The 144,179-nt window shown below is 39.6% G+C and overlaps 1 protein-coding gene across 1 annotated transcript; it reads left to right on the top strand.

The window, feature by feature from the left end:
• Positions 1-113,760: 113,760 nt before the first annotated feature.
• Positions 113,761-115,314, top strand: LOC148040441 (aspartyl protease AED1-like). Its single transcript, XM_087664002.1, has one exon. It carries the CDS (start codon positions 113,761-113,763, stop codon positions 115,312-115,314), a length of 1,554 nt encoding a protein of 517 aa, XP_087520128.1.
• The last annotated feature ends 28,865 nt before the right edge of the window (positions 115,315-144,179 follow it).

Below are 144,179 nucleotides of genomic sequence, written 5' to 3'. Positions count from 1 at the left end.
TCTTTGCACATTGTGCAACTCTTGCTTGAGCTGCATTTTCCTGGCTTGCGTATTTGTGCTATACATTTTTGACAAAGTATCCCATGCCTCCTTTGGCGTACTTGCATCTTGAATATGCACAATCATAGAGTCTGAAATGCTGATAGACAGCCAGTACATAACTTTCCTGGCTCTCTCATGCCATGCTTTAAATGCATGCATTTGCTGTTGATTGGGAACATCAGGAAGAACTGGTTCTTCTTTATTTCCTGCAACAAATTCCCAATATCCTTTTCCCATAAGGAAATTCGTCATTCTAAACTTCCATGCTTGGAAGTTGTTCTTGTCAAGCTTTTCAGTGACAATCTGTGAGAGAGAATCAGACGCCATTACAGAACACTGCAAAAAATTTTATCACTGCAAGAACACAGCTTCAGCCTCACAAAGGCAAATCTGCAAAACTGACGAAAGTGGTATTTGACCACACAGTCACTTCCTAGTGACGATTTTGCATCAACAGGCAACAGGGATGATTCTGTAACTCCCAATGTCTCTGCGCACAAGCATATGATGCAATTTCTACAGTAACTTTTCACCGACCTGTAGAACAGTGGCTGCACAGCATAAAAATGGGCCTTTTCCTGAGTGCGTGCAGAAAACTTCCGCCTCCAAAACAGGCCCCGAAATGGCCTCAAATAAAAAAAACAAGGTCGCCAAGGGCTAAAGCCCTTGTCCCGCAACATATACTGCCCTCTTGCTTCACCGCGAAGGGCGTCTCAACCTGAGACAATGCACTCCTGCACTTTCCGGCTGTGCTACCTGCAGAGATCTGCTCCCAAAACATAAAATGAAAGCAACACTGCTCCTCTTACCAGAACAGCGCGAGCTTGGCTTGCTTTCTTGAGCTCCTTACCATGAACAAGGCTCTGATACCATGTCAAGATTATGGGAGAGAAGGAAGGATTCTCACTTGTAGCTTTCTTGCTTGCACAATGGGGGAATACACACAGAGGTGGAGGCTGAAAACAGTTTTCCTCTTCTTAGTTGTGTAAGCCAAAAGAACTCAAGTACAAAGAAATAAAAGAACCCTATATACGGGTCTCAAACCAAACTCAACTAACTAAGGTGGCATACTAACTGAGCCACGAACTAGAGTAGATAAGGATAGCTATCATGTAGCTATTATTCATGGGCGGGTACCAACCACGTCTACAACAACTGACAAGTCGGTGACATAAATACACAACAGTCACCCTGGCGTATCACGAGTGGAGCTCGATATCTCAACATCTTTAGAATGGATAATGGGGACTTGGCCTTGTCCTTCAAAAACTGGTTATGGAGATTACTACATTTGGAAACCTAAGGTTTGCTATCTAGTTACCAAGGTTTGTGTCCCTGCCTAAGCCCTTCACATACTTCTCTTTGTGTTAGTTTAATAAATCGACTTTATGTACAATTAACCATAAGACATTGAAATGCACACAAGTAACTTACATAATAGTTATCTAAATAGACAAGATAAAATTGTTATTTAAACTTTTTGATGGCATGATTTTTCCCCAAGTAATTCACTATATGTATACCCTCTATATCATGTGCGTTGAAGGCCTATTTATAAATATCATTATTTGTGAAATTTTCCTTAATAAAACATAATCTTTTTCTATTCAATCTCTATGTAAACCCTTTATATGGGACTCTTATCTATGTAAAATATGTGTAAAAATGGTATTTTAAAGATCCCTTATGTTGAACCCAAGTGATACATACATATATTTATATAATCTCCCTAGGGATTTTGCTAGTCCATCTAGAGATATACCTAAGTGAATCCATCTGGAACTCCCATGGAATACTCAAACATCGTGGCCTAGGGTTACTCGAGTTTACCCTTGCACGGAAAGATCCAGCACATTCCCCCAAGGATCAACTTGCAACAAAGGTCCCTAATTCACTCTATGATATCCTAACAAGTTTCTAGTTTAGTTATGTGTAGTTGCTTATGCGAGATAACCTGAATTGAAGTGTATCCATATTGTAGTTGGTTCAAAGAGAGTGAGAAATGGGGGGGGGAGCTAAACATAACTCTCTATTCATAGGATCAATTCTCACTTTGATACCCTAAAATGACACTAGGTTGAGGTCTAAGGTGACACTCTAACACAGTGATCATTTGGTTATTTCTAGAGATTTTGAATCTAACACATTCTTATGAAAAACTTCTTGGCTAATCAAGACCACCTTACCATAGGATGAATCTATCAAGAGCACACCCTCCCACTACCCATTTGTGATGAGTTGTAATGAAGGATATCAGAGGATGAAGAAGTCCAAGCCTTGTAAATAACCTAAAAACAACTGGCATTAGTTAGTCTTGGAGGTGAACTATAAATAGGGGAGAGAGTCATATTGTAGACACTTTTTTTTGACATTTTCATCAATCACACTTTGTCAAATTAGTTTCAACTTTTTTATTTTTTGTTCATTTTTGTTAGGTTTACATAGTTATGTTATGGCTTCTTTCAATTTGGCAATAGTTAGATTACTTCATGTTCAAATCTTTGGCTAGATTTAGGCTAGGTTAGATTCCTTTTGTTTCATTAGTATCAAAGCTATAGTTTAGATCCAACCAGCAGGTTATTTTCAAGATTTGGATATGGTGTCTATAGTTAGAATAGGTAATTGTCATTACAAATCTTGGTTGTTGTGTCAAGACCTCTACAAATAGTCATGGCTATAGTGGAAGGCATTATGGAGATTATTGGCAATCATTTTGCTATTTCAACAGGTCATCACATCAGATTTGAAGCTATTTTGAAAGTCTATTGAAAAAAGGATGTAGGAGACAAGAGGGAACTAAAGTAACCTTTACTTTTTGGAAATAGGGATTCTTCTTCTTCTTTACTCAAGCTTGAAACTTTGATGGGCTATCACAATTTTTTCTCTTCATATCTCCTCTCTTCATTCTCCAAATCATTGGAAACTTGAGGGAAAACATTCCTTACTTCATGCTCTTGAGAGGGAGCATCATTTTCACCCATGTTGTTGTCCTAAATCTTATCTCATAAATAACATGCATCGTTTTTCTAAGCATTCAAGTACATTATTCGATTTATAATTCTATTGTTTCCCATAACTAGTTCAAATAGAGTGGATTACATTGGAAATACAAGTTGATTTAGGAAGGGAATATCTTTCAAATAGGTAATGGTTTGAGTTTGCAAGCATTAGAATCAACTTCTTCCTTCAACTTCAAGAAAATCATGGAAATCAAAGTCCAAGATGTACACCCATTTCTACTTGTCTACGAGGCAAAAATGGCTAGTGATTGTACAATTGGCATAGGCAAGAGGAAGCCTCGTTTTCCTTGCAAGCAACCAATCTAACTTTGAGGCACAAGAAGATGTGCCAATATAGGAGGTGGAGGTTCATCATCATTAGAAGCTCGCACATCTGCCTGTACAATCCTCCCAAAAAATTTGAATAGAGCAACATTTATCTTTGACTTGCAATCATGCCACAATGCCTTGATTGAGGCCCCTTAAATATTTCAATTCTTGAGAGTTCCCTTCAAATCCTTTTTTACTACTCTCATTGTAGCAAGTCTAGTGAGCATTCTTAGTTAGGGTTACGAGGAGGTAGGATCTACCAGTTCTCCTTTGTTACCTTTTTCAAAAAAAGCATCATTCAAGTCTTTCTTTTCATAGCAAAGCGAGAAGATGTAGGTGATACTCATCTAAGAGCATCATCTACCTATGAACTGTGAATGAGGTGATTATGTGCTCAACATAAGACACTTCTTCAATAATTATGCAACTAACACTAGCCATTTTTTTACATAAGCTTAGTTAAACACTTTTGAAGGATGCTATTTCAACTGATGAGAGGAAGCATCAAAATGAATTGCAAGCATTCCTTTGTGGTGTATTGTAAGGTTATCATGTAGTAGTTGGGATCATCAAAACCTACAAAGCAAAGGGTTTTTGTTTGTAGGAATGCTACAATCCATGAGGAGGCAATGCTTAATATTCGTGCTCTGCCATATCTCACAAGTGGAGATTTCATAAAGTATATGCCACAATTCTACAAATATTTGGAAATGTGCCTTTAGAATTTTGAGGAATACCAAGAGAGGCATGAGAATTTCTTCTTTAGAATCATCAAAATTCTAAAAGGATGCTAATTAAAAATAAGTCTTAAGTTGGGAAAATGTAGGAGGAGATCTATTAAAAGAATGGAAATTTCTTTATGATAATCTTGGTGGTAGGTAGGAAAGGAATACGGAGTCAAGTGAGAGATTAGCAGAAAACAGAGGATTGCTATGAAAAAAAAGACATTATTGGTAACACATTGGGTAGGATTAATGTAATCATGATGAGGAAGAACTTACGCACTTTGGACAAATGAAAAAAGACATTCTTGGTAACACATTGGGTATGCTTAATGTAATCATGATGAGGAAGCACTTATGTACTTTGGACAAATGAAATATCAAGGTATTTTCTAGATGTTGTCACCTTTGTTTGCATCTTGAAGTGTAGGAACCATTGATATGATAGGGAAATAGATGTAGAAAGTACGAAAAGAGAATTGTTGGAGAGTAACATGTTTGTTTGCAATGTAGTTATATATATGTTTGCTAGATCAGATGTATCAACTTTCTTAATGCTACATTCACTGACAAGCTGATTCAAATATCCAGTTCCCTCAAGCATGTTGTAATTTTGGCCTCTAGCATATCTATTAGAAAAGTTTTCTTCCTTGTTTAAATTCTTGTTGTTTGTTAGATAATCCCTGGAAACTAGTTATAGCTAATTTAGTTTGCTGCAAGGTTTGTAATCTATAATTGCATTGGATTGTAAGATTAGAAGCCTTAATAGACAGAACACCATCAAGTACAAATTTATTGATCACATCTTTTCTTATTTAAAATTGAGATTACAATGTAGATTTATTTATTTCTTAGGTGCTTTTTGGAATCTCGAGGGGTGTGTCACTACAACAATATTACATTGTTTATTGGTTTCAATAGTATAGATTTTTGCCTTGGCAATGAGAAGAAGACATGAAGATGGATTAGGTGGATTTTGTTTGATCACAAACAAGGGATGGTACTCCATTTCAGTCATCATATTATCAAACACTTGGCTCTTAGCAGGGTTGTCAAGTATATTGTGGACAATAATATCACTATGATCATAGCTACACAATGAGTGTGGGTACAATGAGTGTTGGTCTATGACTAGCAACATATGTATGGTCATGGTCATGGATATGGGAAACATTGTGCTAGTAAACATGGACATCAGTCATATCGAGAATTTCATGGTCAAATGCATGAAGATGGATCACATCATATAGATGGATAATCATCACACAATTTTGGAAATTATCAAGCTTATGCATATGGACAAAATGCAAATGTATATGATTCCTATTTTCCTACACAATTGGATGCATGTACGAATCATGAAGTATAATATAGGTAGTCCAAATGTCCAACATTTTGGGATGAATTAACTACTAGACATTAGGAAAGCAAAAAGAGGTTTATTGAGAACACAATGAGTAGGACATGAGCTTCATCTTTGCTTGGGAAAAGGTAGCCACATGTTGATCAACAACATTAAGGGAATCTTCAATATCATAATCATAGTCATTCTCATGGTTCTATTAGGCATACTATAGGCCAACATTATCAATATAATAGTGATCATTCTCATGAACGTATGGGGCAGCATTATGACCATTATGTCCATTCTTATGATGCTAAGGGGCATCATTCTTATCCATATCCTTATACACAATAGGATAATTCTTGTGATCCCCATGGACATCCCTATGTATGGGAATTAGAGGATAACTCTTATGACTCCTATGGACAACCCTATGTAAGGTATACTCATGCCAATTCTTTGAGGTGTTACCATCATATAGACAATGGCTACCATGCTATCAACATATCAGCTACTACAAGGGTGAATACTTTGATTGCAAGAGTGGAACATGAAGATGAAGAACAAGAAGTTAAAGATGAAGAAGAACAAGAAGATGAAGATGAGAAAGATCAAGAAGATGCCAATGGACAATAGGTTAATCAAGAAGAAGTGAAAGCTCAAGAGTTACATGATTCTCATGAGACTCAAGAGGATTGTGATGAAATTGAATGTCTTGAAGATATTGGGTCATCACATGATTATGCATATGATAGTTTACACCAATCCATGCACAACCATGGTATGCAACAACCAAGAGAAGAAATTCATTTCGATGCATATGAGTTTCTTGATGGGAATGTATATCGACATTATGATTGTAATGAATATGAATATGACATGAATGATAGGGATGACAATGAACACTATGTTTCTTTATGATTCGGGGGATTTTGGATTTGATTATGGGGATGATGCACCCATCTGATTTGAGTAGCTTAGAATTTGTCCTTGATGACAAATTTTCTCTCCTTGGACAACTCTTATGTTGGAATACCTTTTTCTCTAGGTGGGTACGAACATTTTGAATGTTTGATGACTATTATACTGGAATACCTTTTGTTCTAGGTGTGTCTTTTGGATAATTCATGATGTCACATAATAGGTTACAACTTCTTGTAATAAATTTTTGCATTAAAAACAATTAGCCTAATTCCATCACAATTGGTTCTTTATGGTTTGGATGTGTCTTTTACATTTAGACACCTCATTTGCCTTATTTGGAGGCGTGTATATCGAGTTATGCATTTTTTTTCCTTACATCCTTGTTCTCTATAGCACTTGGATTTTTATAGTTTTGCCTTACTTGTGACTCTCGTTTTCATGGGAGATACTTTAGCTCCCATTCAGTAGACCTCATTGTACTTTAGTCCTTTAAGGGGTCTCTTTGATTTCCTCATTTTGATCATATAAACTTTGAGGACAAAGCGATTTTAGGTGTAATGAAGGACAATGGAGGATGAAGAAGTCCAAGCATGATAAATAGCTTCAAAATAATTGACACTAGTTTGTCTTGGAGAAAAACTATAAATAGGGGAGAGAATGCTATTGTAGATAATTTTTAATCATTATCATCAATCAAGTTGTGTGAAGTTAGTTCCAACTTTTTGGTTTCTTGTTCATTTTTCTTAGCTTAACATAGTTAGACTATGGCTTCTTTCCATTTTGTAGCAATTAGATTACTTCATGTTCAATTCTTTGGTTGGATTTAGGATAGGTTAGGTTATTTTTATTTCATGACTACCCATTTTTTATAGGTTTTCTTTAGTTTTCTGAATATGTACCACATTTAGTCTAACACATAAAAACAATTTTCTTAATTAGCCCATTAAAGAAGATTCCTTCAAGCTATTTATCCATGAACACAATAATAGTGGAAAAATATCATTTCAAACAAACATAATATTTATTTAAAGGTTAGATAATTATTGTCTCATTACATCAATTATCAATTCATAAATAGGACTTTGCCCACAGGTAAGAACAACCAATCCACCCTGAGCTAGTGTTGGGGTCTTCTAGGAGACCTATCGTAGACTCGTAGGGGGTTAGACTAGTCCTAGCACACCTAAGGAATTAAGACCAAAGCCCCTTGGATACTTGCTACCTCCTAGATAACATCTAGTCCCTCCAGAGAGACCTCTCATTTTGGTGCAAGTCCTATTATCTAGAGTGAATAAACTTCTCCTTGATGAAGAGCTCCATGGCTAACCTTGGGGGATGTCTAGTACACATCGTTAAGTTTAACATGTGTTGTTGTAATCCAAATGAGCACACAAAAACATATAGGTATTCTTTTTGAATTTACCAAATAAATTTTAGTATAGAATTTATGCATTAAGATCCATTCTAGGTGTCATTCCCTCCATCATGAGGTCCCATTTCACTTTGACTAGATTGTCACTAGCTTATGTAGGCATTAGGCTAATCGTTGAAAGAAAAATTCAACCCTTGGGCTACAATAGAGTGGAGTTTCTTCCTTTGACCCTTTAATCTCTCCTACATTCATGTGGGTAATTTATATGGATCTTTACGGTTTCTTCAAACCATAACTTCTTTTGTATAGAAACGAGCTACGCTATATGACTTCTTAAAGGTAATGGGATAAACTTATCTCATATTTGGGTTTCATAGTAAGGATCTTAATTTCTAGTTAAAAGGAATATCAATCCTTTGTTTAAAATACAACTATTTTCGTTAATCCAATTACACTTGTATTTCACATTCAATTGACGTAAATGTAAATATGTCTCTTTTCTTCTTATAGGATTTGCTATGTGAGCTAGTACATGAGAATGAGAACTTTGATTAGCGCTCTCAATGTGAGATTAAGATTTCTTATGTACATAATTGACATTTCTACAAATTTTTTATTTAAATCTCATGATCCATGCTCTTTAATTTACTTGTAGTTGCAATAAATAGCATTCTTATTTGCATAATATCATTGGGTTTAATACAAATTGAGATATAATTCCATGTCTAATAGGCATGGATTGAATATTTATGTATGTAAGAAGCTAGGAATATATATTTTAGTGTGACAATGTATTATTAACAATCTCACCCTAAATTATATCTTCCCAACTTCACTCCCAAAAGTTACTCATGAACTTTGAAACCCTATCATGTACAATCACATGCGGTAATCCATGTAATCTAAAGATTTTCTCCATAAACTAATTAGCCACCTGTGAAGCAGTGAATTGTGTCTTGATGGAAATGAAATGGGATACCTTGGTGAGTTTATTCACTAACACATAAATACTATTCCATCCCTTTTTGGTAGTAGTAGGTAAGCGAGTAATGAAGTCCATGGTAATATGCATCCACTTTTCCTCACGAAATAGGTAGCTGCTACAATAAACCACTTGGTTTATGGGTGCTATTCTTATTCTGCCCAAGGCATACACCTCATAACAAAATCCTTAACATCTCTCCATGGTCCTTTCCAATAAAATCTTTTTTTATATTTTCATAGGTTTTAAAGACTCCAAAATGTCCAACTAAAGGCAAGGAATACAACTCCTCTATAATTTTCTACTTAAAAGAGGAAGTATACGGAATAGCAATCTTATCATTAAGCCAAATTAGGCCATTTTTAAGTTAATAAAGTGACTTTTCCTCCAGAAACCTTGAAATAAATTCTGAAAAACATGCACGAGCTCATTATCTAAAAGATAGGCCTCCTATCACTATGTAGCTCAATCATAGCTAAAATTTATATGCCAACATTTTGTTAAGAGAATTAGCCTACCACATTGTCCTTGCCCCTTGTATAAGTGATGTGAAAATCATAATTTTGTAGAGTGGCTACCTACCTATGCTGCTTAAGAGTGAGATTTTACTGAGTAATGAAATACTTTAGGACACTTTGATCACTTTGAACTCTAAACCAGCTGCCATATAAATAATGGTGTGACTTCTTTATCGCATGTAGAATAGCCAACATCTCTTGGTCATAGAAATTGATAGCCATCTCCTTATCTGTAAGCTTCCACCTTTCAAATGCAATGACTCTATGCTCTTGTAGCAAAATAGCCTCTATGACACATCCACTAGCATTACACTATAATGTAAACTCCTTTGAGAAAATTGAGCATACTAAAATAGGAGTAGAAGTAAGGAGTTCCTTTAACTAGTTGAAGTTGCTATCCATAAGTGCATCCCAAAAAAAAAGCTTCCTTATTCAACCTATCACTCAGAGGAGCTACTATAGCTGCATAATGCTTGATGAATTTGTGATAGAGTGAGAAATCCTCTAAGTGAAGTAGTATTGATAGGTGCTGGCCAATCTCTAACAAATTGTGCCTTCTTAGGATCAGCTTGTATCCCTTTCTCACTAATAATATGACCCAAGTACTCCACCTCAGTCTAAATAAAATAATGCTTCTTCTCCTTAGCAAAGAGTTTGTGACCCTAATATCAAGTCAATTTTGATAAAAAACCTATTCCCCTTTAGCTCATCAAGAAATTAATCCACTTTAGGGATTGGATACATGTTCATCAAACTATGATATTGCTGGAGAGATACATAATAAAAAGCTGGGCTCAATGAGTCCCATCTCTAAAAGCTCCTTGATTTTCTTAGCTAAACGAATCCTTGTATCCTCAAGGAGAGCTTACAAAGATAGATGATCAATTGAATTCTTGGATTGATTTGCAACCTCTTTATTTGTAATATTCATGTTTGAAAAAAATATTACTAAATTGACCTCCCGCTCTCACCGTAAACTCGTGCAAAGATTATCACCGATGCCGGCAGCTAATCTATATCTACACGCGAGAGATGGAGAACTCCATCTTGGAAAATAAGGCCAGGGATTCAAACCTGCATAGCCACGGGAAAACATCCTCTTGGGAGGAGGATAAGAGGATAATGTTGAAATAAAAATTCAATTTTTTTTACGATTCCTTCTCCCCCAGCCGATGCATGACTGGAGGAGAGGGAGTGTGGGGGGATGGGCTAGTAGGGTTGCATGGGGACGTAGGGGAAGAGGGCCATGCAACGGGCTACGTGGGGGGGAGGTCCCCTCTCCCCCCTGGACTATAAAAACATTCCCTTAGGGGGGGTTAAGGAGGTGTGGAAGAAGCTAGAGGTTGCAACAGTCTGCAAAGGTCGTTGTGTTAAGAGGAGGCAAAGCTGAGGACTGTCGTGAGAGAGGAGAAGGGGGCTACGTAAGGCGCTGGAGATCGTCGTGAGAGAGGAGGCAGTGCTGAGAAGCTGTGTGGCCGCTGCTCGCTGCAGATGAATCGCCACCTGTGACTGAGGTCACTGCCGCCATCCCACCTGACGACCACCATCAAGGCCTTCCCAGTCATCGCCCACGTAGCCATTAATCTCCCTCTTTCCACGTCAGCTCGTTCCAGAAGCTTCATAGAAGCTTCTTTAGGCAGCTTCTAAGGGGCTTCCATAACACCCTTCCTACCAAATCACACAATAAGCCCATCGCGGGCTTTGAAGAAAAGGAGGCGACAAAGGCCCTTCCCACTAGGTTTCCCACCAATCATCTTTTTCCCCCTACGTTTCGAAGAGGAAGCCTATGCAACCTTCCTACCAAATCTCCCATAAGCCCTCTAGGCCCCGGGTCTTGTAGTGAGGAAGAGGGTTCCTTAAACACCTTTTCACAAAATCTTTAACCCTCGGGATTTTGAAGAAAATAAGTATAAATCCCTTTCCACCAATCACCCACAAGCCCTAGGCTTGGGATTTAAAGTTCCCTTTTCTACAAGGCCCCACAAAACCATTCCTAACCCCAGAATTTCATAAGATCAACTCCTAGAGTAAAGCGGAGTTAGATCCCATGATTCTTGCCCTGCTGTTGCGATGCAAAGTGAATCTTTTGAAGGCACAAGTCCATATGAACCTTTATGTTGATGATAAAAGAATGCATTTGAAATTCCAAAAGGAAGACTTGGTTCTCTTGAAAGTGCCTAAGTCCCGTTACTCCACTCTCAAGGAGGTTAGTAGGAGCAACAAGTTGGCCCATTGTTTCCATGGCCCCTACTAGATCCTCAAGAGAGTTGGTGACTTGGCTTATTGATTAGAGCTCCCTCGACCACCAAGATTCACAATGCGCTTCATGTTAGCCAATTGAAACCTTTCATTTTGGCACCTTAGTGGACTATGTGGAAGAGTTATCTCCTTGGATAAGTTACTCATGAATATATGTGTGCATAACATGGATTCAAAATAAAGTATTTTTAAAATACCATTTTTATACATCTTTTATATACAGAAGGGTGCAATGTAAAGGGATTACTTATAGATTGAATAGAAAAGGGTTATGTTTTATTTAGGAAAAACTCATAGATAAGGATGTTTATAAATAGGCCTTGGACACATGTGATGTAGAGGATATACATATAGTAACTTCCTCGAGGCTATCTCCCATAGATGAAGCCATCATTCACTATATCCCTAAGGCAATCATTGGGCAGCAAGATTAACACTTGAGATCTTAATCCACCAAGAAATACCTCATCAAATGGCAAGGCCTACACCTAAAAGAAGCCTCTTGGCACCCAACCACCATCATGAATGAGTTTTCTCACCTCTGGAGACCTAGCAGGCTAAATATTGGTTAGATATGCCTCATTTTAACCCTAGGTTGCCTATAGACTACACATTATTTTAGAAAAAATTTGTACCCACATTAATTGCAATAATGTTCTTCCTATATATCTTAAAAGTCTCATCATAAGCTCCATTTTGACATGTGGCATGTCTCATTTGGAGCAACCCATCCAAAAATATGACAGATTTACCTCAGCATGCATGTAGTGGACATCATGCTATCTATATTCTTCACCCAATATTTTCTTTATAATGTGAATCAAAGCAATACTCTACACCCCCACTACTTATCCACTCTATCAAGTCCCCCCAGTGCTTCTAGTTTTTGGGGTAAAAATTTTCAGTATCAAGATAGAATGTAATGAGTGAGATACATGAGAACTAGGGGGTTAGATATTGAGTCACAGTGATATCTGTATATAAGATGTAAGAGACCTAGTTTAGGGCATCCAAAGGCAATAAACAATTGACTCTTCACCTTCTCCCTCAACTTCTATTACTTCCTTCCTCCTCCCCTCTTTCCTCTCTTTCTCTCTCTAGAACCTTCTATTTGTGCACTCATGATTGGAGTTCAAGTAGGGAGTTAAGAGATTAGATCTACTACAATGCAATGTCTTAAGGTTTAGAAAGATAATTCCTAGTCTATTGCCAATCACTCATGGCTACAGAGCCATGGGGGTTGGTCTTGTGAGGTTTGTTAGTGAGCTTGAGTCTATGAGAGCTCCTATTAGACCATTATAAGTCTTGACAAGTAATGTGTTTACTTGGAGTCTTTACGATTCCCACTAAAGGCCCGAGATCCATGGTTCACATTTATATCTCCTTACTCTAAGGGATAAGGAGAGGAACAAAGGGTCATTCCTAGTGGTTTCAACTTTGTATCATGCCTTGTAAGATGAGTAGTTTAATAAGTGCTAAAGATGGGGTATCAATCCTTTGTGGATTAGCAAGGGTTGTTGTTGGCCAATGGGCCATGTTATTAAACTTTTGCCCCACAAATGACTTGATGTTTGTATTTAAGGCATTTTGGGTTATGTTCTCTTATACATGTCATGCAAATGAGTCCAATGTAGTGCCTAGGGGGCATTCTTGCTTTGAAGATGGTCAAAAGCATTACACAACATATGACTCAAGATAGGAATGCACTTAGACCTCCTATACATGATGTCACAATTCTTGACATACTTCCACACCATGACAGTGTTTGAAGGATATGTCAGGTCTTGGATAATTTGCTATTGCAAGGGAGGCCCCTTCGAAGGAAGGAGAAAGAACCAAGGCTTAATGTTACGCATTCCTTAAGTAGTAAAGGTTTAATCTTATGTGAGGTAGCCACCCTTCCCACCCTATCTAGAAACCCGGGGAAGTTACTATATATATATCCTCTACATCACCTGCGTTCAAGGCCTATTTATAAATATCCTTATCTGTGAATTTTCGTGAATAAAAAATAACCCTTTTCTATTCAATCTGTAGATAACCCCTTTATATTACACCCTTTTGTATGTAGAAAATTTATAAAAATGGTATTTTAAAAATAACTTATTTTGAACCCACGTGATGCACACATATATTCATGAGTAACTTACCAGAGTCTAGCAATACTATAAGTAAGGAAGAGATTGATGTACATATAGTTACTAAGGATGAGCAAACTGATGTGCAAACCATTGCGAAAGAAGTTAATATGAGGACTTGGATGATTGTGTACTAATCCTAAATATTAGATCCAAGTTTTGTCCTTTTCAATTTTGAGATCTTCCTATATCTCATAGTTTTCTTAATGAGGACCCTATGGTACACATCAAAGAATTTGACCTGATGTGATATGCTAATGGGTTTGATAATACCCATTGGCTCTTGTGGTCCTCTAGTACCCTTAAAGGAGAAGCACAAAAGTGGTATATAGTTCTACTTGGAAAAACCATAAGCTCAATCCATGAGCTCTATGGCTTGTTTCTAGATGAGTTTTGAAAGACTTTGCATGTGGATCAAGTTCTTAGGAAGCTCTTGGCTATTAAGAGGCATGCTTATAGTGACATAAAGTCTATATAGTTTCCTTTCATGATTGCCTTAGGCTTTGGCCAAGGAGGTTTAATACATTACCTGATGATGTAGTAACATAAATATTTATTAATTGGCTAGACCTCAATGCTAGTATAAATGTTATATTAAGTAATCCAAAAACGCTAGCTAAGGCCAAAGAACAAGTAATGCAGTATGAGCACAATGTTCTAGCTACTTGGGAGAGATTTTGAAGTTTTCACTGTACCATACATGTGCAAAAAGACTTTCAATACCTTTTCCAACAAGAAAGTAGGAATAGTAGAGCTCTTAAAGATAATAAGCTCTAGGAGAAGGGCATGAGTTTTATGCATCCAATTGAGGAGTTAAGAGGTCCTTTGCACTATGGCAAGGATCTCAATCTTGGTAGACAACATGTAGATATTACAAGACTTGCATGTCCATATGAACATGAAAGTGAGGTGAATGAACCCATAAGAGGACCATGCGTTTCCCCAATGAAAACAATTCAAAATAGTAGAATACATGCATTCAAAAGAAACTTTACCAGGAGCCAATGGAGCACCTATCATGGGAATCGGTGGTTCTTCTCTTGTGATAGCAAAGAATCATGTTTCAAGGATACCATTTAGATAGGATGGCCTTGGTCATCTAAGAAAAAGAAGAAAAGGAGGAGGTGGAGACGTTTGGGCTCCTCATCTCCATCTAGTTCTTACCCTATACAACATGTACCCTTGACAAAGAGTGTGAATGATATGAAAGGGACTATGTTTATGCTTGGACGAAAGACATTTTGACCTAAGTATGTTTGGAGGCCTAAAAGTCTAGCCAGAGAGAACAATATTACACCCAATGACTTGAAGGATGATCTAAGTATATATGGGTTAGTAAAGCCACTGGTTAAACCAATTGTAGCTTGGTTTCAAGGTCCTTGTGATAAAAGTGTCTAGGTGGAGGACATTGTGTCATTGTTTAGGGAAGTATTAGTCCCATCTTATGCAAAAAAGTGCAAAGATTTTGTAGAAAGAGGTGTGGACTTGATAGTAGTTTTAGGTCATGATATTGAAAATTATAAGCCTAATCTCATATATTGATATTGATTCTTGGACATGATTTTCTAAAACATTGTACTTAGAATGGTGGATAGAATATAAAATTTACTAAAGTGGAGGTATTATGGAAATTGACACCCTTTTATATGGAGCCACACGCATAGGGACTTGAATGGGCCATCCCTTGGTCTAGGCTTTGTATTTTAGGTGATGTTTTGTGAGGATCAAGGGTTAATATCAACATTATTTTGTTGTGGTTGCTGCTTTATGGTTATATTTCTTTAGGCCAAGAGGGCCATTTCTTTTCTTCTCTTGGTGGGGGTGCTTTTAATCTATGGGCTATTTCTCCATGTCAGTTGTGCTTTCATGTGTCGTGTTTTCTTAGCAATATTTGTTAGTGGATTCAACAGACTTGGTCACCCTATTGTGTGGTGACCAATGACAAGCATATTTAAAAGTGTGCTTTTGGGATTTGGAACAAATTTCGGTGGATCCACAAGCCTTTATGAGAAAAAATAAATATTTTAGACTCCAAAGTGATCCGTGGTACAAAGCGGTCAAGGTACAAGAGACCGAGAACTTTGAAGTTGAAGACATAGAAAAGTGCTAAGTTGAGTCTAGAAATAATAAAGAAGCATCTAGCCATCACTTAGTATTAATTCTATGCATTTGGGGTAGAATTTAAAGGTGTGAGACCTTAATTTGTAGAGAAATATGGTCCCGGCAACCAAGGAGACCAAAAAAGGTCCTAAAACCAAGTGGGCATGCCCAATTTGAAGAGGCACTTAGGTAGGATTTAAAGGATGCAATTTCTTAATGTATCTAGTCATTTTGAAAAGAGAAAGAAGGATAAAAGAGGTGCAATTATGGTGCTTGATTTCTTATTCTACTCTTCATGAATCTTCACCGACACTTTTAAATACATAATTGGATCCTACTTTCTAAGTCCACATGATGATAGCACTCTCACACAATAAATCAAAGAAATGAAAATACTAATTTTTTTCTCTCTTACCTCTGTCAAACAATACTTATTGGAGCCTACTTGTTGAGTCCACATGATGATACCACTCTCGCACAATAAATCAAAGAAATGAAAATACTATTTTTTTTCTTTCTCTTACCTTTGTCAAACAATATTTCTTTCTCCTCTCTTTCCTCTTGCATAATGACTATTCTTATGAGAGAAGGGGGATGGATGAAAGAGAGGGAGAGTTAAGAGTTATCTAAAAGAAATAGTTTGTGGCATATCACTAATCTTGATTGGAGGGATTTTTAAGTGTGTCATCATCAGGCACTGTAAGCATTAGTGGCCTTGAGAACCACATTGCATCTCATTCATGTCATAGTGTATAAGGGGTGAACAGATAAGTAGGGTAGTTTTTATAGCAAATAAAATCAAATTAAAAAGTATTTTAAAGAAATATAAAAATTTTCATAAAGATAATTATCAATACTTAACATTGACTATTTTGAGTTTTATATTTTTTATAAATAAAATGACAAAATTAAAGAAAATAAAAAATTTACTAAAACTTAAAAAAACACTAAGAATGATCTAGTAAATCTAGAAATTTAAAAATGTCATACCTTTCTTTTTATATTTTTAGAAAATTAGGGTTTAAGTGCAAAACATGTATATTGCTAGCATGGGGTTGGCTTTAGTACCATGTGTTGTAATCTAAATAAAAGAACATTTCAAATTTGGATGAAGAATGCTTAGAATGGTGTTTTTTTGTTTATATATCATAACTAGGGTATTATGTGTGAAATATATACCCAAAAGTAGCATGAGTGAGGAACACTCGGTGCTTTTGGGATATGTACAATATCGATGCAATACGTAGTTGAAAGTCATGAAATGATAGAAAGGCTTATTTGCTTCATCCACTTCTTGTTTTCTTACATTAAAAATTCTTGTGCACTCTCATGAACACTATGCATTGAAGCATTTTCATACATACACCATTGCATATAGCAATTGGTTTTTCTATTAATGGAGTTGGTGAGGAGATCCAAGCCAATTATTTTTGAAGACTCAAAGGGGTTTTTAGTGAGGATGAGTGGAGAGTAAGTGTTAGTTTTGTATTAAAAGACAAGGATCGGTGAGTTAAATCCCTAATCAGGTAGGTACCTCATATATTTGGAGGTTGTGACAATCAATCGAGGAGGTGCCTTTGTGTTATATTTGTGTGGTGTACTAAACACCTTCTATTTGGGCACTCTTTCTTGGAGTTCGGGGCAAGCAGTTAGGAGACTGGAATACAACATAGTGTGTCAAGGTTTAGAGAGAGAGTTCCTAGTCTATTGCTAGTCGCTCATGGTTGCACTGTCATGGGGGTTGGTCTTGTGAGGTTCATCAATGACCTTGAGTATGTGAGAGCCACTCTCGAGGGACCCATTTTAGGTCTCGACACATGACTATCCTCTTTAAAGAACTTGCATCATGTTTTTTGGATTGAATCACTATTCCCTTCTTTGCCTGAGCAATCAGCCCACAAGAAGTGAAATTTCAAACAATGGATTGTGGAATCAAATTTACCTTTAAAGACCCCATTGTTTCTTTGTAGTCATATGGTCCAAAGGAAGTAGACCTTGATGAAAGTTTAGATTTCTATTAGGAGTCCACTAGCCTCCCCTAGTATTTCCTTCCAATTTATTTATGGAGAATGGAAAGGTTTAATCGTTCATTGTAAAATTTGTAGACTTCTTTATTATCTTGAAATTCCTAAATAGATGAGTTAGAGATTTTGTTTCAGTTTTACAATCATTTTCCATCACCTATTTTAAGTTTTAAAGCTCCTTCCCCTATCCATAGGCCCTTATGAAGAATTGGCCAAAGTAGTGTGGATATTGTTAAAGGGATTGCCTAGATCCAAATATGAGAAAATCTAAATTCCCATTGATGAGTTGCAATTTGGTGTTGCGAGGTTGATTAGTGGAAGCAAGAGTAAACAATTTTCCCAAGGTACAATTTTGATGTTGAACTAAGCTTTGATTTTGATGGCTTTTTCCTAGCCAGGGGGTCAATCATTAATCACTTGCATAAGTCTAGACACACATTCTCTTTTGAGTTTGTGATTTTCTTTGGTCAAACCATAGTCATCTAATCACCAAGATCATTGTCCCAAGGTCCCCCATAGTTGGATTCCTTTTCTATATACCCTCTAGCCTACATCCAAATTGTCAATAGGAGTGATACCACATAAAAGGATGCACCATATAGAGTCATAAGTTGCCTAAAGTAGTGGAATATTGGGTCTTGTCTTTAGGATAATCTTTTGTTTATATTTGAACTAAGCTATCTAGATGCTTTTGGCAAGAGGAGAGGCTTTGAAGATTATGATCAAAGTTTTAGTAAAGGATGTGATGGATTACCAAAAGTTATTTCCACTTTTGGCAATCTTGGAGGAAACACCAATCAATGCATCTATGTAATAAGTGTTGAGATATCGAGCTCCACTCATGATACGCCAGGGTGACCGTTGTGTATTTATGTCACCGACTTGTCAGTTCAGACGTGGTTGATACACCGCCCATGAATAATAGCTACATGACAGCTATCCTTATCTACTCTAGTTCGTGGCTCAGTTAGTATGCCACCTTAGTTAGTTGAGTTTGGTTTAAGACCCATATATAGGGTTCTTCTATTTCTTTTTGTATTAGAGTTCTTTTTGGCCTACACAACTAAGAAGAGGAAAACTGTTTTCAGCCTCCATCTTTGTGTGTATTCCCCCATTGTGCAAGCAAGAAAGCTACAAGTGAGACTCCTTCCTTCTCTCCCACAATCTTGACATGGTATCAGAGCCTTGTTCGTGGTAAGGAGCTCAAGAAAGCAAGCCAAGCTCGCCGTGTTCTGGTAAGAGGAGCAATGTTGCTTTCATTTTCCGTTTTGGGAGTAGATCTCTGCAAGTAGCACAGCTGGAAAGTGCAGGAGTGCATTGTCTTAGGTTGAGACGCCCTTCGCGGTGAAGCAAGAGGGAAGTATATGCTCTTCGCGGTGAAGCAAGAGGGTAGAAATTGCATCGTATGCTTGTGCGCAGAGACATTGGGAGTTACAGAATCATCCTTGTTGCTTCTTGATGCAAAATCGTCACTAGGAAGTGACTGTGTGGTCAAATACCACTTTTGCTAGTTTTGCAGATTTTCCCTTGTGAGGGTGAAGCTGTGTTTTTTGCAGTGACAAAATTTTTTGCAGTGTTCTGTAATGGCATCTGATTCTCTTTCACAGATTGTCACTGAAAAGCTTGACAAGAACAACTTCCAAGCATGGAAGTTTAGAATGACGAATTTCCTTATGGGAAAAGGATATTGGGAATTTGTTGCAGGAAATGAAGAAGAACTAGTTCTTCCTGATGTTCCCAATCAACAACAAATGCAGGCATTTAAAGCATAGGATGAGAGAGCTAGGAAAGTTATGTATTGGCTGTCTATCAGCATTTCAGACTCTATGATTGTGCATATTCAAGATGCAAGTACGCCAAAGGAGGCATGGGATACTTTGTCAAAAATGTATAGCACAAATACGCAAGCCAGGAAAATGCAGCTCAAGCAAGAGTTGCACAATGTGCAAAGAGAAAGTATGAGCATCAATGACTACCACATGAAGGTGAAGAAGATTGCAGATGCACTTGCTTCCATTGGGTCGCCAGTGGAAGATGATGATTTAGTCTTAGTGACCTTAAATGGTCTAGGAAAGGATTATGCACAGTTCCGAACATCCATTTCCGTTCGTGAAAGATTTCCTGATTTTGAGGAGTTGATTGCTCTTCTAATTTCTGAGGAGCAGAGAAATGGTGGTGCATCTTCTTCAAGAGGAACTTCAAAAGAAGCTATCTTCTACTCAAATGCTGGAAGAGGTAGAGACAGAGGTAGAGGAGGCCAATTTGGAGGCCGTGGCAGAAATCAGAATATGCAGCAAACTCAAGAAAACCAGTCCTATGGAGGAGGACGTGGTAACTCTAGAGGAAGGGGGAGCCAAAGAGGTCATGGTGGATAGCAAAGAGGCCAAAATGCAAACAGTAATGTTGAATGCTACTACTGTGGTAAAATGGGTCATATGGCTAAAGACTGCTATAAAAAGCAGAATGACATCATGAATGGAAAACTGCAACAAGGGAATTATGCATCTTCTAGTAGACAGGGTGATGACAAAAATGATCATTTGTTTATGGTGCAGCACATGAACAATTCTGTGACAAGTGCAGAAGAAAGCAATGATGTATGGTATGTTGACTCAGGTGCATCAAACTACATGACAGGTCATGTAGAATGGATGGAGGATGCAAGGAAAATGGAAAAACCAGGATTTGTGGAGACTGGTGATGATACTGCACATCCTATTGTGCAGATTGGAAAAATTCCTTTGTCTATGCAGGATGGGAAAAAGAAATACCTGTCAGATGTATTTCATGTCCCGAATATCACCGAGAATCTGGTTTCTGTTGGTCAAATGATTGAGCAGGGCTTGCAGGTTAGATTTAATCCTCATGGATGCTTTGTTGAGGATATGAAAAATAAAGGTCGCTTGATAGCAAAAGGAAAGAAGAAGGGCAGAATGTTTACATTGGATGCAGACATGTTTGAATTGAGTGCAGCAATGTTTGCACATGGGACCGGTGTAGTTGCAGATATTGATATCTGGCATAAACGCATTGGTCATGTTAATGTACATCGACTTAAATCAATGCAGGCCCAAAATATTGTTGCAAGATTGCCCAAATTCAAGGTTGCAGAAATGCATAAGGTATGTGAACCCTGTCAGTTTGGAAAACAGGCAAGGAAACAATTTCCTAGACATGTTCAAGAGAGTGAGAAGCCATTGGAATTAATCCACTATGATGTGTGGACTACTAAAGCTGCATCTCTTGGAGGCTGTCATTATTTTGTCACTTTTATTGATGACTATAGCAGAAAAGTTTGGGGTATTTTATGAAAAAGAAAAGTGAAGTTTTTGGGCATTTCAAAACTCTTAAAGCTATGGTTGAAAAAGAAACAGGCTTGCAGATAAAATGCCTAAGGTCAAATGGAGGGGGAGAGTACCTCTCAAATGAGTTTGCAAAGTTCTTGTAGGAGCATGGCATAAAGCAGCAATATTCATGCAGTCATACCCCACAACAAAATGGAATTGCAGAAAGGAAAAACAGGCATATTGGAGAGGTATCTCGTGCCATGCTCAATGAAAAAGACTTGTCAGATTTTTATTGGGCTGAAGCAGTTGCTACAGCAGTCTACATAATGAACAGGACTCCCACTGCAGCAATACATGGAATGACTCTAGAGGAGAGGTATACTGGTAGGAAACCAGATATTTCTCATTTGAAAATTTTTGGTTGCATTGCCTATGTACATGTGCTAGATGAGTTGAGATCCAAGTTGGATCCAAAAGCTGAGAAGTGCATCTTTATTGGTTACTCTCTGCAGCAAAAAGGGTATAGATGCTATAACCCTTCTACTCGTAAGTTTATAGTGAGCAGAGATGTTGTTTTTTATGAGATGAGTAGCTGGTATAAACTAGTAAATGTGATTGATGATGTAGATGCAAAAAATGGTAATGCTGCATAGAATTCACAGCAGCAGTCGCAAAATATTAGTGGACCTGAAGCGTCCTCTAGCACCGGTTCACATTCTTCGCCATGGACAGGCAGATTGAGATCAAGAGAATCTTCTCAAAGCAATGCAGATAGTGGTATGCAAGTATCACAAAAAGGAAAAGAGAAGGTTGACCAGCCCATGTTTGATGTGAATGCGGGTCACTCTTATGTGGATGGTGAATCCAGTGGCTTAGAACAGAGCATTGATGATGAGTTGGGTATTCCTTCTATTGTTACACCTGGAGTAAGGAAGACCAGGGATGTTTTGAGAGCACTTGGGAGTGAACCTACTTTGCGCATGTCTACGAGATCTAGGTATCCTGTGGATAGGCTGAAATATGATGGATTTACAACCATTCACTATGCATATATGGTCAAAGTGATACAGGAACCAGAACCCACTTCTTTTGAGCAAGCCATGGGAAAAGAAAAATGGGAGAAAGCCATGGATGAAGAAATGGATGCCTTGGAAGAAAATGCTATATGGGAATTGGTACCTTTGCCTAAAGGTAAAAATGCAATTGGCTGTAAGTGGGTTTATAAGGTGAAGCACAATGCAGATGGTTTTATGATTAGATACAAGGCAAGATTAGTAGTCAAGGGGTATGCACAAACATATGGCATTGACTATGAAGAAACATTCAGTCCGGTTGCAAGGATGGAAACCGTAAGAGCAGTCATTGCTATGGCTGCATCAAAGGGATGGTCTTTACATCAGATGGATGTAAAGAATGCCTTCTTGCATGGTGATTTGCAAGAAGAGGTCTATATGGAGCAGCCACCAGGTTATGTGCATGATGTTCATCCTGAGTTTGTTTACAAGTTGAAGAAAGCCTTGTATGGCTTGAAGCAAGCACCTAGAGCATGGTCTGACAAGATAGGACAGTATCTTGTTACTATTGGCTTTCAGATTTCCAAGGCAGATTTGTCACTTTATGTGAGAAAAACAGAGAAAGGTATTATGCTACTTGTCATTTATGTTGATGATTTGATTATGACAGGTGACAGTGATGAAGATATCCTTCATGTGAAAATGCTATTGAAGCAGAAGTTTGAGATGAAGGATTTGGGAGAGCTGCGTTATTTCTTGGGCATTGAGGTGATTAGATCACCAAGTGAGATACAGCTCTTGCAGAGGCAGTATGGATTGGACATGCTATCCAAATATGGGATGACAGGCTGTAAGCTTATTTCAGTTCCTTTGGAGCAAAATGTGAAGTTGAGCACAGATGTAGGTGGGCTTCTAGAAGACCCTACTATGTACAGACGCATAGTAGGAAGTTTGATTTATATGACTATTACCAGGCCAGATTTGAGCTATGCTCTTGGATTGGTAAGTCAGTTTATGCAGGCTCCAAGGAAACCACATTTGGATGCGGCTAGACGCATACTCAGGTATGTGAAGTCCACATTGCAGTATGGACTATTTTATGAGACTGGGGTTCAGATACAATTGCATGGATACACTGATGCTGATTGGGCTGGTAGTATTTCTAATAGACGATCTATCAGTGGATATGTGTTCTCTTTTGGGAGTGCTGCAGTCACTTGGAGCAGCAAGAAACAGCCTATAGTTGCCTTGTTGAGCACAGAGGCTGAGTACAGGGGTACAACAATGGCTGCATGTGAGGTAGCTTGGTTGCATAAGCTACTTTATGATATGCATCAGTCTACAGATGGGCCAGTTGTCATTTATTGTGACAACATGAGTAGTATACACTTGGCAAATAACCCAGTTTAACAAGCTAGAACAAAACACATTGAGGTGCATTATCACTATGTGCGAGAGAGGGTTTTACTAGGTCTTATTGATCTAGTTTATGTCAGCACAGAGGATCAGGTAGTTGACATATTCACGATGGCATTGGGTGCAGAGAAGCTACGCAAGTTCAGAGACCTGCTTGGTGTGCAGGAATTGGGATTGAGCTCGAGGGGGAGTGTTGAGATATCGAGCTCTACTCGTGATACGCCAGGGTGACCATTGTGTATTTATGTCACCGACTTGTCAGTTTTGCAAACGTGGTTGGTACACCGCCCATGAATAATAGCTACATGACAGCTATCCTTATCTACTCTAGTTCGTGGCTCAGTTACTATGCCACCTTAGTTAGTTGAGTTTGGTTTAAGACCCATATATAGGGTTCTTCTATTTCTTTTTGTATTAGAGTTCTTTTTGGCTTAGACAACTAAGAAGAGGAAAACTGTTTTCAGCCTCCACCTTTGTGTGTATTCCCCCATTGTGCAAGCAAGAAAGCTACAAGTGAGACTCCTTCCTTCTCTCCCACAATCTTGACAATAAGATGGCCTAGTCCTCTCGAGGATGATGGATGCTTCAAATTATCCACTTGACAACAAGTTTGCCAACCATGTTTTCCAAATTTGGGAGACCTAGGCCTCTATTGTTCTTAGGTATATTAAGTAAATGTCCATAGAGGTAATTATATGCTTTAGAACCTCTATACACCCTACTTGGTTACATTGAAACCCTTTTCAATATTGGATTTTTTTTCATAATCTAGTCACCACCCTTTGGCAATGCTAATTTTGTGTGATCATGAAGTCCATGGAAATGACCAATAATCAAAATATATTGCTCTCAAGGATAATGGAGTAGCCCTAATTTAGTACCCAATTAGGAAAACATTCAACGTGGATTTAATACATATATTCTTCAGATTGACTATGGTTCCAGATGCCAAGTGAAAAGCTTATATACAATTCCAAAAAGATATTTAAAGGGAAGTATTATATTTTTGAATAATTTCATTGATGTCATCAACAAATAGACTGAGGGTCATTTGTTTGTTATTGTTAGGTAGGGTGATTCCTTGTATGTTTCTAGATTTAGCGTCAACATGTATCAACCATCATAGGGAATTTGTTGGTTATTACAAAGAGAAGAGGGACAAGTGAGCAACCTTTGTCTATTAGATTTTCTAAGAGGAAACAGGGGTTTGTGACCCATTGACTAAGACTTGTATTTAGGCATTTCCAAAGTATATCATTGTGTATTTTATGAACCCTTTCCAAAACCCATGTCATGCAGGGATTGAAAAATGAGATCCCATTCCAATCTATCATAAGCCTTATCAAAGTCAATTTTAAATAAGACAATGTATTGTTTAGTATCATTGGTGTCCTCTACTTTCTCCCATATCCTAGCCAGCCACATCTCCATGGATGCATAGTGCAACATACAAAAAGATTCACTTTCTCCTCCATTGTAGTATCTATCATTTTTTATACCCCATTTCCAACCACCACATCTCTGGTCAGTCTATCATCATCCTTCAATGACCATAGCATATTGTTGTTTGAATCCACCATTGGTAGCCACTTTGAAATATACACTAACACCTCAGACACCAACCAACCTTCAGCCGTGCTACCTTTTGGCCAACCTCGTTGTCGCATAAAGCCTTTCAAGGGTTTTCATGAAGCACTCCAAGAAGAACATCCATCACATATGGATAGGTCCCGCAATCTCAACTTCATCTACAAGATACACCATGAGGTGGGTTTGTATCGTGAGCATACTGGTGGGAAGGCACTTCTCAAAGAGACAAACCATGTCCATTGCTCCCTGCCTTGTAGGTTCAATAGAGGATGTTTTGATCTCCTTCTGTGAGATCCATTGAACTAAATTTGACAACCTGTAAATCGCCCCGCGTATTTCTCGAGCAAGGTATCTTGCGATTGCGATTGGTAGTATAAACTACCACAAATGAAGAAGCATTACAAACAATGACTAGACTCCAAATAGTAAAATATGCAGGCCACTTACAATCCATTCATAGTACAAATTTGACATATCTTATGCCAATCATGGGATTTTAGCCCTAATATTTGGTCATCTTTAGAAAAAGCAGATCTGAAAGAATGCACCATACCCATCAGAGTGTGGATAGGACCTGATAATTTGCTTTGCAATGCACTCTTCTTTAATGGACTAAACCCAAGGAGTGAGAGATAGTTGAAGTGACCATCATCACTCCACTGTGGCCCAAGTGCTTCCATCTTGCCTAGTCCTTCAAATCCATTCGTGTCCCTGCAATGTCTCTCTTTCCTATGATGTGGTCTCATAGTAAGCTACCCACATTCTTGAAAATATGCATGGGATCTATAAGTGGGTCCAATACGACAACCTGTAGAAAATTGAGAATTGTTGCATTCCGTTTGGATGCAACTTTGTGTGGACCATTTTCAACTTGTACCAACTTTGGGCACTCATTCGTGCTAGAGGTTATCCAAAAAAACCTTCCTTGTGCATTGAGGGTGAAAGAGAGGAAATGAAACAGGGAGAAGAAGAAAAGAAAAGGAAGAGAGCACGAGAGAGAGAGAGAGAGAGAGAGAGAGAGAGAGAGAGAGAGAGAGAGAGAGAGAGAGAGAGAGAGAGAGAGAGAATAAACATGAAAGATAATAAAGAATGTAAGAAAGAGAGAGAGAAGGGAGGGAGAGAGGAGAATGAGTGAGAAAACACGAGGGGGTGGAGAGAAACAAAGAGAGGGTTTGTCACAAAGAGGAGACAAAAAATCCATCCTCCTCTTGGTTTTTTCTTGTTCTTTCTTCTCTTTTTTTGTTTTTAAAAAAAAGAATGAGATGCATTGAGGGAGAAAGAGAGGAAATGAGAGAGAGAGAGAGAGAGAGAGAGATTTATATAGTTTAGGGATATAGATTTATAGATTTATCTATTAGTTAGTTAGTTTAGTTAGATACTTTGATTGAAATTGTTTAGATTACTGATCAATGATTAAGAGAGAGAGAGGTTTGTATTGTTTAAATTGTTATCTATTTAAATTATTGATTAGTAAGTTATTAGGTTTGTTTACAATTAGTAAGTTTAGATTTATAGATTTCTAGCCATGATTTCTAGTTGATTTAAAGAGAGAAAGGGGTAGAGAGAGAGAGAAAGAGCGGGAGAGAGAGAGGATAATGAGTTAAAAAACACGAGGGGTGATAGATTTATAGATTTATCTATTAATTAGCTAGTTTAGTTAGATACTTTGCTTTAAATTCTTTAGATTACTGATCAATGATTAAGAGAGAGAGAGAGATTTGTATTGTTTAAATTGTTATCTATTTAAATAATTGATTAGTAAGTTAGTAGGTTTGTTTACAAATAGTAAGTTTACATTTATAGATTTCTAGCCACAATTTTTAGCTGATTTAGAGAGATAGAGAGAGAGAGAGAGAGAGAGAGAGAGAGAGAGAGAGAGAGAGAGAGAGAGAGAGAGAGAGAGAGAGAGAGAGAGAGAGAGAGAGAGAGAGAGAGGGAGGGAGGGAGGGAGGGAGGGAGAGAGGATAATGAGTGAGAAAATACGAGGAGTGGGAGAGAAACAAAAAGAGGGTTTGTCATGAAGACGAGATGAACAATCCATCCTCCTCTTGGTTTGTTCTTGTTCGTTCTTCATAAAATAAAGAGAGAAGGAGAAGAACAATCCATCCTGCTCTTGGTTTGTTCTTGTTGCGAGAGAGAGAGAGGCTAGGAGAGAGGAGACTGAGATAAAACACGAGGGGGTGGAGAGAAACAAAGAGAAGGGCAACAAAGAAAGAGAGAGAGAGAGGGAGAAAGAGAAGAGGGAGAGAACATAAAACAAAGAGTGCAAAGAAAAGTGCAGAGAAAGGGAAAGAAAACTAATTTTGTTGAGTTACAAGAGAAAAAATCCATTCTCAAACAAATTAAGAAAGAAAAAGAGAATGAGAATAAAAACCAATTGCTTGTTTTAACATAGATAAAATGGAAAATGATGATGGTCATGATGTTCAAGATCACGAGGCATATCTTAATCAGTGTATCCCATGTCCTTGCTCTCACTGCAAGCTGGCAATCAGACAAAAGTGTTGCTTGTCTATAGAACATGTATGATGCTTTGGTGAGTTTCAATTGGAGATCATTGATCAGGAAATCTTAGACTTTGAGAAAATGGTAAGAAAAACATGTATCAATCATGCCTTATATTATTTTTCCAAACTAATTGAATATCATATACAAAAACATTAGAAGTGGTCGTAATATTTATACAGGGAGGTGATGTCTCATCCCAAGGAGGAATGCACCTATTGCGATGAGTTAGAAGAGTTTGTGGGCATGTGATCAATGGAGTGCCTAAGCCAATCCACCACTTGGAAAACACGACCCAGTCTATATCATTAATACTAGAGAAGACAGGTAGCCTTTCAAAATTTTCTACAAAATTGGAGCCTGAGATGGAGGCCATGATCGATGCATTGATACCCATGGATGCAGAGACATCTGATCCACTAAGAGAGAAAGCATCCATGCCGTTATATGATGGCTATCGAGTATCTCACCTGAAGATGTTGTTTGCACTCCTAAGTGTGCAAGAAAAATGCAGGTGGAGCGATGCGAGTGTGACCGAGTTGTTCAGGTACCTTCTACGTACACTTTGTTGATTTCTTTACCGCATCATTATAAAAAACAATTGCACTTTTTCAGGGTGTTTTATGATTTATTTTCACATTGCTAAAGTATCATATATTGCCACTTGGAAATACCATGCCTGAGTCTTGTGATGATGTACAATATGTTTTACAAAAGCTTGGTATGGACTACAATAGCATCCATGCATGTGTCAACGATTGCGCGCTATTTCGAGGAGTGTACAAGACTATGGAGATATATCCAAAGTGTGGTGCTCATAGGTATCGACAGGAGTTGTTAGGGCAAACCATCCCTCGGAAAGTTCTTATACACTTTCCACTTATCCCTCCTATACATCACATGTTTTGTACATTAGGCATGGCGGTGTCGAAGGATTTGTGAAAACAAAGTCGCGTCTTCAGAAGATCTTGATAAATTTCAAGATAAGAGATCGAACAGGTGAATAATCAAGATGAGAAAATAATGTCAAGACTCTGTTTTATTTTTGCCAATAGCAAATACAAGGTTTGCAATAATACAATTATTGTCTCTCATCTCACCTCCTTGTTTACAACTTCCATGGCTTCTCTCTTCTTTTTTATCATTCTTGTATTTTTCTCTCCTTATCACTTAGTCTCTCTCCTCTTTTCTCTCTCCTATGTTCTTCCTTCTCTCACCTCTTAGCTCTCTCCTTGACAAGTGGCATTAGAGATTAGGCTTTTGATCCATTTGATTTTCTCATTTTTACACATATTTTCTTCAATTTTTAGCCATTTAATCTTGGACAACATATACATGAGCCACATGGCTGAATACTTGCAGGAATTTTACTTGGGGGGGCAAAGACCAATCTTGGGACTCTAACAAAGATTTTGGAGAGATTTAGCCAAGCCATGGCTAAAATAGCAGGTTTTTGACCAATTTTTGCCTATTTTGAAGAGAATTTTGGAAAACTATAACTAACATGTATTAGAGGAGAAAAAAACTTTTCAAAGTGGAGATTGTCTTTCCCCTTTCTTGAAGATTTCCTACTAGTTTCATGGAGTTCTCAGTAATGAACTCCTTATACTTCACAAACCCTAGCCTATCTCAAGCATTAAACACTTGAATCTTCTTCAAATCTTCATTCTCAACAACAAGACTACCAAATTTGACCAAAAGTGAGCAGAATGCAGTTAGCAACAGCCTAAAAAATTATGTTGTAATTTTTGGGTTGATCAAGGCCTAATTCTTCATACTAGTGGTCATCATCTTACTTCTGGCTTATTAGTTGGTCTTTTGTAAGTAAAAACTTCAAGAAATTGTCAATATTGGTGACAGTCGCTCCTTCTCCAAATTCTAAGAAACCCTAGCCATGGAAGCCATAAAAGCTTGAGTTCAAGCTTCACCTTCTCTCAAATTTCTTGAAGATTCTTCATCATTTCAACTTTGGGATTCATCCTTGTGAATATTCTTTGAAGAAGTTTTAAAGAATAAATAAGATTCAACCTCAAGAGCTTCTATGGAGTCAAGATTTGGGAAAATGGGTTCAAGGCTTTATTCTCAAGCTACTATGGCTTCAAGTTTACTTTCAAGCATCAAAGGATCAAGGATTAAAGGTTATTTCCTCAGCATTGAGCAACTGGAGGCTTATTCAAGTACTTGTTGGGAGTATTCAAGTCTCCATTAAGAAACACCATATTAGGGATTTTGGAACTTTCACAAGTCCCATTTTTAATGAATGTCTTATTTTTATGAATGAAAGAGAGTACTATGTTTATTTTTGACACTTTGTATGTTTCAAATGTAAAATCGCACATCTTGAGAGCTTAAGTGATAAAGTGTAAGTTATGTGGCTATTAGGAGATTTGTATTTCACCCTATCTTTTCTAACATAGTAACAAAATGTGATGTCCTATGGTGGTGGAAACATCAAGGAGGCTTAGCTAGGATATATCTAAGAAATTTCCAAGTTTTATGTAAGAATACAAAGGTTTGAAGGAATATAGATAGAATTTAGAATACAAGAGCCTCAAACCTTATATGAAGATATGTTATCATGGTCAAATTTTATAATGTTATGGATTTGAAGATATTATAATATGATTTTTTTCATTTAAATATAGCATCATTTAAAATGACATGTATAAGTTTCATAAACTAAGACCTTAAAAGAGTCACCCTTAACTAGGTGTGGTTTAATAACTTGATCTAATGCCATATAATACTAAGTTTGAATAACCTATAATGTGATGGTTTTTTTTTTTTGGTAAACCAAAAAACACAAGTATGTTAAATAATTACTCATCCCATTTACATTTTTTTAATGTATATGCATATAAAAATGTCTTTTGTTCAAAAGTTCCATCTATCTTAACAATATGTGGACAAGATGGATATTGGTTTTGGCCAAAATCAACTAGCTTAACTCTTTGAATAGCTAAATGAATTTTCATATCACAAAATGAAGATTTATATACCAAGCTAAAAGTTTATGATTTATATAAGACCAAAGATTTAACATTTGACCAATGGTTTGTGTTTTAAAAAAATAAACATAAATTTTATTATTAATTAAGACTTAGTTGCTAGCTAAGATATAAAGTATAAAATTGGACTTCAACCACTTTATAAGAAAGTTCAACACAATTAACTAATGTTATTGAAAGAATAAAAAACATTAAGTAGATTCTCTCATTGATATTGGTGGTGTTTAAAAACACCAAGGTAACTATATAGAACACTTTAAATTTCTAACAAGCATGTATTTCATAGCCATGTAATTTATTATGAAAGTAATTAAGATAAGGGATATATTTAGTATGGGAGTCAAAATTAGTTCATATAGAGTCACTACCTTATTACATCGTGTATATCGGGAAATAAAACTTTTGTAGATTTTGTATAAACATTTAGCTGCACTACCATTTATGAAATATTTGTGATATCGTAAGTGATGAGCAAGTTGTGTTACTTCCGTATCTTTCAAAGTAGAGACTAAAGGAGTTTGCTTCAAATTGGATAATTGTGAGTTGTTCAATGTAAGAGATGGATGACATGAGGCATTTGTTGAGGATGTTTGTATAATGGATGGTCTCTTGAAGCAAGAAGTGATTGAAGGCTGAATATATCTTTTGTCTTTATCAATCATGATCTCATGTGCAGTGTTTATGATGAAGAGATGAAATATCATCATTCTCTACTCTGGTCCAATCATTAATGACAACCTTCAATTGTGCATACAATTCATGTCCATATTGAATGTAATATTCTTGCTGAAAATATATTACGAGGCCATGTGAATTCTCAGGCAAAAGACAATGCCGGCATTGGGTCACGGATGGTGCGAACTTAATCACGATGTATCATAATCTCCATTGGCAGAACTGAGACCTCATTCAGTGGAAAGATTATCCCAAGGAGGATGCCACTTGGATAGATGAAATCACTCTCAACCATCAATATCCCCAGTTTATCTCGAGATGAGGACATCTCGATTCCTCCAAGGGGGAAAGAATGTAATATTTCTACTGAAAATATATTACGAGGCCATGTGAATTCTCGGGCAAAAGACAATGCTGGCATTGGGTCACGGACGGTGTGAACTTAAACACAATGTATCATAATCTCCATTGGCGGAACCGAGACTATAGTTTAATGAAACCACATATTTTCGTGTGAACCTCCTCTTGGGAGGAGGTCAAGAGGAAATTGAGAAGATTTATGGAAATTTTTTTCTTTTTAATCCTTATTTTCTCCCCAGCCGATGGCTATGCTGGAGGAGGGGGAGTAAGGCACGAGCACAAAAGCCTTGTTGGAGGTCATGGAGGGGTGTAGGGCCATGCGTAAGGCCACGTGGGGGAGGGAGGTTCCCCTCCCTTCACCTATAAATACCTTGCGTGGAGGGGAGTAAGAAAAAAGGCCATCACACTGTAGATTGAGGAGAGGGGAGGGACGTGAGGTTACTGCGCCAGCTGCCGCCATTGAACGAGATAGGGAGGAGGGAAGGAATCCACTAAGCCACTACCATGAGGTAGTCATAACAAGGAGGAAGACACCGCCAGTGCTGAGGGACAAGTCATGAAGCAGTTGAGGCAGAAGGAAGACACCGCCGTTTTAGTCGCCATCTTCTTGTCCACATGCTTCCCCCACATAAGCTTCTTGAATCTTTTAAGGGATCTTCCAAGGCCCCCCTTCCTGTGGGGTCCCCCCCCCCACAAAATTCTTTAAAATCATTTAAGCCCCCTTTCTCGTGGGCTTCCATAAGGCCCTTTCAAGTGGGTTTAATAACCCCCCCCAAAAAATCCAAAACCCCCTGCCCGTGGGGTCCCAGCCAAGTCCATTAAAAGCCCATTAGGCCCCTTTTTTCCCCCCTTGGGTTTTCCACAAGCTCCCATTAGCTCGAGTTCTAAACCCCTTCCTATGGGCCTTCCCTATTGCCCTCTCAAGCGAGTTCTTATTAACCCAGGTTTTTTAAAAATCCCCTTTTATTTGCCTTCCCAAAAGCGATCTTTTACACCCCTTTTTCCTTGAAGTTTAAGGATTTTTTTCTTCCCTTATATCCCCCCGGAGTTTAGGCCTTTCCAAGCTTGCTTTACACCCCTTCCCCACCGTTGGAGTTTAAGCCCTTGCATTCCACAAAGTCCATTTAAAGCTCCCTTCCTTGGACTTCCATGAGCCTTTCCAATTGGTCCTTATAACCCTGGTCTCCTTTTAAAAAGCCTTCCCTCTCAAGTCTTTTAAATCCATTCCCTACTTCGTGGAGGTAGCCTTTAAGGCCTTCTAAAGCTCGATTCTGAAAGACGGTGGAATCGATCAAGGAAGCCGAATCACAAAGGGAGTTTTGTGTGCGAAGGGAGACGACTAAGATCATAAATCTACGTCCAAGGCAAAAAGGCCAAATTCGCGATGGCTCCTAAGAAGGCACAAGGCGCAAACGCAGGAGGATCATCTACTAACATCCATGTGGACATTTCACCACAAGTCTAGGTTTTCTTCCTAATTTTGATTAACGTCGTAATATTTCGATTGTGCATAGATCATTTATGGAATTAGGATGCACTTTTTCGATTGAAATACCTTGGCTAAATTAAAGGAAATAACATCGATCAAAGAATCGATCATTTGTATTAAACGAATGAAAAAGAAGAGCATAAGATCTCTATGCATTCCTAGCAAGTGGTTTTTATGCATTGCAAAGTAACGAACTTAGATTAACTAAATGCCCATCTTTATAAAGTCCAAATTATTGTTGTACACTTCGATTAGGCATGGAAAGAATAAATCACATGTCGCATTATTAGGCATCTTTCCTTCGAAATGATTCATTAAAAGAAGGTCGCTAATAATCCATAGGAATTTGCAAGGCATGGAAATGGTTCTAGAGCTGCATGAAGTAGATTAAACTCTAGTCAATTGACTTAAATCTCAATCAACTACGAAGATAGTTATGAAAGGTTGTGTAATGCTCATTCAGCATACAAATATCTCATTTAGAAAAGAAGTTAGAAAAAGCTGCATGGTTCACATAAAACCCTAACGCTTAGTAACATGAAACTTGAATGCATGTTCTAGAAGAATCAATAAAAGTTATGCTGTAACTTAGCATATGCTTTGATTTTAACCAGAAAAGTAGGGTTTGTAAATCTACTCAAACGTAGGAAATGAATCATGTGGTTACGAAAAGGGTATCGTAAATATCTTCAAGAATAGACAAGTAAATTGGTTTACCCTAAAAATACCTAAACCGCGAGGGACTCGTTCAAGAATGGTTAAAGCGATGCAACATATCCCAAGTACTAACTGGGATTTAGCACGTTGAGGACATGACCAAATTGCTTTTATTGTCAAAGCTGAAACTCTTATACCCTAAAGACTTGCCCTCATTCATGGAATGTACGGACAATAGGACATACTTGCGAGAAACGATTTTGGGGTTTTTACCCTAAGGATTGCTCGCTAAAAGGATGAAACTTGATTTGAATTTGGAACCCTAGGACTGACAATGTCGGCCTAGTACAATCAGGAACGGAATGTTATGAAGACACCCTAACCTTGTTTCCTATCTAATCATGATTCCGTGATTAGAAGACATCGTTCAATGGGTAAAATAGTCCAATGGATTAGATGTGACACTCGCGCAACAAGTTGCAGAGTTGCATGATCTTGTGATTTGATCACAAGGGAATGACCAATTCCTCGGAATGAGATTGGCAGATTCTTACGCAAGTTTATCTTGCAAGAGGATGAATAATCGTCCTGATATAGTACCTTTCTTGGGAAAAGTGACCAAGACAAGGGGATTAGATATTTGCTTGGAAGCAAAAGACCAATCAGTAAATCGGAATAACATATTTACTGCTAATAGAACTTAAGGTTAAGTGGGTTAATAGGGTATGGTCCTAATTCAAGGATATAGGGTTAACAAACAAACCCTTGGGAATCTTGCCAAGTTGCAATTGATCCCAGATCGAGTGTTGGATGCATTCAGAAAGAAGGATTCACTCCTTAACAGTTGGCCAAATAACGACCACTGGAAATGATTGTGCTTGTAACAGTTTTATAGAGTACTATTTACTTTGTTTGCTCAAAGAATTAAAGGATGAAAAGATATCTAATGCTTCAGGTTGAAGGCCTGAAGGGAGAGGCAGTTTCAGTTATCCCCGACTACCTTCCTGACCCTTCCATTGAGCGCTACTTGGAGCAAGAGGATGCTTGGGTGCCAGGGGGGCTCTGGCCGTAAATCCCTTGCCTTTCGGGCCCTGCACAAGAGGCCAATATGACTCGAGATTGGATCTCGAGGCCCCCATACTAGTCTACAAGCGGAATCTTGGATTAATAATCCCTGTGGATTGCTAGATAGCCTTCAAGTGGAATATGGATAAGCCTACGGGCTGGACTTTATAAATGTATTTCAAATATAAATATGATAACCTGTTGAAAAGGAACTTGTTTGACACTATTTTTCTATGTCAAGTGGCTATGATTACATGAAGTAACCAGTGCCTAACGGACTAATTAAGGAAGCTGTTTGATGCATGTCCAACTAAAATGTAGTAGGTAATTAAATAACTAAAACAACTTGAGGAAAGTGTAGTGGATGTGGCCACGGGTCCGTCCTACGGATGGGTGGTCCCGGTTGGCTAGGAACTTTTCTCAATCATGATGAATAGCAAGAAGATCGTTTCAAAGGACACGAACAGCAAGGGCGTTGACCTAGAGTCTAATAATCCAGATTTACATGTTTTAGGGGAACGGAATGGGGATATGCTTTATGGCAGAGAGGTTGAGCTTTGCATCCCTCTCGTTTCCCATTCTCCTTGAACCAAGCACAGCAAGAATCCGCTTCGGTCCTGGCGTTTCTGCGTAAAGTAGTTCGCTTGGGGTTCGATGCTAGTTGCCGTTTAGGAAATGACCATTAGGAAAAACCCTGATTCAGGTCGATCCTAAGTGGGAACGTCCAGAATACTTCCGCTACGTGGCAGACGCAGAAAGTCCTAGATCGCAAACCTCGTAACATTCCATGGGAGTGCCGAGAGGAGCTTTCTAGACATCCTTTCCGATGGGCTGCTAAGACATGTCCTGAGGATAACAGGTGGACATGTTACATTGAACTAGCTAATTTCCATATCGATCAAACTTCATGACTTCACTTGTATTATGGTATTTTCTTAAGCAAGACAAGTATGGTAGAAGTTATTTGATCAAGATAGAATCTCCATGATGAATATCAAATGTTTTTGGGTATATGCAATTCTTAATAGGATTTGAACATCCTTTGTAAGAGCTACCTCTATGAGAACACTCTTGATATGCTTACAAACATCTCCATATTGATCCCATACATACTTCAGAGGCTTGAACATTGCTTCTACTCCCATCTTATCTAGCTTATGTATGATTTTGACAGGATGTTTATGATATTTTTCTTGGCCCCAAACCATGAAGAAAAGATAATTCCATTTTGCATGGATCTCCAAGAACTTAATAATTGCCATGGAATTCTTATGTAAAGCTATTGACCAAACTCTTACTTGGAATCTTATAAATAAGGCTTTAAGAAACTCCATACATCTTGATCAAAAAGCAAGCCATTGCTTTCCTGTTTGAAAAATTTTGAACTTTTTAGACTTAGCAAAACATCGTTATAAAGAAGACAATTGAGATCAAATATTACACATAATTGTGTTACACTTCTTATCAAGGGCACAACAATCACACCATCATGCTCTAATGGTGTTGAATCTATTAGATATCCAACCATGCTCTAATGGTGTTGAATCATGCTCTAATGTGGCTAATACTACTATCATGTATAAGTGACACATGATCACAATTTAATTGAGATAAGGTACACTCTATTTGGATAAAGTTTTCATAGATTTTTCTTATAAATGACTAACCATTGAACTAGTTATATCCCATAGGTATTTAAACTTATGAACATTTTATCTTAATATTCCATGTACATATCTCAAAAGACACATTGGAGGTTTAAATCTTTGTTTGTAATATTTGATGTAGTGAGGTAAGGTTCCTTTGGGGGGTGCAATGAAACGTTTTTGGGGTGTGTAATGAAACTTTTTTGGAGTGTGAAATATTGTTGGCTCTCTTATCCTAAGCTACATGCATAGACATCCACTAGTGATGTAGTAAAAGAGATTATAAGATATAAGATATTTGACCATGTGGACGAATCTAACCAAAACTATCGTGACAAGATCATTACACAACACATATGAGAGTTTAATTTAAATAATATCTAAAATAAACTTAAGTAAATTGTGCATAGCAAGCTCAACCTTTTCATTGTGATAAGTGTTCTTACATACTAGATTACAATATCTCCTTAAAACAATTGTGCTTACAAAGGATAATAAAGTTTAATGAGCTCTTTAATACTATTTTAGCAAAAGATTTACTTACATAGATTTTTCAAACCAAATATGCTTGGTACCTTTTGTAAAAAAATTAAAAAAACTAAAGAAATACTTTCATTAATTAATATCACCAAAGAAAGAAAATATTAGAAATGCTAATGGAGGTAACTTTTCAAGGAAAAAACCAAAATTACATCAATGTGTCTTCCTTGATGAAACGAGGAGGAATGAAGTTTAAACACCTCGATTATCCTTTAATTTATCTTTTATAATTAAACTTGCTATATCTTGACTTGATTCTTCTATGCTCGTAAGTGGTACTTCAAGAACTTGAACTTCAGTAGAAGGAACCTCTTAGGAATTCGAATTTTGTTTGGCACTCTCATGGACTCTCAACAATTCTACTTCAACCTCTCTTTGCTCTTGAGTGTTACAAACCACTCTCATGGACTCTCAACAATTCTACTTCAACCTCTGTTTGCTTGAGTGTTGCAAACCACAGCAATAGTCTTCGTGTGATCTACCAATGCCACCTTAGATGTAAGTCCACTTGCATATACATCAAATAAAACCACATGAGCATCATTGAATGCTTTGATTGTAGTCCCCATAACTTTCCTTTTCTTTCTCAAAACAGACATTGCAATCTTATGGTCTTCTTCTTTATGATTGCACTCCTTGTCCAAGCCTTCAAAGTCCAAAATGGAAAGCTTGTTGACATTGTTGATATATAATTCAAAATTAATGAAGCTTTTTTCCATGGTCACTAATGTCAAAACCACAAAGGATTCTATAGATTTAAAAGCAAAGGTTATATCCATTATAGGGAGTCAACACTACCAACTAGTATGTGATACTTGCAAGATTTTCTTTCAAGAGCATTTTTCAAAGCTTTCATTTTCTTATGATCAAGAATGATAATAACATGAATTGTTTAGGTTCACATGTCATTTTTAGTAGAGTGGATACAACATTTCCAAACTTTATAGAGTCCCATTTCATTCCCTCAACCCCATGTGATGCATCTAGAACAACAACCCCAATGGTATTTAAATTTCTACAAACCTTATGTATAAGGTCAAAGGTTTGTAGATTACATCCAACAATATATACGTAGTGAAATATCATCATGGTTATGTAGAAAATCTCATGGATGATTTTGTCCCTAAGTTAACATTGGATTTCTTCTTCATGTAACTTTCCTATGCAAGGATTATACTCTTAGCACTCTGCTGAGATTTTTGGCCATGTGGTTAAATATTATTTAATAAAAAAATGAGATTGAGTCCAATATGAGATCCACCCATATATCAATGTGGTTATGTGCAGGGAATCTCACGACTCCATTTGGCCCAAAGTTAACATTCTAATTATTGTACATGTAAGTTTCCCTTGAAAGGAGTCATATTGTAGAAACTTTGCCATGATTGGTTTTAGCAATGTTATCAAATCCTATTTAGTCATAAGACTTATCTATGAGATTAGAAACTTTGCCATGGGTTTTGACCATATGGTTTTTAAAGGCTAGTTAAATAGAGGATGTGGTTTATTGTGATATGAGATTCACATATAAACAAATGTGGCTATGTAGCAAATCCCATAGATATCAACATAATGTAATGTGAAAAACACTTGAAAGGTAAATATTTAAACTCATGGTGAAACTTACAAGATATCTATATTTTTATAAACTAGTTTTAACTATATGGCAAAATCTAGTTTCATAACCAAATGAAGAAAGTGGTTCATCTGTTGCAACATGTTATGAAATTGGATTTGACTATATAGCTAAAGATCATTTATAGTGGAATGAAAAAAATGATCTCATGGTTTGCAAGATGTACGAGATTAGATTTGATCATATGGCCAAATGAAACAAGAATGGGGGGTTCTTGGATGCTAGCATTGAAATATTAAGAAAATTTCATAACAACAAAAAGTCAGTTTGAGAAGTTACATATTTCATAACAACAAGCTCTTACAAGTCAAAAAATTAAATTGTTTTTACAAGTGGCAAATCTTGAACTTCGAGAGAAGCTTGATGATTTGTTAGAGGATAAAACTATAGAGGCATAGCTTAAAACAAAGTGGAGGCATATTAAGCATGCTATTATTGCATTGGTGAAAAAGCATAGAAGAAGAGAAAGATTGCATTTATCTGGCTTGCCCACTATTATGGGAAAAACAATTGATGTATCCAGTAAGCCATGTGCTTCTATGGCTAACCCTATGGTTAATATTTTTATATGACCATATAGATAGGAAGTTATGAAAATTTGAATTCGAAATGAAACAAATTGTTTATGGAAACAAAGTGATTCAATTGTCCCAGGATAAGTTTTGATCACATGACCAAACTTCCTATAATTATAGTAAGTAATTGAGGCATTCCAAGTAGAATATGATCTTCCTTTTTGAAAATAATATAGTAGATGTTTGTCTTAGAAGATTTTGCTATATGGTCAATTCTAGCGTATCCAAAATCTATGTGATTGAACCCACCATAGATGTTTGTCTTAAAAGATTTTGCCATATGGCCACATCTAGCATATCCAAAATTTGTGCGATTGAACCCACCATAGATTTAGCCTTAATTTTTCAAGATTAAAATGTTAAAAAGTGATGTTTTTGTCGCAATACAAGATTTGACCACATCTCCAAATTATAGAAAGTAAGGAATTCTAAGTAGAAAATAGTCTTTCCTCTTAAAAGTAAGTCAGGATTGATAATGCAAGAAAGCATTTGATCAAATGGCGAAATGTCATTCTTGTAGTAGAATGAACAAAGTGGTTGATTTACTGCAAGATATTGTGATATTGCAAGAGTCCTTGTTTTGGCCAAGAGATAGCTTAAGAAGAAGATTTGGTCACATGGCCAAACCTCACTTGAAAAAATAACATAAATTGCATCTTATATTATAAGAAAAGGTTTGACCACATGGCCAAATCTCAGATTGTATCGAATAAAATAACAAAAATTACTTCTTATATTGTAAGAAAAGTTTTGACCATATGGCCTAATCTTTAGATTGTTGAAAGATCATGATATGTGTTGTTAGAATATCAAATTTCATCCTATGACAAAATCATATATTGTATTCCATGTAATATGCTCTGTTGAGTATTGGTAAGTATTGTATGGCCATATTCTTATTGTAGAATCATAAATAATTTAACAATCAAATATTATGGAAATGCTTTTACTATGAAAATATAGTATAATAGAGAGTGATATATAGTAAAGTATAATATGATGCATAAGAACTTGATAAAATGCTCCAATATTAGTGAATGATACAAGAAATATAAGGCCAAATTTAGCCTTGAGGTGAAACCTTAAGGTATATATGGCATCACACAATACAAAGAAAGGTTGGTATTTTGAAAGCACTCATTGATGAAAGCATTGCACAAATTATTTATTTCATATTCACATCTAAGAGAGATTTTTGGGCATTACAAAAATCATATATTTCATGTTCACAACAAAAAGAGCGTATTTTTAGTATTGCACAAAATTATGTTTTTCATATTCACAACAAAGAAGCTATCATTTGTAGGGTATGTAAAATATTACACGGCGCAGCGAACAGAATGTGAGAAAGAGATAGAGAGTACACAACAGATAAGAGAAGAATCAGTAAATTCTTTAACTCCAAACAACTGATACAAAGATGGCTCTGTCCACCCGTGTGCTTCCACTGTGTGAAGCTTAGATGGCGATCTAGACAGAAGATAGGTGAAGAGCTTAAGGCTAGCTGGAACAGCAACTCCGACTGGGTGAAAGATGAGTGAGAGATGGCTGCAAAGGGGTTTAGCTTTTATAGCCCGTGAAGGTCGTTAGGTCGACCTACCATATGAGCCTCCACTAGTCGGCCAGGGAATATTCCAGGGAACTTGATAGGGGCCCACAATAGGGAATACCCCACAATAGGGGCCCCTTTTAACTCCCTTACTCTGCAACTCGATGCAGTGCGCCTCGAGTTGCTACCAGCTTAACCACTGCATCTAACCCAAAGATTAGACCCACAATGGTCACCTTTTTGCCATCTGGTCACATAGACCTCATCTGATATACAAGTCAAGACTCACCGGGCTCACATTTAGCTTCTCCTCATAATGGGGGCCTTACAACTTTGAGCACCATGGATCATTGGTAGCACCTAATGAGGGTGGGGCATTGATCATATCTAACAGGGTACTGGTCATAAAAAACAATAAGCACTCCAAGAGATCAATCAAGAAACAATGAAGAAGAAGAAGACATTGAATCTCCAAGAGTAAGTGCCTAATCTCATTGCTACAAAGTAAAGATTGCATTTAATTTTCATAGTGATTCCTAGATTCTAGATAATGCTTGTGGTGCCTGACCTTAATATCATTCTATAATAATCATATGAAAGATTAGTAGTATGATTTGTGGTAATTGCATGGATTGAATTGATTAAGAGAGAGTATGCATTAGTAGAGATTAGAAAAAAAAGAGAATCACTAGTACCAAATCAATATAGTTTGACTCAAAATTAGAAATAAAGTAGAAAGAGTTTAAAACCTATTGTAGTTAGTAGAGTAATCAATCTATGCTATTCAGAATGTAATAGAAATCACTCGTGAAGTAGAGTAGGCACGTTGTCGTGCCACTACATGCACACCATATAAAAAAATCTAGAGTGTGGATTTCTTATTGATTTAGAGAGCCAATGCCATTTTAGACATTAATGTTAGTGTCCATGGTTCAAAAATATTGGATTTTAGCCAATTTTTGATATTTTAGGTATTATCTCTTGTAAAAATCCATAAAACTATAGACAACTTCTAGATTAGGATGACATGTACAAAAAAGCATGTAGCTTTCAGCCAATTTGAGAGGATTTTATGTAAAGAGAGAGATTGAAGAAATCGCACGACGCAGGATCGATGTTTTCAGGCAGTGAATAGCACTTTGAAGGGGGAGATGAAGAAGGAGTGATCTGGCAGAATTCTAGTCAGGTGTGCTGGTATTTTACCCCCCTTTCGGAGCTAATGGAAGGATCACATTGGTGATCTGAGCAGCATAGACAAAGGTATCATTTTATACACACTTTTGTCTATTAGAGTTATATCTTCTCATAATTCTGAAAGAAACTGACAAGCTTCATCTCTTTAGTATTCTTCTACATTTTCTAATTCTTTTTTGGAGTATTCTTTTATGTCTTCAATTTCTTAAAATCCCTTCTCTTCCGTCTACTCCTCTCCCTGAATCTACCTTCACCCTGCTGTCTTCTACCCCTGTGGTGGACTCTCAATACAAAACGCACCGACACCATGTTAAGGGGAGTTTCTGCTATCACCAAAGGTGAATTCCAAAAGTTATTTAGGCTGATTTGGTGTTGATATCTTTAGCCATATTCAGAGAAATAGCTATAGCATTGTTCTTTTAATTCATTTCTTACTCTACAGAAGACATCTTGTCAAAATATGCAAGTATTGTGTGCCCCTATGGCAAGGTGTGGGAGCTTTCACTCAACCGCCAAGACCCTCGGACCGCTTATTGTTTCAAGTGTTCCAAGCCGAGCACTAATGGCTACCTCTCACATAGCCGATGAACCATCCATATCTACGGGTGTAGTGAGCTTACCTCCGTGCCGTTCGAGTTACCTCCTCTCCTGCACACTCCGGTAGCTCCATGATCCAAGTGCAAGCTTCAAGCAAGCTCCATCCTCAAGCTCCACGCTCCAAGCTCCATTGCCGCGAGCAAGAGAAGAGAAGAGAAGAGAAGAGAAGAAGAGAGGAGACGATGGAGAGTTTCTCCTCCTCGGTCCCTCACCCTCACACACTCACTCCCTCACACTCTCACACTCCCTCTCTCAAGCACAAGCTCAAGCAAGCAAGAAGAAGAAGAAGAAGAAGAAGAGGAGAGCTACTTTTTGCCATACACAAGAATGAGCTTCTCATTCACTTTTCAACTTTATATACAAAACCCTAAATCCCTTTTGGGCGGTCATCCCCTTTTTCCCCTTTTTACATGGCCGGCCATAGCCTAGGCCATTTTTCCCATTGTCCTTCTATCTTCCTAGCTTCCTTTCCACCGCCCGTCTACCTTTACAAATTGCACGGGTGAGAGCCCGGCGCTCTTTTACAAGATTTCAGGGTGCGCCTTTTCATTTTAAAATGCGCATTTCCCCTTTTGCCTTTGCCTTGGGCTTTTAAGGTTGCCCTTGCGCTCTTGGCCTTTTCTCCTTTTCTTTCTTCAGTTGGGCTACCTTTTTTTCGCCTTTGCCCTGCGTCTTTTCCACTTCCTTTTGCTTTCTTCGTGTTGGGGTTAACATTACCCCCCTCCTAGATGAGTTCCAGTCCCATGGCACTCACCATCATAGGTAGCAGCCTGTAGCATGCACTGAAGACGTGGGTGACAAGGACACCTGTGGTTTCCGTGGAGGAGTATTGGTGGTGGTGTGGCAGAAAGTCCTGGGGGTCTGTTGGTGGCCAAGGTGGCTGGTGGAAGGTTGTTGAAGTTGGTGGTAGGGCATGCTGTGTTGGGGATTGCATGGATGGCCAGCACAAGTGTTGGTTTGTTGGGGATTCTGCGCATGACGATTCCTTGCGGGCTTGTCGGATGGTAAGGGACAAGCATTCAAAGTTGAGTATTGATAAGGAGCGATTGGAATTTCGTTGGAGGCTTCAATACCTGCAATTTGAAAACCTCTCGTGTGATCTCTCCCTAAGGGGTAGTGCTAGTCTTCTTATTGTGCACAAGACATATTTGATTAGTTTGGGAGACAGGTCGAACTCTAAGCAAGCTGAGAGTATTGTCCTGCACTTGAGGACCCAAACTGTGCATATACTTTGGTGCAGATATTATGTAAGTGCTCGTGCAGACTTAGATATTACATAGTTAGAAGACCGTGGGCTAGTTTCTCATAACAATTCGTGGATGAAGCAAAGTTGTCCATGTGGAGAAGGAGTACGCGTGAAGGCATATGAGACATCCTTTGCATTGTGACCGCACGATGTAGCATAATGAAATACAAGGACACCGCACTTTTAGTAGCTGGAAACTATTGGACTCGCTTGATGAGTATGGTGTACTTTTCATGGCCAATCGTGCGGTGCTTATCACCAATGATTGCAATGGTACGAAGGCAGAGTGCAAAAGAAAATTGTGCAAGTGGGTCAGGGTGACAGGTCTAACACTAGGCGAGACAAGCTTCCTAGGTATGTCCTGCCCTTGATGTGCCCTGAACAATGGTGGGTGAGTGTAAGGGGCTAGGGGACTAGGGACGAAGCCGGTCAACCAAGGTCACCAGACGTACCTAATTTGAGGACCCCTAGGTGTTGTGCTGTGATCGTGGGTGCTTCTTATTTTTCCATTCATTTCATTTCATTTTCATTTTCATTTTCTTTTTCTTTTTCTTTCTTTCTCTCCTTTTTTTTTTTTTGCCTGAGTACAACCATTACAATACGTTGAGGCTATCAGCCTTTCAATGGGTTGGAAAATGTCAAGCTTCAAAGGCTCCAAAAATGAATAGTACAATGATGATGGTGCCCTAGCCTCGTTGTTAGAGAAGCAGTTGGCGAAAGGGGGAGATACACTTGAGCTATTGCAACCCTCCTTGTGGCACATGCGATGTGGGTACAATTGAGGTGACGGTTACCGTGAGCCAACTATAGAGCTTGACCCAAAAAGGGGGCGTGGCCCAGGAATGTTTTGTGGGCCATGCAATGTGGGCGGTTGGCAAGAGTGCTTTCGGCAGCGTGGCTTTGCCGTGGCTCGTTGTGGGGTTGTGGGTGTTGCGGTGATTTGGGCATTGAACACTTTCGCACAAGGACATGTATTATCCTGCATCCACTTGTCGCTTTATGAGAGCATATGCATTGTGTATGCCGCAACTATAATAAGCCAGTGCAATGCAGGGAGACATCACTTATTTGAATTTTATGGTGTTGACTAGACATTTATCACCTGCGCTTGATTAGCTTTTTCTTTTGCTAAAGGCGTAGCATATATTAAACGCAGATATGATAAGTTCATACAAGTCAGGAACATGTCAACACTTAACAAGTCAGGAACACTCAACCATTTAAAACAAAAAGTCCTAGCCAGTTATCATTTGATAAGCCCCTTATGCATTATGGGCTACTCGATTTGTACGAGGCGGGGCGAGTCTGGTTGGCCGGGTGATTGGGGCTCTACTGGTTTGGGACTCCCATGGGGGTGAGCAGCGAACATGTTGGCCGGGATATGAATGGTGTAATCCCGGCTCACTACCGTCTCCAAAATTTCTTTAAATAATTCATTAAATTCTTCTTTTTCTCGAGCTGCCCTTTCTGCCTTTGAGCGTCTAGGGCCCGAGCAAGAGCTGGGAGTGCGCACCACTAGTGCTGCCACCTATTGCGCGTTTCGAGTCTCGACTTTCTTGACTCGAGGATTCTTCGGCCTTCGCCCTGGGCAATGTCGCTTAGGGCCTCGCTTCTTGGCATACCTCTTGATGGTGGGCACATAACGCTTCGGCGGAGGGGTGCGTGCCACATGCTCTCGCCTTCTGCGAAGAGCGTCTTTGCATGCTAGATCCCCATGATTTTCCATGCGTTCCGCTGCAAAAGGAAACCTGCAAGACGCAATCCAAGGGTTTAGGCCTTGATACTAGATACCATTGTTTTCATAGAAGGGATTTTAGTGTGGTTTATGAAGCGCATATGACAAAAGAAAAGGGAGGGGTGAGGCATGCGGTGTTTGTTGTAGGGGAATGGTCCCCATGCTGATGTTCGCGTTGCCTCCAGTCATTAGCAGACATTAGTTTATGCTAAGTCGCATGGACTGGTTGTCATGGAGTGGGACAGGGCACATGCTCGAAAGGATAGACCAAAAAGGGAAGAAGGTGTATAGAAAGAGACTCCACCCTGTCTACACCATTAGAGTTGTTGGTCAAGGCCTCCTATGGCGGCAATATGGGTTGCATGTCCTTCACCTGGAGGTGGGGTTGATCACCCGACTTTTAAAAGTGTGATGTGAGGAGGACTTGAGGAGCTTAGCCTATCAAACCCGACTCTTCTCCCTGCGCTTGACTATCATTGCTTGTGTGTGTTGATATTGTTTATACATGGTGACACAAAAATCAGTGTTTATTTATATACATATCTATGAATCCATGTCACATCACGAGGATAAGAACCAAGTGTAGAACTCGGGGTTGTACCGGAGCATGGCACACACATCTAGTATTCGTGGCAGCTGACTTAATACTGATAGATATTTTGCCACGTCGAGTAGCATGGAACCTTGACCGAGTCTACTGGCAATATGTAACTCCTCTTCGGTGAAAACCTTATCAATCAAAGGGCCCTGTAGCCTAGTCCCAGCCAAGTCCGCACCCCGAATGTCAGTGAGCACTCGAAGGGAAGTTGGAGCCACGTAGGTTGGGTCTCTTTGAGACCGCCATTTGGCCAATCGCTCTTCTGAGACCGTCATGATCTCAGCCCCTACTTCGGCCATTACGACGCGGCTTTCACACCAACGCCGCTCAAATTGACTCTGGCCTGCTGACAGTCGCTTTAGTAGCTCTATGTCTACGAGATTTGGTCGACAGAGCACTTCATTGAACGTGACGATTAAGGGTAGTTCGTCAGCCTCCTCGTCAGGGATGAGTTGCATCTGTTCATGCAGGAGCCTATCGTAGTGCCCATTAAGATGTTCTTGTTCTTCCCATGATAGAGGAAAGGTCAAGTAATCTCCAAGCTGTTCCTTGGGGATCGTGCCCACGTTCGCAAGGACGTAGACACACGCGACCACTTTGAGCTTAGCCTCCAACTCAATTAAGCATTCTGCGACACTTCTATGTTCAACGAGGGCTTGCTCGGTTGCTATCTCATGCAAAGTTCTAAGAGTTTCCTTAAGCTTTAGCATGGCTGGGGGCTCAGGCCTAGATGAGCAAGATTGGTCCACACTAGGTTTTCTTATGCTCTTGGGGTTCTCACGTTTCTCCTGAGGTTTTGCTGTTATTTCATCATGGTTCTTCTCGGATGTGACGGGTTTAGATTTGTCACCCTGTTGTGACAGCATTGTATCCACTCTTGATTGGTCAATGCGAGTTCTATTGTCAGTGGATAGAGTGTTGGAAGCAACTGTTGATGGCAACGGTTGCTTTGGTTTTTCAGAGCACATGGATGTGTCTGAGGGTTCACCGCTATTAGGAGAGGCATCAATGAGTTCATTGGTGGATGGACTTGAGGCTTTATTCATTGGCTCTTCATTCGGCGATCTTCATCTCAATGTTCTTGGGGTCCACAACCACTTGCAACTATTGCTGTTTTCTCTGCTTTCTCCTCTTTTTCTTGGTCAATGAAGGTGCCTCTCTCGACGACTCAGGACCCTGGGCTATATCGACCGTTGATGTGCTTGGTCGGGCCTCAGCATCTCCCTTCTCTATTGTGTCCTTATGGGACATAGCCGCGGTTTGCTGAATAGCCTTGCCCGGTTGTGAGGGCACAACTGTCACCCTTTTCGAAGAGTCTAGCTTTTCAACCAACTCCCTTGCGTTTAACTCCTCTGTCCTAGGCTTTAGGCACTTTGCAGGTGCTGGAGTTGTCGAGGGATTTGGTTGCGACACCTCCTCCACGGGTAAACTACTAAGGACACTTTCCACAAGGGGCATCATCACAGCCAAGGGCTGTGATTGCTGTGGTCCCTGATTGGAAGTAGTAGCAGCTAGTTCAGTGGGCTGGCTACCCTTGGTGGATTGTGGTGTCAAGTCCCTAGGGCGATCAGAAGTGGTTGTGTCTTTCGTTGACCTTTGAGCACTCATTTGTGTAGATCGAACATGAGCTGATCTAGTCACATTAGGTGGCTCAGGCATATCCTTGGGTCGAGAGCTACAGATGGCATCATGTCCCACCTCTTTGACGGTTGGAAGCTTAGATGGAGATAGAGATTGGAATTGAGCAGTCGCCCTTGACAATTGCTGTAGTGCTTCCTGTGTCTGTTTGGGAGAAGAGGGTGTAGGAGAATTGGGACTCCTAAGTGGCTTTGACACTGGCTTGGAGATTTGCTCATGGCTGTTAGATGATTTTGCTATTTGCTTTGTTGAACATTTAACCTTGCCATGAGCAATGTTGTTCCTATGATGCCTGCTATCCTGTCGGGAAATCAAAGGCTCCTTGGGCACTAGTGGCTTTTGCACATCTTCAACGATTACATCTGATCTCTACTTGTCAAGCACACTAGGCTGAGGATCTACCCTCCAATTGGTCCCGTTGGGTTTCTTGATTTCGACCATGAGGGGCTCGGCCACTCCACTGTTTTTGACTTGGGGCTTGGTTTTTCGTTTAGATCTCCTCCTACGCTTCTTTGCTCTTGAGACGTCCTGGCCTTCAGTCGACAAAGGAGGTCTAACAGGAGGTTTTGGTACCCAAATCCATCGGTTGCCTGCATAATACCCTTGAGCATGTAGCAATGCCTTGGATATCCATCGTGGCATTGTGCTAGCTCTCCATCGACGCCTTCGTCTATAAGGCTTGGGCTTCTTTTGAGGTCTTCTACGATATTTGTAAGTCCAAAGCCCGTCCTTGGCATTATCACTGGACCTTCTTGTTCTGGGCATGGCCTCACTCACTGGTTCTCGATGTTTGACCTGTGCTTGTATTAACTCTTCCAACAAGTCCTTGCTCTCGTCAGCAGGCTTGGCTGTTATGTCAACACCTTCCTTGCCTTTCCCTCGAAGTTCGATGAGGTCACCTTTGCTAAAGGTTGTGACTATCCTCACACCTGGTAGTGTCAGGTGTATCCTCTGTGCTACATAGTCAGCCTCACATTTGGTCGCCCTTTTGAAGGGTCTTCCCAGGAGGGTTTCTTTCCTGTAGCTAGCACTTTTTGGAGGAACATGAAATAGGATAGGCAAGCTTTCCGTTTCAATCGTCGCAAGGATTTTGCACTTCCCTATGAGTGCTTGTGGGTGTCCCCCATAAGGGCTAAGAGTTGCACTAGTCGGTGTGAGCTCTGGTTGGCCTAGTAGGGTCCATGATTCATATGTCAAGATATTAAAATCTGCTCCTTCATCAATTAGAGCATCAATAGTATGCTCTCTTTTTGTGGTGAGTTTGACCCTAAGATAAGCAGGTGGTACTATGTCTTCATCTTCCGGGTCCTGGCTTGTAAATTTAAGCCTTCTGACAGACGCCCTTGAGTTCTCGACTACACAACCAGATGTGGATTCTCCACTACTGTTTTGGATCGTCAATGCAGTGCTATTCAAGTTACATCTCTCATCAAGAGTGTCATGTCTAGTCATCTTGGCATTTGCAGTTTGCTGATGTTGTATTTCACTTTGACTAGACATGGTATGAACACAATGTCTTTATGTTCTCGTGGCGTGGCCTTTTTGCCCTTGATGGCTAGATTGGCCCATTAACGTTCTAGAGTCTCTATTTGTCTTTATTCGGGTATGGGCTTGTGGCTGCTCTTTCGCAAGTGAGAATCCATGCTTGTGTAGAGCCATCACTTCACTAGGGTCCAATTTGAAAGACCTATCACGGCGTGCGTTTTCTCTCCAACCTACTCGGGGAGGTGCGGAGGGGGCAGAGCCCCTCTACGGGGGTCTGGAGGGGGCAGTCCCCCCCGGCCGGCAGGGCCATTACGGTAGACGCCATATGCAATTTGGAGGACCGTTTATAACTAAATTTTGAACTATGTGCTCTAAGTTTTAGCCCAGTGAGGATCTGTGATGTGCCTTTAGCTCTTCGCGGTCTTTGGGGTCAATTTTGGGGTTTAGATGCGTTAGAATTTGTGCTCTAGACACGTGTCCGATTTTGACAATTTTTTGTCCGATTCTCAGATGTCCGATTTTCAGGAGTTCGATTATCAGAATCGGACGTCCGATTTTGGGTGGGTCCGATCGGACCAGTGGTCCGATTTTGGTCACGTCCGATTCTAGGAGTCAGATCAGAAAGTGGTCCGATTTTCAAGTGGTCCGATTCTGGGAATCGGATCGGACAGGGTGGTCCGATTCTGGCTGGTCCGATTCTGGGACTCGGACGGCCTGGTCCGATTGTGAGTGGTCCGATTATGGACTCGTCCGAGTGTTCGAGTCGGACGGATTGGTCCCCGAGCGTCCGATTTCTAAAAATCGGACGGGTTGGTCCGAGTGCCACGTGGCACGTCCGATCGGGCCGGTCCGATTCTGGGAATCGGACGGTCTGACTCCCGAACTCGAGTGGTCCGATTCTGGGAATCGGACCACAACGAGTTGGTCCGAGTGCGTTGACGGCGGGCGCGATTCCAGTGCGTTTGACCGCTCCTCACTGTCTGGTGCACACAATCACCACAAACTTTTTAAATTTGATCAGGGCACTTGTTGGAAAACATCAGACTCACTTGGAGCAGCACGAATCACCGATGCCTAGGAATCGGGGCAGCGCTTCCTCGTCCTGTGAACCAGAAGTTCTCTCTCTCTCTCTCTCTCTCTCACAAGGCAAACCAAGGAAATGAGGTCTGTCCTGGCCTCCCAGACCTCTTAAGGTCCTTTCCGAGCACTGCAAAATCTCACAGCTAGTTCCTTGTCCCTATCTTACCCAGAAACTTGAATCTGGTCCCCTGTTTCCATGTTTTAGCCTGTTATACAGCAACAGAAAACCCTACTATTTGTTTCTTTTTCTTTGTTTTTTCCTATCCTAATGCATCCAATCACAAAGTAAATTCCTACACTACTTCATTCCACAACATAAAACTCAGAAAGCAAAAAACCTACTTGCCAAGGAGATCGAATACCCTCTTCAACCCCCTCGCTTCCTACCTATCTACCTCAAGTACCGGTTCAGGGGAAACCCCTTACTTTGATACTCGATTTGAAGCACGCAAGCGCTCAAGGCTTGAATCCGTTGGTTCGGGCAATGGAACCAAAATGTGGGAGCTTTCGCTCAACCGCCGAGACCCACGGACCGCTTATTGTTTCAAGCGTTCCAAGCCAAGTACTAATGGCTACCTCTCACATAGCCGACGCGCCATCCATATCTACGGGTGTAGTGAGCTTACCTCCGTGCTGTTCGAGTTACCTCCTCTCCCACACACTCCGGTAGCTCCACGATCCAAGTGCAAGCTTTAGCTCCATCCTCAAGCTCCAAGCTCCAAGCTCCATTGCCAGGAGCAAGACAAGAGAAGAGAAGAGAAGAGAAGAAGAGAGGAGAAGATGGAGAGCTTCTCCTCCTCGGTCCCTCACCCTCACACACTCACTCCCTCACACTCTCACACTCCCTCTCTCAAGCACAAGCTCAAGCAAGCAAGAACAAGAAGAAGAAGAAGAAGAGGAGAGCTACTTTTTGCCACACACAAGAATGAACTTCTCATTCACTTTTCAACTTTATATACAAAACCCTAAATCCCTTTTGGGCGGTCATCCCCTTTTTCCCCTTTTTACATGGCCGGCCATAGTCTAGGCCCTTTTTCCCATTGTCCTTCTATCTTCCTAGCTTCCCTTCCACCGCCCGTCTACCTTTACAAATTGCACAGGTGAGAGCCCGGTGCTCTTTTACAAGATTTCAGGGTGCACCTTTTCATTTTAAAATGTGCCTTTCCCCTTTTGCCTTTGCCTTGGGCTTTTAAGGTTGCCCTTGCGCTCTTGGCCTTTTCTCCTTTTCTTTCTTCAGTTGGGCTACCTTTTTTCCGCCTTTGCCCTACGTCTTTTCCACTTCCTTTTGCTTTCTTCGTGTTGGGGTTAATACAAGACAATGTTGGTAGATCATTCATAGATGCTTTGCATTGAATTAACATAAGCTTTTTCTCTTATTTCTTGGCTGTGGTAACTTATTCTTATTAGGAACTCAATTTGAAGCTCTCTTGAAGCAAGTCTCTTTGCCTTACAAGCCTTGTAATTGACTCATAAGCTTTTGTCCCTAGCAGTCTATATTGAATGTAATCATCAAAGTTGATTTATGCTATGGCATCATGTATGAATGATGGGATGTAGAGTTGTTTATGATGCATGATAGCATATTGTACTTGATTCTTTTATTACTCTTACAGTTAAGAAAACAAGCTTGATTTGAGTTAGAACTTATGAGATAATACTCTTGTGATTTTTACTAAGCACATGCAGTCGGAAGCTCTATCAACATCTTCAAGAACTTGGCTTGAAACCTTCAACCCTTCTCTTATATCTACCATCTCCGGAGTCTAAGCTCTTGAACCCCATACATTCTTCTCTCTCAAACCCCTATGATTGACCGTGAAGTATCTCTTAAACCTTTAAACATTCACTGGAATCTACTTATCTCTCGAAGACACATCTCTATCTATCTTGTCCAGTTTTCTTGCCAAACCCCTACACACTGTGACAATGTTGGGGAGTGCTAATCATTCACTACTGTGTAGAATTACTGAACATTTGGAGCAACATTTATGATTTGAAGATGTAGATAATTTTGGTCACAGTACCCACATTTGAATCAAAATATGCACTACACAATCTATTTTAGTTGAGATAATAAAACTATAGAGAGTACTTAGAAAAGAGCTTAGGGCAGAACCACTAAAGATTAGGGGTGCTAAACCTACAATAAGAGAAGGGCAAGAGGAGCAAAGATAAAAACACAGAGGATTAGGGATGCAAAACTTGCAACTATTAAAATGCAACAAAGAAAATACTAAGGTCAAAGAGTTGTGTGGAAGAGAGAGGGAGGGGAAGAGAAACTTGTTTTGAAAAACCTCATGATCAATTAAAGATTGATCTCATGAAAAGGATTATTTGATGTATCACACTATTCGAATTACCATAACTCATTTACGAAATACAAGTAGATTTAGATCTTATTTTTGTAATTACTTTTTAATTTCTTTAAATATTTTAATTCATTTTTAAAATCATGCAATGGCTATATCGTCCATTGCTAGGGTCTACCACAATAGCCCCCTGGACCCCGCCACTAGGGGCATTGCTCCTAGACCTCCACCAAGGGCGTTGCCCCCAAACCCCCACTCATTGGGGGCACTACCCCTAGATCCCCCGCTTTAGGGGCGTTGCTTCCAAACTCCCATTGGGGGCACCGCCCCCAACTAGGGGCATTTCCCTCGGCCTCCATAAGTGTTTGCTGCTCCCCAAATCCCCCAACTCAAGGCATTGCCCCCAAATTCCCATGGGGGTGTGTTGCCTCTCCATCCCTTGCTACGACTCTTGTCCCTAGATTGCCACCTAGGGAAGACACCCCTAAGAATCCACAATTGAGATATTGCACCCAGATTCACAAGTAGAGATATTGCCTATACTCTCCTTATCCTATCATGTTAAAGACTCTACTCTTGAATTGTCACTAAGCTGGCTTCTAAATCCCCAATGACTTTACACATTACACATTACACATTACACGCATTAAGTATACATAATTTTATATGATGTGATTTAATATATTTTAATTATATTTTTCATAATATACACATAGTACGATATATTAATATAATATGTTTAGACTAAAATAGTATAACATGAAAACAGAATGCAATATGCTATATTTTACTATTATGAACAAGTAGGTACTATAAGCTTAATAAATATTTAACTACGATACAAATTATCTTTCCTTCACAAATAGCTTTTAATTGATGGTGAAAATTCCTCAATCTTTATAGCTTCATGTCACAGGGAATGAAATCTCCTATTCTTTGGAGGTCCTTGTAGTTTCAACATTTAAGCACAATGTCAATGTTTCTCATAAAATACATTTATCATTGTTCTCATGTGTAGAATACATGAAGTAAGAATTCTGATCATTTGATCAAATTTTTTCTCATAGAGATCACAATGACTGTTTATCCTTCTTGTTATCGTGTGGAATACATACAATAGAGGCTTTGACTATTTGGCTAAATCTTGTTCTATGGACATCACAAAAATAGTTATTATCATTTCTATCATCTAGGTTATATACAATACATGTTTTAACCATATGGCTAAATCTTTTCTTGTGAATATTACAAAGACTTTTCATCCTAAATCTTGTATAAATTACTTGCAATAGAGGTTTTAACCATCTGGTTGAATCTTTTCCTATAAAGATCATAATAAATGTTTATCCTTGTATGTATTTTGCTTTAGGTTTTGACCATTTAGCTAAATATTTTTCTATGGAGACCACAATGAACTTTTATCATTTTTATCATATGGAATATATACAACAAAGGTTTGAATCATTTGACTATGTCTTTTTCTATGGGGGATCACAAATAATTTTTATATTTTCTATGGTGTGGAATACATACAATAGATTTTTACCAAGTGACTAAATCTTTTCCTATATACATTACAAAGTATTTTTATCCTTGTTCTTATGTCGAATAGATATAGAACCAGTTTCGACCATCTGTTATACCTTTCCCCAATGAGAACACACAAAGAAGTTTTTGCTTACACAAAGAGTAGCTAATAAAATAAAGTAAACTCAAGGGTAACTAAAAATAATAGAAGAATATTTTCTTCTTTAATTTAGAGCGTACTTCATGAGAAATGTTATTTTTGGCTATATGGTCAAATCTATCCCCTTTTTGTAAGATGTTTTCATTAGTACTTTGTATTATGGATGTTGGACTCGTTCTATCTAATGCTTCAATACTTTTTTCTTTTCAATGAAACTTGATACTCCATTGTATTTAGCAATTTTATTACTATTTTCTTCTTTCTAAGAGGTGACAATACACAAATTATAAAATCTCCATTTTCTCACTTGTACACAAGTATCATGGATAACAAATCTTATTTTGGTGAAATTTTGAATTTATTAGTTGATCATGAGATTATTGCACTTGGGAGAGTGCATGCAATATATCCAAATGAGACATGCCATGGAGAGAAACACTTTAGGATGGATAATGGCTATTGATAGATGTCAAAATGCAGTGGCATATTTGCCATTCCCAACAATTGGTGTAATGAAGGTTCATGAAGCTGTAGGTGGTTTTGCAAAATGGGGAAAGAAAGATGTAGTGGTTGTGTTAAACTCAATAACAATTCATGATGAAGGAGATGATTACAAACCAAACCATGTCCTACCTTTTGAGGATATTAATGTGCTTAGCATTTGTGAAAGTTGGAGAAAATGTAGAGTGATGCTATGAATAGAAGGCAACATGATGTGTGTTGGGACAAGGGTTATATTATTGGCTTTTCAATATGATGTGATAAACTTTGAATTCCTGGGAGAAGAGGATGTAGGTGTGGTGGTAGATAAAGCCCTTAATCAAACCATAGGAACATATATAGGTGATAACCTCCACTTGTCACTTTGGAAAGATGGCCTACTAAACAGGTCACCTTTGATGATGAAACACTATTGCTACAATAGTAATCATACATGCAATTTATCCCTACAAATTCTTGTGCCAAAAACCATGGAAGATACCAATGAAGATTCTATTTCTACAAATCTTATTGTATGCTCAATAGATAGCCTTGAATTGTTGCCCCTAAAGGTGCAAACTTGAGAACTTCTATGAACTCTATTTCACATGTTTCCACAATTGATTGTTGCTAAGAAAAGTGTTGCTAGTTTGATGATAGAGAAGAAAATTCAACAATTGCATAACTACTTTTGGGGATTGCAATTCAAAAACACAAACTATGAAAGTTTGAGTCATCATGCAAGATTGAACGAGGAAGTACATCTTCATCTTCAATGGACAAGTGGTATGTGAAAGGGTGTGGTATGAGATACATGGAAACCCAAAGACATCTTTTTATAGCTACAAAACACAATTGCATAAATAATTTTGGGGATTGCAATTTGAAAACACACAAACTATGTTTATGACAAGTTTGAGTTATCATGAAGGATTGATCATGTGGGAACAAGGAAGTACAACTTCATCTTCAATGGACAAGTGGTGTGTGGAAGGGCATGGTATGAGATTCATGGAACCCCAAATACATATTTTTTATAGGTACAAAACACAATTTGAGCATGGTGTGAGGAGGGCAATGCATGGAAACATGGGGCAATAAGAGCAGCTTAGGATCACACAGAGATGGAAAGAGCCATCCTAAGAGACTTTGTGAAGAATAATGCATAGAAAATGCCACATAGGAGTATAACAATGCAAGATGGATCAAGGGAGACACAATTGGTCATCCTAGATGTTTACAAGCAGGTAGATATATGGACAAAAGTAAATGCAACATTAGATGGTATCATATGTACGCAAATGTCCTTCTCCACCTTCAATCGTATTTGGAACATAGAGTTTATGCAACCTTAGTAGAGACAAGCGAGTTCTCCTAATTTAGTATTTTCTCAAAGATGAAAGAGTGACTTGCAATAATAAAGTGTCTTCAAGAGCAAAATGTACTTCTAAAAAAGCATCAATGTCACATGCTACAACAACAAAGTTGTCGCAACATATACTAAATTTGGTGCTTGGCCATTAAATCTAGAGAAAAACTTGTGTATTATACATGATAAGATGGACTAGTAAAAGATAGCTATCCCTAGGTTAAGGCTTCAATCAAAAGAGATTGAAAGATTTTCTCAACTACCAATTTCTTTAACAGGGCATGATTACACATGGGTATGGAGAAGACACATATGGACATTTCTCGCTTGATCTATGGCCTCACAATCTTAACTTCACAATTTCCTCATTGTCCTTGTGCTTCAAGAACTTGGATCAACTAGAAAACCATGAAAATAGTGATCTATAGGTAGATGGAATGCTGAGATTAGCCTCCTTGCTACTAAAAGCCCTCAACTTGAGAAAAGCACAAGACCATCATTAAGGTATTACACAAAATAAAGTATGTATGGAAGAAAATACACCATAGTATGGCCATCATCATTTCAAAAATTTTCCAGAGAACTTGCTGATTCAACTTGATAATTGTGGATTAGAAAATAAAAATCGCTATCTCTTTGCATATCTATCATTGCTTGTTGCATGAGGAGCATTCGAGATGATCTTGCTTAGTTTTCTCATGGTGGATCATACACATGAAGACATTGATGCAATGTTCAATAAATTTTTAGAGAAGCTAAGGATGAGCATGATCTTCACTTTTCCTCATCTTATGTAACATTTTCAATCATGCCAGATGACAAGTCCTACACCTTTCTTATTGACACATGTGCCTGACTTTAAGAGATACATTGAAGAATACTTGTGTGATTCCAAAGATTCACCAGTTGGTCACTCAAAACCTCTTAAATCTTGGTTTCATATGCAAGGAGATACACCTATCATGCAATACAAAATTCATCCAAAGTCCCCATACTAGTTACCAAGAGAAGATGGCATTGAATTATGGAAGAGAGACTTTGCAGGAAAGCCTACTCTTCCAAAGAGTGTTCCAATAATGTTGCCCATGTTTGAGTACATTAAGGATCATCAAGAAGTAGTAAGTGGAGTTAAAGATAATTTTAAGTATTGGGAAAGATGGTCAAATGTACAAGGACCTAAAATAGAGTTCACAAAGTTTATAACACCGATGGTTGATTATTGGAAATATATGACCTACACTCTTCAAACTCCAAATGTCCAAGAAGATAAAATTTTCATAGATTTTTGGTCGAGAACACAAAGAAATGTAACCAGTATAGATGTAGAAAATGTAGATGATTGTATTGGATTGGAAGAGTTGAATGACCACTATTTTGGTCCTCTCAGTAAATGACCCAAACATGCATTTGAACCAATGCTCGATATTAAGAAAGAATGATATCTTATCTCACATAGGTTCCACAAGTAGATAATTGAAGATTCAAGTACTCACAAAGATTCAAGTCTCTTGAAGGTCAAAACAAGGTAAAAAAAAAGGCCATTATAGGATAGTACGAGGTATAAATAGGTCATTACAAGTATCATCTTCATCATTGAGATATAGGTGCAACTACTATAAGTTTCCCATATGTCCTATCCAAATCCCCATAGGGTTTGGAAGCCCTTAAGTACAACCATTTTGATCTCATAAGTAAAAATAAGGCACTTATAGATTAAAATATGGTACTTTTAATCATAATATATGTGAAGATGAGAATAGATACTCTCAAAATCATAAGAGCTATTATCTAGAGTTGAGTAAATGGTATTTTCCAGTCCATCAAATAAAGTCTTCTATTGAAAAGCTAGTGGACACGACAACCTAAACAAAGGCTTCAATTGACAAATTGGTAGAGTCCAATGCACAAAACATAGCTCAATTATCTCAATGGATGCAAATGTAAATTGTAACCAAGGATGCTAGGGAGAAAGCACAATTGAACAATGACCCATCAATCCCACTTTAGCCATCTAATCTTAATGGTCAAAGTCAAGGAATTATTGGATGAAGAGGCATTCAATATAGTCAATATGAAGTAGGAGAGACTTCACAAATGTATGATGATTATTTGGATAGCTTAAATGGTACTAACCCACAAGCTTATGAGTTGAATCCTCAAGTTTTTTTAGGTCCTCTACCATCAAGAAGGCTCCTCAGCCACCTTTTGGAAGAGTACTATCTCATTTTTGGAAGTTCAATGCCTACTAATCATAATCAGCCTATTTTGGGATATTAAATTTTTTGTGAAAGAGAATTGAAAGATAAAATAGTTTTGGCAAAGTACAATGGGCAATCATCTTCCATCCAACCTAGAGAAATGTATTTCAAAATTAGAGTCTTATTTTGATATATTCCCTAGGATGAATGATATGAAGATTCATTTTGTCTCATTACATTTGGAAGGGTTTGCACATACTTGGTGGAGATACATTAAGAAGAAGAATATACTAGCTGTAGAGAATTAGGATGCATTTAAGACACTTATGGCTAAGGTTTGTTTCTCCTCTTGAAAAAGAAAATTTTACACAAAGACGATATGGATTAGACCAAAGAGTCCTAAGTGTGTGAGATTATACAAATCAATTCCTCAACCTCACTTTGTATGTAGAGAGCATAAGTGATGAAGCTAAACCCCACAAGTATATGTATGGTTTAGAACCTTCATTATCAGTTGATGTTATGGCACAAAATTCCACCACTCTTTTCAAATCCATTGAGCTTGCAAAATGGTATAGAAGGAAGTATAAAAGAGAGTCTATGCTTTTGCCTACTTTGGATAGCCATAGACTGTTTTAAAATAGGGATAGGTTGGCAATGTTTATGACAACAATCATGCCCCAATTGGGAGCTCTAGTGTGCCTACTTATCAATCATTCAATGCTTTAAGACCTCAAGAAAATTTTAGGATAGCAAACAATCCAATATTGTATTTTAAGTAAGGGAATAGCAAGTTTAGAAATACTTTAACCAATGTTAATCCAAAGTCTATTCCTATAGATCTATAGAAAGAAAGCAAGGAACATGGCTTGTGTTTCAAATGTGGAGAGAAATATGCAATTGACCTTGCAACAAAATGTGTGCATAAGAATGTAAAATCTAAGGTCCATAGGATGTTACTCTTTGAAGATTCAAAGGATGATAATGATGAGACAAATACATTTATGGTTGCCACTAAAAATGAGGATGTTGAGGAGGAAGCTAGGCAATAATAGTTTATGATCCTATTGACACTTTTCCTTTTGATCCAAGTGGTAGTATTCCTTATGATCTCGGAGAGATTCATAATCAAACACATAGTCCACTATTATATTCATCTCTATGGATACTTGGATAGGTTCTAAGAACCCTAATACACTCCATATGAAGGTTTCCACTCATTGGAAGGATGTGTTTATCTTGATAGATAGTGCAATATGCATAGTTTGTGAATAACCCAGTTGTAAATCGGATGAACTATCTTCCCACTCATTTACAATAGCCCATAAGAGTTCAAGTAGCAAATGGCAAAGAGGAAATTAGCACTCAAATATTCCCATAGGTTTCCTTACAATTGGCTGAAAATTATGAAGCAAAGGTAAACCTGATTACCTTGGGAATGGGACCCATAGATATTGTACATGGGTGGGATTGGTTGATAACCTTAGGGAAGATTTTTATGGATTTGTCACAATTTTATATGGATTTTTCCATTGATGGGTAACCTATCTATGTATAGGTAGTCTCTAGTAAATTAATTTTTAGCTTATCACCATTAAACAACTCAAGAAGGAGTGCAAGTGGATCTCATATTTTTATTTTACACATGAATAATGTAACCTATCCACCTGTTCCCTTCAGGACACGTCTTAGCAATCCATTGGAAAGGAGGTCTAGAAAGCTCTGCCCGGCACTCCCTTGGATGTTATGGGGTTTGCGATCTAGGACTTTCCGCGTCTGCAACGTAGCGGAAGTATTCTGGCCGTTCCCACTTAGGACCGACCTGAATCAGGGTTTTCCCTAATGGTCATTTCCTAAACGGCAACTAGCGTCGAACCCCAAGCGAACTACTTTACGCAGAAATGCTAGGGCGGAAGCGGATTCACGCTAGGTTCAAGGAGAATGGGAAACGAGAGGGATGCAAGGCTCGACCTCTCTGCCATAAGGCATAGTCCCATTCCGTTCCCCTAAAACAGCATAAACCGGGATTATTATAGCCTAAACTCTAGGTCAACGCCCTTGCTATTCATTTCCTTTGAGAATATCTCCTTGTTGTCCATTATGATTGAGAAAAGTTCCTGGCCAACCGGGACCACACATCCGAAGGACAGACCCATGGCCACATCCATCGCACTTTCCTCGGGTTGTTTTAGTTGTCTAATTACCTACCACATTTAGTTGGACAGGCATCAATCAGCTTCCTTAGTTAGCCTGTTAGACACTGGTTCCTTCATATAATCTTAGCACTTAACATAGAGAAACAGTGTCAAACAAGTTCCTTTTCAACAGGTTATCATATTTATCTTTGGAATACATTCATAAAGTCCAGCCCGTAGGCTTATCCATAATCTTCCTGAAGGCTATCCATAATCCGCCTGAAGGCTATCCAGCAATCCACAGGGATTACTAATCCAAGATTTCGCCCGTAGACTAGTATGCGGGCCTAGAGATCCAATCCCGAGTCACATTGGCCTCTTGTGCAGGGCCCGGAAGGTGAGGGATTTATGGCCAGAGCCTCCCCTGGCACCCAAGCGTCCTCCTACTCCAAGTAGTGCCCAACGGAGAGACCTCACACGACGGGTTTGGTCCACGTTCCTGGCGCAGCACAACCCCCTTGGTTAGGGTCAGGCAGACCGTCGGGGGTAATTGAGGCTGCCTCTCCCTTCAAGCCTTCAACCTGAAGCATTAGATATCTTTTCATCCTTTAGTTCCTTGAGCAAACAAAGCAAAAAATGCTCTTTAAATTGTTATAAGCATAATCATTTCCAGTGGTGGTTATTTGGCCAACTGCTAAGGAGTGAATCCTTCTCTCCGAATGCATCCAACATTCGATCCGGGATCAATTGCGACTTAGCAAGATCCCCAAGGGTTTGTCTATACTCCCTTTTGTCCTTGGGTTAGGGCCGTACCCTATTAGCCCAACTCAACCAATACCTTAGGTTTTATTAACAGGAAATCATGGCAACTATGTCGCTCCAAATTGTTGATTGGTCCTTTGCTTCTAGGCAAATACCTAATCCCCTTATCTTGGCAAATTTTCCCAAGAAAGATGATATAACAGGATGACTACTCATTCTTTTGCAAGTTAAACTTGCGAAGAATCTGCTAATCTCATTTCGAGGAATTGGCCATTCTCTTGTGATCAAACCACAAGATCATGCGACGTGGCAACTTGTTGCACAAGTGTCGCATCTATTCCATGGGATCATTTCACCCATCGAATGGTGTCTTCTGGTCACGTAATCATGATTAGATAATAAACAAGGTTTAGGGTGTCTTCATATCCAATCCATTCCCGATTGCACTAGGCCGACATCATTCGGTCCTAGGGGTTCCAACTCAATCCGAGTTTCATCTTTTGAACGAGTGATCCTTAGGGTAGAAACCCTAGATCGTTTCTTGCAAGCGTGTCCAATTGTCCCTCATTCCGTGAATGTGGGTAGGACTTTAGGGTATGAGAGTTTCGACTTGGCAATAAGTGCGACTAGGTCAAGTCCTTAATGTGCTACCCTAGTTAGCACTTGGAGTATATTGTATCGATTTAACCATCCTAAGAGAATCCTTTGTGGTTTAGGTATTTTGGGTAATCCAGTTTACTTGTCTTACGACAAGGACGAACCATTCCTAAAGATGTTATCTTGATCAAAGAGGGGAAAACTAGTTGCATTACGTTACAATTCACGTAAGCACACGATTCATTGCCTCTACGTACAACTAGATTCACAATCCCTAACTCTCCTTGTTAATACCAAAACACAAGTTAAGTTACTGCATAATTTCCATTGATCCTACTAGGACATGCATTCACGATTTATGCCACTAAGCTTTTAAGAAGGTTTTATGTTAAAATGAACCATGCAGCCTTTCCCTAACTACATCTCTGAATGAAATTATTCGTATGATGAATGGGAATTATGCAACCTTTTCTAACTACTACGCAATTAAATGAGTTTTATGCCAATTGAAGCTAGAGTTAACCTACTTCATGCAGCCCTTAGAATCTTTTCCATGCCTTGCAATTTCCTATGGTTGATAACGACTTCTTTTTAATGAATCATTATGAAGAAGATTTGTCTAAAATTGCGACATGCTATTTAATCTTTCCATGTATAATCAAAGGTGTACTACAATAAATTTAACCTTGTAATTGTAGTCATTAATTGTTCTAGACTCGTTACTTTGCAATGCACAAAGGCAACTTGCTAAATATGCATAGACACCTTATGTTCTTTTTCATTCATTCTATTGAAAGTACAAATGACTAACTTTGTATCGTGAATTACTTTAAATAAATTTCAACTAGCCAATTTATTTCAATCGCATTTAGCTAGGTGGATTTGACAAGGATAAGTGCATCCTAATTCCATGAAATAACCATGCATAACTGCAATACACCTATGTAAATAAAAATTAGGAAAAAAAACCTGGGCTTGTGGGTTTCCATATCCCTTTGTCTAGGTAATGCAAAATTTTGTGTGTTGAGGATTTTTTAAAAAAAATCTTTTGTGTCCCTCAATTGAGGAAGATCGAATTCTCGGCCAACTCAACAACACTCATAGAATTTGGATGCATTGTAAGGACCACATCAATAATACCAAGATCTGCCACCAAATGGTCCAACTAGAGAGACTCCTTGCAAGCCTCAATGGTAGCAACATACTCTATCTTGGTAGTAGATAGGGCCGTGTATTTGTGCACCCTAAATATCCAAGAAACAACACCTCAGCAAAGGTGAAGACATAGCCAGAGGTGGATTTCTTATTGTTTGCATATCTTGCATAATCAAAGTTAGTGTATCCCATGACTCTTCTATCATGGCTACCATAATAGATGCACATAATTTCTATGCTCTTCAGGTATCTCATGATACCCTTGATGGCATCCCAATGCCGCATGCCAAGGATAGCTATGTAGCATACCAAAACTCTCACTGAAAATGCTATGTTCGGAAAAGTGGCTATCGTGGCATACATCAAACCGACCATTGTAGATTCATAAGGAATATTAGCTATCTTAGTCTTTTGCTCATGACACTATGAACAATCTACCTAACTAACCCTCATGTGAGAAGGTAAAGAACAATCAATAGGCTTAACATTCTATGGATAAAACCACTTAAGGACCTTTTGGATGTACTCTTTTTGTGACAAGTAAAGGAATCCCTTAGACAAATCTCATGTGATGTGCATCTCAATAATATTTGAGGCATGTCCCATGTCCTTCATCTCAAATATGTTCTTGAGTTGACCTTTCAAGGCATCTAGCTCAACATGAGTCCTCCCAGCAGTCAACATATCATCCACATAGAGGATTAAAATCATAAGGCTACTATCATGAGCCTTCTTTGAGTATAAACATAGATCCATATCACTACAAGAATATCTCTATGAATGCATCAAACTTGTGGTTTTATTCGCTAGGTGCTTGCTTAAGGCTATAAAGGCTATTCCTCAATCTGCACACTAGGTGGTCCCTACCAAGTCCTACAAATCCTTTAGGTTTCTCCATGTAAATCTCATCATGCAAGTCCCCATGAAGAAAATTCCTCTTGACCTCCATCTCATAAAGATCTAAGTCAAGCTGAACAACCAAAGCTAGTACCAAGCATAGGGTAGTCATCTTCACAACAAGAGAAAAGACTTCATTAAAGTCCACACCATGTTCCTGCTTGAAGCCCTTAGCAACCAATCTGGCCTTGTATGCTAGCTTGGGCGTCCAAGGGTACTTTTCAACTTGCATGCCTGATTACATGGCAAAGCACACTTGCCACCACACAAAGGAACCCAACCCCACGTATGATTTTTTTGTAACAAGTCATACTCTAATTACATGGCCCTCTCCCAAAAGTGATTATCACCTCTACGCATGGCATCTATCACCATGACATAATCCATAGAGGGCTTAAGCTATGCAAGCTGTCATCTATCTCTAATAAGTTAGCTGTGGGGCCTATACATCTTGTGGAGAATCGGGGATCTGTGCCACTCCATCATCAAGCATTATTGCAGACTGTCTAGCTAACTATACAATAGCAGGAGCCTCCTCCTAAAATATCACTCTACGCACCTCAATGATCGGCTCACACCACTTATAAATTTTCTTCTCATGAAAAATAACATTGTTAATTTAGATAACCTTTTGAGCTTATGGATATCATAGGTGATAGCCCATCTCACTTACATCCCCATAACTAAGAGGGATGCATTTCCTACACTTCAGATCTAGCTTATTGCACTTGTTATTGGGTACATGGTAGAAAGCCTCACAATAACTAAAGACACATAAATAAGCATATGAGGGAGTTTTTCCTGACCATACCTCCTCTGCAACCTAGTAGCTAAAAGTAGTACATGGGGATTGATTTATCAAGTGTACAACAATAGTAAATGCCTTAGCCTAAAAACACTGTGGTAAGCTTGTTTGGCTACACATACTGCAGACTCGCTCCTGTAACATCCTATTCATGTGCTCTGCTGCTATACCAATCTTGGGTGAGGTATACAAGGTGATCAACTGGCTCTTAATACTCCTCTTGTCATAAAATTGCTCAAATACTTTAGGGACATACTTACCTCCATTATTTTACCTTAGGTATTTCAGCCACTATCCAAACTCTACAATTACAGTATGCTAAAAATAAAATATAATAGTAAGAAATCAATGCCAAAGATGGGAAATCACTGATATAAGACAAGCTGAAATTGCTAAAGAATAGCTCCAACTAGCAGTGAGTGAATATGTGATTGGCACCAAGAACTATCAAAGAGTCAATGTTTCAGACTGAGGTACATTCCATAGGCATAACTATTATGCATAGAGTGGGTCTCACGGGTAACAGAAGAGATCTACTAAAGGCAGAAAGGATTGAGCAATGTAACGAAAGCTCAATATATAACCAACCAAGATGTATATATCACTAACAACATCATGATAGAGATAGGTGCTAGTGTCCGAGGGGTTTTAGTCAAAAGGTTGTATCCACCAGGACGGATCAGAGATAAAAAGAAGTAGAGAATAGGAGGTGGAAGATAAGAAAAAGAATAGAAAAGAGGTACACAAGATAAAAACAAAACACAATGAATCAATCACTATGTATTGATAGAACCTGAAATTCCTTATCTAGCAATACTCAGAAGCAGTCTCCAAGTATTAGATCTCTTGGAGCTTCCTTGTAGACCCAAAATAGTGGCTTCTTCTCTATTTCTCAAACCGCAAATCTAATAGTTTTGTTGGCTCCAAAAGGGGAGTAAAACCCCATGATACCTAATTAGATATCTTATAGATCACTTCTTCTTCTTCTCCTAGTTCAGAGTGTTGTTTGCTGCTTGTAACTGCGATTGCAACGCATATTGTTTTGCTAATCCTTCTTTTTACATGAAATTTTCAAAACTCATAAAAAGTAACTTGCTTTGTGTATGTCACCCTATTCTAGACGTTTCCATAGTTTTTAAGGATATTTACAATAAATAATATCCAAAATATCAAAAATAGGCTAAAATTGTCCAAAAATCTAGTCTTTTTGAACCATCCATACTATGCACACTAGCACTAATGACTATGATGACATTGATTCTCTAGATCAATAAGAAAGCTCGATCATAATGCATTCCATGTTTTTTAACACTATGTATATGTAATAGCATGACATCCACCCCCTGTGAACTTGCACATCCTCCAATATATGCCACCAATGCACCACGCGGGTCAAACACCCATAGTGTCAACTTGTTGCTCATCATGCACCTAAAAGACACCCCCTGGATCATTGATCAATATACTTAGCATTTGTACAACTCTTGAGCCATACCTACTACCCCCTTTAGGGTCATAAGGTCTTGGATGTGTATCATACACTAGAGATTGTTGAATCTCCATATGCATGCTATCAATGCACCCATCAAAAAATACATAGTAGCATGCCTACTCTTTCAAAGTCGAGCACATGGAAATCTGCTTATACTGACAATCTTATACCATATCAAACATAAACAGAGCCTCAATTGCATCTAACACATGCTCACCATCACCAAAAATAGTAAAGCAGTCCATATCTTGAAGCATCTTTGAATTGCCTATCAAGGCCTCTAACAAAATATCTAAAACATTCTCCATTCGTGGAGCATCACATCTAACATCCTTTAAAGGCATATCCTCGAGCTCATGAACTGTCTTAGAAATTATAATTGTTTCATGCAAATCATGTGCATCCAACAAGTCACCAATCTCCATTTGAGTCCTTACATCAAGTAAAACATGATCTTCGTAAACCTCTTCAAATGCATTAAGAAAATCTATAGATGCAATGACTGACTCTTCCACTATAGGATCTTCCAAGGCATCCATGGTGGCTAACTCAATATCAGAGTGTAGCTTATATCCAAGTTGCTTGCCCTCTTGCTTGCTATCATGTTTCTACTTTTGTCCAATCTCTTCCATAGCATACTTGGGAGGTAGCTGATTTGTAGCTTTAAGAGGATCTACACTTCTTCTTGCTACTCTCTTAGATATCCCTACATTATCTTCATCTCTCTTCTATTTCTCTTCCACAAATACATCCATGTTTTGCCCTTTTGCTAAATATGCATCTACTGCTGATTCCCAACCAATTATGTCACAAATGTCTTGCTCTACATGAGACATTTCAGTATTAGTAACTTTCCTCTTTTCAACTGCATGCAAAGCATGTGTCCATATTGCAACCTTTGGACTGCCAGGTACTCTATCCAACTATAGACCAAAATTAGTAGCATGTAGAGTCACATAAGAATTTTGAATAGCCAAGTTTTCCAACAACTTTTGCATACCTCCCTTTCCAAAGTTCAAAGAAAGAGGCAATCTCATTTCTTGTGCATGGATCTTTCAAACTTTTCAAAAGATGAGTTATCATGCCAAGGTCTCTTGATAAGAAGCACAATCCTTTCTTTCATACTGCAAGCTATCACACCACATACATCTTTTTCCTCGTTTAGGAGTTGTTATCTGTCCCCTTTTCTCTTGTCCTTTTTCATCAAATTTTGCAACCTTCAATTGAAGTTCCTGCATGCCTTTGACCAATTCATCTAATACATCTTTCTCCCTAACATTGGGAACAATATGTGTAGCCATAGGATTAGCCACAAAAGTAGTTGTATTATTGGATACATCAACTTTTTTCCTGTAACAATGGTAGGCAAGCTAGATACATACAATCTTTCTCTTCTTCTATGCTTTTTTATTAGTGCAATAATATCTTCCTTAACATATCTCCACTCTATTTTAAGCCCTATCTCTGTAGTCTGATCCTCTAGAAAATCACCAAGGTTCTCTTGAAGCTCAAGATCTGCAACTTGTAGAAACAATTCAATTTTTTGACTTGCAAGAGCTTGCTGTTTTGCAAGGTCCAACTGATCAAATCGACTTTCAAATTCTCTTAATAAATCTATATAGCCACAAGACCCTTATTGGGTTGTAGAGTCCATTCTTGGAAAGTCTTACACATAATCAAATTGGTGTCTTCAATGTAAAATTCTTCCCTTAGTGTCTTCTTGGAGGCTACCTAATCAGCATCCTGCATGTATAACTTAGTAACTCACGCTTTCAATTCATGTATAGTGACCCATACAAAATACTGGCTCCATGCAACTTGAGCTACCCCAAAAAATTCCATCTTTTGAGCATAGGGATGCAAATATATGGATACATTCATGCTAGTAAACAACTACATCTCACGCTTTATTGCCAGCAGAGCATTTATCACAACAATTTTTGTTGGAGCAAAAGCTTGCATCACCTATTGTTGTTGTATATGCATAAGCATGTTCATATTCTGCACTAACTACTATGCTTGAAGGCTCTCCGATCCTGTCTTTCCTTCTGACGACCTTTCATGTCAAGTTAACCAATGTCGAAGGGGTTCTAGTCGAAAGGTCGTATCCACCAGGGATTAGAGATAGAAGGAAGTAGAGAATAGGTGATGGAAGAAAAGAAAAAAGAATAGACAAGAGGTACACAAGATAAAAACAAAGCACTTTGTATTGATAGAACTTGAAATTCCTTATTTAGCACTACTCAGAAGCAATCTCAAAGCATTAAATCTCTTGGAGGTCCCTCATAGACCCAAAGTGTGCATCAAAATAGTAGCTTCTTCTCTGTTGCTCATACTGCAAATATGATGGTTCTATTGGCTCTAAAAGGGGGGTAAAACCTCAAGTTACCTACTTAGATATCTCCCAGATCACTTCTTCTTCTGCCAGTTCAAAGTGTTGTTTGCTGCTTGTAAAGTGTGATCGCAGCGTACGCAATTTCACCAATCCTTCTTTTTGCATTAAATCTTCAAAACTGGTTGAAAAAGTAACTTGCTTTTTGCATATCACCCTATTCTAGAAGTTTCCATATATTTTTAGGATATTTATAAGAAATAGTATCCACAATATCCAAAATAGGCTAAAATTGTCCAAAAATCTAGTATTTTTGAACCATTCGTACCATGGACACTAGCACTAATGACTATGATGACATTGAATCTCTAGATCAATAAGAAAGCCATATGATGGTGCATTCCATGTTTTTTTTCACTGTGTCCATGTAGTAGTACGACACCAGTTGAAGAGGAATGTTAGATCAGCCCATTAAGCATCAATTGCGTACATAAAGCATGACAAGAGCATATGCATGTCATGTCCAAGTCTCATAGTCTCACTGGAAGACCCTCAAGCTTAAGAGCATAGCTAAATGATCAATTCAATATCCAAGTGTCAAGTAATGGCTTGAAGTGGAAGAAAAGTCAAATTCTAGATTAGCAAAATGAGGCTCAAAATATCGTGTAGAAGACATCCATACATCCAAGACCCAAGTAGCATATATTTGGGAGAATCCAAGTCATGATGGTTGGCAAAGCATTCACTATAGCATTTGAGTCAATGTGACTAATATACCAATGTCACTATCCAAAGCTCTAGAATAACTCAATGTAAGTTAATAAAAATCCCAAAATTTTATCATACATAGCCAAGACATATAGTATCCATATCAGACATCTAGCATCCAAGGGGATAGCTCAAGTATCATCCACAAATAATAGGTATAAAGTGTCTCCAATGGATGCCTGTTGTAGTAAATGATAGACAATGGCAATAAAAATGAGCTTTGATCATTACTAAAATGCATTCTGGAACCATGACACAGCATGTCACATTATCCATAAGCATTGATACATCAACCGAAGTAGTTGGTAAGCATCCGAGAGCAATATGCATATGCTTTCACCAATAAAATAAGCTTCAACCTTGCATATTACAGTAATAAAAATCCTCTCTAAAGGTAAGCAAACAAGTACTCAAATCAATCCAATGGCATCTCATATCAATGCCATATCATCCCCTATAAGTATTTGGCATCAATACATAAGCATATGGGCATCCTGAGAAGTAAATACAAGATCCAATGTCTAAGAAAACACTGTTCAAACTTGTATAACAACATGTGTGTTGTATATGATAGTGTGGAAGGGAGGTTGGGAGCTCCAAAACTCAAGTAATCAATGCCAGGGAGTGTCGAGGATCTATTACTGTAACTAATACACAGGCGGATAGGCACATGCACCTTTACCCCCAATAGAGCTTATAAAAAAATCCATTAGGAAGGCCAAATAAACCTAGGGATTTTCCTATTTGGATTTCATTAATAGTGCACTCCAATTTGATGGTAGAGAGAACCAGATCGAAGAGAGAAGTCATAGCAAGGGCAGGATGAATTTTGGCCTAGACCTTGCTATTTTGGCTCTTGCAACAATTTTTTCAAGGCTAGCTATAGCGCATTTGTTGCTAAATATATTAAAGAAGTAATAATCAACTAAACTAATGTTTTGTTCCTAATCTTTGGTTGTGTTAGCAAAATCATCTATCAAGAGAGATATAGTATCTCTTTCTTTCTTCTTATTAAGCAAATTAACTTAGGATTTCATTGGTCTATCAATCTTACATGCCCACCATGTTTTAGTGAATAGGAGGATGTAAGCCACCTCAATGTCTTTCCCTTTTTAAAGATCTAGCTTGAACTTAAGAAATTCATTTTGCACAGAGAGGTCTCCTTGATTAACCTTTCTTTGTTTAATGTCTCTTAGTAGATCTACATAAGCATACATATGGGCATCCTAAGAAGTAAATACAAGCTCCAATGTTTGAGAAAACTCTATTTAGACTTGTATAACAACAAGTGTGTTGTATATGATAGTATGGAATGGAGGTTGGGAGCTCCAAATCTCAAGTAATCAATGCTAGGGAGTGTTGGGGATCTATTAGTGTAACTAATACGCATGCAGCTAGGCACGTGCATCTTTACCCCCAATAGAGCTTTCAAAAAAAGCCATTAGGAAGGCCGAATAAACCTAGGGATTTTCTCTCATACCACTAAAACCTTGCACCTTTGAAGGTGGTGGAGAATATTTCCAACCAACGCTTGAGGGTTCTAGAATTTTTAGCCACACACACTACCATGAACTCTACTGCATGAAGATCGAGGTCTTCATTGCACTCTCCCTTAAATATGGGCAATGGGACTACATTCAATGGCCTGTCATCAATATTTCCAAGATGGATCTGACTAGGAAGGGGACCTTGAGTTGCCATGAGGACTTCTATAAATAGTGCTACTAGGGCATCAAATGAGGCTTTTGTTGCTAGCTCATTGTCAGGTTTGATTTTTGCCTTCTCTCTTCTCACATACCTCTAGACTCATTCTAGTGCTTGCCTCTTGATTGCATCATTCATCAAGGAGTTAGCTCCACCTAGTTGGTTTGTACTCAATAAAAAAAAATCAGAGCGGGATTTAGTCTCTGGAGGACTCTCTTGCCAACATTTCTTCTACTTCTTTTTAATGTCTCTGAATTCAGCTTTTAGACTGCTATAAAGGGAAAGGTATTTGGTTCTAAAGGTATCAAAACATGTTCTTTTGAGGATTGTTGTGGTGCCATCATCATAGTAATTCCAGCTAATAGCATGTGTTGTGAAGAACACTCTCTCCACCAACCTTCAATGAGTTGCTAATTGGACAAACAGAAGGTTATCAGTGCACCATTCATCCCACATATTGGATTTCCTGAATGGTGTCCTCCAATTCGATGGTAGAGAGAACCTCATCGAAGAGAGTAGCCATAGAAAGGGCAGGATGAATTTTGGCCTCGACCTTGCTATTTTGGTTCCTATAATGGTTTTTTCAAGGCTAGCTATAGAGTGTTTGTTACTAAATATATTGAACAAGTAATAATCAACCAAAATAATGTTTTGTTCCCAATATTTGGTTGTGCTAGCATACTTATCTATCAAGAGAGATAGAGTGTCTCTTTCTTTCTTCTTTTTAAGAAAATTAACTTAGGATTTGATTGGTGAAAGGGAGCAACGAATCGAAGCTTGGACTCGAGAGCTATGGCAAGAGAGCAAGAGCAAGAAAGGGAGAGACTAGAAAATGGGAACTCCAATGGTCACAATGTGTGACTGGGCCTTCCTTTATTCAAACTATCACTAAAAGAATAAAGAATAAAGTGATGGTGATGGGTGCTCGCCACCTGTAGTGTGCAGTGGCGGTGACTGTCAATGTAGTAATACATGGGCGGCTAGGCAGAGGCACCTTTACCCCCAACAACCTCCCACCTAAAGGCGAATCTGCCCCAGTGAGGAGTGAAAAGAAAAAGAAAAAAAAGACAGTACTATATGTACACATGTACAATAGGATGAGGAAAGACGTCATCTCATCCCACACCCATCAACCTCCTGAGGAAGGCAAAGCGCTCTGTAGAGAGGCTTTTTGTGAGCACATCTGTAGGATTCTGGTCAGTCAAGATCTTGACAAGATCAACAGACTTGTCCTCAATGACCCCACGTATGAAGTGGTACCTCACCTCAATGTATTTCATCTTCGCATGGAAGACCGGATTCTTGGCTAGCTGAATAGCACTCATTGAATCCGAATGCACTATAGGAATAGCATCAATACCAAGGTCAACAACTAAACGACCCAACCAAATGGCCTCCTCACAAGCCTTAGTGGCTGCAACATACTCGGCCTCTATAGTAGAAAGGGCCTGCATTTCTGCACCCTGGACATCCAAGAAAGAGCTCCTCTAGCATAGGTGAATATATAGTCGAAAGTGGACTTCCTACTATCTGCATGTCTTGCATAATCAGAGTCAGTGGTCCCCACAACTCCTATATCCTGGCTGCCATAGCATATGCACATATCTGCATTGTCCTTCAGGTACCTCATGATACCCTTCATGGCATCCCAATGCTTGTTGCCAGGTGTAGCCATATAGCGTGCCACAACACCAATTGCAAAGGCAATATCTGGATGAGTGGCTATCATGGCATACGTAAGACTGCCCACTGCGGATGCATAGGGAATCTTGGCCATCTTGGCCCTCTCCTCATCTGTCTGTAGACAATCAACCCCTGTGATACCTTCACATAAGAAGGCAATGGAGATCCAATAGGCTTTACGTCCTGCATGCGGAAGCGCTCAAGGACTTTATGAATGTACTCCCTCTGTGACAAGTAGAGGAGTCCCTGATGCCTATTGCATCTAATGCGCATACCAAGTATGTGAGTGGCCTGTCCCATATCTTTCATCTCAAAGCTCTTCTTGAGCTGAGCCTTAAGAGCATCTAGCTCATCATGAGCTTTCCCTACTATTAGCATATCATCCACAGAGTACCAAAATTAATAAAGAACCATCACGGGCTTTCTTCGTGTAAAGACACGGATCCATAGCACTCTGGTTGTAAAGACACAAATCCATCATAGGCTTTCTTCCTGTAAAGACATGGATCCATAGCACCCCGGTTGTAAAGACACAGATCCATCATAGGCTTTCTTCGTGTAAAGACATGGATCCACATAGAGTACCAAAATTAATAAAGAACCATCACGGGCTTTCTTCTGTAAAGACACGGATCCATATCACTCCAGTTGTATCCTTGTGATTGCATAAAGGCATCAAACTTATGATACCACTCCTAGGTGCCTATTTCAATCCATAAAGACTTCTCTTCAATTTGCACACTAGGTGCTACCTGCCAGGTTCTGCAAAGCCCTTAGGCTGCTCCATATAAATCTCATCATGCAAGTCCCCATGTAAGAAAGCCGTCTTGACATCCATCTTGTATAAATCCAAGTCAAGCTAAGCAACCAAAGCCAAGACTAAGCGCAGGGTGGTCATCTTAACCACACTAGAAAAGACCTCGTCAAAGTCCACACCATGCTCCTGCTTAAAACCCTTTGCTACCAATCTAGCCTTGTATGCCGGCTTGGGGTGTCTAGGGGTACTTTTTAGCTTGTACACCCACTTGCATGGCAAAGCCTTCTTGCCCGTAGGCAAGAAAATCCAATCTCAAGTGTCATTCTTATGCAGGGAGTCTATCTCAGACTGCATAGTCCTCTCCCGGGTGTGACTGTCACCCTTGCCCATAGCCTCATCATAGGTGAAAGACTCTCCTACATCTGTAACCAAGACATAATGCATCGAGGGCTGAAATCTATCAGGTGGATGTTTGTCTCTAGTAGACCATCTCACGGCAGGCTGCAGCTATAGGTTGTCCAGCTAGCTGTGTGGGAGCTCTCGGCTCCTCCTGAACTATGACCCTGCAGATCTCAACAACTCAGGATGCCTATGCATTTTGTCTTCATGGAAGACTACATCATGATTGCGGATGACTTTCCACGCCTGGGGATCCCAAAGACGGTAACCCATCTCGCCCCTGCATCCCCATAACTAAGGAAAATGCATTTGACACTCTTGGGATCTAGCTTACTTCTCTTATCCCTGGGCACATGGCAAAATGCCTCACATCGAAAGACACGGAGATGCGCATAAGAGGGAGGTTTTCCAGTCCATACCTCCTTTGCAACCTGGAAATCCAAACCACTAGAGGGTGATCTATTTATGACATGCACAGTTGTACTAATTGCCTCAGCCCAAAAGCTTTGTGGTAGGCCTGCATGGCTAAGCATACTGCGTACATGCTCCTAGAAGGTTCTATTCATCCGCTTAGCCAAACCATTCTGGGGGGTGTAGGGGGTGGTCAACTGACACTTAATACCCCTTTCATTACATAACTGCTCAAAAGCACGTGAGACATACTCACCCCCATTATCTGTCCTTAGGCATTTTAGCCTATATCCAGACCGGTTCTCAACCAATGCAAGCCATCTCTGAAACACAGCCAAGACATCGGATTTTAGCTTAATGGGATAATCCCAAAATTTCCATGAAAAATCATCTATGAACGTAATAAAATACTTTGCACCACCCATAGACTGACAAGGCATGGGCCTGTAGACATCTGAATGTACCAATACCAAGGGCTCACTCATGCATGGCCTACCAGACTTCTTATGCATAAACCTACTCTGCATGCCATAAAGACAATGCTCACATGAATCAAAACATGCATAATCAAGGGGGGGTAAGTACTGTAAACCAGAAAGCATTTTCATTCCCTTCAAAGACATATGGCCCAAACGGGTGTGGGATAGAATCCACAGACAAAATATGATCAAGGAAAGAAGCTGATACAATCAAGGGGTAGAGACTGCCAACCTTGGCACCTCTCACAATCACAAGTCTACCACGAGTGATCTTTCATGCAGAGTCTCCAAAACATACATGATATCCTGAGTCATCAAGCTGTCCAGCTAACATGAGACTGCGTATCAAAGCAGGTACATGATGTACATCATGCATAACAAAACTGCTGCCAGAAGGAAACTGCAGCCTAACATCACTTATGCCCACAATATCAAGAGAGCTGTCATTACCCAAGCGCACCGAACCCAAAACAGTACGGTATGAATGAAACCACTCTCGGCAAGGTGTCATATGAAAGGATGCAACTGAGTCCAAGAGCCAACACTGTGCATACATAGAGTGTATCTCTGTCATTTGCAAAGCATTAGAAGAAGCTGCTAGGATATAATCATCATCATCAACATTCTCAGGCTGCATAACATTGATCTCTTCAATTTTAACATTGGACTTTGTAGGTACTATGGTGTGATTAGAAGACTTATCCTGCACTTTGTCTTTCCCCTTATCTTTGCGCCTTTCATTGTGCAATTCATGGCATTGTGGTCTAATATGGCCCTTTTTCCCACAATGGTGACAAGTAACATCTGCATTCCTGCCACGGGATTTGCTACGTGACTTCCCATGAGACTTGAATCGAGATTTTTGAGAATCTCGTCCATGACCACTACCACTGCCATGCTTTCCATATCCATCATTCCTACCTCTAATTGTCTTAGCATGAGACACACGAGAGGCATCCAAATTCTTACGGTTAACCTCTTCCTGCAGAAGAGCACTCTCAACATCAGATAATTTCAAGGTAGCAGTAGAGGCACATAATGCAGTGCGGAATACATCCCATGACTCATTAAGAGTACCAAGCAAGAAAAGAGGAGTGACATCCTATGTAAAAGTGATGTCATGCGAAGTCAAGTTCTTGAGTATAGCATGGAACTCGCTCAAGCGAGTAGAATAGTCACGTTCTCCTTCATGCGCAGATCCATAAGCTACTTCAGCCAATACATCTGACTCGTTGGACTTTTCTTGTCATAGAGTTTTTTTATCTTTTCCCACAATTGCCATGCACTCTGTTTTTCCTCAAAGACATTATAATGAACCTGTTTTGTGAGAGACAATACAATAATGGACTTGCATAACTCATCAAGCTCAAGCCATTCCTCATCTGGCATTGTTGTAGGCGGATGCCCGCTTAACGTCAAAGGTTTGATCTGCGATTTCTGCACCAACACTTGCCAAAAATTTGGCTCTTCCAATAAGAGTAATTCGTACCATCAAGCTTAGTGATGTTGAAAATAGCATGATCAGTGGACGAACTCGCCATAATGCAGGCTGGAAGACTGTAGACAGATCAAAACTGCTTACTATTTACTACAGAAAATTACCAAAAAATCACCAAAATTGAGGAAAAATGGCGAAGAAAGTGGAACCAAAGCTATTGCCCACCAAGTACTAGTGAAAGTACATCATTTCAGAGTGTTTCAGCATGAAAAATCCATGTCAGTCCATACATATATGCTTGCTGTAATAAATTTCAGATTTCAGCAAAAGAGAGCTAAGAGTGCCAAAATCGGATCCCAAGGCAATCAGATACTGCCAAGACTAAATCCGGCATCATGCGGGCATAGCATAAGGATATGACCGTTGATAAGCATGAATCCAACACCCAAGTATGTCATACAAACATCTGCCAGTGAGTAGGCACACCCCCCAAGCAACGGGGCAAAGTGTTCCTACCACTACCAAAACTTGACACTACACAAGTAGGTGTTAGTTCACAAAGATACGGATCCAAAAATGAGACTTAGCTCATAAGCATACAGTGAACCAAGACATATGATGTATCATCCCAAAAGGTAAGAAGTCCCAAAGTCTCAAGTGTCTATAACTGCTCAATAGCATGTAACATCTCAATGCATAAAAGTACCACCTGCTCAATGTCTGATAAGCATTCAAGAATTCTCCCACTGACACAAAAGCCATATGTATGAGCTCAAGAGCTCAAGCCAAGGCAAGACACAGTTCTAATGACATAAGTCCAAGACAATACATCAATAGTACATCCCGAACATGTAGCGGTAGAGCATCCATATGTAGCATCCATAAGCATGTAAGGCATCAAGTACATCCCAAGATACAACTCTCGCAAGCCAATAAATAGCTCAAGTAAGCTCCGAGAATCCAAGGTCAAGCCAAATACGAGCTCCAGTAGCAATAGGCTCCAAACAATGTAACTAGCATGTAGTAATGACATAGGCTAAGCATGTCGAGACCGGTCAGACATAAGCAACATATATGCCATAAGTGCATCCAAGATGGAGTATCCAAATGCTTTGCAAAGCAAGCTCAAGCTCAACCAATGATCCCGAATCAAAACCAAGCTCTATGTCGAGCCCCAAGTGTCAATACATCACCATATATGTCCGAAACATAGCTCGAAAAGCATAGGCATAAGTATACATGAGTAAAATGACTTCAGCCCAACTGTGTACAACAATGATTTACTATTCAAAACTGAGAATTTCAGCACAAAAATCAGCTCCAAATGGTTGCCAAACAGTAGGCATGCATTCCTCTAACATCTGTGCATCAAATGACAATGTCAAACAAGTTATAGCATCAAATGTCAGTGTAACACTGTCAGAAACTTCCTATGGACTGTTATGACAGTCCCAAAACAGTGTTAAATTAGTCCAAATGCTATGCCAACACATCAACCATCAATACCAAGCATCAAAGCATGTTAATATGCCCGAAATGGAGCCTTTCCAAGTGCTAATGGAGGGGGAGAGCTGTTGTTGTGACTGTCAATGCTGAAGACACATATGGAAGGGCTGCGTGATTCCGCCAACTGTAAATGTTGGTCATGGGGCTGCAAAAAATGGTGGCCAAGCTTCGGAGGGGTCCGGTTAAAGCCAAGGAAGGCCTCAAACAAACTCCAGCAAGTCTTGTTCAAAGGCAAGTGAGATATGAAGCAAGGGAGCTTCAATGGTGGCTGCCCCAATCTTGTTTACAACATGTGAGACCTGAGAATTGAAGTAAACCTTGAAGAAAATGATCAAATACCTCTGATGTAATGCCCTGAAGGTGCCCAACAATGCCACGAAGATGCCAGGAAAGCTGGGGAGTGACGGGAGCTTGAAGGAGTCGGATATGGCTATCGGGAAGGAGACCCAATGCAAGTAAGGAGTCGATGGGATGCTGAGAATGCCACGAACCAAGCTCAAAAGTCAGAAAGCAAAGCTTTGATACCAGTTCAAAGGGAGCGACGGATTGAAGGTTGGACTCGAGAGCTATGGCGGGAGAGCAAGAGCAAGAAAGGGAGAGACTAGAAAATGGGAACTCCAACAATCACAATGTGTGACCGGGCCTTCCTTTATTCAAACTGTTACTAAAAGAATAAAGAATAAAGTGACTGTGACAGGCGCCCGCCACCTGTAGTGTGTAGTGGCGGTGACTGTCAATGTAGTAATACACGGGCGGCTAGGCAAAGGCACCTTTACCCCCAACAATTGGTCTATCAATCTTACATGCCCACCATGTTTAGTGAATAGGAGGACCTATTCCACCTCAATCTATTGCCCTTTTTAAAGATCTAGCTTGAACTAAAGAAATTCATCTTGCACAGAGAGGTCTCCTTCATTAATCTTTCTTTGTTTGATGTCCCTTAGTAGATCATGTGTTTGTTTGACCACTTGTTGCCAAGTTGCTACATGAGATGTGTATGAAGAGAAGGCCTAGCCCTATATGCTATGAACACTATTCCTCACCACCTTTAGTTTAAACAATTTGGGATGAACATGGAACCACCCAAATTTGATAATTTTGTAATTATTAGAGAGGGTAAACATGATGAGCTTGAAATGGTTGAACAATACTATATTCTTGAGAACTCAATTGCTTGCACTAATGAAAGTTGACATTTGTTTCTAAGAGAATATGTTGTTGTTTAAAGTTACACCATGTCCCATTCTCCCTTCTTGAGTTTATATGCCCTTTTGTTGAAATGTATGTTGGATTTATTCCACCATATTGAAGTCTCCAATAAGATAATCAGGAATTCGACAACTCTAAGTGATTCCCAAAGTCTTACTCTATTGACTAACAAATAGTTAGAAATGGAGATTAATTCAAACTCTTCATCATCCTCAAAAGATAATAGCTACCCATTGATTCTTGGGATCCATGAAAACTTGTTGAACCATTTTAATTATGTGCTTATGGATACCAATTGTAGTTCCATTACTTCCAATTTTATGATTGATGGTATGCTAAGTATAATTGATCAAGATGCCATTCAAGTTCATGATTAAGGTTAGTCTTGTGGATTTGACCTTTTACAAGCGCATGTAGTTAGGGATTAGAGCATTTTGATAGAGCCACTTTTCAATAGTCTTGGCCAAAGTAAGGTCAAATAGACCCTCAGTATTATGGGCAATGATTCTAAGGTTCTTTATCATTCAATCTTCTTATTGATTTTACCCTTTGGTCTAGCTCCATTACTTTGAGATGAGGCTAATTGACTCCCAACCCTTGAGTACCTCCACTTCAAAGCTGAGGTGTTCTCATCACTCTCTTTCTCAACCACAGTGTAGAATTTTAACAATTTCAGAGTTGCTGACGAATTTCTCATTGTCATCCAATGAGATGTTGACATGATTTGGGGGGGAATGACAAGCTCATCATGCAGGACCTTATCCTTGCCTTTATCTTTACTATCATATAAAGAGACATAATCTTCAAGATTACCTAAATTTGAGAGGAGAGGGGAGAAGTTGTTCATGTCCTTGCTTTTTTTGTTCTTAATATTTCTATGTTTTGATTCTTGGCTTTTCAAATTTTAACTATTTGGAACCCATTCTCAAGGTTCAAGGGTTGAGATCCCTCGGGTGGTTTGGGATATTTCATCTCAAGGTAATCTTTGATGTAATACCCTACTCACACATTTGAAATAGGAGTTTGGTAGGTTCTTAAAATGTATTGGTTGGTCCATAGCATGTTTGTTTAGATGGTCAATGATAATTAGGGTGTTTGTGAGATCATCAAATAGGTCCATCAATTTTTAGTTATTTGGAGCCCATCCTCAAGGTTCATGGGTTGAGATACCTTGTGTGGCTTGGGATATTTCATTTCGAGGTAATCTTTAATGTAATACCCCTTTATGACATTTGAAATAGGAGTTTGGTAGGCTCTTAAAATGTATTGGTTGGTCCATGACATGTTCATCTAGATGGTCAATGATGATCATGGTGTTTGTGATATCATCAAATAATTCCACCTCAACGAGTACCTCAAGATGCCAACACAGGTTAACCATGTTGTCAAGGAATTGAACTAGAACGTGGCATATTGGTTGCTCCATAACATGTTTGTCTATATGGTCAATGATGATCAAGGTGCATGTGGGATCATCAAATAAGTCCACCTCAACTAGTACCTCGAGATGCCATCATAGGTTAACCATGTTGTCAAGGCATTAAACTAGAATGTGGCATATGGAAGAGGCTATCTATTAAAGGTAGGATGGAGCCATATAGGAAAACCCAATAGTTCCATTAAGGCATGGAATTTGGTGGATTTTGGGTCATGGGGGATAATAGTTAGAGCCCACTAAAATGGATATAGAGGAGAGTTACAGACCATCCATTGACCTTGGCTAAGTACTTTAAGAGGTATGGTTTTTTAGTAAAAATACAAAATAATTATTAGGAAAATATTGAGTAGAGAGGACCCTTCTCCCAAGGATTTCTAAGTTAGCTCTCATCCAAGCTCGAAACATTTCAAGATGGGGATGAGAGCAATGACATAGGCTTATAAGGGCATAATTACCAAATACATTCTTCTAGTGACACGTACCTTCATGATTTAGGGCAATAGAGTGCTTACCTTTTGGATACATTTTTTGACTGTATTGACCTTATGACCAACATGGATGTCTTTATAGGCAGCTTGTGTGAAGGGGAAGCCATTTGTGTAGGAGCCTCCCCCTTAGGGCTCTTGGGAAAAGGATCCTCCTTGGGGGTGGTTAGGCCTTGCCCAACCTATTTTGTTGTACCATCAACTCCTTCACTAGGGCTACCAAAAGCTCTAGTAGCATCCACAATGGCTTGGTTTTGAAATTCTCATCCCTAAAAGGATATATATGCATTTCTTTGAGCTAGGTAGAAGCGCATGCATGTATTGATCTCGAGAGGAAGATAGCTTCTTCTTTCCTCATGTAATCCTCCATGGTTGTTCCAAAGTGTTTTGCGAGAGGCAGAATTTGAAAGAAACGGTTGGAGAGAATAATAGAATGGCTTCGATGGATGGCTTCTCTATTGTTAATAGTGGGGACGGTAGGAGGAGTAGCACCACAAGTTGTCCATCATGGAGGTAGGGAATGAACATAAGTTGAGAGCGTACCTATAGGCTCGTGTGGAGGAGCAGGTTGCAAAAGCTGCGATGTTCCAAATAGCGAAGTGGTAGATGTGTCACACACAAGGAACTTTAAACACTTTTCCATATAGTAAAAAAAGAGAGATTTTCTAGATACTTATCAAAGTATCTAGAAAAAGACTCAACTAGTAAAAGTGGAACACTTTACAAGTTAGTGATCTAGTAAAATATTTCTATATAGAAAAATTTTAAAATTCCTAGTTGATGATCTAGTAAAATATTCCTAGATAAGAAAACTAGTTGAAACCATAGATATAGTAAAATTTTCCTATACAAGAAAACTAGTCGCAACCATTAATACCAACCATTATCACACTAATATATCATGTTAAGCAAATTAATCATGATTTGTTCACAATGGTGTATTGTTAGCAATAGAATTGTGATTGAATCCACTAAAAAAATTGTCTTGAACACTACATTCTCTCTGCTGCACCATGTTCTACAATACCTAAGATAGGTCTAGAGTTGTCATCCTCTTCGGATTTGCTCCACCATTAAAAAAATTAAGTCTTCTTGGCTCTTCCTAAGCCTCCCTTCCTTTAAAAAAAAATGCAAATCCTTGTTGCTTTACCAACAATGTTGTCCCTAACTACATTTCGTGCTTACAATCAGCAAGGATATCAAAAGGCTCAAACCTATGCATTGCAAAAAAAACACAGAGCAACAAGAGAAGACCTACCATTTTTAGCATACTGCCTTTCATTTGATCCTAAAGGCACTGCAATCTCCCATAGCTCCACAACATAGATCTACTCTATTAGTTGTATGCTTCAAACTGTGTAGTCCTATCCATAACAATACAAATAATGAAATGATATTTGAATTGTTTGCTCATGGAACCATACTATATCATACTTACTAATGGGGATAAATGTAATGCCTATCCAAATCAATGCATAGTCTTGTGGGAATATGCAATGCTATCTAGACTCTCAAACTACAGGATTTACCAAACACATATGCTAGTGTTGAGTTTGCCCACAAGATAGGAATCCAATAGATTGAAGTATCATACCAAGTCAAATTGATTTATCTTACCTTTAACAAAGATAGGCTTCATGCATAGGGATCCCTTTAACAAAGTCTCTAAAGAAGGCCTCAACCTAGCTTCATAGTCATGTGACTTTGGGGGATCAGTTTTTGGTGCGCAGATCGGACGCAGATAGCTCACGTGGTGAATCCTCAAAGGTCCCCAAGAACAAAGTTCTCTACTTTTTAGCACAAAAATCAATGTAAAAGCAAGCACGACATGAGACAAGAGACAAATTGGGTTGAATCTCCCCCATGCCTTTGTGTGAGCGCTTCACAAGGCATGTATTTTATGTATATTTCCAATCTTTATGCTCAAAAATAGCCCAATTACAAAAATATAACAAGCTTTTAGCTTTTGAGTTTGCTTTCTACCAAAAATAAGAAAATAAAGCTAATGGACGGTGCCCATAGAGTCTGGCACGCCCAATCTCAATGTCCAAATAGAAATAACATATCCAGGCGCATAAGCGCATACAAAATAATAATAAATAATCGATGTCTCAATAGACATAACAAAATATAGGCGTGGCGCCTATCAAAATATAGTCCAAAGGTCGAAAACCCGCTAGACTCCAATGCTTTCCTCCGCCACTCCTGCTATCTCTACACATCAACTGAAGCATTCACAATCGTTAGTAAAATAACACAATTAAACCGACAAAAGTGAATACCTAGCAGTCTTCAGCTACATAAATAAATCAACTGGTTAGAAATAAATCCTAACCTTAATTTATTACGAGTGCGCACTCTAAACTCATAAACGTTTATTAATTTAATATGCATTTTGCGGAATCACCCGCTATGGAATCACCCATGTACACAATAAATTAATGAAACGCCCGAAAAGGACAGGCGTCCCCATCAACTTCTCGCACAAAGAATCCTCTTTGCGTATGAGCCCCGGTCATCTAAGTTTACGGAATCCACCGTAAAACCTCACGGAATCCACCGTGGAATATGCCTCCTGGCATCATACCCCCGGGGTGGGATAGCAATTGACCTCAATTGCTATTAGCTCAATGTGGAGCTAACAGAGTGGGGAAAGCATTTAGGTCTCTAGCGTGCATCCATTGTGCTTCTTCTACAGGATGGTTCTTAAATTTTACTAGATATCTAGAATACCTTCGGCCAGTTCTAGTGGTCATGTAGTCAGTGTCTATGATGGCTTCTGGTTCAAGGATTTCAGTCTCTTCTTCTAGTAAAGGTGGGTTTTCATATACAGGGTGGATAGGTAATTGTCCTCTAAATGGTCTCAATAAACTAATATGGAATGTATTATGAATTTTCCAATGGGATGGCAGTTCTAACTTGAATGCATTGTCATTAATCTTATGAATGATTCTAAATGGTCCGTAGAATCTAGGGGCTAATTTAACAACTGGATGTCTATCTACACTTTGCAGTCTACGCTTTTCTATTCTAAGCCAAACATAATCATCAACTTTGAAATTCATGGCTTGTCTTTTCTTGTTGGCTTGTTTGGTATATGATTGTTGGGCTTTAGCAATCATATCCTTTACTTCATCAAAAATAGTGTTATGCATAACAGCAATATCATCGGCACTTTGTATTCTATTAGACAAAGATGCAACAGGTGTAGATAATCTTTGTCCATAAATAACTTCAAAAGGTGCTTTCTTTGTAGATGTGTGCGGTGTATTATTATAGGCAAACTGTAATAAATGCAAATGAGTATCCCATGTTTGAGGTTTAGAGATAGTGTATGCACGTAAAAGATCTAAAATAGTGCTATTTGTGGCTTCTGTTTGTCCATTTGTTTCTGGATGAAATGCAGATGAAAAATCAATCTTTGTGCCTAGATTTGAAAACAGTGTAATCCAGAAATTATTACAAAATCTAGAATCTCTATCTGAAATAATCACTTTCGGCAATCCATGGTTAGTAAAAACAGTTTTCAAAAATAACTGTGCTGCTTGTGATGCTGTTAAAGTTTTCTTACATGCAATGAAATATGCTTGCTTACTAAATCTATCTACAATTGTCCAAATCATGTCATGGTTAGATTTAGTATTTGGTAAGCCAGTAATGAAATCCATAGATATATGTTCCCAAGGTTTAGATGGAATAGATAAAGGCATTAATAACCCATACTGTTTACCATGATGTCTCTTTATTCTTTGACAAATCAGACATTCAGAAACAAAATTAGACACATCTGCATCCATATGCGGCCAATAAAAATCTTCAGTTAACATGCGTAATGTAGAAATGATACCTCTATGACCTTGATATGGGGGACAATGAATTTCATTCAAGATAAAAGATCGGAATGGAATAGTAACACACAGTCTCTTTTCAAAGAACATGAATCCATCATTATATGATAATGAATCAACAGGAATGAAATTATTTTGAACTAATTTTTGCCAATCAGAATGAAAAGTAATATCCTGGTGATATGTGTCTTTCATAGCAATCAAAGAATCAAAAGATATGATAGAAATGTTATGAATTGCAGGTCTTCTACTCAATGCATCAGCAACTACATTTTCTTTTCCAGGTTGGTATTGAATGATAGGATGAAAACTTTGAATGAATGAAGCCCATTTGATATGGCGGTCAGAAATTTGGGGTTGGCTAAGTAGATGTCTAATGCTTTGCTGGTCGGTCTTTATCATGAATTCTGAACCCATTAAATAATGCTTCCATTGTTTCAATGCTTGTACAACTGCTAAGAGTTCCTTGTCATAGGTGGAATATTTAAGCTCAGAGGTTTTCAGTTTAGAACTAGAATATGCTATTGGATGGTTGTCTTGCATTAGCACTGCTCCTATTCCTGATCCGCTAGCATCAGTCACAACTAAAAAGAATGGTCTATTAAAGTCAGGTAATTGTAGGACAGGGGCATTGGTCAATGCACGTTTAAGTAAATCAAAGGATTTCTGCTGGTTTTCAGTCCATTGATAAACAATGCCTTTCTTAAGAAGTTTGGTCAGTGGTAAAGCAAGTAATGAGAAATTACGTACAAACTTCCTATAGAAACTAGCAAGACCAAGGAATGAGCGTAATTCATGTACATTTTTAGGAATAGGCCAATGCAATATTGCGTCAATTTTCTTAGGATCAACTTTTATTCCTTCTTTTGATACAATATGTCCTAGATATTCTATTTCTGTCTTAAAGAATTCACTCTTGTCAGGATTTGCAAACAATTGATTTTCTTTCAGTAATTGAAAAACTAATGATAAATGCTCATAATGCTCTTTTTCACTTTGACTGAACACTAAAATATCATCAAAGAAAACAATCACACAATATTGATATTTTAGAAAAATACGATTCATCATTCTACTGAAAGTAGCAGGTGCATTAGTTAATCCAAATGGCATAACTAAGAATTCGTAATGGCCAAACTGTGTCCTGAATGCAGTCTTAAATATGTCGGATCTATCTAACCTCACCTGATGATATCCAGATTTAAGGTCAATTTTACTAAATATAGAAGATCCTTGCAGTTTGTCCATAAGGTCATCAACTCTAGGTATAGGATACCTATTCTTTACAGTGATCTTGTTTAATGCTCGGTAGTCAATACACATCCGATAAGTATTATTCTTTTTCTTGACTAAAAGCACAGGTGCACCGAATGGAGAACTGCTAGGTCGAATTAAGCCTCTATTTAGTAATTCTTCTACTTGAGTCTGGATTTCTTTTTGCTCTATTTGATTTTGCCTATATGGGGCTTTGCAAGGTGGTTGTGTGCCAGGTATTAGGTCAATTTTATGGTCTTCTGGACGTGATGGAGGTAAACCTGGTGGTAGGTCTTCTGCAAAACAGTCCTTGAAATGTGCAAGAAATTCCTTATGTCTAGGGTGCATATGAGTTTCTTTTGCGTGCAATTCATTCACCCAAATGAGATATGATTTAGTATTCTTGCGTAGTGCACGTTTTGCTTGAGTATGCGAAAGCAGTGGAAAAATATGAGATGCATGCATACCAAATAATGTAATAGATTTTCCTTGAAAATTTATATTCATTGTGTGTGTGGAATAATCTATATTGGGATTATGTTGGTGTCTCCATGGCATTCCTAGAATAATGTCGCTAGACTGTAATGGGACAACTAAGAAATTTCTTCTTTCAATATATGGACCAATTTGAATTTCTAAATCTTGAACTTCTTGTGTGCCATTGTACCTAGTGCCTAAAAATGCAGCTTTTATGCGATAGTGCGTAGGTACTGTATGCAGTTTCAATTCCTTTACCAATTTTGCTGAAATAAAGTCATGCGTACTACCGTCATCATGCAATACAATTCTTTCTTTTCCATGCACCATACATTTCATAGTCAACAATGAATGTAAAGTGGGCATACCTGGTAAAGTGTCGGAAGTAGTAGTAGGATCATCTTCTTCTTCAGTGAAGTCCGGCATATCCTCATGCTCTTCTTCGTCCATAGCTCCAAGGTAGTTGATATGTGCTGATGGCTTCTTTGAATGACAATTTGCTGCGAGATGGCCTGGCTGGTGACACTTGTAGCATACGATGGGCTTGGCTTTGGTCACATTATTTGCAATGGCTGGAAGTCTGGGTATATTTGGATTTGCTTGTTGGATAGGCTTAGGATTTGGATTGACAGTGGATGGTAATGCGGGTGGTTTAGGCCAATTCTTGCGGAAAGATGGTGATGAAAAACGACCTGGATTAAACCTTCTGAAATTTGAATTGAATTGTTTAGATCCATAATTACCGTTTGCTTGGAATGGCTGTGGTCGTCGATCTCTTCCGCGTAACTTATCTTCAGTGTCGTGAGCTAAAGAGATGGCATCTTCAAGGGTAGCAGGCTTGAACATATTCACCTCAGCGTAGTAATGTCCAAGAAGTCCAGACATATACTTCCGCTTATGTGTCGTCTCTGGTACGTCTTCAAGCATGCGTAGCTGTAAGAGTGCATTCCAAAAACGCTCTGTATACTGTGAAATAGGCTCACGGTCGCGCTGTTGAAGTAAATCCCATTGCTTGATTGCCTTCTCATGAAATTGCGGTGGAAGGAAATTTTGCATGAACTTCTTCTTAAAATCTTCCCATGTAGCAGGACATTCTATGCTCTTGCGGACGACAGTCCACCAAAGTGATGCTCTATCTATCAGATGATTAGTAACACACTTGATTTTATCTTTCTCAGGATAAGTTTCCTCATGGAAATAGTCATCAAACTGGCTAATGAATGATAAAACAGTCTTTCCTTCTCTTATGCCATTGAAAGTACGAAACTTGAAACTTCGTTTACTTATCTTGGATTCCTTGCGAATGGTTTGTGCTTCAAGAGTGGCGTCGATGGTACGGCGAATCAGATCTTCAGCTTGAGGTTCTTCTTTATCAGTGGACGCTCCTTGTAGCTTTGTCAATTGCGCTTGCAAGGCTTGCCTAGCTCTTCGCTCTTCGTCCAATTGTAGCATGATAAGATCCAGCTTTTGTTCCATGGTAGGCTCGGGTAGGTCGTCTTCAGCCATAGGATCATCCATATGTGGGGTAGTCATCCTGTAAAACTCAACAAACCTTTCTCACTCAAAATCAGTTAGCGGGATGAGCGTAGCTCAAATTTGGGGTTACAAGGCTATGTATTTTTGGGTATTTTCTTCTTCAATTTTCAGAAATTCTGAAATATTTCTGTCTCTGTTTGCTGAAAGTACTTCAACGAACTTGCAGATAGGTAAAACAGCTTGCTGCGAACAACTTTCCAGTTCTGAGTTTTTGCAAACGAACAAGTCTTCTAGGAGTTTTAAGCAATAGTCAGTTCTGATTTAGTCTGACTTGCAGAGTTGCAGACTTAGCAGACTTGCAGGGTTGTTGACTTGTTGAACTTAGCCGACTTGCAGGACTTGCAGGACTTGATCAGAGTCGACTTACTGAACTTGTCTTCTGTAGTGCGAGACCCGGAGTATTTTGACTTATCTGCCTTAGCTGACTTGCAGAAAGCTTAGAAGCTTTGTTGGACTTAGTGGATTAAGAAGCTTAAGCTTCTTAATCCGTCGTGGATTTTGAGGACAAGAATATGTCCTTGACGGATTTGCGCCGCCCAGAACAGCCTCACGCCGCCGATAATCGAATCGTTGTTTTTCAAGCTTTCTTAAGCTTATACTAAGCTTAGTAAGTGATAACTTTAAGCTTTGAAGCTTAATGAAGAAAAAGAATTACTCTTTTTGTCTGTTAACCACGATTTGATGAAGAGAATTGATGAGTGGTCCTCCGCCGACAGAGAGTGGTCCTTCGCGATCTGAGAGTGGAAACAGGGGTTCTTGATCGCCAGAAGTCTGCCTGTATCGACGGTTCGCGACGAGATTGACTGTAGAGGCCGTTTGTTCCTGGAGCTCCGCCTTCGCCCGAGATTGGTAGCGATTGGAAGCCCTTGATCTCTGCTCCGCTCTGATACCACTGGTGCGCAGATCGGACGCAGATAGCTCACGTGGTGAATCCTCAAAGGTCCCCAAGAACAAAGTTCTCTACTTTTTAGCACAAAAATCAATGTAAAAGCAAGCACGACATGAGACAAGAGACAAATTGGGTTGAATCTCCCCCATGCCTTTGTGTGAGCGCTTCACAAGGCATGTATTTTATGTATATTTCCAATCTTTATGCTCAAAAATAGCCCAATTACAAAAATATAACAAGCTTTTAGCTTTTGAGTTTGCTTTCTACCAAAAATAAGAAAATAAAGCTAATGGACGGTGCCCATAGAGTCTGGCACGCCCAATCTCAATGTCCAAATAGAAATAACATATCCAGGCGCATAAGCGCATACAAAATAATAATAAATAATCGATGTCTCAATAGACATAACAAAATATAGGCGTGGCGCCTATCAAAATATAGTCCAAAGGTCGAAAACCCGCTAGACTCCAATGCTTTCCTCCGCCACTCCTGCTATCTCTACACATCAACTGAAGCATTCACAATCGTTAGTAAAATAACACAATTAAACCGACAAAAGTGAATACCTAGCAGTCTTCAGCTACATAAATAAATCAACTGGTTAGAAATAAATCCTAACCTTAATTTATTACGAGTGCGCACTCTAAACTCATAAACGTTTATTAATTTAATATGCATTTTTGCGGAATCACCCGCTATGGAATCACCCATGTACACAATAAATTAATGAAACGCCCGAAAAGGACAGGCGTCCCCATCAACTTCTCGCACAAAGAATCCTCTTTGCGTATGAGCCCCGGTCATCTAAGTTTACGGAATCCACCGTAAAACCTCACGGAATCCACCGTGGAATATGCCTCCTGGCATCAGTTTTGAGCAATCAAGGAGAGGTGGCAACTAAACACCCAAGCAATCCCTTGATCATCAAAAAACATATTACCCATCTCATCTTCTACAAAAACAATGGTTTCTATCTTGTGTTTAGATCTAAGTGCACCTAGAGACCAAGTAGTTGGAGCATGACCGATGATGTCCCACATACCTTTGAGTTGGACCTTAGCAATAGAGACCCTCCTTTCTTCTTCCTTTCGGAAAAACTCCTCGATTCCAACGGCAGTACATGATCTCAAAGAGTAATGCCAAGAGCACTTATAGCAACTTCTCATGCCTTAGCAACAAGGGGGCAATTCCCTCTTCTACAAGCAACCATCTTGGTGCCATGTCTCTTTGTGGCCTTAACAATGCTCTCTGAGCATTTGATCCATTTGAACATAGGAGATTGCATGTTTTCCTTGAATCCTTCCCATGTGCGACATAGGGATTGAACAAATTTTTTATCATCAAGAAAAGGTGTTGGGTCTAAATGGGGAGGGACCATTAGATGTCTTACCTAAGAGGATCACCCTAAGGGAGATTAAAAAGCAGATATGGTTGGATGCCATCTCTGAGAGGATGGAAAGGACCCAAAGACCATTGGAGATCCACCATGCATGCATATTAGCATAGCACCTATACAAGCCAGTAGTGCACCATGTGGTCCCCTGGTGTCTGTTGTCCCAAGTAAACACATCTTCCACCTTCTTGTGCTACATTAGGGTTGAATAGAAGGTTTAAGGTGGTCCCACCTATCCTTTTGACACAATATATATCATGTGTATGTGCGACTTTAATAAATAAGTGTATATGCAAATGCATGATTATCTAGACATTAGATATATAAACCATGCATGAGAATATGAATAAATACCTAGGATATGAAAAAATTACATTCGCTAGTTTACACCTTGATAAATTTGCAAGTTTCCTGTGCTACCATAATAGAATCTTCGCAATACTACATCACATTAAAAGTTCTACACATCATGTGATTAGTACATAGAACTATGTTTGGTGCAAACAATATCTATATGAAATGGTTTTTCTATCACTGCCTATACATGAAAAGTGTCTTTGAAATGCAAAGCATGCAAGAGGAGATTGAGATGTAAGCTACATTAATAGTTGTCCAAGACTTAGTAACATAGGTTCGGGTCCAACACATTAGCATAAGATGGTTTTAAGAAGTGTTACTTAGCTTATTATGATAATGACTATTTTCTATGACTTATTAGTTATAAGATTTATTTGTTAAGTAAACACTTATTTTACTAGTTATCGATGCCTTTATGTTTATCTAATAAAATTAAAATCCTAGTTTAAATCCAAAACTCCCTACATGGTAACTAGAAAAATGCATGAATTTACTAGATACTAGTTTATCTACTAGTTCTAACTTCATTTCTATATAGTAAAATTAAAAACCTAGTTGAGATCTAAAATTCCCTACTTGCTAACTAGGAAATTTTATACATTTACTAGATGTGAGTCTTTTTACTATCTAGTTTAGTGTCTAAAGTTCCTTGTGACATTGGTTCATATCCGATAGCGAGTTCGAGGAAGACCCGAGACCCGTCCTATATGGTTGCCATGTGTCGTGAGGGGTTGGTTCCGCCAGGGGAACGTTCAATTCTCCCTACGGAACTGGAAGAGAAGGCCGTTGAAGATTATAATTTGCAATGACTTCTCTTCCACTCCCTCCGTTCTCTCAAACCGGTGTCCTTAGTGAGCTCACCACCTCATTCAAGCTTTCTTGCAGTTGCGCGTCCGATGTACATGTAAATGACTCCTTGAATGTGTATTTTGCCGTGTTACGACGAAAGAAAGGTTTGGGGTCCAAAATGTTGGCATTATTTTCTGCTATTAATCAAGAGCATAATATAGAATATAGACAGGAGAGAGAGATAGAGATTCTTGATACAAAGTAGCGATCATATTGATGAAGAATGTGTATTTACAAGGTGAGTGGCACTGAAAAGGTGCGACCCTCTTTTCTTGACTATTCGACTTATTTTAGTTTTATTGTTTTATTTTAGGATTTAATTGGTTTTATTTTAAATTCTCCACACCCCTCAATAAAATAAAACAGAGTTCAGATCTGTTCTAGTCCAGCCAGAACACTACAAGCATTTAGCCTGTCTCTTGAAAGAGATTTTGTAAGAAAATCACCTGCATTGTCTTTAGTTGGAACATATTCCATTTTTATGATCTGGTTTTCCACTTGTTGACAAATGAAATGGTCTTGAATGTCAAGATGCTTGAGTTTTTCTGATTGCTTCGGTTTCTTTGATGCATCTATCCCTACCGTATTGTCTCACCAAATTGTGTATGGTCGTTGAACTGAAATTTCCAATTCCTTGAATAAATTTCCAAGCTAGATAACTGCTTTTGATGCATGACACACTGATTTGTATTCAACTTCACAACTGGATAGTGACACCATTGTTTGACGCTTGCTTCTCCATGAAACAGCTCCACCTGCAATGAGAAAGATGTACCCTCCAGTCAAGAGCCTTGTCTCATGATCTGATGCCCAATCGGCATCACAATAGCCTTGAATAGTGAGTTCGCCATTTAATCTCTCACCATAGGTAATACCCACATTCTTACTACTTGAAACATAGTTGAGTAACTGCTTTAATGCTGCCATATGTTGATCAGTAGGGCCATGCATATACTGGGAAAGTAAACCGGAGGAGAAAGCCAAATCTGGTCTTGTACATGAAACCAAGTAACATATATTACCAAGTATCCTCTAATATTGTGTTGCTTCTTCACTTCTAGCCCACTGTTATGCTGAAGATCTTGCCTTTTGAAGATGTTTATATAACAATGATAAGGGGGTGCTTGTTGCACTAAAGTGATTGACATTGTATTTTGACAAAACATCCTCAACATACTTGTGTTGTGAAATATGAAGAGTTTGTGAAGGTCGATGACACAAAATTTGCATGCCAATAATGTAACTCAATTCCCCCCCATCGGTCATGTGAAATGCGGCAGACAACTCTTTCTTAACCTCATTAAGGGGAGAAAGAGAGGAGGCCATGAAAGGAATGTCATCAACATAGAGGGCTAGGATGACTAGCTCACTAGCAGTGGGGCGATAATCGATGGACACATCAGTCTCTAGTCGAATAAACCCAAAAGTCTTCATAAAGGAATTAAACTGCACATTCCACAACTGGGGCGATTGTTTCAGACAATAGATAGAGTGCTTGAGAAGACAGACATGAGGTGTGTAGGACTTTTGCTCAAAGTACGGGGGTTGCTACATGTATATCTCCTCATCAAGGAAGCCGTCGAGAAAGGTAGTTTGAAAATCCATTTGATGAATCCGCATATCGAGCGATGCACCATAAGTGAGTAGAGAGTGAAAGGTTGCTAGCCGCAATGTAGGAGAAAAAGTCTCGGTGCAATCAACACCATACTCTTGAGAAAAACCACAGGCCACCAAACGCGCCTTGAAGCGAGCCACCGAACCATCAGAGTTATATTTCTTCCGGAAAACCCATTTATTCATAGCTGCCCACCAAGAGGTAGACTCTGCGGATGCCAATGCTCATGAATAGGGATAGAACCATAAGGAGATAAAGAAGTGATGGAAGAAGAGGAAGATGCAGTACTGGCTTGGGTGTAGTTACCCTGTGCAAGAATATCTGACATGATGTGATAACAAGGAGGGCGTGGAGAGGGCACAACTGCATCAATGCAGAAGAGGGGGCTTTGTCAGGCGTGGAAAAAGGGGCTAAGATCAAACTGGAGGGAGAGAATGAAGTACTAGAAGCTGCATTAGTATTTGTGAAACACGTGATTGATGAAGGAGGACCACGTGTAACATTTTAAATCATTCGATATTTGATGCCCTGGTCAAGAAGATGGGAGTCCAAAATTTTGAGGAGAGTCATTGTATTGCAATCAGGTAAAGGTCAAGTTGTAAGGGCAAAAGGTATGCAAGGAGCGACGAACATAAGGAGACACCTATCTGGTTGAGGGAATGTGTTGCATAAGCTTTGGAGTCATAATGGCATGTTGTCCGCCATGGGGTGGTTGTTGAGGATGAGGACTGGGTGCTGTAGGTACAGGCGCAGCATGCATATGACCAAAATGTTGTGATGATGATGTACTAGTCCACCATTCAAGATGCAAAGGTTCTGGAACTGAAGGTAGAGGCTTGATTAGAGAGGATGCAAAGTCCAACATTGCATGGAGATTCAAGAGGGGCTCTTCGTTGAAAATCACATCTTGGTTGAAGAGGAAAAGTCTAGTTTGTGGGTTATAAAGTTTGTATGCCTTCACCCCAAAGTGATCACCATACCCGACAAATAGGCATTGCTCTACTTTGGTTGACAATTTTTTTCTATTCTCCTCAAGTATCAATGTGTAGCAAGACAATTCAAAGATCCGTAATTTAGACATTGTAGGTTTCAACATATACCACCGCTCATACAGGGTGATATTCGGGAGCGTAAGGCTAGGAAGCAGATTTTGCATGTAGTTCGCAGTAGCAATAGCTTCTTCCCAATAAGCCAAAGACACACTGGAAACTTGGAGCATAGCACAAGCAACATTAAGCAAAGTACGTTTTTTTCATTCAGCGACACCATTTTGTTGAGGAGTGTAAGGAGTAGTAAACTGATGAGTGATACCTAGATGAAGACAAAAGGTGGAAAAGTCATGAGAGACATACTCCCCTTCATTATCAGTGCGAATGGCTCTAATTTTCTGCGAAGTTTGCCATTCTACCATTGTTAAATAGTGTTTGAAATGGATAAGGACCTCTGATTTATGCTTCAGAAAGTAGAAAATTGAGTACTTGGAATAATCGTCAATAAAGGTGAGGAAATAGAGATTATTTGTTAGGGACTATGTCGGCATTGGACCACACAAGTCCGAGTGCACCAGCGCCAATAATTGTGTGTTTTTTGTCTTTGATCTTGGAAACTTCATGCGCGTTAAGTTTCCATTGATGCAGGCCTCGCACAAGTCAATGGTACTCGAAGAGGGATTAAACCTGTGCACCATGTTATACCTCTGAAGAGTCTGCATGGTCTGAACATGCGGGTGCCCAAGTCTATAATGCTATCGTAAGGTGGATGTTGTTGGCCGCAAGAGAAGCATGCATTGAAGGATAGGCTTTGAGAGTGCCAGCACCAAATGGATACAAACAACCTCGCTATTAATAATGACCCGAATAGGTTGACTGTGCTTGGTAACACCACAACAGAAACGAGTCATAGACGCGCAAAGTCGGGCGCGTCTATATGCGCGTGTAAAAGAGCGTGTAAATAGATGCGAATTTTGTGTCTATATATCCGTGTAGATAAACATGAACATAGATGCGAATATAGACGCATTTTCAGACGCATAATTATTAAACCACCTGAAATTGAACTTAATATAATACAAAAACTAGAGTTAATAATTATTTTTGCATTGCTCTCTAATGAATGGCAGTTCCTCCAGTTAACAAGCCTGATATAATTAATTAGCGACAAGCGACACAAACCTTATTATACAATTAGTAGCAAGCATTGCATGTATCTCGTAATTTCTCTACTTGAAGAAGAAAAAAATACTTCATTTTTATTATGGAAAATTCAATTTAGCTTTAAACTTGACTATTGATTCTTGATTATGCACATGTGGGTATGATATTTTCCATAGAATTAAGAATACACATTGAATCATTAAGCGAATTAAGTATGTTAGAGTGAATGATCCATCTCATCTTCAATGAGATCAGCCTTTGCTAAACTATCTACTTCTAGGTCTATGTTACCAAGAGGTAACGAAACAAATAAGTCTATCCCACTATCAGATGTATTGCTACATTGCTCAATAACTTCATCATCATTAACCACATTATTGTCCTCTTCTGCGTTTCCTTGAATATCCTCGTGAGGTTCATCTTGTACTATATCACACATATCATCCACATCATGTACATCATCATTAATTGTTGGATTGTCATCTGCTATCTCTATGTCGGTAATATTACCATATATTGGTTTTGAACGATTAGATATAGGGATGACATACCACCATCGGTTATTGTTTACCATTGGATGATACACAACTTGTATTTGAAAAACAAAAGAAAGAAACTTAAATACTTATTATATTGTGTATATGTATCACATGTATACATATAAAAAAATTAGCTTTTACATATATACATGCTCACATTGTTGAGGTAGTACTAATGTGTCATTCTTGTTTTGGTGAAATTTTGTAGATTCAATGATTACAAAACCACTTGGATGATGTCTGATTGTGCAATGCTCACCATTTGTTACCACTTCTTTAAACTACTTCACATCCAGTACATATATAAAGAATCGTCTGAAGTCAAGCTTCATAATATCTTGGATCAAGCCACAATAACCTTCCATGGTACCATTGGCATCCTTGAAGTGAGCAATGATACCACAATCTTGGGTATTTCTCTTTTTATCTATACATTGAGTTCAAAGATGTTTACCCTCACACCAAATATCATTGAATAATGTGCACTAGTAGTAAAAGATTAAGATCAAATGTATCAATTTATTATATAAAATATAATTAGAAACAAATTAATTGATAGTATATCTCACCTTTGATAAGCAACCTTGTGTGTATTCCCACTCTTCTTGAGATTTATTAATTTCCTCATCTTTTTCCATTCTCTCAATTTTCTCATGTAACCAATCTATATCAATATGATGTGGAAGCGCATTTAGATGATCTGGAAATGAGACGTTACATCCATATCTGGTGTGAAATGCTTGTCTTTCACTTTTTCTTCTTGCCCTTGCTTCATTATATAGAGTCACCCATTTGCTCATTACGTCACTATTGAGCACACAAAAACTATTTAACTTACGAAGTTCTTCTTTTGTTAGCACTTTACTTATTTCTTTTCCTTGAGGTATTATAGAGGTCATCCTCAAGTCTTCATCGTCTTTCCATAGTCGTGGATGAGAGGGATCCACTTCAGTAAGATATTCAAAGATATAAACAAGGGATGATTGCACTAACCAACCCTCAACCATGCTTCCCTCAAAGTGCTCAAGAAAAAACATCCACCTTGCATGAACTGCCCCATAACGTGTGATCTCATCAATCAAATGTACGAGTAAATTTAATTGAGTAGTCAAAATGGAGCGAGGAAAAATTTCCTCCACCAAACAAACCACCTCAATAGATAATACTGGAGTATCTTGCAATGTGTTTGGATCAATTTCCTTGAGAGGGGTCCACTTCAGCAAGATATTCAAAGATATAAACAAGGGATAATTGCAGTAACCAACCCTCAACCATGCTTCCCTCAAAGTGCTCAAGAAAAAACATCCACCTTGCATGAACTGCCCCATAACGTGTGATCTCATCAATCAAATGTATGAGTAAATTTAATTGAGTAGTCAAAATGGAGCGAGGAAAAATTTCCTCCACCATACAAACCACCTCAATAGATAATACTGGAGTATCTTGCAATGTGTTTGGATCAATTTCCTTCAAGCTCACATATCTGTCAAGATGTATTTAACAATTGTTTATTTTTGTGTAGAAATTCAAAGAGGTTCACTACATGATGTATGCAATATATAATGAAAAAATACAATGTATACACACCTCACAAGCTCTCCCATCTTGTAAATGATATCACGTACATCTTTGGATACACAATGGGATATGCTAGTAGGAAGTACGAATTGAATGTAAATAATATTCATAGATCAAATGATTAGTTGAGGAAAAATTCATTATACCCCAAAGTTTACACATAGTTACTCCACTAATTACTATATTCATGGTTAGAGATACCCTTACTTGAATCATTTTGTGCCAATCGTGGGACTTCAAACCAGATAGTTGCTTCACACCTCTTTTCTTTTTCTTTATGAAGGCTCCCTTGAGACATCTCATGCATCCTATGGGTGTTCGAAAGCTACATATCTATTCATTCACTATTTTTTCCTTGTTCTTTGACAGTATCCAAGGTGTATGGGGTAGCTCAATCTTTCCTCTGGGTCCAATGCATGGCCAGGCTCGTCTCATGCGACCAATGTTACGTAAATCCTCCCTTACATTGACTGAATCACGAGCCCCTATCAAGTGATCCCATAATTTAAATACAACATCTTTGAATATGTGCATGGGGCCCAATAGGTGATTGATCTTGAGTTCAGTCTAATACGAAAGACGAAAAAATAGAGAACCTAACAAACAAACAATATATTATGTAAACAATTCATCATGCTAAATACTTTAAAGTCAATCGAGAGAAATATACTTCTTACCGACTTATGCCGAGTGGAGGGTAGCCATCTCTCCTTCCAATCTCGAATGGTTAGAGATTGTGGAGTCATTCCATTAGTAGGGAGAACATATTTGGGATGGTTAATAGGAAGAAATCGATGATAATTGTCATAGATAACCTTCTTTAAACATGTCGGCCTAGAGGAAACTAGAGAGGGACCGCAAACAGGACATGCATGATATCCTGATGTGGTTAAACCTGAACAAACAAGTGAATTAATAACATGCAATTGATTCAAGTCTTGAATTTCAAATATAGAGTTATATACATGTACCTGGAGACTCTCATGCATGGTCCAGAACAACATGGCCTTCAAAGTGAAATCTCTAGAGGATGTAGATGCGCTTATATCTTGCACCTCAATACCTTCCCATAACATTTCTAACTCTTTAATCAAAGGCTCTAAGTAAATGTCCATTTTTTTACCTTGTGCTTTCTAGGAATCAGAAGGGACAACATTACATGTCCCTTTTTAAATGTAATAGAGTAGTCTCATTGGCTTCCTGATGACTCTTTACGGTCTATGTTTCAAGGTTCATTGCATGCTAGGGTCCCTCCCATGGAAGGTGCAAAAAATATTAATCTCATAGTGTAGTTCTTACCCAACTACCTAGGATAGAGAGACAATTGTAAAGTATAATATCATGCATGTCCTTCTAAAGATTGGTTTGGGAATTGTGTGATCACTGAGCCATAGGTATGCAATGGATTGTCTTGGAAATTCTCACACTTCAAGGTATTACAAAAGAATTTCTCAATGAATTTCTTGAAGATGGATATATTCTTATAGCCCATGGCCTCAAGGTGATAGTAGGATGGAGGAATACTATAGTTCACCAATACCACTGGCCATACACTGTATGATGTTCTTTTGATGCCAAATGGATTGATTCCATCTATACCTAAACCAAATCTCAAATTTCTGGGCTCTTCTTTTAAAACGGGCCACAAATTGTCTATATGTTGCCATGCTGGTGTGTCTGTAGGGATCTTCCATTTTCCGTCACTTGAATGATGACTAGCATGCCATGACATGAGCTTTCCAATAGACTTACACTTGAACATAAGTTGAATACGTGGAATAATTGGAAAATGTCGCAAAACCTTAGGAGGCACATCCATTGAATTCATCTTCGTATTTTGATTCACCACAAACAGGACACTCTCGTGCGAACTCATGAATCCCACGAAATAAGACACAATCATTGACACATACATGGATCTTGACATAATCAAGGCCTCTCACAGAGATGTCAAGTAATATCTTGCTTGCTCTCTCTTAGTTGGCAATTTGTTTCCTTTTGGAAGCATTTGTGATAATAACCTACATATATTTCTAAAAGTGAGTTAAAAAACTACCAACATATATTTGTGTCTGATTTCAAAATAGAACAATTAATATTATGATTCATAAGCCAAATTGAATTGATACCTACTTCAATAATGGATTCAAGCTGACATTACTCCATCCATAAATTGTTTGTAAGCTAAGTATCTCGAGGGACGCATAAAGAACAGAGTATGTATAACCTTCATACAATGGAGTAGATGACGCTACGTATAGTGGGTCATCTGGCTTCGTCGAGTGACCTTCTCCTTGAACCGGTTGTGAAAATAGATCGTGTACCATGTTGTCCAAAATCTCATCCTCTACAGCTTGATGGGGCATTTCATGAGGGCTACTATCATGGTCGTTAGTCTCCACTCTTCTTAAAGACTCCGCCTCCTCGCGTCAACATTTTGCAGCCTCTCTACGCCCGAGAGGGAGCATCTGAGGATGGGGCACTGCATCCTGCTCAACCACAAAAGGGAGTTACATGTATGTTGATATATATTTCAAGCATAGAATAGTAATATTAGTGTTAAAAACAATGAATACCGGTGATTTTTCTCGATCCTATTCTCCATACATACTGAGGTGTGACATTGCAACTCGATGTGCTCGAGAAATACACCCTTGACAACGATCACATATGCATTTAATTTTTCGTCGTAGCCATGCATCTCAATTATGAAGACGTAAAGTTTCATCCTCACTTGAGGATGTGCTCGTTGACTCATCATCATGCATTGCACTAGGTGATGACAACGACATGATGATTAAACCTAATTCATGACAACATCAAACTTGTTAATATGTTTACATAAAAACTTCAAGGCATATTAATTATTCTAAGATATTCAATTTTAAATACACAAAACTTATCATAAATACATAAAAAAGTATGATAAAAACTTACTATCAAAACTTATCTTAAATACAAAAACTTATGATAAAAACGCAAGCGCCCTGAATGTACGTCTGTTTGCGCATATAAATACGTGTCTATTAGCGTGTTTACGTAAAATTAGACGTGCATATACACGCAGAAATAGACGCAAACGTCAAAATTCAAAAGATACAAGCGATTTCTTTTCAAACTGCGCCTTCCTTGCGTTTTTTGCGCGTTCTGGAGCTCGAGTTCAGCCGACATGCAGTCTACCTCCACTAGTCTCTTCATGACCCACCTCCTCATGATTCACCTCTTCTTTCACTTCAAAGAGAAAAGAAGGGAAAGAAGACGGCTAAAGAGAAGAAAGCCAAGGAGAGGAAGAAAGATAGAACAAAAGAGAGGAGAACAAGAGGAACAAGAGGCAAAGAGAGGAGACAACAAGTAGCAAGCATCAAGGGAGAACAACTCACCAAGAAGGGGAAGGAAGTAGTGCCACCACCTATCCACGCCAAAGACCCAAGGTGAGTCCTCTCTCTCTCTCTCTCTTTCTCTCTCTCTCTCTCTTTCCCCATCCCTCCCTCTCTCTCTCTTTTTGTATTAGGATCTTTCTTTCTATGAATTTGAAGCTCTTATATCACCAAAAAAGCATGGCGGTTGTCAGCTTGAGAGCGGCTGACTTCGCGCGTCTGACAGCGCATGTAGATTCTAGAGAAGACGCACATATAAATGCGCAGCTGTGTTTTCTATTATCGTGTCTGCATGTGCATCTTTAAGCGCGTCTATTCTGAATGATAGACGCGAGTATACACGCACCATGCTCAGTTTTTTCCATGGTGGTACCGCATCTCAAAGCGCATCTATTTTGCATACTAGACGGAAGAATACACACGCTTTGCTCAAAAAACAAAGGCTTTGACTTCGGGTAAGCGTTTGAGAGCGCATCTATTCTGCATCTTAAACGCGAATATACATGCGTCAGCTCTGATAAAAAAAACAAGCTTTTATTTCTGGAATTGTACAAACATGTTACACAATAGTACAGTTTACACAATATTGTAGTTTAGCAAATTTATCTTATTCATGTGTTTTCTTTGTAGATGTCGTATCCTAGTTCATCTAGCAATGACCCAGATCTGGAGCGCATGGATGATACATTGATCTTGTTCAACAGAGGGGTTAATGCTTTTTTTGGAGGTTTTCTTGGTAAGGAAGACTTCATGGGAGAGATGACTAGACACCTTGGCTGCTCTCCCACAGCAGACGAGGTATTTAGCGTCATGTCTGGAACATCTTTGACGTCTTTTCTTGGCATTTTTTCCCAAATACCAAATGTCCAAACTGCAATTGCAGGTACTCCACGTGCAGCGCCTATACATGCATCGGCTGAAGCACAAGCGCCAACCAACGCACGTGCATTTGCAGAAGCACGTGCATCTAGCAAGGCAGAGGGTAGTCGATAGAGAGGGAGGAGGGAGAGTCGAGGGGGAGGATGAGGCTTGTGTGGGGGTTGTCTAGGAGGTGGTGAGCGATCACCCTCACGAGAAGATCACGTTGTCGTCATGTTAAGGGTTAAAGGTCTACCACCGGGGCTTTAGTGCAGAAGAGGAGTTTAGGATTCTAGGTTCAGGAAGGGGAAATAGATTGGGTTTTAATAAGATCCAGGATTTAGAAATGATTTAGGTACGGAAGAAGAATTCAAGCTTTTTCTCTATGTATTTAGCATACATGAACGGAAGAAATAACTCTATCTTGATAACATCAAATGCCTCTGGATACATACATCATATCATAAAGGACATTTTCAGATTCTCAATTCAATTATGGATATCAAATGCAAGTTCTAATGGATTTTATTTAAAGTACATAGATGGATTTCAACCCTTTGGAACAAGTATTATGTTGATAGACTCAAATGCATTCAAGATTTGGGCCAATGATACATGAAATGAATTGAAGAAGCATAATTTTAGCTTCAGCCCTCTTTTAAAACAGAAAATTCCAGCCCATAATCAAGCTCACAATGAGTGTATAAACTCATGAAGAAGCTCCTCTAATCATTAATGAACAAATTCCTGATGAAAAGAGGTCATTTCCTTCCATTACAACAACATAAAACTCTTATTTGTTCATAAAAATGGATCATAACAGAGGGATTCCCTATTTATGACTGGTTATTTCAGCCCATAACAGCCATATACCTTCAAAATCCTCACCCTTTGCTTGCCCCAAAGTCACTTAAGTACTTGGGTACAAGTCGAGCTTCATTGGACCAAGAATGAGGTAGACAAAATGAGAGAAGTCGTGCATAAGAGCAGGCTGAATACTTTTCTCTCAGATTTTCCTCTTTTATAGACTGTTTCAACATGCATTTTCATCAAACCAAATGGGCAGAGCAGTGGAGATCTCACCATGTTTACTTCTTTAGTTTATGGGCCTATTGATCTTCAGTTTGCATGCTCCAAATCATGCACCATAGCTCCAGCTCTCTCTAGTTGTGCTTCAAACTGTGCAGCCTGCATTTTGCGTCGAAAAATGTAGGCTGCTCCCTGCCCAGGCCCTTGTCTCTTTTTGACCTACCCAGGTCACTTACTGGTCACTTAAGTCTATCACTTCAGGTCCCATGTGAACCTAGCGGACTTTTGGCAACGTTTGACATTTTTCTTGGGTTCTGACCATATTTTTGCACCTGAATCAATGTGATTTATCCTGCAGACTATCAATTACTTCCAGTTGACCAAGTTGTAGGTTCACATAGACTTATTTTTCATCAATATACATGGTATAACTGAAAATTATATGCTAAATACAAAAGAACTTGTGTAACTAAGTTGGTTATTGGATAACAATGTCTCAATTTTGTATGCAAATTCCTCATATAACTCCTAGTGAAGCTCTTCTGTGTTCATAAGAATCCCATGATTTATATTATGAACATTAAACTCTTTGACATTCACCCCCTCCTAACCTGCACATCCTCTGGCATGTGCCATTTCATAAGATTACAGGTCAAGGAGGGTCTTCTTCTGATATAACTCATCTTCATTCTCTAAGTCTTTTTCTTCCTGCATGTCTTCAAGTAGAGGGCTCATATCTAAGTCATCAAGTTCATAAGTTGAAGATTCTCTTCATTTGAAGAGTTTGATTTGTTTCCCGGCTATTGGAATCTTAATCATGGTCCCATCCATTTCAGCCAAAGAGTAAGTAGCATTATTATGTAGTACTTTTACAACATATGGTCCAAACCATCGTTTGGCTAACTTCCTATGAGCACTATATTGATTGTCCAGCCTACTATCATAGACAAGAATGCAATCATTCTCTTGAATAGCTCTTGGATGGAGTCGATGATGCTTGTCAAACCTCTTCTTATTCTTTAATCCTGCTATTTTCAGCCTTTCAATGGCTGTTTTGACATCTTCTAGCCTTCTTTCGAGTTTCCTTATGCACAAAGATAGCAATTCTTCTCTATTCATGCCTTCATCCCAAGGTAAGATACTCCATGTGACAATGGATTCCTCAATAGGTATAACAGGTGGCTGTCCATATATAAGTTCAGCTGGCATATATCTTGTCTGCACTATGGGTAGTTTTATCAGCCCATAATGCGAATGGTAGCATTTTAGGCCATTCCCTCATGTTTCCTTTGCATGATTTTGCTAAAGCTTTAAGAATTTGTTGATGATCTCTTTCACTCTTACCATTGCCTTCAGGGTTGTAGGCTGAAGTAAGAGATAACTTAATTCCCAATTGAGCAAATAAATGGCGAGCCTCATCAGCATCCAATTCTCCTCTATCAGCAGTTACTTTAGCAATACATCCATACCTGCAAAATACTTCTTCAAGTAAAAATCTACAAACAGCATGAGTGAACTTTGTTGGCAAGGCTTTTCTTTCCACTTGATTTGTGAGATATTCTCTAGCAAGTACTAGATATCTCATGTTCCAAATTCCTATAGGCATGGTTACTAAATCAATAACCCATCTATAGTGAATGGATAAAGGATAGGTACGCTGAAGCCCATCTCTATGCTTTATCATAGAATACATTTGACAAACATGACAAGACTCAACAAAATGCTCAATGTCTTTATACATGTTTTGCTACCAAAATTTCTCTTTTATTTTGGCAAAAGTGCCCCATATGCCTCTATGACCAGCCAATAGGCTTTCATGAAATTCTTGCATGACCTGTCTTTGAGTCTTTTTGTCTCCTAAGACATGAACAAGCGCCCTTCCTTTATTTTTCGCATGCCTCCAAAGGTAACCATCTTTAAGAAAAAAACCATAAGCTTTTCTCTTAATTCTCTTGAACTCTTCATTAGTCCAATTTTCCTTCTTTGTCATAGTGCTAAAAAATTGGTCAATTTTAAGCCAATCATCTGCATAATATTATTCTTTAAAGTGTGAACAAACCATAACATAACATTGAACATGCTATTTACTAGCTGTCCATTGTCCTTCTTTGGTTGTTTCATCCTTCCTTGCTGATGTAAAATTTGTTTTAGCAACTGAACCTGTTGTACTTGTTGTAATTTTTGTTGTACCTGCATTCTTGACTGCTGAATCAACATTAGATTCAGCTATACTTGTTGTTTTCAGATTTGTACCTGCATTAATAGCATCATTTATAAACTCTTATTCTTCTTCATCCATCATTTCTTCTTTATCCCTATATCTAGCACGCGAAAGCATGTCAACAAACATGATTATCTCTACCTGCAATATGTTTCAAATCAGGATTTAAGGATTTAATATAGGCTATCCATCTTAGTATGGCTATATCGGGAGTGGAACAGTTGGCGATCATGCCCAAGAGTGGAAGGCAATCTGTTTCAACTATAAGGTGTGCGCCCATGAAGTACTCCCTGTCACATTTTAATGCAGTTACTACTCCCCAAAGTTCTCTTTTAATTTGAGCATACCTTCTTTGTCGTTCATTAAGAACCTTTTCTCCAAAGCGGATTACATATCTGTTGCCTTCAAGGTCATCTTGACCAACTGCTCATCCTATTCCAATAGGACTTGTGTTCACTATGAGTATAATGGGCTGTCAATTAGAGTAATTAGCCCTCTTTAAAGTGGGGACTGAAATCAACATTTTCTTGAGTTTCTGAATAGCCTGAGTGTGTTCTTTTTCCCATGTAAACCTTTGGCCCTTTCTTAAAAGCTGATAAAGACTTTCAGCAACATGAGAAAAATGTGGTATCCAAATAAGGTAGAAGACACATGCACCAATAAATCTTCTCACTTCTAAAATATTTGTACATTCTTCCTGCATTTTGCTGATAGCATCTATTATGGATGGAGAAGGCTTTCGGCCATATGGACCACAAATATGTCCGACCACAATGACTTCTTCGACTCCAAAAACAGATTTAGCTCTTGAAAGAGTAAGATGGACTTCTTCTAATTTAGACAATCACATCCTTTGATTGGAACATCATCAAGAAAAGGAAGAGCCAATTGTAAAATATAATCCCTCAATACTTTATGCATAGCATTCATCATGTGAGCTACTAAATTCGTAGCCCCTTGAGGTAGAGTACACATGCGGGCTAGGCCAAGAGGCGTCTTCATTGTTGTAATGTCTCGGCTTTCCAAAGCAAGCTGAAATTGATCGTAGCCTGAATATAAATCTCCCATGGAATAGATTTCCTTTCTTGCAAAAGCTTCAGCAAACTCATCAACAATTGGCCCTGATCCAACATTTCTAATAGTGACTTTATTGACAGGCTGTAAATCTTGAATGAATTGCAAAGATCCATTCTTCTTAGGTACGGTAAACCATCGGTTAGAATATGGAGCTGAAGATGGCTCCAATATTCGCATTTTTATCTTTTCATTTAGAAGTTCCAATAACTTAGGCAAATGAGCCCTTGGAATCGGAATTGGTTTAAGATTCCAAGGAACATGTGGGATAGTAAAAATCACCATTGGTGCCACAATGCTTGGATCTACACAGCCAATTTCATGTGGCTGAAATGAAAAGACTTTACCATGATTCTTTAACATCTGCATGAAGATTTGCTTTTCAGCCAGCAAGAGGAAAGAGTCTTCACAAATTTTCAGCTTTTGTAGACTTTCTGCTATAAATTGGTGACCAATATCTTTAGGATCACGAAGGCTTGGCTGTTTGGATACCCTTTCTGCCAGTCCTTCCCTTTCAGGCGGTAGAGGAGTAGCTACCGGCTTGACCTTTTTATCAACTGTTTTATACTTTGTTTCTACTCTTACTTCATCCTTGTTTGGCTGTCCAAAAGCTTCATAATCTGCAAATTCTTGAATTATGTCATACATATCCAATGTACATACTTGTATGGATTGATTTTCAGCTTGATTTTCTGCATGAACGGCTGTATAAATTTCAGCCATTGTATCATTATAATTCAGCCCATAAAATAGTCCTGAAATTTCTTCATCTTTAGGTAAAACATCAATTTGCTTAAGCTCTTTCTCCATATGACTCAAATACCTTCTTTCAGCCCTGTTCATGGCTGAAAATTGTTTATAACAGCCCACACTATTGGTTGTTAAAACCTACAAATCAGCTTTTGGTCTTGCCTTCTTTATGAGTGGAGGCATTTTTTTGTGACATGATGCACTGCCAGAGCCTCCACTTATAGCACTGTTATCCGAAAACCCTTAAATTCTCAGGCATTAGGAGGAACAGGATGATCTCTCAATCGATCCCTATTCCGGTGGTGATTAACACAGACGGTTAGGAATTGGACAGCTTTGTCATTATCCTTGCTTCTTATTCGAGCATATGATGAACCATCATCAAGAGCCTTTGTCTCTAAACGAGACTCGGAAATAAATGGTTGTCCAAGAATGACAAGATAGCTGCAGGAATCTTGGACAAAGGAATGAAATTCATCTTTTACATTACCAATAGTAACTTGTACATAAGGACATGCTACATAAAGATTGCTAGAAGAGTTATTGGCTTCCTTCATGCGCCATCCTGGGTCCACATCAATGGGCCATCCGCCATTCTCATAGAGACTTCTTGACATAACATTAATTTTCGAACCATGGTCTATAAGGGCAATGCATGGAGTTTCTTTTTCACTGATTTTAATAACAGTTTCAGTAGTCACCCTTGCCCAATGGGTACGGGAGTAGTGACTACTAGGAATAAAGTGAGCTTCACTTTCTTCTTGCATGTTGTGAAGAAGAGTCTCTTTCTTACGCATGGGCTGCACTTTAGATTGAGAAGTCCCCACCATAATGGCTTCTTCAATTTCTGCTTCATAAATGTCTTCATCTTTGGCTTCTATGGCCGCAATCAATTCTTTGATTGCCTCCAATTGAATCCCTTGAGTTTTCAGCTTCTCTTCATCCTGCAAATACACTTGCAGTACTTACAAAAAAGCATATACAGATTCTTCAGTTTCCTCACCAACATATTATCTTTTTCGTTTAATTACATCAATTATTACATCATGAAATCCTCGTTTTGCAATATCGAGAATTTCACCTAATGTAAATTCAATTCTACTTCCAAGAATCCTTTCTTTTAGGATCCGTTTAAGATCCGTTGCGGTCTCTATGTCAGACTGCAACTTGTAACTGGGATGTTTGCTTTTTCTTTTTCCTTCTGTCTTCTTTGCTTGAGGGGCATCTCCCATGTCAAACTCTGGTGGCGGCGGATTTTCAGCAGCCTTTTGTTGGTCTGGTTTACTTCTTGTTATGCGTTTAGTCGGTCCTGAAGAAGAAGGACCGGCAACATCTTCTTCTCTTCTTCTCTTCTTCTCTTTTCTTTTATCATGGCTTCTTGATTATTAATTTCAGCTAACTGAGCAAAAGCTAAAAATGAATCCATAGGCTCGGACCAACCGGTTCTTCCTCGAATACATTGACTGGCAGTGGTTAAATCATCTTTAGTTGCCTTGCCTTGCTCCATGTGTTCCAAGGCTTGCGTCCACACTTTAGATTTTGCGTTAGTTTTACATGCTTTAACAATTTCATTAGTTGGCTCAATTTACAGCCCATAAGTTGCAGCATCAACAGCTGCATAGGCCATTCTTGTTGCCAAATCCTCCAATCTTTTCTTCATGCCACCGTTGCTGAAGTTTGGCTCAAGAGGAAGCCCGGTTTCGGTTGCATGAATTTTACCATCCTTCCAAAAGACTAATTTTTGTGCTTCAGCTTCACGGAATGCACCGCACTCCCTCTTGTCATGCTGAAGGGTATCACACCAAATACAACATCTTTTGAAGCCTTCTCGTACAGGCCTTTGGGAAGTTGACTGACCCCTTTCTTCTACTTTTACATCAAGCCTTTCCACTTTAGAATTAATCTCTGTTAGATTAAGATGGAGATCCCGCATGCTTTTAATTAGTTCGTCCATGACATCCTTCTTTGGAGATGGAACAACATAATTTCTTGGTTGCTCGGCCATAGAGACAGGAGGTCGAGAAACTGGAACAGGCTCCTTCATAGATTCAGTTGTTGCAGGGGTTGATCCCCATCTTAGGTGCAATCGCTCTCTTCGAGCAATCATATTAACTGCTTCAGTGACATCACTCCAAGCAGTCTTCAATCCCGTCTCAGAGTCAGGGTCTTCAAGTCGATCAGTTAATTTCTCTTGAAGAGAAGAATCTGCAGTCTTTAGAAATAATTCAATCTTTTGACTTTCCATACCTTGTTGGTCGTCAGGATCTAGTTGGGCAAATTTTCTTTTAAATTCTCGATGAAGAGCAGTGGCGGTTAGACCCTTATTGGGCCTTTTGACCCATTCGGTGAAGACTTTCTTTGTCATAAGGCCAGAATCTTCAAGGAAAAATTCTTCTCGAAGAGCCTTCTTGAACACAGTCCATCCTCCATCTTTTTGGAAAAGACCATGAATTCGGTCCTGGAGACCATGCACAGCCAGGCGGGCAAAATAATGGCTCTAGGCATGTTGAGGGACTCTAAAGAAGACCATCTTGTCAGTATAAAGGCAGATAAAAGAGGATACATTTTGCCCATTAAATTGCTTGAGCTCTTGTCCAACTGCTTCTAAGGCTTTAATGGCAGCAGCATCAATCCACTCTTCTTCTTGTCTTCGTTGTTGTTGCAATTGCAACTGCTGCTGAAACTGCAACTGTTGTTGTTGGCTTTCTTGCATTAGACGAACCAACTGTTGCAAGGCATCTCGTTCCGAACTTGATGATTCTCCCATTGGACTTCTTCTTCCGCAGCGGACCTTCACGTCGGGTTCACCACTGTCGTCGTGTTAAGGGTTGAAGGTCTACCACCAGGGCTTTAGTGCAGAAGAGGAGTTTAGGATTCTAGGTTCAGGAAGGGGAAATAGATTGGGTTTTAATAAGATCCAAGATTTAGAAATGATTTAGGTATGGAAGAATAATTCAAGCTTTTTCTCTATGTATTTAGCATACATGAACGGAAGAAATAACTCTATCTTGATAACATCAAATGCCTCTGGATACATACATCATATCATAAAGGACATTTTCAGATTCTCAATTCAATTATGGATATCAAATGCAAGTTCTAATGGATTTTATTTCAAGTACATAGATGGATTTCAACCCTTTGGAACAAGTATTATGTGGATAGACTCAAATGCATTCAAGATTTGGGCCAATGATACATGAAATGAATTGAAGAAGCATAATTTTAGCTTCAGCCCTATTTTAAAACAGAAAATTCCAGCCCATAATCAAGCTCAAAATGAGTGCATAAACTCATGAAGAAGCTCCTCTAATCATTAATGAACAAAGTCCTGATGAAAAGAGGTCATTTCCTTCCATTACAACCACATAAAACTCTTGTTTGTTCATAAAAATGGATCATAACAGAGGGCTTCCCTGTTTATGTCTGGTTATTTCAGCCTATAATAGCCCATATACCTTCAAAATCCTCACCCTTTGCTTGCCCCAAAGTCACTCAAGTACTTGGATACAAGTCGAGCTTCATTGGACCAAGAATGAGGTAGACAAAATGAGAGAAGTCGTGCATAAGAGCAGGCTGAATACTTTTCTCTCAGATTTCCCTCTTTTATAGACTGTTTCAACATGGATTTTCGTCAGACCAAATGGGCAGAGAAGTGGAGATCTCACCATGTTTATTCATTCAGTTTATGGGCCCGTTGATCTTCAGTTTGCATGCTCCAAATCATGCACTATAGCTCCAGCTCTCTCCAGTTGTGCTTCAGACTGTGCAGCCCACATTTTGCGCCGAAAAATGCGGGCTGCTCCCTGCTCAGGCCCTCGTCACTTTTTGACCTACCCAGGCCACTTGCTAGTCACTTAAGTCTATTACTTCAGGTCCCATGTGAACCTAGTGGACTTTTGGCAACTTTTGATATTTTTCTTGGGTTCTGACCATATTTTTGCACCTGAATCAATGTGATTTATCTCGTAGACTGTCAATTACTTCTAGTTGACCAAGTTGTAGGTTCCCATAGACTTATTTTTCATCAATATACATGGTATAACTGAAAATTATATGCTAAATACAAAAGAACTTGTGTAACTGAGTTGGTTATTGGATAACAATGTCTGAATTTTATATGCAAATTCCTCATATAACTCCCAGTGAAGCTCTTCTGTGTTCATAAGAATCCCATGATTTATATTATGAATAGTAAACTCTTTGACAACGTAGAGGAGCATGTACACCAATACTATAGAGTTACAATAACTGGTGGCATCTTCCATGATGATGAAGGAAGGGATGTAATGGTGTACATGAGGATCGTCGTGCATGCGACATATAAAGATTGTTTCATTTACTTCAAGAATTAGTAAAGCGGCTTGTGGGAGGAGGTGCTGAGGGCAGTCCATAGGAGGTACCCAAATCCTAAGGCTCAGCAATTCTCAGATGATTAGGGATGCACAAGAGTAAGGGATTTGCTTCACAACAAAAGATCCCACCTCATGACATGCGCCAAGGAGTCAGTGCGGAGACAAGAGGAGGGGCGTGGAGCCTATAGCCAACCACCTATGTGCCACCGCATAGAGTGGAAGAAAGCCAAGAAGAAAGCAGTAGAGAAAGTAAAGAGTCGCCAGTAGGCAGAGGCGCGACGCATCCAAATGGAAACTATGGGATCGTTACATTACGGATGGGGCGGCAGAGAGTCATGGGAGGTAGAGTTTGTAAGTATATTTTGATTTCTAGTTTTTTTAAATTTATATTTTTTTCAATTCTTTATATAATTTCTTCTAATACATTGTGTCTCATAATTGTTTGTATATCATAATTGTTTTGCAGACTACTATCGTTGGTAGGATACCTACTCCTAGAGAGGTAGGATACCATTGAGGCTATAACTGCGCAGCCACATGGCTTCACCTCTATGAGGAGGGTCTCATCACTGAGGAGCAATACAACTAGGCTATGAGGATTTGACAGCTAGAGGAGATATGTTTTTCTTACTTTCTCATTAAACGTATGGCTAATTATAACTTTTTCTTTGTAATTGTACGTAAGCAACCTTGATCTTTTGTGTGTGTAGGCAAACCTTGATGTGGAGCATAGCGAGGAGGGGGATAGCGATGCCAATAGCGATGGTGGTGCTAGCGAAGATGTTTCTTCTTCTAATTCGTAGAGGAGCACCATACCTCCTCTATGGCCTTGTTTCCTTGTTTTTTTATTATCCATCTTTGAGCCTATTGCTTGCAGCCAGGCTTTAGGTCACAAGCACTTAAACTCCCTATATAAATGTGTTTTATATATAATGAATACATGGATTTTTGTTTTCAATTCTCATGCCTTTAGATCCATTGTGTTTTTTCCAAATGCACAATTTGATGTATGGGAGGGGAAAAAAAAACTAGAGAGCAACCACATGCTCTCTGTTTTTTTTTTTCAATTCTGTGCTTCACGCCTATTTGTGCTTCTAAATTGCAGAAAATGCGCGTCTATACTCACGTCTAGAATGCAAAGTACACGCGCCCATAGACGCGCTATATAATTCAAAATAATAAAAAGAAATTAAATATCTTTTTAAAGAAAATGAGATTTTTAGTTTTGCGATCGCGTCTACTAGAGCATGTAAAAGTGTGTCTATACACGTGTCTATGTGCTCGTCTAATCTTCCATGTAGAAGCACTTGTAGATGCATAAAAGAAATTAAATAAATAATAATTTTGATTTTCGTATGCGCGTTTATTTATGCATGTATATGCGCGTCTAAAGTGCGTCTATTGGTGCATGTGGATTTCCTTATACACACGACTATAGACACGAAATGGTACACGCGCATTTAAACGGGCTTATAGACGCGCCCTTAAGATTTTCTCTCAATTCAAAAATCGTGTCTAAGAGCGCGTCTAAGAGGCCTTTTTGTTGTAGTATAAGTGTTTTAATAATGCAATGATGCGAGAAAATTTCAATTGAAGAATCATTTTGTGTGAGCTCGCTAACAAACATCAAATTCTTTGCAAGGCCACGGATGTAATAAACTTGGCGAATAGGAGTTATTTCACGTGTTGCAAGTTTCAAGTAAACCTCCCCAACTCCTTCAGCATGATAAAGTCCATTATCACCAAAGTGGACAGTCATCCGTGATTGTAAAGGTCTATAATTCAACACCCAGTCAAGTGTCCATGTTATATTATGGGTAGCACCTGTGTCAAGGTACCATACGGTAGACTCTTCGGTGGTTAAAGCCGAAGCTATAAACAATTGAAGGGTTTGTTCCTCCTCTTCACCATATTCTTGCAGAGATACTTCAATGGTTGCAATATTCGCTTGATTGCGAGATCAAATGTAACCCCTAGATGCAGGACGACGAGTATGATAGTCATGTATGACATGGCCACATCGTTTACAGTAGGTACAAAAGGACCAGTGTTGAGGATTAGGACCTGCATTCCTAAAGCGCAAAGAAGATTGATAGGTCTGGGATTTATTACTACTCATGGGTGATTTATGCCACTGATTAACTAAATTAGGTGAAGACCTTGGGTTTGGGGATGGGCGGAAAGAAGAGGATCGCCTACCAAGGGGAGTAAATCAGGGTCCTCTTGCAAGCATAGCATGTTGGGGATTTGTTGTCTTACCCCTTAGTTGGTCTTCTTGATGAATCAATGCAAAGAGTTCATTGATTGCCAATGTAGAGTTGGTAGAATGAGTACTTATAAAAGATTGCTAGGTTTCGGGCAAGGTAGCAAGAAGGGATCAGTGGCTTGTTGCCAAGTTTCCAGGAATGCTTCTGTTGTTGAATAGTTTTTCAATGTGGGCATTATTTTCTACTGCTAATCAAGAGCATTATATAGAAAACAGATAGGAGAGAGAGATAAAGATTCTTGATACACAGTAGCGATCATATTGATGAAGAATGCGTATTTTACAAGGTAGGTTGCATTAAAAAGGTGCGTAACTTTTCTTGACTATTCGGCTTATTTTAGTTTTATTGTTTTATTTTAAGATTTAATTGGTTTTATTTTAAACTGTTCACACAAAATTCCGAATAGCCCCCGACTTCTAGATGCCGACCAAGTTTGGGGACTGTTAGAAAGTTCGTTGGTTGTGGTTCTCTGTTTTCGCTCTTCTTGGTATTATGGGGTGGTCCATCATGCACCTAATCAGACAGCACGCTGCGCTCCAGGTCCTGCTCTTAATTCTGTGTTGCACCACAGAAGGAACCGGAACGGCATGGCTGCGGTCACGGTACTCAAAGACTTCCGACATTACCACGGGATGGAGTCAACGTGTCAAGGATTGGCCGGGTCGAATGAGTCATTGGCACGAAGCGTTGAATAAGCGCGAGCAGGAGGAGCTGGACGTCATTCAGAAGCCTATCGTAATGGGGCTGCGGCATAGGGACCATCCGGAGTCGCCGTTCCGGCCCAAAAACGCAACTCGGCAGCAGCTCTTCGAGGAGGCTGCCGGAAGGGAGGAGGCTCGGATGGTGGACCGTCGACGCATGCAGGAGCAGATCAGGAGAAGATCATCAGGGAGGCTCGACCCGCTGGGAGACAGGGAGACACCATTGCCTCAGTCGGACGACGCATTCTCCGGCCGGGTCTCTCCGGGAGCCCATACCTCGGAATTCTACATCCAGATCGCAGTGGGCGTCCCGCCCAGCCAGCCCCAGTCCTTGCTCGTTGACACGAGCTCTCACCTCACCTGGCTCCAATGTAGCCCCTGCCCTGCGGATACGTGCATCAGCGCGACCTCTCCTCTCTGGAACCCTTCGAATTCTTCCACCTACATGCCTATTCTCTGCGACGACGACGCCCATGTGTGCAAACACCGGCTCCCCGACCTAACATCTTGCGTTGCCGCCTCGGTTCCGTGGAAAGGTAACCTTCAGTGCGCCTACAGCCTCCAATACCCTGACTATCACCAGCAAGGTCCCGGCGCCACTGTCTCGGGGGTATACGGGATGGATAACCTCCAGCTTGTCGACGCCAACAGCTTCGTCCAAGACGTCGTGTTCGGCTGCGCTCACAATGTGACCGGCTTCACGGAAGGCGCTGGCGTTCTAGGGTTAGGGCTCGGCGAGTACACCCTCCATGCGCAGATTAATGCTAGCCTCTTTTTCTGCCTGCCCAGCGTATTCACTCAGGTGTCGCAGCAAGGCTTCTTGGGGTTCGGATCCATGAATCTGCCGGATGGGATGGCCTTTACAGGGATGCACTACCAGGAACGTGGAGGCTACTATGTGGATATGACTGGGGTCAGCGTCAGCAGTAAACTGCTGAATATCGACTCGCAGTTGGATCTGACGACGCCCGGCGTCTTGATAGACATCGGGACGACCTTCACCCAGCTGCATCCTAACGTATTCAACGCTTTTGCTGCGGCCATCAACGACGCCACCACGGACTTCAAGCCCAGCGCAAGGCCGCACCCGTTCTGTTACCAGTTCGATGGCGGAATCATCCCTGATACATTCCCTCAGGTGGCATTCCAGTTTGATGGCGGCGGTGTCCTGAACCTCACTCCCAATCAAGTCCTCATCCCCATCCCTGTCGATGACAAATTCGATTTCTGCCTCGCCATCCAAAACTCCACGGTCGGCTACACAATCATTGGCAACGCTCAGCTCGCCGGCGTCCTTGTGGAACTCAACGTTCATACCAACATTGTCGGCTTTGCTCACTACGATTGCACAGTTACATGACTTTTGGCTCATTTATATGGTGTACAATGTACATTCCTGCTCAACATTTTGGCTCCTTATGCTGCAGATTGTCACAACACTTTTGCCTTTCCAATGTGAAAATTTTCGGGGTAATAAAATTGAGCTTTTAATCTGGAGTTTTTACAACATATGACATACTTTTAGAGTTTTTCAAAAGGTTTGCTATTTGGTGATGAATAAAATTGCATACAAATCACCATTAGGGTGTTTTTGAGAAAAATGTTATTTGCAAATGGCATCCATTGTGAGCATATTGCTTTATGGGAGACATTTTTTATTAAAGGTTATTTGTACCAAAAGCTTACCCTTGAAGATTGTGAATGCCCTTTTATGTATGTTTGCAACCATGTGCTCCACCATGATGTATATTTAGGTCATTGGTGGATGCTAATTGGATGGGTATGCTACTGAATATCCAATGCAACCCACCCATTACCCATAACCTTTGTAACGTGCCTGCTCCTCAAATCGCGGGACATGTTTTAGCAGTCTATCAAGAGATATATCTAGAAGACGCCACCCGGCACTCCCAAGGAATGACATGGGGTTTGCCAACTAGGGTCTCTCAAGTCTGCCTCGCAACGGAACTTATCCGGCTATTCCCACTAGGATCGACCTAAAGTCCGGGTTTCTTATAGTCGGGTCTTCCTAATAGCCTTCTAGCGTCGGTTGGCAACTGCTCCACTTTGCGCAGATACAACTGGACCAAAGCAGACTCATACCGCACTTGGTTCAAAGAGAATGGGAAACGAGAGGGATGCATTGCTCGGTCTCTCTGCCCATAAGGCATAGTCCCATTCCGATCCCCTACTAAAATGGCATGAATCATGTTTTTAACTTACAAGTTATAAGGTCCTTGTCTATCTAAAGTTTGCATTAGATAAATTCATTGAGGAAAGCTCTCGGCTAACCGAGACCACCCTGCGGTAGGATGGACCCGACAATCACATCCACCATGTTTCCCTCGGGGGTTGTTTTAGTTGTCTAATTACCTACCACATTATGTTTGACACATAAATGCAGCTTCCTTAACTAACCCGTTAATGACAAGTTCCTTTACGTAATTTAGGGCATAGACACTAAGACAAGATAAAACAAGATCAAACACTTCCTTAACTTATCTTTAGATTAATGTTTGTCTCTTGCCCATATAGGAGAACTAAGTGTCCCTTTCTGCCTCAGCAGAAAAATCATTCTGTTTCCCGTCAATAAAAACCAAGATTCTGCCTTGTAACTAGTATCAAGGCCTCGAGATCCCATCTCGAGTCACGTAGAACTCTTGTGTAGAGTCTGGAGGCATTGGGATTTACGGCCAGAGCCCCCCCAGCACCCAAGCGTCCTCCTACGCCAAGTAATTTCCACAGAGAGACCTCTCATGGCAGGTTTGGTCCACATTCCCAGTGCGGATTCATAACCTCCTTGGTTAGGGTTTGGCGGTTTGCGGGGGGTAGCTAGCACCATCCTTCCTTAATTATCCCTTTAGGAAATCATCCACAGTTGAAGCAACCAACCTAATAACATTTACTAGAGAAAACATCCATTTTATTCCCATGGCAAATGATCCTTACAAATCCCGCTATGATAATATAATCACTTGGATATTCATCCAAAACCACAATCAGTCCTTAAGTATCCTTTCGGAAACAATCAAGCTGAAACAACCAGCCTAACATCCTTTAACTAGGAAAACATCCTTTCCTAATTCAGCAAAGTAACCACTCTGCCTAGCAATCACTTTTTCCATCTTTAACAAGATCAACCTTCGTTAAAACCATTTCAATAGTTCCAAGCAACATGCTTAGCATAAATCAACTACGACAAAGTTCGCTCTCCCCCTTGGGTTAGGGCTTCACAAGGTCAATTTAACAAATACCTTCTAGATCCTTTAAATGATCTAAGTGGTCTTCCCCTTCATCCTGATTTGATCAAGGCTAACATAGTCCTATTGTTTCAACTCCAATGGCAAGCTATGTGCAACATTAATAAGTCTACAGATTTTAAGTGTGCTGATATATACATCTAGAGAAAACAAGAGTTTGAGGAACTTGGACTTGATTCACTAGAGTAGGGGCATAGTTGATGCTTGCCTCTCCGTCTGCATCTCTCATGTCTTTGGCTCCACTTATGATCGAGACTCATCGCAATACTCAGCTTTGGTGCCATCATGGAGAACTTCACCAAGATCTTCTTTTTCTTCAGCTCCACTCTTTCTCAACCTCCCTCTCTCTCTCTCTCTTGCTCTCCAAAATGCAGCAGGGTCTTTGACTAATCACATCTCTCTCTCTCTCTCTCTCCCTCTCAATCTATCTATCATCTCACCTCTCTCTTTAACCTTCTTCCTTCTCTCTCTCTCTCTCTCTCTCTCTCTCTCTCCCTCTACCTTTCTCCCTATGATTATCCCTCTTCTCTCTCTCTCATCCGTCTTCCAACTCTCCCTCTCCCTCTCTCTCCTTCTTCTCCTTCTTCTTCTCTTCTTCTCCTTCTCTCTCTCTCCCTTCTTCTTATTCTTCTCTTCTCTTTCTTCTTCTTATTCTCTTCTCCTCCTCCTCCTCCTCCTTCTTCTTCTCCTCTCTCTCCCACTTCTTCTTCTCCTTCTTCTCCTTGACGGCCCAGGGGGGGGGGGGGGGAGGCACTGTGTCCAGAAGGAGGGGGAAGGGCTTGATGCCTATTGTCGAGCTGAGGGAGGGGAAAGGCCATGTTGTCCCCTTATAATGGGGGAGGGAGGGAGGTATGGGGGGGGGGGGGGGGGGGAAGATGGCCATAACGGCTGCCACCCCTTCCACCTGGGGGGTTGCATGCCCCCCTCTAATCATTACTCTCTCACTCTCTCTCTCGTCGCCATGCAGTCGGTAGGGGGAGAATAAAAAGATTTGAATTAATTTTAGAAAAACTTCTTAGGGGAGGGGGGGTTCGCATGGGGAAAGGCATGGGGGGGCACGGGAGGGAGGGAGGGACATTACATCCTCTCCTCCTTAGAGGAATCGACATGTCCTCATCTCGAGAAGAAATTGGAAAAGACAAGCACTAGTGGGGCTTATGACTTGTGGGTTAAGACCCACCATGCATCTGTTGCACAACTCTAATCATGCAGCATTCAGTCCTTTAACGTTTTTGCTCTGATACCAATTGTAACGTGCCTGCTCCTCAAATTGCGAGACACGTCTTAGCAGTCCATCGAGAGATATATCTAGAAGACACCACCTGGCACTCCCAAGGAATGACACGGGGTTTGCCAACTAGGGTCTCTTGAGTCTGCCTTGCAACGGAACTTATTCCGCCATTCCCACTAGGATCGACCTGAAGTCCGGGTTCCTTGTATTCGGGTCTTCTTAACAACCTTCTAGCATCAGACTACAACAACTGCTCCACTTTGCACAGATACAAATAGACCAAAGCAGACTCATACTGCACTTGGCTCAAAGAGAATGGAAAACGAGAGGGATGCATCGCTTGACCTCTGTGCCCGTAAGGCATAGTCCCATATCGGTCCCCTAAAACAACATGAATCAGGTTTTTAACTTACAAGTTCTAAGGTCCTTGTCTATCTAACATTTGCATCAAATAAATTCCATTGAAGGAAACTCTTGGTCTAACTGAGACCACCCTGCCGTAGGATGGACCCAACTATCACATCCAGCACGCTTCCCTCGGGGGTTGTTTTAGTTATCTAATTACCTACCATATTATGTTTGACACATAAAAGCAGCTTCCTTAATTAACCCGTTAATGATAGGTTCCTTTACGTAGTTTAGGGCATAAACACTAAGACAAGATAAAACAAGATCAAACACTTCCTTAACTTATCTTTAGATTAATGTTTGTCTCCCGCCCATACTAGAGAATTAAGTGTCCCTTTCTGACTCAACAGAAAAATCATTCTGTCTCCCGGCAATAAAAACCCGAAGGTTTATCCTACCAAGATTCTGCCTTGTAACTAGTATCAAGGCCTCGAGATCCCATCTGGAGTCATGTAGAACTCTTGTGTAGAGTCTAGAGGCATTGGGATTTACAGCCAGAGCCCCCCCAACACCCAAGCCTCCTCCTGCGCCAAGAAATTTCCACGGAGAGACCTCTCATGGCGGGTTTGGTCCACATTCCTAGCTGTAATATTCCCACCCGTGAATATTGATTTCCCGCACACGGCGTAAACCTTGTGCAAAGGTTATCTTTCATATTGGAATTTTTGGTAGTGTAATCTGTGACCTGCACGCGAGAAATCAGGACCTCCGCATTGGCAAAGCAAACCCGGGGATTCAAACCCACAAATCGCACGTAAACACCCTCTTGGGAGGGACAAATTGAATATTATCAAGGCAATTTTTTTTAAAATTTTTACCCCTTTTCCCCAGCCGATGCACGGCTGGAGGAGAGGGAGTGTGGGGGGATGGACTTGGTGGAGACGTGGGCTGCATGGGGAGGGGGGGAACCCATGCAGGGGGCCACGTGGTGGAGCCCTTCTCTCCCCCCCCCCCCCATGCCTATATAAACACTCGCTAAGGTGTTGAAGAGGGGGAGGGGAGGACAGACGGCTGCTGCCATCGCCGCGTTGGAGGGTGGAGTGCTGTCGACGCTGGAGAGAAGAAGGACGCCGCCGCCTTGCTGGAGACCACTAGGCCGCCGCCTATCCTCGCCATCGCCATCAAGCCCTTTCCCTTGTCCTCGACGCCTTTTCCTTCCCAATCATTGGGCCTCCCACGACGTCGTTGCTGGTCTCAGAAGCTTCCTAGAATCTTCTTTAAGAAGCTTCTAAGGATAAGGCCATAAGCCTTGGTCCTACGCGGCCTTTTCGGTTTTAAAACCGGGCCTTCCATAAGCCCAAAAACCCGCAAGCCCGGTACTCTCAAGGATCCGCACTTTGGAAGGGATCTCCGGCGTACGAAGGAAAAGGGGAAAGATCTTGAAGCTACTCGCAACAGTTAGAGAAGACTCATCGATCGCGTAAGGGTAAAGGCAAACCGGAAGTCCGTAAGCACGCTAACGACGGCTCCCAAGAAGTCGCAAGGCGCGCATGCGGGAGGTTCTTCTCCTAGCATTCACGTGGACATCTCCCCGAACCCACAGACCCAGGTTTTTTTTTCTATTGTGATTTCATACTAAAGTAATGCGTTAAGCATGACAACTCCATGGATTAGGAAGCAACCGTGCATGTTCAAATTCACCTAACCTAAGTTAAATGCAATTGGGAAAAATTGGTAATTTCAATATAAACGCTAATCGTCCATCCATCTTACGACCTTAACAGTAAATTGCCTTGTCGTGCATTTTCAAAGGAAAGCCACATATTGCCTAGGGTTAAAGAGGAAATTGTTAAGTGCATTGGTCATGAAGGAAAGGAGTATTTTTGCAATAACTCCCCTCGTTAGGATTCGCATGAGGAAATTGTTAATTCCTGTTGCACGGCATGAAAAAGAACCCCGATCTTATATAAGTTGCATGGGAAAAGATGCTTGCAATTAGATTAAATCGACACTTGCCTTAGTATTGCATGAACTTCATTCATGATGTTGTTGTATCTAAGGGTCGCATTTATACTTTCACAAATTTCATTTCATCAAGTAGCATCTAGGAATGATTGCATGGCTTATAAAAGCATGAAATGCAAATACTTAGAAAAAAGGTTGTAGGTGTTATTCCTTGATGTAAATCCTAGTAGGCCCTATGTAAGTTATTCTTCAAATTATCATGCCTTTTGACTTTAGCAAAAAGGTATAGGGCCATTGCGGATCTTATGGTGCGTAGAATTAATGAATTACATGTTTACATGTATTGTAACATTTTGCAACTATTTTTCTACTTTAGATCAAGTTTATCTTCTCTAGGGAAGAATTGTCCTTGTCATAAGACAAGTAGGTCAATTTACCCAAGTCATTTGTGGTATCATGACTGTTAGGGTTTCGTATAGGCATAACTAGCCGATTCAATTTAAAAAAAACCTCAAAGTACTAGCTAGGGCTTGGCACGTTAGAAATGCAGCCAAGTATCGTACTTGGACGCCAAGTCGAAGTCCTCAAACCCAAAGATCCTACCCACCTTTCCGGAATGTTGAGTCAATTGGACGCTCATGCAAATAATGATCTAGGGTTTCTACCCTAAGGATCATTCGACCTAATGCTAGAACTTGGGTTGAGTTGGATCCCTATGACCGAACGTTGTCGGCCTAGTGCGTTTAGGATTGGGTTGAGTAAGAAGACACCCTAAACCTTACTTCTAGCCTAATCATAATTCCTTGACCAGAAAACACCATTCAATGGGTGAAATGATCCCTTGGAATAGAGGCGACACTTGTGCAAACAAGTTGCAACGTCGCATAGACTTGGGGTTAGTTAACAAGAGAGTTTTACCATTTCTTGAAATGAGGTTGGCAGGTTCTTGCGCAAGTTTAACTTGCAAGGGGATGAGTAGTCATCCTGTTACATCACCCTTATTGGGAAAAATTGCCAAGTTAAGGGAAGTTAGGTATTTGCTTGGAAGTAGATGATCAATCAATAAATTAACGCGACATAGTTGCTAGGATTTACTATTAATAAAACCTAAGGTATTGGTTAAGTTGGGTTAACAGGGTATGGCCCTAACTCAAGGACAAAAAGGGTGAACGAACAATCCCTTGAGGCTTGCCAAGTCGCAATTGATCCCAGATCGAATGCTGGATGCATTCGGAGAGAAGGATTCACTCCTTAGCAGTTGGCCAAAATAAACGACCACTGGAAATTGATTGTGCTTGAATAGTTTAGAAAGCACTGTTTGCATTGTTTGCTCAAGGAACTAAAGGATGAAAAGATATCTAAATGCTTCAGGTGGAAGGCCTGAAGGGAGTGGCAGCTTCAGTTACCCCTGACTGCCTGCCTGACCCTAACCAAGGGGGTTGTTGACCGCGCCGGGAACGTGGACCGAACCTGCCGCGAGAGGTCTTTCCATTGAGCTCTACTTGGAGCAGGAGGACGCTTGGGTGCAAGGGGGGGCTCTGGCCGTAAATCCCTCGCCTTCCGGGTCCTGCACAAGGGGCTAATGTGACTCGGGATTGGATCTCGAGGCCCGCATACTAGTCTACGGGCAGAAGCTTGGAATAGTGATCCCTAGCGGATTACTGGATAAGCCTTCAGGCGGATTATGGACAAGCCTACGGGCGGAACTCCTTGTATTCCAAAGATAAAATGATGAAATGATAATAAAGAAGTTGTTTGATATTGTTTTTTCTATGTCACGTGATAAGATTATGTGAAGGAACCAGTGCTTAACAGGGTTAATTAAAGAAGATGTTTGTTATATGTCAAATTAATGTGTTAGATAATTACATAACTAAAACAAACCGAGGAGAGTGCGGAGGATGGACCATGGGTCCGTCCTACGGCTGGGTGGTCCCGGTTAGCCGGGAACTTTTCTCAAAAATCTCGAGGAACAGCAGGATGATCATCATCATCAAAACGAATAACGAGAACGATGACCTAGAGTTACATCTTACCCAAATTTACGTTGTTTTAGGGGAACGGAATGGGACTATGCCTTATGGCAGAGAGGTTGAGCCTTGCATCCCTCTCGTTTCCCATTCTCTTTGAACCAAGTGCAGCGTGAATCCGCTTCGGACCTGGCGTTTCTGCGTAAAGTAGTTCACTCGGGTCTGACGCTAGTTGCTGCTAGCTAATGACCAAACAGGAAAACCCAAATTCAGGTCGATCCTAAGTGGGAACGGCCAGGATACTTCCGTTACGTGGCAGACACGAGAAGACCTAGATTGCAAAACCCGTAACATTCCATGGGAGTGTCGGGCGGAGTTTTCTAGACATCCTTTCCGATGGACTGCTAAGAGTGTCCTGGATGATTCTAGTGGACACGTTACACTAGCGCGGATTCATAACCTCCTTGGTTAGGGTTTGGCGGTTTGCGGGGGGTAGCTAGCGCCATCCTTCCTTAATTATCTCTTTAGGAAATCATCCATAGCTGAAGCAACTAGCCTAATAACATTTACTAGGGAAAACATCCCTTTTGTTCCCATGGAAAATTATCCTTACAGTTCCCACCATGATAATATAATCACTTGGATATTCATCCAAACCACAACCAATCCTTACGTATCCTTTCGGAAACAATCAAGCTGAAACAAACAGCCTAACATCCTTTAGCTAGGAAAACATCCTTTCCTAATTTCGCAAGTAACCACTCTGCCTAGCAATCACTTTTTCCATCTTTAACAAGATCAACCTTCGTTAAAACCATTTCAACAGTTCCAAGCAACATGCTTAGCATAAATCAACTACCATAAAGTTTGCTCTCCCCCTTGGGTTAGGGCTTCACAAGGGCAATTTAACAAATATCTTCTAGATCCTTTAAATGATCTAAGTGGTCTTCCCCTTGATCCTGATTTGATCAAGGCTAACAATGTCCTATTGTTTCAACTCCAATGGCAAGCTATGCGCAACATTAATAAGTCTACAGATTTTAAGTGTGATGATATAAATATCTAGAGAAAACAAGAGTTTGAGGAACCTAAACTTGATTCGCAGGAGTAGGGGCATAGTTGATGCTTGCTTCTCTGTCTGCATCTCTCATGTCTCTGGCTCCACTTATGATCGAGACTTGTCACAATACTCGGCTTTGGTGCCATCGTGGAGAACTCCACCAAGATCTTCTTCTTCTTCAGCTCCACTCTTTCTCAACCTCCCTCTCTCTCTCTCTCTCTCTCTCTCTCCAAAATGCAGCAGGGCCTTTGATTAATCACATCTCTCTCTCTCTCTTCCTCTCAATCTATCTATCATCTCACCTCTCTCTTTAACCTTCTTCCTTCGCTCTGTCTCTCTCTCTTCCTCTACCTTTCTCCCTATGATTATCCCTCTTCTCTCTCTCTCATCCACCTTCCCACTCTCCCTCTCCCTCTCTCTCCTTCTCCTTCTTCTTCTTCTTCTTCTTCTTCTTCTTCTTCTTCTTCTTCTTCTCTCTCTCTCCCTTCTTCTTCTTCTCTTCTTCTCTTTCTTCTTCTTCTTTTCTTCTTCTCCTTCTTCTTCTTCTCCTCTCTCTCCCTCTTCTTCTTCTCCTTCTTCTCCTTTACAGCCAGGGGGAGGGGGAGGGACACTATAATCACGAGGGGGGCGCACTACAATCTCTAAGGGGGGGCGGGGGGGGGGGGGGGGGGGGGGGGAGGGGGCGTTGTGTCTAGACGGAGGGGGGAGGGCTTGTTTCCTGCTATCGAGCCGAGGGAGGGGGAAGGCTGCACTGTCCCCTTATAATGGGGGAGGGAGGGAGGTATGGGGGGGGAGGAGACGGCCGTTAACGGCCGCCACCCCTCCCACTTGGGGGGCTGCATGCCCTCTCTAATCATTACTCACACACACTCTCTCTCTCTCCCCTCCATGTAGTCGGCAGGGGGAGAGTAAAAAAATTTGAATTAATTTTAAAAAATTTTCTTAAGGGAGGCGGGGTTCGCATGGGGAAAGGCACGGGGGGGACATTACAACCTTTCAGCCATTTGTAAGATATTTCTCACTGCAACATCAATTAATATTTCTCATCACAATATTAATTATGAGACAAGATGCCAATGGGTTGTAACCCAAGAGGTTTGAGTGTGTGGGTGTGTACATGGGTGTGTGATTTCAAACCTTACATAACTTTGAGACATCTTGCATTTTCAAATTTCAAGCCTTCTCAAAAAAATAATAAGATAGGGTTAGTATCATCCAAATATTGTCAACATACTTAAAAAACACATCTTATAGCTATTGGCATGTATTCTTAGGGAGTAAGTCTCAAATGTCAAGAAGAGGGCTAAGAGATGAGAGAAAGGAGTGAAGAAGAGAGAGAAAATAGGAGAGATAATGACTAATGAGGAGAGAGAAAGACTAGAAAGAAGAGAGAGAAGCCATGGAAGTTATGAACCAAATGGTAAGATGAGAGATAATAATTGTATTATTGTAAAAAATTTATTAAAATTTACGTGTCTCACACCTTTTATAGCTATATCAGTGTGACAAAGGTATTATCAACAATCTCTCATTAAGGTGTATGTCTTTCCAACTCCTTACAATCCATTCTTTTCCAAAGGTTTTTTCCCACAAAAATAAATTTACAATTGCTGAGAAGGATGTAGGAAACATAGTACCTATCTGATTTCACTTATACAAATGATAGGAAAAAATTTTAAGAATTTAAGATTTATGGACTGAAAATGAAGATATTAAGGAAAGTCTCTACCAAATATATATAGTTCGGATGTCTTCAAAATAAATTTAACCTTTAGACCTTTAAGAAATAAACTTTATAATAAATAGATAGCTTGTTGTAAGAACAAACCCAGCTAAACAAAAATTGCCTTAACTTTTGATAGAAGAATCCAAATGAAATGTGCCAGATGTCAAAATATAGCTATTGAAGAGTACTTCGATCTATGTAGGTAGCATATTTCTAAAAATTTGGTTGAATTAAATTGTTCTAAAATAGACTACTAGCTAGGCCTTGTCTACACCATAACTAGATCCACTAGTGACTATGCCTTAGCCATTAATGTGTTTTGTAGGTAAGAAAAATCATCTAGTATAGAACCTGGCATCCAAGAAGATTCCTGGAGTGGCAAACCTTTCCATTTGACCAAATACTCAACAATAGAATGAGAGTGAATCTTCTTCTCATGATGACCTATGATCTCCTCAGGGATGTACTCAATAAGGCCTTGTTCATCTATAGAAGGTAGCTCATTAACTATTTCCCCCTGATTACCATAAAAGGGTTTGAGCTAGCCACAAACATGAAATACATTATGAATCTTAGTAGAAGATGGTAGTTCCAATCTATATGCCAAGTCTCCAATATGCTTAAGGATGCCGTAGGGTCCATAAAACCTGTGTAAGCTTATTATTAGATCCATCCTTCAAAGTAAAGTAACAAGGCTTAGATACTTTTAACAAAATTAACTCTCTTTTTTGAAACTCTAAGGTTGTCTCTTTTCATTAGCATATATCTTTATTTAATCATGGTCATTTCTAAGATTGATCTTACACTACTAAAGAAGGGTCTGCATTCTTTCCAATTCTTCATTTCTTTAAGGGTTAATCTTCTAATTGAAAATGGTTGTGGATAAGGGCAACTTAAAACCATACATAGCCTTAAGGGGTGAAGCCCCAGTATTAGCATGAGCGTAGTTATTATAAGAAAACTTAACCAAATGCAACCATGGAACCCATGTATGTTACACATCATGATGGAAATGGAGAAGGTAAGTATTCAATCACTTATTTACCCTTTTTGTTTGGTCATTAGTCTATGGATGTCAAGCTGTAGAATGAGAATAAATACCTATACTCCTAAGGTAGAGATTTCAAAGCCAGATCCTCAAGTGAGTTCTTGGTATGATCTTCAATCTATTTATGTAGGTATAAAACACAATTTACTAGGGATTTCGTGTAGATGGATAGGTATTAATAGTAAACTCCATGTGCTGTGCATCCACCATTGCAAACCTAAGAGCAGTTTCTTTTTTGGCCAAGAATTTGAACACATTAGCCGACATCATTAGGAATTTATTTTCCATTGTGTATGTCTCTTTTCTTACATTTATATGACACATGAGCATCTATAGTTAGGCGAGGCACAATTTCTTCAATGCATTCATATTTTTTGTGTGGTAGCATCGTTTGATTGATGGCATTGCATGGATTTTAATTTGCAAACCGCATGAATGTTTAGGCAGGAAATTCTCTGCCAAAACATATTATTGATAGGGCACATTGCATGGAAAAATGGGTTCATATAAAGGATTCTGTTCTGAAGACTTAAGGATCGGAGGAAAAGATCGTAAGTTTCACATCGTCAACGAGTATTTGTTGAAGAAAAAGAGGACATGTGTGCTGAAAGTGTATGCAATCACAAGAAAAATAGAACAAGGAAGGTTGGTACATGAACACGTCCATCTTGGATCTCAGAAGCTCCGGTTCATGTGAGCCTCAAAGCACACAAAGGAAGCAGGACTGATTTACTAGAATAGTCTGAAATCTCTAGTATCATGTTTAGATGACTTAATTCCCACTTTAGATGGATCCAAACATATACTATGACTTATTTTGAAGGGAATAAGTCATCCAAGACAAAAGATGGAGAAAAATAATGCGATTTACGAAAATCATCATTTTCAACTATTTTTTATGAATTCTCATAATTATGTTCGTGTTGGCTTTGGCTTATCAACTAGATACGTTCTAATAGTTTTGAGTATTCGAATGACTATAGTCAGAGTTCCTATGAAGAAGTTATGATCCAAACAAGTTGTCGACATGCACAAGGCAAAAAAATGAAAATAGTGAAAAGAAGTAAAAAAGCATAAGCTTTAAAGCTAAATGCTCGAGGCTTTTATGATTGAAATTAGGGAGTGGAGAAAAATTACATAAGGGAGAACAAGGAGGGGAGAAGGGCATCATCAAAATCAAGTGTGTGCAAGGCTTGAGGTCGAGCTTGAATCCCTCGCCTTCTTCGAGGAGCGTCATCAAATTTCAAAGAGAAGGCTTGAGGTCGAGCTTTGAGTCCCTTGCCTACATTGAAGTTTCCATCATCGTGAGTTGCTATGAAGATTGGCTTGAGTTCGATCTTGATGCTCCTCGCCTTCCTTGAAGATCCTTCCACAAATCACCACATTCCACCTTCTTCTCTTCTCTCTCAGTTTGATATTTCAACTTTGTCTTTCCCAAAATTCTTGTGACCAAATCAGAAAGTCTTTTGTATATCTTGCCTATAGCTTTATTCAAAATTTTATTTTTCTCATGTGACTCGAGTCTAAAATTCTTATGAATTATTATTTTATGTTGAATTCTCCCATTACAAAGCGTCCCTGCAGCAAGTGACTTTTACGAACCCCCTGTGTGAATCCCGTGCGACATCTGGTGAACCCAATGTAAAAGCATTGCTTCTGATCATCGAGATAGGAGACTCCTCGAATAATCCACCTTCATCATGGACTACTTCCTTTTCGACCGATGAGATGAAGACTTTATTGCAAACTCTTTCTTCAGCCATTATCATGCAGAATCAGTAGATGCAATTATCTATGCAGGAGTAGCAGTAGTTACACCAACAACAATTGGATCAACAATGAATGTTGCACCGAGAACAAGAGCATATGGATGGTGCAAGCAAGGCGATCAAGGTTGTGGTTAGTGAGTGCAAGTTATTTGATGACTGGAATGTTTCAGCCTATCTTAAAGCCTTTGAAATCCATATGCGCTTCTTTGCAGTTCTGACCAACTGGAGCAACTATTTCTTATGGCTATTCATGCCTACCTTGTGTGTTAGAGTGATTGATTTGTTTATGCAAGAATCTAACCGGAATGTGTTCAAGAAAGTGCTCAAAGTGGGTCTATCAACTCAACTAAGGATTTGTTTCTTATGAGTTATTGCAGGAGTTTAAAGAGCGATATAACCACTTGGATGCACTAGAGAAAAGAGCTCTAAACTCAAAGAAGGTGGAGTTATTCTCGGAGACAAATAATCCTACACTTTAGGATGAGTTTGGAGAGCTTCTTGAAGATCGTAGGTAGCCTATGGGGTTGAAGACAAACTGGCAAGAAATTATCGATGTGGTTTCTACACTGACAAAGAGGTGGAGATGGAAGACTCGCTTGTAGAATAGAATGCAAACACCATCAACAATGTCTTCTCCTACCATGACATCTCCTACTTCTCCTGTTGCATCATCCACTACTTCTCCTATTTCTCATTCTATGTCTATGGCTACTTCTATGCCTATGCCTATGTCTATTCCGCTGCGGTTGTTAGACCATCTGCAAAATCGAGTGTTGAAGATGCGATGAAGTAAATTTTAAAGAACTTAAAAGACCTTCAAAACAAGATGACTAGAAGGAAGCAACAGCAATGAGCTCTAGTTTTAGCCCCAACTTCATCTACCTCTGCAAATTCTTCCATGATGGTGAAATCTCAAGGAGTCAAAGTGATTGTTGAGGAGAAGAGAAAAAGAGATGATCCAGTTTCCCAGCCTTCTTATACAGAACCACAATGGAGTATGACTGAAGTTCAAAAGCTGAAAGTACAAGAACATAAAAAATCCTCGAAGACAAAGGATCTGAAGTTGGAAAAGCAACCTAGATTTAAGCTTCTTTTCCTGACATTGAGATGACTATAGACTTAAAGAAGATCAGGGAGATTGAATCTGATAAGGAGATTATTGATGATCTTTATTATGACAGGCTATCATGCTCGAATACTATGGAGGATATTTCAACATTGCTGAAAACTGAAAATCAAGAGTTATCATATGTCCTACATGTCAATTCTCTAGTGATGAATTGCGAGATTGTTGATTTCATGCTGCAAGAAAATTTGGGTGCAACAAAAAGATTTGTTGAGATATTTGCAATCACACCTATTGTAGCCTCTTTGTATGAGGCAGTTCTAGGCTTAGGACATGCAGGCTGACTTAATCCCATATGCATAGAGAGGAAAACTATAGCCATCCAACAACTATAAAGCAATGTACTTGACTACCACTTTTCATATAAAATGAATACAATGTCATGATGCTTTGTACTTTCAGTTAAGTGTCTTGTCTTTGTCAGTCCTACACAATATTGTGTTTATGAGTCCAAGCTTCCATCTTGGAACCTAATTCACTTATGTAATAGTTGTGATCTTCAGTCAATGTCATCATGGGTTTAGTCTATGCTTACAAGTCGCCATACCCATGCTCTAGATCCCGCGTATTTTAACATGGTATCAGAGCTCAACTGAGCATGGTCCAACTCTCCTTTCACTCCTCTCAGCTCCTTTCCATCTTTGCTCAGCTCGATTTGAGTACTGAACCCTATCTTCAACTTCATTTGCATTCCTACCTTGAATGAAGCTTCCATGGTAGCCATAGCCAGTAGCATCCTGTTAGCTTGAAGCTTTCATATCTCTCTTCAGAGGCCAAATCTCTCTGAACTTCCTTATGGAGAAGTGTTTCTCTACTTCCAAATCTCCTCCTTGGCACCTCAATCATTGAGATTGGGCAACTATAGCTTCAGCATTGCCTCTTTTCAGAGTCGTTGCCATAACTGTGTCTATGGACATCACCTACCTACCTTTGTTGGAGTAGCCATATCTCATCAACCAGGCCATATCTCTTCAAGATTTCTTCTCAAGATTTTTTCTTTAGGTAACATGCAACTTCTTGGCACAAAAATCAAGGAGATTGATGCATGCCATGCCCAACATTTGCATTTTCTCAAATTTGGACATAGTTTTGATAGCAACCACTTTGAAGGCTTAGATTTCTCAACTCAGGCAAAACAAGTACAAACCCTCTTAAGGGGGTTAGATCCATTAGTGAGGGTCCTAAATCTCAAAGAGTTGATTAGATTCCACTTACCTTCAAGCTCATTTTTTCTTATTTTGATTAGATTCCACTTGTGGAGCTCGCTGGTCCTTGTTTTGACAAGACAACCATAGCCACTTACCTTTAAGCTCATTTTTTCTTCATTTTCTCTCTCCTTTCACTTAAACCAAGTCAAGGACACTCTAATTTGAAGTTTTCAGCAAGTATTCAACCATCAAATAAACAAGGAGAGGAAGCTACGAAGAGTTTTTGAAGATCATCAAGTCAAACTCAAGCAACAAACATCAAATTTCAAACTAGTATCTTTTGATACTTCACTGCCATTACTTGTGTCTTTTGACACATACAAAGATAAACTCATTGTTGGTTTTTTTAAAGTCATTTGAAGGTAATTTCCATCATGGAAATGACCAAAATAAAGTCTTTTATGAAGATTTTTCTCATTTGCTTTAGGGGGACATAGACATAAAGACTGATACAGCTATTGCAAGCAAAGTCAATGAAGAAGCAAATCAAGAGGACCAAAAGAACAAGAATAAGAAGAAGAAACAGAAAAATCATGAAGACTTTGAAGTGGCAAATAAAGTGAAGTACAAGTACAGGAAGCTAGACAAGAAGAACTGCAATGAATCAAAGATCTATGTCAAAAGGAATGCTAAAAACCGCAAGGGCCTCACGATCCTTGATCCTATTTTTTACTGACTTTTTTAGCCTTGTATTGCCTAGCTCAAATGTCTTTATCATAAGCTTGTAAAATCCTCATGTAGCCTTGTACTATAGCCTCTGTAAGGCCCCTGCTATAGCCTTTGGATGACCATCATGTTTGTGGTACCCACACTGCCTCTGGTGTTTTGCCATGTTTATGGTGTGCCCACACTTTGCAAGTCTTACTTTCACTAAAGCCTCTACACACTTCGTACTTTCTGGTTGTGATTAAGGAGGGGTGTTGAGATATTTGCAATCACACCCATTGTAGCCTCTTTGTATGAGACAATTCTGGGCTTAGGACATGCAGGTAGACTGAATCCCATATACACAAAGAGGAAACTTGTAGCCATCCAACAACTATAAAGCATTGTATTTAACTACCACTTTTCATATAGAATGAATACAATGTCATGATGCTTTCTACTTTCAGTTAAGTGTCTTGTCTTTGTCAGTCCTACTCAAGATTTTATTTATGAGTCCAAGCTTCCATCTTGGAACCTAATTCACTTGTGTAATAGTTGTGGTCTTCAGTCAATGTCATCATGGGTTTAGTCTATGCTTACAAGCCGCCATAGCCATGCTCTAGATCCCGTGTATTTTAACAAGATTTACACAGTGCTGATTTACAGTAGCAAACAGGATTTACAACTGAAGTAAGATGTGAGCCTCACTGTTGTGCTAATTATATGTAGTCTTAAAAAGATATGGCTTATTTTTGTCAGTCAAAAGAGTTGGGTGCTATTTATACACATCAAAATTTTATTTTACTAGCAGATTGAAGGCCTGAAGGGAGAGGCATCACCAATTACCCCCGACTGTTTGCCTAACACTAACGAAGGGAGTTGTTAGCCGTCCTGGGAATGTGGACCGCACCTACTGCGTGAGGTCTCTCCGTTGAGCGCTACTTGGAGCAGGAGGACGCTTGGGTGCTAGGGGGCCGTAAATCCCTTGCCTTCCGGTCCTTGCACAAGAGGCCAAGGTGACTCGAGATTGGATCTCAAGGCCCGCATACTAGTCTACGGGTGGAATCTTGGATTATTAATCCTTGTGGATTGCTGGATAGCCTTCAGGTGGATTATGGATTGCCTTTGGGAAGATTATAGATTAGCCTATGGGGTGGATTTTATGGATGTATTCCAAAGATAAATAAGATAACCTGTTGAAAAGGAACTTGTTTAACATTGTTTTTCTATGTCAAGTGCTAAGATTACGTGAAGGAACCACTGTCTAACTGGCTAATTAAGGAAGCTACTTGATGCATTTCCAACTAAATGTGATAGGTAATTAGACAACTAAAGTAACCATGAGGAAAGTGTGGTGGATGTGGCCATGGGTCCGTCCTACGAATGGGTGGTCCCGGTTGGCCGGGATTTTTTCTCAACAAAATGGATAGCAAGGAACTTCGCTCGAAGGAAACAAACAGCAAGGAATGTTGACCTAGAATCTAGGTTATTAGAACCCGATTTATGTTGTTTTAGGAGAAGGAATGGGACTATGCCTTGCAGGCAGAGAGGTCGAGCTTTGCATCCCTCTCGTTTTCCATTCTCCTTGAACCAAGTGCAGCATGAATCCGCTTCGACCCTAACATTTCTACGTAAAGTAGTTCGCTTGACGCTAGCTGTCGTTTTAGCAAATTGACCATTAGGGGAAACCCCGACTCAGATCGATCCTAAGTGGGAACGACCGGAGTACTTCTGCTACGCGGCAGACTCGAAAAGACCTAGATCTCAAACCCCGTAACATTCCATGGGAGTGCCGAGCAGAGCCTTTTAGACCCTCTTTCTGATGGGCTGCTAAGACGTGTCTTGTAAGGGAACAGGTGGACACATTACAGTTGGTATCAGAGTGAACCAACGAAGGATCTATCTTTATAAGAAAACTTAATAAGAAGAAGTAAAGCAAATATTGCAGTTAGGAACATTTCCTTACTTATCGATGCTGTCTTGCAGAGTTATGAAGCATGGAACAGATTCATGGTGTTCTAGGTCATATTTATGACCGCGATGCATGCTTTGGATTCGATGAAGGCTCAATATGATGAATATCCTAGACCACATTTACAATCCATCATGCTTGTACATGGAACGGAGATGGATGGGTGTTTCAGGGATCTATTACATAGCTGCCCATCGACTTGCGTATCTTCGAATTAACTTGAAGAGAATCAAGTGGATGGAGGACTTAAAGATCGTGAAGCTGTTGGTCTTTGTTGAGGCTCATGCAAACGCAACCCTATAGGTAGGAGGTCGAAGGGTTAATCATAATAAGTATGTGTATGGGGAAGTGACTCGAGTAATCCCTGCCGACCGAATTAAGGTGTTGGGACATCATGAGAAGAGTAGATATCAAAGGAAAAGATACCCTAATCTTCCAATGAGCTATCGATTTTCTGAGAATCCATGATCCCAACCCATACTATTACACAATTCCTGTAGCTGAATGCAACAACATCTTATTCTCCTCGAATTAATGTATCAACTTGTCCATCGCCCAAGAAATAATTGTACTTCGAAAGGGCTATGCCCATATGAATGGAATAAGACTTCTTTTTATCAATGATTGTCTTGACTGTGAATATTGATAAAGAAGTAAAGTTATTTGGTCACTTGGCTAAAAGCTGAAGTAGATATGTAATGTAATGTGGAATTTTTACTAGGAGGAAAGTCGACTTCGGTCAAATTCAGGGTCATGAACCTAGGTATCCATGAATGTTTGCTCGGAATGGATTGGCTTAAACCTAATGATGCCCACATTCATTGTGGAAAAGGCCAAGTTTTCTTTCGAAACTTGGAAGGGAAATTGGTCACAACTCAAGGAGAGGCTGGAAAGCCGAAAATTCAATTGGCCAAAGCATCTCGGATTATAAAGGGAGTTAGAAAGGGGCTACCTTTCTACTTGATTAAGCTTAATAAGCTAGATCAGAATCAGGAGTCTAGTGAAGAACCTTCATGGCTAAAGGAGTACGCATACGTATTTCCTGAAGAGTTGACAGAACTTCAGTCTCAAAGGGAAGTTGATCATGAGATTAAGCTAGTATTGGGAGCTGCAGTAATTGCAAAGAGGCCTTATAGAATGTCCATCCCGGAAGCAATTGAGCTGAAGGAGAAACTCAAGAAACTATTAGATCAGGGCTACATCCATCCTAGTAGTTCGCCATGGGGAGCTCCAGTGCTATTCCAAAAGAGGAAGGATGGAACGCTTCGACTATGTATTGATTTTACTGAAGGTTGAATCAATCAACCATTAAGAACAAGTACCCTATTGCTAGAATAGATGAACTTCTTGACCGCCTTTAAGGTGCAAAGATCTTTCCCAAGATTGATCTTAGGTGTGGATGCTATCAGATAAGGATCAAGGAAGAATATATTCCAAAGATGGCATTCAACACAAGATATGGACACTTTGAGTTCCTAGTCATGTCATTCGGGCTGACGAATGCACCTCCTACCTTCAACAGGTTAATGCAGGATATCTTTAGGCTATATCTTGATGACTTCGTACTCGTCTTCTTCGATAATACCTTAGTCTATTCCAAACAGGAAGAAGATCATGAACCCCAGCTTCGCATTGTCCTTGAGACAATGAGGGCACATAAGCTTTATGCCAAGATGAAGAAGTGTGCATTCTTCAAGCGTCAAATTGAATATCTAGGACTCATCGTATCAGCGAAAGGAATCTCAGTAGATCCGGCCAAAGTCAGAGATGTTTTGGAATGGCCAATACCAACAACTGTCAAGGAAATACAGAGTTTTCCTGGATTGACAAGATGGTACATGGTCTTTATCAAAAACTATGCTTTGATCGCAGCACCTCTGACCGATCTACTAAAGAAGCAAACATCGATTGCATGGAACAATCTAGCTTTGATAGATTAAAGCAAAGTTTGGTATCAGTACGTACCCTGAAACTTGTGAACCTCAGTTAAGGAGTTCGAAGTAGTAACTGATGCTATCACACTTGCCCTAGGATGTGTGCTTATGCAAGAAGGTCATCCTATAGCATACTCTTCAAGGAAACTGAAGAGCCATGAGAAGAATTATGCTACCCATGACCTAGAGCTGTTAGCTCTCATCCATGCTCTTAATATTTGGAGACACTACCTGCTAGGTAACAAGTTTACCCTAGTGACGGATCATAAAAGTCTCAAGTGGATCTTTACCTAGAACGAACTCAATATAAGGCAACGTCAGTGGATTGAAGTGCTAGAGGAGTATGATCTTGAAATCAAATATTGGCCTGGAAAGGAGAATGTAGTTGCCGATGCACTTATTCGCAAGGCATTCCTTAATTCTCTAATCTTGCAAAATCCATCAACATCTAGATCTCTAGCCACAAAGGTATCCATGCCAAACAACCCAATACTTAAGCTAGCTAGAGAAGAAGCATACCATGATCCAACTTATCAGAAGATGCTAAGGGAGATCCCTATCAAGGATCAAGACCCGAAGCTACAAGCTAAGTATCAAGAATTCTCTATCAATAGTGGACTTGTCTAATATAGAACGAGGTTATGTATACCGGCAAGCCAGTCACTCAAGCAAAAGATACTTTGGGAAGCTCATGATTCCCTTTTTTTAGGACATCCTGGCTATGCCAAGACCCTCAATGTAGTAAAAAAGAGCTATTACTAGGAGAGGCTTAAAGGTGACGTTCTCAAATATATCACTGAGTGTTTGTCTTGTCAACTTTTTAAAGTCGGACACGTCAAAATGCCAGGAAAGTTGCAACCACTTGACCTTTCCCAAATGAAATGGGAATTCATTAGTATGGACTTTGTTATTGGCCTACCCCAAGTTCAAGGAGGCTACAACTCCATTATGGTTGTGGTTGGTATGCTCACAAAGGTTGCACATCTTATTCCTGTTAAGACAAACTATAAAGCCTCAAACATTGCAAGGTTGTTCATCAAGGAGATATTCAAGCAATATGGGTTGCCCAGAAGAATCATTAGTGATCATGATTCTCTCTTCACATCACAATTCTAGAGAGCTATCTTTGAAGCCATTGGGACTCAACTCTGTTTTAGTACAGCTTACCATCCCCAAACCGATGGTCAAATGGAGCGAGTCAACTAAGTCATTGAGGATATGCTAAGGGCACACTGCTAACATGACCCAAAAAGGTGGATTCAATACTTGCCACTGGTTGAGTTTGCCTACAATGCTTCTTATTAACAAAGCATTCAGATGACCCCTTTTCAAGCATTTTATGGGCACGACTGTCGAAGTCATTTAAACTTCTTGGATTCAACCTTGAGGTTGAAGCTTCAAGGCAGATGCTAGAAGATATGGATGACCAAATGAAGTCAATAAGACAGCAAATCCAAGCCAACAAGGATAGAAAAAAGGCCTATGTGGATTTGAAACGTCATGATAGAACCTTCGAGGAAGGAGACATGGTCTTCATTCGCATACGCCCAAAGAAGAGTTCCCTATCCTTAGGAGATTGCAAGAAGCTAAGTCCAAGGTATTGTGGATCCTACAAGATCCTCAAGTGCCTAGGACCCAATGCTTATAGGCTACAACTCCCTGAGAACCTAAAGGTTTATAATGTATTCCATATCAGCCTTCTGAAGAAGTATGTACCTAATCCTAGCCATGTACTTGATGACCAACAAGTTGTAATGCCTAGCCAAGGAGTCCTTGAGGTATGGCCTGACAGGATCTTAGATGTTAGGGAGAGACAATTGAGATCCAGAAACTTGAGAGAATGCCTCGTCGAGTGGAAAGATTATCCTGAGGAGGATGCCACTTGGATGGATGAAAGCACTCTCAACCAACAATACCCCCACTTCTTCTTGAGATGAGAACATGTCGATTCCTCCAAGGGGGAGAGAATGCAATATTTCCGCCCAAAATATTATAGGACTTGATCACCGCATGCCGTGTATAAGCCGTGAAAAGTCATTCCCCGCGTCGATTAATGACAGTGGCTAAGCGGTTAACCTGCACGCGTAATAAAAATCCCCATCTGCACTGTGAAATCGAGGCCGAGGAATGAAGATCGTAAAATCCCATGGGAAAACACCCTTTTTGAAGGGGGCAAAATGGATAATGATGCAAATTAAGAATTTTTTTTAAAATTCCCCCACCGATGTATGGCTAGAGGGAAGGGAGTGGGAGAAGGAGGTGATGAGGTGAAGTTGTTGCATGAGGGGGGGGAGCCATGCATAACCCATGTGGTGGCGTCCCTTTCCCACCCCAAGGCTATAAAAATACTCCTTAATGGGGCACAAGGGGGAAAGGATCAGGGACAAGAGATGGCAGGCTGTTGCGCCATCATTCAAAGGGAAGGGGAGGAATGAGGTGGTCCTGCTGTTGAGGAAGGCTGCCATCGATGCCAGCCCCCATCCGCCATCGCCGCTTGTGCCAGGCGCCGCCCTCAATGCCGTAGTCATCATCTTCATCCTCACCTCCTTCAAATTTGGCCCGTCACCCTCCTCCCCAATCATTTCCTTTCGTCACGTTTTCTGTATACATCATTAGAAGCTTCTTATTAAGCTTCTAGGGGGCGGGGGGGGGGGGGGGGGCTTCCATAAGTCCCATTCCCAGAGCTTCTAAGGGGGGGGGGGGGGGGCTTCCATAAGTCCCATTCCAAGAGCTTCTAAGGGGGGGACTTCCATAAGTCCCATTCCCATAGCTTCTAAGGGAGGGGGCTTCCATAAGTCCCATTCCCACAAGCCTCCCCGGGCTTTTAAAGAACCCCATTTTGGTGGAAGATTTTCCTGCACACAGAGGGGAGAGGGTAGATCTTGAGGCTGTTTACCAAGATTGGAGGAAATTCATTGATCGCGTAAGAGTGAAGGCAAACCAGAAGTCCATAATCACGTCCACGATGGCTCCCAAGAAGTTGCATGGCACACCTGCGGGAGGTTCTTCCCCTAACATTCACATGGACATCACTGCGGATCCATAAGCCCAGGTTCCACGAATTTATTTTTCCACATAAAGAAATTCTTTAAAGCACTTATGCATGTTTCTAATTCACCTAGCATAGGGATAATGTGTTTCTCGCTTATCGTTAGTTCAAGTAATAGTGATAAAAGTACATTCGATAAATTATCTCTTTGAACGATAGATAAGGATTGGTGCATGTCATGAAATTGGATCATTTGCATTTCCAGAGTTGTCCATCTTAAGAGATTGACTACATGTTGCTATTTTGGTACATTTCCAAAGTAATGAGTCTAAACGCCTATTGCTTAGGGCAAAGGGATGAAATTGTTAAGTGCATTTTTGATTGGACATGGAAAGAATAAGCATATGTCGCATTTTAGGCAATATCTTCCTTGTAATGATTCGCATGAGGAAAATTCGTTTACACCCGTAGGATGTTATCCTAAAAGGAATTGCAGAGTATGAAAATGAATCTATGCATTTGCATGTGGCATATGCTTGTAAAATGGATTAAGTTAACACTAGCCTTAGTTTTGCATGAACTTCACTAACTACATTGTAGCTAGGAGAAGGTTGCTTGTTGCATATTCCTCATGCGAAAAATTCATTCATCAAGAGTTGCATTTAGGAAAGGTTGAATGGTTTATCAAAGCATGAGATTCTAAAGCATAGATAAAAGGGTTGTAGGTATGATTCTTTGATGTAAATCCTAGTAGGTCCTAGGTAAGTTATTCTTCAAATTATCATGTGTTTTGACTTTACCAAGGAAAGATAGGGTTATTGCAAACCTTGATGTGCGTGGAAGCAATGATTCACATCTTTACATGTATTGTGACATCTTGCAAACTTGTTTGGTATCTCTAGGAAAGAATCGTCCTTGACGCAAGACAAGTAGGTCAATCTACCCAAATCACTAGTGATATTATAACTAGTCGATATGATAAACACCTCAAGTACTAGCTAGGGCTTGGCACGTCAGAAATGTAGCCTAGAATTGTACTTGGACCACAAGTGAAAGCCCTCAAACCCAAAGGTCCTACCCACATTCAGAGAATGTTTGGGTCAATTGGACACTCATGCGAACAATGATCTAGGGTTTTTACCCTAAGGATCGTTCGACCTAATGCAAAAATTTGGATTGGGTTTGGAAACCCTAGGACCGTCGGCCTAGTACAATTAGGGTTGGATTGGGTTCGGAAACCCTAGGACCGGGTTGTCAGCCTTGTACAATTAGGGTTGGGTTGGGTAACAAGACACCCTAAACTCTACATATTATCTAAACAAAAGTCCTTGACCAAGAAACACCGTTCAATGGGTGAAATGATCCCATGGGTAGATGCGACACTTGCGCAATAAGTTGCAACGTCGCATGGCTTTGTGGTTTAATCACAAGATGGATTCGCCATTCCTTGGAATGAGGTTGGTAGGTTCTAGCGCAAGTCTAACTTGCAAGAGGATGAGTAGTCATCCTGCTATATTACCTTTCTTGGGCTGATTTGCCAAGTTAAGGGGAGTTAGGTATTTTCTTGGAAGTAAAGCATCAATCAAGTTAGAGCAACATGGTCGCCAGGATTTACTGGTAATTTATGAAACCTAAGGTATTGGTTAAGTTGGGTTAACAGGGTATGACCCTATCCTAAGGAAAAAAGGGTGAACAAACAAACCCTTGGGAATCTTGCCAAGTCGCAATTAATCCCGGATCGAATGCTAGTGGCATTAAGAGATAAGGATTTGCTTCTTAGCAGTTGGCCAAACAAACAACCACTGAATTTATTGTGCTTATAATAGTTTAGGAGCACTGTTTGCATTGTTTGCTTAATGAACTAGGGATGGAAAGATAATTAGTGCTTCAGGTTGAAGGCCTAAAGGGAGAGATAGCATCAATTACCCCCGACTATCTGCCTGACCCTAACCAAGGGGGTTGTTAGCCACACCAGGAACGTGGACCAAACCCGCTGCGTGAGGTCTCTCCATTGAGCACTACTTGGAGCAAGAGGACGCTTGGGTGCCAGGGGGGCTCTGGTCGTAAATCCCTTGCCTTTTGGGCCCTACACAAGAGGCCAACGTGAGTCGAGATTGGATCTCGAGGCCCGCATACTGGTCTACGGGCGGAATCTTGGATTATTAATCCCTGTGGATTGCTCGATAGCCTTCAGACGGATTATGGATTGCTTTCGAGTGGATTATGGATTAGCCTACGGGCTGGACTTTATGGATATATTCCAAAGATAAATAAGATAACTTGTTGAAAAGGAACTTGTTTGACATTGTTTTTCTATGTCAAGTGCTAAGATTACATGAAGGAACCAGTGTCTAAGTGGCTAATTAAGGAAGCTGCTTGATACATGTCCAAGTAAATGTGGTAGGTAATTAGACAACTAAAGTAACCCTGAGGAAAGTGCGGTGGATGTGGCCATGGGTCCATCCTACAGATGGATGGTCCCGGTTGGCCGGGAACTTTTCTCAACGAAATGGATAGCAAGGAACTTCGCTCGAAGGAAACAAACAACAAGAAACATTGACCTAGAATCTAGGTTACTAGAACTCGATTTATGTTGCTTTAGGGGAACGGAATGGGACTATGCCTTATAGGCAGAGAGGTCGAGCTTTGCATCCCTCTCATTTTCCATTCTCCTTGAACCAAGTGCAGCATGAATCTGCTTCGACCTTGATGTTTCTGCGTAAAGTAGTTTGCCTGGGGTTCGATGCTAGCTACCGTTTTAGGAAATTGACCATTAGGAGAAACCCTGACTCAGGTCAATCCTAAGTGGGAACGACCGGAATACTTCCGCTACGTGGCAGACTCGGAAAGACCTAGATCGCAAACCCTGTAACATTCCATGGGAGTGCGGAGTGGAGCCTTCTAGACCCTCTTTCCAATGGATTGCTAAGACGTGTCATGTAAGGGAACACCTGGACACGTTACATCCTTTGAGTCTCTAGAGACTAACATACTATGGACATTGGCTTTTGCATTCTTGTATACACACTTTATTGCATGATCAGTTGTATACTACTCTCCACATTTGAAACATAAGCCTTTTTCTTTCCTTTCTTTGTAGTGGTCCATAGGAATAGACTTTCAATTAACATTAGCTGAAGTAGATCTAAACTTGTTGTCCCCTTGTTTTAGATCCATTCTTGGACTATTTTTTGTCTTGAAAATTTCTTAACATCTTGAAGCATTGAATCATGGATAAGTTGGCACTCTAAAGCTCCCACTTGCGACATGTTTACTACCTCCTTCCCTAATAATCTACAAGCTCAATGGCTTTGAAAAGAGTGGTGGGATTTTGCACCATAACATCAGCCTGATAAAGAAGGTTCTAAACCATACATTTACCTTGGGAGTTTAGCTTCATCACTTGTACTCTCTGTATACATGGTGAGGTTGAGGAATTGGTTTGTATAATCTTGTACACTTAGGCCTCTTTTCTCTAATTCATACCATCTTCATGCGCGAGGAAGTTACTATATGAATATCTTCTATATCACGTGTGTTCAAGGCATATTTATAAATATCCTTATATGTGAATTCTTACTAAATAAAGCATAATCCTTTTCTATTCAATTTGTAAATAACCCCTTTATATTAAACCATTCTATTGTAAAAAATGTCTAAAAATGATATTTTAAAAATATATTATTTTTAACCCATGTGATGCACACATATATTGATGAGTAACTTGCCCAAGTCTTCGTGCCATTTCTCTTTTTCAAGAGGAGAGACAAAGACCTCATCCACATAACTATCTTGAATGCATCCCAACTCTCTACTATTAAGTAATTTCTCTTTCTTAATATATCTCCACCAAGTATGTGCAAGCTCTTCTAAATATAATAAGACGAAATAGATCTTCATATCATCATTTCTAGGGAATATATCAAAATAGGACTCTAATGTTGAAATCCATTCCTCTAGGTCAAATGGTGAAAATGAATGCCCATTGTACTTTGCCAAAATAATTTTTTCTCTTTCAATTCCCTTTCATGGAAATGTTGTTGTCCCAAAATAGGCTGATCATAACTAGTAGGCATTGAACATCCAAAATAAGATCGTACTCTTCCAAAAGGTAGTTGAGAGTTAGTGTGGAACCTTCCTGATGGTAGATGATCTCTAGAAATTTGAGGATTCAATCCATAAGCTTGGGGATTGGCACCATTCATGTTCCCCAAATAGACTTCATGCCTTTGTGAAGTCTCTCCTGCTTCATATTGACTATTGGAAATTCCCTTTTGTCCAATAATTCCTTGACTTCAATCTTTTTGATTAGCTTGCTGAAGCGGGACTTCTAGGTTACTATTTGATTGTGCTTTCGAATAAGGTGTTTCCATTTGCATTTGCATCCATTGAGAAAATTGAGCCATGATTTGTGCATTGGATTCTACCAATTTTTCAATTTAAGCCTTCATTTGGGTAGTGGAATCAACCAACTTCCCAGTACAAACTTCATTTAATGACTAAACAACACTATTTTTCCAACTCTGGATAGTAGCTCAATATGCCTTTGAGCATGTCTATTCCCATATCCACACATCCTATAATTAATACTACTAAGTTATCCTTGCATTTGAGGATCTTCACAGCTCTCTTGAGGTGTATTTTCTAGTAAGGTGTCTCTAATATGCTGGGAGTATTCATCGTAGGCCTTACTCTAATGACCTGCCATAGTAGTGCAATGCTGTAGGACCCCTTGTCAATAAATTGGCTATAACTTGAGTTAGAAAACTTCAATTTTCAATTTTTTTGATTAAAAATAGAGCCAAGGATGCCCTCTTAAAGATGAGGTGTAGCATGTTATGACAGGTTTAGAACAAAAAAATTGTAATCCAATCTTTGAGGCTTAACAGTCCATGCCTATACCCTATTTTAATATTTAAGTGACATGTGTTCACCTGTGAGAGAAAAATGGTTATATCTAGGGCTTACAAAACCTATGGGGAGCTAGATAGGACATGTCAATTCAGCTTGTAGCACCTACACTTGTATCCCAGTGATGAAAGTAATACCTATAGTACATATTTATATCTTGCATTGTCCTATCAAAGCCTTGTTTCACCCTCTTTTGATCTTCAAGAAACTTGAATCTTTGAGAGTGCTTGAATCTTCAATTCTCTTGCCATGTCAAGCTCCCTACACATGGTCTCCCCCAGCATCCACCTTCTTTCTCGGTTGGAATCTCAACATGGTAGAGATATACTACTCTAATCAATTAGCATGATATACATTATTTAAATTTCCATTCAGCTCATTTCATGAGATGCAATAGGAGTAAAATTGGCAAAATGAATAAGGAGACGATCTTACCATGTAGTGACTCACTATTGACTTACCCTTTACAATGGATTATGATATATTTTTCCATAAATTAAAAAATCATTAGCAAATTATTGGATTTGAATAAGTAATTATTGGATTGAATGTAATGTTGAAAACTCAATCAAGAGCTTCTAATTCATTGTTTAAATCAAGTAACTAATGCACTCCATGAATGGGCTAAAGTTAGATGGAAAATTTTCAAATCTTTAATCTCTTAATAAAATGGATGAAGCTTAGGAAGTGGATAAATGAGGGAGATCAACAATTGAAGACAAATACCTCTTGCATATCTTGATGAAGGCTTGAGTGATCCCCAAATTCTTGATAAAGCCATCGTTTTCTCAATCTTGTTAAAATAACCCTCAATCCTTCTCCATTAGATGCTTGGAAGTAATCTTGAAACCTCAAAATCTTAAGATTAAAGCATTTAACCCATTTCACCCAAATCTTGACTCCATGAAAGCTCTTGAGGTGGATTACTTTACACAGAAACATCAGGGTCGAAGTGGATTCATGCTACACTTGGTTCAAGGAGAATGGGAAACGAGAGGGATGCAATGCTCAACCTCTCTGCCCATAAGGCATAGTCCCATTCCGTTCCCCTAAAACAGCATAA

The sequence above is a fragment of the Lygodium microphyllum genome, chromosome 2, assembly GCF_053477565.2.
Source record: "Lygodium microphyllum isolate KBCC chromosome 2, Lygodium_microphyllum_v1.1.10, whole genome shotgun sequence".
Classification (NCBI taxonomy): domain Eukaryota; kingdom Viridiplantae; phylum Streptophyta; class Polypodiopsida; order Schizaeales; family Lygodiaceae; genus Lygodium; species Lygodium microphyllum.
The sequence above is the reverse complement of the archived record's forward strand: the minus strand, read 5'-3'. Positions and strand labels throughout refer to the sequence as shown.

Bases quoted from the DNA above. Each gene is read 5' to 3' on its own strand.
- LOC148040441 (XM_087664002.1), top strand. From the start codon at position 113,761: ATGCACCTAATCAGACAGCACGCTGCGCTCCAGGTCCTGCTCTTAATT.